Source organism: Planococcus citri, chromosome 3 (genome assembly GCF_950023065.1).
Source record: "Planococcus citri chromosome 3, ihPlaCitr1.1, whole genome shotgun sequence".
NCBI classification, from domain to species: Eukaryota; Metazoa; Arthropoda; class Insecta; order Hemiptera; family Pseudococcidae; genus Planococcus; species Planococcus citri.
Window position 1 is genome coordinate 74,544,058 of NC_088679.1, and position 144,179 is coordinate 74,688,236.

The 144,179-nt window shown below is 35.1% G+C and overlaps 7 protein-coding genes across 14 annotated transcripts in view; all 7 read right to left on the reverse strand.

Moving 5' to 3' along the window:
• Window positions 1-13,983: 13,983 nt before the first annotated feature.
• LOC135839165 (uncharacterized) lies at window positions 13,984-31,572 on the reverse strand. 2 transcript variants are annotated; one of them, XM_065355064.1, is made up of 4 exons: window positions 31,350-31,572; window positions 26,711-26,777; window positions 24,771-24,853; window positions 13,984-14,535 (listed from the first exon to the last, which is right to left on the reverse strand). In XM_065355064.1, exons 1-4 carry the CDS (start codon window positions 31,374-31,376, stop codon window positions 14,044-14,046), a joined length of 669 nt encoding a protein of 222 aa, XP_065211136.1. In that variant the 5' UTR covers window positions 31,377-31,572; the 3' UTR covers window positions 13,984-14,043. The 2 variants fall into 2 exon arrangements, 1 of the variants encoding a protein (XP_065211136.1); XR_010557546.1 differs by lacking the exon at window positions 13,984-14,535 and adding an exon at window positions 19,396-22,501 and having other exon boundaries at window positions 31,350-31,565.
• Window positions 31,573-38,465: 6,893 nt separating this feature from the next.
• Window positions 38,466-40,137, reverse strand: LOC135839166 (beta-1,3-galactosyltransferase brn-like). The gene is made up of 2 exons (XM_065355066.1): window positions 40,007-40,137; window positions 38,466-39,942 (listed from the first exon to the last, which is right to left on the reverse strand). The coding sequence occupies exon 2, from the start codon at window positions 39,842-39,844 to the stop codon at window positions 38,702-38,704; it is 1,143 nt and encodes a 380-aa protein (XP_065211138.1). The 5' UTR covers window positions 39,845-39,942; window positions 40,007-40,137; the 3' UTR covers window positions 38,466-38,701.
• Window positions 40,138-40,518: 381 nt separating this feature from the next.
• LOC135839167 (beta-1,4-galactosyltransferase 4-like) lies at window positions 40,519-48,132 on the reverse strand. 5 transcript variants are annotated; one of them, XM_065355070.1, is made up of 8 exons: window positions 47,388-48,132; window positions 45,344-45,537; window positions 45,165-45,258; window positions 44,733-44,978; window positions 44,471-44,654; window positions 40,947-41,165; window positions 40,704-40,861; window positions 40,519-40,623 (listed from the first exon to the last, which is right to left on the reverse strand). In XM_065355070.1, the coding sequence occupies exons 2-7, from the start codon at window positions 45,518-45,520 to the stop codon at window positions 40,729-40,731; spliced, it is 1,053 nt and encodes a 350-aa protein (XP_065211142.1). In that variant the 5' UTR covers window positions 45,521-45,537; window positions 47,388-48,132; the 3' UTR covers window positions 40,519-40,623; window positions 40,704-40,728. The 5 variants fall into 5 exon arrangements, with proteins under 5 accessions (XP_065211142.1, XP_065211143.1, XP_065211140.1 ...); XM_065355071.1 differs by having other exon boundaries at window positions 40,545-40,623; window positions 40,708-40,861; XM_065355068.1 differs by lacking the exon at window positions 40,519-40,623 and having other exon boundaries at window positions 40,647-40,861; window positions 47,478-48,132.
• Window positions 48,133-55,250: 7,118 nt separating this feature from the next.
• Window positions 55,251-66,486, reverse strand: LOC135839168 (uncharacterized). Its single transcript, XM_065355072.1, has 4 exons — window positions 66,293-66,486; window positions 64,493-64,559; window positions 61,507-61,589; window positions 55,251-55,815 (listed from the first exon to the last, which is right to left on the reverse strand). Exons 1-4 carry the CDS (start codon window positions 66,317-66,319, stop codon window positions 55,348-55,350), a joined length of 645 nt encoding a protein of 214 aa, XP_065211144.1. The 5' UTR covers window positions 66,320-66,486; the 3' UTR covers window positions 55,251-55,347.
• A 13,602-nt stretch (window positions 66,487-80,088) lies between these two features.
• Window positions 80,089-83,230, reverse strand: LOC135839170 (uncharacterized). Its single transcript, XM_065355076.1, has 4 exons — window positions 83,014-83,230; window positions 81,980-82,046; window positions 81,010-81,098; window positions 80,089-80,638 (listed from the first exon to the last, which is right to left on the reverse strand). The coding sequence occupies exons 1-4, from the start codon at window positions 83,038-83,040 to the stop codon at window positions 80,189-80,191; spliced, it is 633 nt and encodes a 210-aa protein (XP_065211148.1). The 5' UTR covers window positions 83,041-83,230; the 3' UTR covers window positions 80,089-80,188.
• An 11,382-nt stretch (window positions 83,231-94,612) lies between these two features.
• The window catches only part of LOC135839172 (uncharacterized), a 60,510-nt gene continuing 10,943 nt past the window's right edge, over window positions 94,613-144,179 (reverse strand). Inside the window, exon 4 of the mRNA XM_065355080.1 lies at window positions 94,613-95,224. Coding sequence (XP_065211152.1) covers window positions 94,793-95,224 — 432 coding nt within the window. The 3' untranslated portion in view covers window positions 94,613-94,792. The remainder of the gene's footprint in view (window positions 95,225-144,179) is intronic.
• LOC135839171 (uncharacterized) lies at window positions 104,900-109,415 on the reverse strand. 3 transcript variants are annotated; one of them, XM_065355078.1, is made up of 5 exons: window positions 107,889-109,415; window positions 107,735-107,810; window positions 106,952-107,397; window positions 106,616-106,870; window positions 104,900-106,507 (listed from the first exon to the last, which is right to left on the reverse strand). In XM_065355078.1, the coding sequence occupies exons 3-5, from the start codon at window positions 107,391-107,393 to the stop codon at window positions 105,366-105,368; spliced, it is 1,839 nt and encodes a 612-aa protein (XP_065211150.1). In that variant the 5' UTR covers window positions 107,394-107,397; window positions 107,735-107,810; window positions 107,889-109,415; the 3' UTR covers window positions 104,900-105,365. The 3 variants fall into 3 exon arrangements, with proteins under 3 accessions (XP_065211150.1, XP_065211151.1, XP_065211149.1); XM_065355079.1 differs by having other exon boundaries at window positions 107,735-109,415; XM_065355077.1 differs by lacking the exons at window positions 107,735-107,810; window positions 107,889-109,415 and having other exon boundaries at window positions 106,952-107,714.

Sequence of the window (144,179 nt, forward strand, 5' to 3'; positions counted from 1 at the left end):
TAGGATATGACCTTGACCAACCACTTTGAAAAATATTCAAAATATTCAAGTGTAAGTATACACCTATCAAAAATGTTATGGCTTCAGACCACATTTTGGAGAAAAATCTTGCCTGCACAGCTCCTAATTTCGGAATAACAACGGATTGAAATTTTCTTTCGAGCTTTTGAAATGCGACGCAAATATTTCAAACAATGTTGGTCAACATAGATTGAATAGGTAGGTAGAAATTTTTTGCGTGAAAATACGATTTTTTTGTGTATGATGCGAAGGAGAGGGTGGTCGAATTTTTTAGCTCTAAAAATTTTTTTTTGGTTTCTCAAAGATAAATGTTTTTAGAATCCGATCCAAGAGCAGATGAGACACCGATACAGGATGTCTACAAGGTAGTGAAAGTAGTGAAAAAGTATGTTTTTCAGCAATTTTGCTTGAATTGTCGACTTTTTTAGAACTTGAATTGCAATTTTAAAAGCTTTTGCCCTCGCTTCGCTCGGGCTGTTTTGCTTTTCTTTTTTCATGCTTTTTTTTTACTTTTTGAAACAAGAATTTTTGAAAGCTTTTCGGGCTCGTTTGATTTCCTTTCTCAAGTAAGTATGATATTAAAAAAAATAAAAATAGGTAATTCAAGTTTTAAAATTTTGAAGCAAAATTAATAAACTTTTTCATTCATTATAGTCATTACACAAAAAAACAACGTTTTTCTAACCCCCCCCCCAAATGCTATTTTTCGAGAGATTATGCCCTCGCATCGCTCGGGCCTGTTTGCTTTTTCTTTTCATTTTGAATTTTAAAAAGAATTATTCGCATTCCATTTATTTTGAAAAAAGTTCTTTATTCGCCCAACTTCATAACAGTAACAAGAACCTTAAAGATGAAAATAAAATCAAAAATTCAAATGATAAAATTATATTCTCGACACCCGCTTGCTTGAAAAAAAAATCTTGGGATGTTTGGAGACATCAGAAAAGCGAAAAATTTGAATGTAAAATTTTGTCTCGCCCACTCCACCCACCCACAGTTTTGAAAAATTCCAAGTAGGTACCTATTTAAAAAATTTGACATGCTAAGAATCGTGCTAAAGTCCTGTTTTTTTATTTTGAAATTTTGTTGGACTTGACACGCTGAAAAATCACAGCAAAAAATGAAAAAAAAACTGCATCTTTCATGTTTGAAAAAATGTCATTCTCGTAAACACGTATTATAGCTATGGTTTTAAAATCATTGAATTGGTTTCAAATTAATGAAAACGCGTTCTTTAATGTGAAAAATTGAATTATAAAGTCCAAAATAAAAAAGTGGTTGGGGGGACAGTAAAAATATTTTAAGAAGATGGTGATATTTTTTTGAAAGGGAAGTGAAAAAGTAGTGAAAAGGTAGTGATTTTCGGACAACAATATTCCTGTAGACACCCTGCGATACTTACCTATTTCACGACTTTCATCATAATTCTAGCTGGGTAAGTAAGTGAAATTAAAATTTTTATCAGCCAGAAAGAAATCAATGCACCTTATCTAACTCAGCTAATACCTAAATACCTGATATCTGAATTTTTTTACGTTTTTTCTGATTAAAATTTTCACCAAGCATACTAATTGTAAGACACCGCCACACGTATTGGAATGCGAAGAATGTGTGTATAGACTATTTGCTTAACCACTTCATGTTTGCTCTCCAGCCCATCTGTGAATCTCGTTCACCTTGAATTTGAAAATCCGCGTAAAATTTCTTCCAAGTTTGATCGAAAATGATTTCAACGTACCTAAACTTAGATATGTACTAAACTCGAGTTCAAACTTTAATGCAACACGTCTGGTTGTACATGCAAAAACAGAATGCAGATTTTTACAAAGCGTTCATCGTACTTTTATATCAATTCATTCCATGAACATAAAGTAGATTGCTGGTTAGCCAAGCCTTGAAAATTACCTAATTAAATTTCAATAATAACGTGTGAGAAAAATGACGTTAATCGCAGTATGCTGTTGAGGCCATTTACCTCGGCTCGGGTTACTCACAATGAAGAAAATCGGACCTCACGCAATATTTAATCAAGAAACACTTGATTGTGCAAAAATGATATTACATCACACAGTCTTCGGTTACAACACGGAAACACATACCTACACCGATGCAATAAAAACACTTGAGCTTGGTATCAAAGTTAGAGAAACGCCATGAAGTTAGTTTCGAGAAAATTGAGGTTTTTTATCAAGTACATGAGTAATTCTCAAAAAAAGGTAAAATTCGTGTACGGGGGTAATTCTTAAAAAAATATTTTTAATGAAAAACTATCTTAGGGGTTTACGATATTATTGCGCTCCCTGTAGGTATGGTACATACCTCCTTACTTGAGAGGTGATAAATTCATTTCCAATAATCTGATAACCCACTTTGCAAAGTTCATTTCAACACTAAAAAGCCTTAACATTGATCTCAAAAATCTCATTTAAAATCCTGTAACCTACCCTCCTTGGCTTCTAAAACTTCTACAAATTGACTTTCAACTGAGAAATTATCCACAAAAAAAAAAAAAACATTCTCTCTCAGAAATTAAATGCTACCATCTCGAACTGATATCAAACTACTCAGAATTCAATTTATGCTTTTGTAATAGTAGGGATGGGAATAAATGGATTGAGGGAGATATGGTAATGATTACATCTAAGGTTACCATGATGAAAAATACTCCTTAGAGAAGGAGATTTTCCCTATGACTAAGATAGCTCAAATTCGAAAGATTCTTATTACAATTTCCTATCCAACTATATATTCATCAGAATTAAGAGATGTGAAAATAATAATACATGGGTCAATAATTTATACCCATTTAATCTATGTAATTTTATAAATTGTCGAGGCTGATAATAGTTATTTGGAAAATAAAACGAAAAAAAAAATCTGGCCGAACACCTCGATGTGTTAATTATTTTTCATCGAAGAAGTGAAATATTCCATCGCATCGTGCTAGTTCACTTTTATTGAAGAAGTAGAATTGATCATTTTTCAACGGAGACGTACGCAGAGCAGATTAGAAATTTCCTCGAAAAGTTTGAGATCAATTTATTTCTGAAGGAAAACGGGCCAAAACCCCCCTTACAGTACATACATAGAACAACCTCAATTTGAATGTAAGATTTCGATTTTTCTGATTTCAATGATCTCAACTTTGAACTTTTTAAAAATTTTGTTAATGGTTTCTTGAAATTTCCATCATGAAAAAGAGAACCAATAAATGGGCTCGAGCGAAGCGAGGGCAAAACTTTTGGAAAAGTTGTAGTTGGACAAGTAGGTACTAGGTACATACAGAACAACCTCAATTTTAATGTAAGATTTCGATTTTTCTGATCTCAACATTTTAAAAATTTTGTCAATGGTTTCTTGAAATTTTAATCATGAAAAAGAGAACCAAATTGGCCCAAGTGAAGCGAGGGCTAAAGTTTTCATAAAATTGAAATTTCAAGAAGCAAAAACAGCTGTAATTTTGATGTGAAAAGTCAAATTTCCACTAAAAATTTTCGAAAGTTTAAATAAGAATTAAGAATATTTTTCAAGCACAAGTATGAATAATCTGAAAAATAGAAAATAACAATTTAGCCTGAGCGAAGCGAGAGCAAAACCTTTTGAAAAAAATAAGAATTTTGAAGATGGATAGGTGGATTTATGTCGGCAAAACATCAGTAATTTAATTTATCAACTTTTCAGCATTTTTTTCTTTTTAAAAAAAGATCTATTTTGGAAAAAAAAGGATATGTCCCTCTCTCTCTAATGTCTCTATTCTTCCCATCACGATTGAAGCACATTAAAGTCATACAAATCTTACTTATTTTAAAAACACGGGTAAAACCTTAATTACGAGTAATTAATACTGCCATTCTCACTTCTCAATGCACCATCCACCATAGCATAGTATGTATCAAACCAGTGACTATCCTAGAATGGGACAATTCACGACAACTCCACCAGAGTGCGTATCTTTGGTGGGGACTATCCAATTGTTGTGCGGGTAATACCTACGAATTTCTGCTGTTGGGGGGGGGGGGGGGGGGGGTCAGCTTGGTTTTCATAGGAGGGGCTAAAATCGCCATGAGAGTCTTTTTTACTCAAAAAGGACCTTCTACAGTAATGTGCAACTGCTATGTTTCATTGTTTCTGAAAAGTGTTCCATTTTAAATTTTTTTGTTTTGGTACAAACCAATAAAAAAATACACTTCTTGTGACTATTTTTATCTTAAAAACATTCAAAACTATCAAAACTGTTTTTCAACACTTTGTAATGTACGATATGAATGGTGCTATTCAAGAAGGTCCTATCGGTCGATAGGACCTTTTTGAGGAGTTCATGAAATTTGAATCTCTGACATTTTCTGCACACAATGGTGCAAACCGCAGCGCACTATGTGGTGTTTTTCACAAACAGAACAGCAGCCATATGAAGTTGGTGAGGCCAGCCCACCACAGTGACTTGGATGGCAAAAAAAAGGGCGCATGGGGTTTTACAACAAAACTCAAGAGTTGGAAGTAGTGATTTCGTAGTAATTTTCAACGAGGAATTCGAATCCGATGTCCTTTTTTTTGCCCGACCCTTTGGGGGAGGGGGAGTGGGGTACGACATTTTTTCCTCAAGAGTTGGTGTTTTAAACTTGTAAATTACGTAACTAACAAGTTGTCTGAACTATTTCATGTTTTTGGTGGGTTTGAGAAGGAATAAAATCGATTTTTAGGTGGAATAACCGCAAGAAGGTCCTGTCGTTTCAAGAAGGTCCTATCAAGGTCTCTTTTGTAAAGCGCTCCCATTTAAATATTGGTGGTGGAAAAAAAATTACTACGCAGGAAATAAATAGTGGAAAGATGCTTCTGTTCAACAAAAAAAAACCGGAGCTCGCTATATCATTGTAAACCAAAATAGCAAAACACTGAAATATAAAAATGTGTTTTTCTCAAGACCAGTTTTTTGGCGATAGGACCTTCTTGAATAGCACCATTCATATTTACTCAAAAAAAAGGAGTTTTTCGAGATATACCCTTCCGACTCCAAAGAACATGCGACGTTGTTTGGAATTTTGAGTTATATATACCATTTGCGTTTTTACAAGATCTAAATAAGGTATGTAAACCAGTCTAAGATGGCCATGTTTTGGGAAAACCGCCCTGAAGTCAACAGAAATTGACCGATTCTACTTTTTTTTTTTATGTACCTAAGTTATCCCTCTATAACTCATTAATTGAAAAGTGGTTTGGTGAACTTGTTCACGTAAAAAAAAAATTCAAAAAGTTAAATTTTGTGTTCTCAAAAAAGTACCCTAGAAAGATGGCTACTCCATAAAAAGTGATTAAAAATTCAAATAAATTAACAAAATCAAGTTCCGAGGGTTTTTATTACCTATTTAAATTTAATAAAAACTTCAGAAACTTGTATTTTGTTAATTTATTTGCAATTTTAATCATTTTTACAGCGAGGTGGCCATATTAGCAAATTTATTTTTGTAATCCGGCCTAATACCCGTTAATAAAGTATTTTAAAACAAACAATGAGTGGCCGTATTAGTTTCAAAATTCTTTTTTTGCTAAAAAATTAGCCTTGAAATGTTACTAACACTTCTCAAACAGACACAAATGAAGTGCTGAAAAAATTTTTTATGTCTGGTAAGTTCTTTTGTTATGAGGAATAAAATATATTTTTTGCAGCGCGATTTGCCGTCCCATATTATATTCGAGTAATGGCCACCTGGCATCTTACCCTGTTGGCCATCTTACCCGGGTTTACTATAGGTAGTGTACCCAAAACTCAAAGTGTTATTTTTTTATTGAAAAGGCCCATACAAACCCCAAAAATGCAAAAAAGTCAAAATCGATTTTTTTTAGATGTAACCTTATTACTCCGAAGATGTGATGTGTCCTGTAACAAAGTAACGTCCTAAAAACCGGTTTGTTTACTGAAAGGTCGTGTAACTTTTTTCAATAATTATGATAATGTGTTTACTAGGTTTCTGCAACAGCCGGAAGCCAATTAATTGAAACTTGATTTGTTCTGTACCTAATCTGGGAAGGAGGGATACAAAAATAAGGAAGTGAAACAAAATAACAAAACATAAATAAACATTAATAAAATGATGATCCATTTAGAAGAGAAAAACAAAAAACAAAGCAAACTAGAGAAGACATTTATATCAAGATGGCTCACAAGCAACTCCCAATGCACCCATGCCCCTCTTCCCACGTCGCCCTCACCACACGCCTGAAGGCTGACTTACCCATACGTGTATTCATGACAATTGGGTAAAAATTGCGAAAAAATAGAGTGACTGTTACTGCAATATACATAATGAATGGTAAATGACTAAATGGTATAGATGGAATAATTAATTTCAAAACGAAAAGGTGATGTACCATAATGGTTACGACATCTGACCTTTTGTTCAACTTTTACGTAAAAATTGAGTAATCGTTACTGATTTTTCATTCAGTGTAAGCATGTAAGTACCTATGCTAATTTGATTTTCAAAACCGATTTAAGAAATGTAATTGCAATTTGCAAATAATTTCAATACAACATTTACACTTATTATGTAGCTAAGTAATTGACTAATTATTATTCAATCAACTTATTAATTACATTTCAAGTCAAAGCAAAGCATTTCTTCAAAAGAATGGACAACCTATTGGGCGACTATTGTATTATTTATGTTATAGGTATGTACGTACGTAGCAGGGACGTAACGAAGTGGTTTTGCTGGGGGGAGGGGGCAAAGATCCTAAGATTCCCAACTAATTTGACTAAAAATTCCCAACTTATTCGACTGAAAATTCCTCAGTTGGATGAAAAAAGAGGGTATTCAAGTTACAAGCAGTAAGGGGATTGTATCACGACATTTTGTAGCCAAAAAATTGTAACTTTGTCGACTACGAGTATAATCAAAATTTTAACGTGCTGAACACTCTGTTATTAAAAATTTTAAAGTTTTGAAAAGCTATAGTGGTTTTGTTCCGAAAGAAATGAAAAATTTGCATTTTTTTATAAGCTTTGAATTTTATGAGTATTTTTGGAATTTTCCTGTTCAATTTTCATATTCTTAAAATTTTTTAAAGCAGTATTTTGAATGGCTCGAGCGAAGCGAGGGCAAAAGTTTTGGAAAATGTATGATTTGATAAGTAAAATAACATCAATTTTAATGAAAGAATTCGGTTTTTCTAATCTCAACATTTTTCAAATTCAATCATAGATTTTTTTAAAATATTGTAACTTTGTAGACGAGAATCAATTTGGGCCGAGCGAAGCGAGGCCGAAAGCGTTAAAAAGTTTGTAGTTCGCAAAGTAGAACAACATCAATTGTAAGAATTTGGTTTTTCTGATCTCAACTTTCTTTTAATTTTATCAGTGGTTTTATGAAATTCTTAGAGTGAAAAAAAGAACTAAATTGGCCCGAGTGAAGCAATGGCAAAGTTTTGGAAAATATGTGACTTGAAATGGAAAAGTAGAACATCAATATTAATAAAAGAATCTAGTTTTTCTGGTCTCAAAATTTTTCAAATTCAATCATACTTACGTTTCTTGAAATTGTAACTTAATAGAAGAGAATCAAATTGGCCCGAGCAAATCGATGCTAAAAGCTTTGGAAAAATTTGTAATTCAAAAAGTAGAACAAAATCAAATTTAATGAAAAAATTCGGTTTTTCTGATCTCAACTTTTTAAGAAATTTATCAATAGTTTCTTGAAATTTTCAAGTGTGAAAAAAAAACAAGTTGGCCCGAGGGTAAAATATTTTCAAAATTTGTAATTTCAAGAAGCAAAACGGTTGCAACGTTGATGTGAAAAGACACAACAATTTTGCCCTAGCAAAGCGAGGGCAAAGATTTTTGAAAAATATGTGAATTTTAGTTGGGAAAATCATAGATTTAGAACCTGGTTTGGCTACAAAAGTTGGGAAAGTTTTTAGCTTTCATGATTGTAAGAAATTTTAATACTTGAAAACTCCAATACTAAAATACTTATTGTCGGAATTTTTGTATTTTCCCAACTTTCTTGTATTTCTCGCAATTTCCCAACTTTTCCCAACTTTCGCGGAACACTGGGGGGGGGGGCAGGCTGCCCCCTTAGCCCTCCCCTTCGCTTCGTCCCTGGTACGTAGGTCTATCTTTGTTAATTTTTGATCAGATTTTTAGAAATAAGTATTGATCAATTCTTACTTTTCGATTAGTTTTCTAGTAATCTTTTCGAGTCGTTTAAGTGGACCGTTTGAATGCGCAACTTTTCGGGGTACGGATCAAATTTTTTGAAATAAAAAATATTTGGTTTTAATTTTGGTTTTCACTTTCTATTGATTTTTGCCGAATTGAAAACATTGGAGATTTTTTGTGGACGGATTACAACGATGTAATAAAAACACTTATGAAATAGGTATATTATGTACTTAATGAAGTACAATTTACCGAGGGCCTGCGCTTCCAAAAAGACAATCCACGAATTTGATGATTGGTAAAGAAAACTCGAAGTGTTCAAAAAATAATAATAAGTGACAAACTCCAAGTAATTCAGGTTCAATTTGAGAAGAATTCGCGGAAAATAATAGAAAAATTGAGTCAGCAGCATGTTCATCTTACGTAGTAAGTAGATGTTTAACTGACATGAAATTATGAAACCCATGATTAGGTAGAAATAGTTTATAAAATATATGATACTTAATATGTAAGTATAGATCTGTATAGTACCTACCTACCTAACCATGAACTTCTTATTTTCATGTTAATTATATTAATACTAACTTACTGATAAAGTGAATATGCTGCCGACTCCATTTTGCTATTATTTCCGCAAATTCTTCTCCAATTATACCTGCATGAATAATGTAAAACTTTGCCATATTATAATATTACCTATTACTTTTTGAACACTTTGAGTTTTCTTTAAATTTACTCAAATAAACCAGTTGCAGATTGTTAAAAGCACTTTCATTTTGCAGGGCGAATTTCAGTCCTTTAAATAGCTGAGAAGCATCCAATAGATATCTGTAAAACATTATGACTACAAGGCATTGGAGAATAGATATCTATTCTTTAGCGCATTGCAGCCATAGTGCTTTACAGATATCTATTAGCCTTGTATTTACCATGTAATACTACATAAAAGGTACTTTCCAGTTATTAAAACAAGGTAATTTCAGCTATTCCAGTTATCCATTAGCTGTATCTTTGGCTGAAAAGAATATCTAATAGATGTCTATTAGACGTTTGTGGCCGGTAGGGGGTAACGGCCCTATATTTTTACTCCCTTAAGGACATATCTTGAAATTTCTTTTGACCTTAATGAAGCTAGAGAAAAACTGAAAAGCGCATTGAAATCAGCGAACATCCGTTGACAAGATTCAGTGTTTGCCAAAGTTTGATTTCATTAGGTTCACCAAAAAAATATTTTTTGCAAAAAAACGAGTTCGCAATTTTTTTACCCCCCCCCCCCCCCATTTTTGCTGTGTTTTCAATTGTAACAACATAATTCAACGTTTCCTAACAAAAATTATTGATTAACCACACCAAAAAGTGCCCTTTCCGTTACCTATCATCAGTATATTCATTGCTTGAAAACATAACTGAAAATAAAGACTGAGAATTTATAAAGGTTATTTGAGCAAATTTTCAACAAAAAAATTCAATACAATACATGTATTTTTGGACTTCAAAATTCCTGGACCACCAGATGAACGCCTTGTTTTTCACAAGAAACTATTTTTTGGAAATTTTTTGCGGATATAGGTGGTGAAAAATTGCTGTGGAAGTTCCTGCTCCAATTTTCTGTTCTCATGTTATTGCTATACTTAAGGTCTTCAATTTGATACCCGTTTTGTTTTGTTTGCTTTCATAGAAAACCTAAGTATATTACCCGTACAACAATGACCATGCTAATTTCGATGTGAATGTCGACCCATCCACATCCGTCACTTTTGGATGCCACATGTCGATGTGAATTTCAACCCTGTGTTGAGCTAATTGTCGATGTAATTGTCGACTGATGTTGATCTACATTCGTGTCGACAATTGGCTCCACATAGGGTCGAAATTCACATTGACATGGGGCATCCAAAAGTGACGGATGTGGATGGATCGACATTCACATCAAAATTTATGTCGACCTCCTGCTTCGTTAAGTTATAGAATTTGAGTTTTAAAATTTTTCATTTGTTTTTCCAAAAATTATTTCCTCTGATGTGGCTATTGCTAGTGCTGAAAACAGCATCGATGCAAAGTCCACTTCCTAAGAAGTACAAACGAAAAGTCTGTATAATCAAGAAGTTCAACAGAAATCCCTTATATCAAAGATGGTGCAATACTTTATCTGCGAGTGCGAGTACTAAACTAATCCATTTTCATGTCAACATGTCGATGTTAATGTTGATGTGAAATTCGACATCAACAAATACATCCACAATATCAACATCATATCATCTACAACTCCAAACTGCGGAAAAGTGAATAATTTCATCAATTCCCTAAAAAATTTGTTTCCCACATTGAACAAGATCATATTTTTGAATGTTTACTAAAATTTTAAACACTAAAACAGAAATTTTAATTCTGAAAAATTGTTCGACATAGTTGTAGATGTAAATTTCGAGCATCAAATTTTACATCTAGATGTCGAGATGGCATGTCGAGGTATCAGAAATAATGAGAAAATTTCGAAAATTTTCATTTACCTGGCTTTTGTATGGACAGAAGATTCCTACTAAATAATTAATTGATCACTTTTCCATTATATGTTGGAAAAAAACGTAGTCGACGTAAATGTCGACGTCGACAATTGTTGTGCGGGTAGAGGGGTAGTTATCATTCATTTATTCAATTTTTTTTGTTGATTGTTCACATTGATGTAATCAACTGTAGCAAGTGTTTTTTGGACAATATTATTTACAAAAGTTCAGAGCCGTACATTCAAATACTTCCCCAAAAATGAATAAAATTTCTATCACGCCTTTAAACGGTCGTCAGCGAGCAAAAATTCTGAAAATTGAGGGGGATAAAATGGATTTTCTATTTTTTTACCAGGCAAAAAAAATAGAAAACTGGGCTTGAATCGTTCCCAATTTTTTTGCCCTCTCTAAAAATTTTTAAAAAACAATTTTGATGAAAAATAACTAGCTCATCTAATAGATCAGAGTGTGTAGAATTCAGCGATGTACTCACGAACTCATTTTGGTGGAAATTAGCGTGTCCAGTTCTTAAAATCATAACACACTGTTTAAAAATTTTGTTTAGAAAATCTACCAAAATACACATCATATTTTTCAAAGACTCCTGAACCATGAACATTGAATGTAAAATGCAGTTTTTCAAGGGCAATGTGTTCTAAAAGAAGCATAAAACATGTTAATATGGTTTTCGAATCGATTCATGATGGTGGTGGCTTATTTTTCAGAAAATTCTTGGGGGGGGGGAGTAAAAAAACTAGAGAGGGTAAAAAAAAACTAGGCCGTTGGCCTTACATAAAACTGATGAGTGATAATATAAAAAAAAATTTTGGAAAGCCAAATATGCCATACTTATATGTATGGATAAAATCAAGAAAGAATTTGCCAGTGTTATCTGAGATGAAAGTAGGAGTGGTACCAAATTACACAAAATATATACCTACATTACATAAATGTCAATCCAATTTCTAAAAAAACCAACCTGAAAGTAAAGACAATACTTACCTACATATTAATTCTTTATTCTCATTTTGGAAATAAGTATGAGGTACCTAGTTGTGGAAAATCACATAAAACTTCACTCGTTGAATGAGATGATGGGTACATCATCAAACGTCATGTCAATCAATTGCATTCCACAAAGTTGCAGGAAAATTTGAAAGAGCTGCCATATTTTTATTCAAGGTCAATAAACTTCCAAATTCAAATTTAAATGCACAACAGCCCAATTCGGAACCAAATTCGTCCAAAAAAGTGGGAAAATATTCTCAATCAATTCAGCGATCAAATTGTTTACATAAAGCTCGAGAAAGGCTCAATTTACTAGGTATATGCCATGAAATTCCCTTAGTGGAGAAGAGTTGTTTACATATCATGTGTGCAGCTGTAGCCTTAATAATTAGACTACCTATAGATAACAACGCATCATTCACTGTTAAATTTAGTTTTCAATCATATAGATCAGCTCCATGTACATCGATGAATAAACAGATATTGTCTCTCTGTTCGTTCATAACAACAGCCCACAGATACTTACCATTTTTTTTTCAACTTTTCAGTACTTCGCTAGGTATTGCTGTCAATATACCTACATCAATTCATCAAAATTGTCAATACCTACCTAATGATTAAAAAAATTGGCCCCACTGTGTTCCAAAATATTTCCCAGGTTTCAGGAATCATATCTTTCAATATTTGGGCATAAGTAAAAAGAAATATTTGCAAAAAAAAAACTTTCAAAACACGAATTTATTCAAAAATAAACTTTCAACCGATCAGTGGAACTCCCAAATGTGGTTCTGGATTTTGATGGCAATAGCATGAATCAAGACAGAATCTCAAATACTTTCATTTGGAACCTGCCCATTTTTCCAAAAAATATTAGGTAGCGACATGGCCCAAAAAACACGATTTTTTTTGAAAATGTCTCCTCTTTGACGACACATTTCTCCTCTCCATGGGCACTTTAGAAGCTAAGAAATTTGTTGGGTAATTACTTTCTATTCAAAATGAAGGTTTCTACTCAATTTGGTCAAAATCCGTGGATCGTAAATCGGGGGCAACTGGTAGCGTCAAAAATGCATCTTATTTCTCTCACTGACTGGGATATTTTCACGGATAGATTTTCATTTTCACGGAATCATGATTAGTACCTATCAAAACATACACCATCGGGTCTAATTTCAGGGACTGAATTCAAAATCAAAAATGTACATGTTTATGTTTTAAATGTAAAGATTTTTGGTGCGCCATTTCAGTCAATTACGTTGCACAGCGAACAGCGTTGAAAAATTAAAATCCAAAAATGTGGGAATGAAAGTTGAAAAATGAAAATCGTAAATCTTCGCATCTTTTAACGTTGTATTTTGCGATAATCATGATGGTAAGAACTAGGGCACCTATGAGGTATTATAGTTGAACTCACGTTGAAGCTTGAGAGTAGATATTCCAGTATAATATTTGAATTTGTATTAATTAATAAGAGTACCTATGTACTACTATGTAGGTATATGTATTTTACATTGGTCATTTCCTTTCTCCTTTTCAATGGAGTAGGTGGTAATTTATTTTTTCTTTTGGCATTGAAAATAAAAATGATACTATGTAATGTGCATGTGTACGATACCAAATAATTACAAATTACAACATTATTAAAAACGAAAACATTCACTCATCATAATGTTTTTTGCTGCTAAGAACAAGAACAAGTCGATGTGACTCAAATTTCAAATCAAAATTCTAAATCCAAAATACCTACATGTTATTAGGCAAGAATCAAGATCAAGAAATACGTAATAACGTATAAGTATACATCAATAGGATAATTATGAATGTTGAATAATTTAAATGTTCAATGTTCATAATTATCATACACGACTACAAGAGTGATCCCGAATACCATGCGAAGATGAAAAACTCCAAGTCATACGAATCCTTCCGAAGACTTCCGAAAAAAACATCCTCCAAATTATACTGTACCTAGTCGCCAGTTCAATACTATTCGCGATGTAGTATACCTATAACGTAAGAGTATCTATACGCTATTTAATGTAAAGTTCATTGAAGGTTCACTGTGAACCTTCTTAATATGTTCAGTGATTAATTTCACTAAAATAAATACCTATTGTTATTGTTTTTTGCTGCCGACTTTATTTGAGATGTTGCTCAAATTAATTACATCGTACGTAAGTTTTCATGTGAAAACCCAACAAAATTCTGTACATGTTCCATGGAAAATTTGAAAGATAAATACACTCAGCTCAATTTGAAAGATCAATTCAGAAAAGCGAACAATTAAAGACAATATTTAATCTTAAAACATTTTTATTCCATCAATTACTCATAACTGCATCGGCAGTGTGTGATTTACGAGAAAAACGGGAATTCGTGCGAGAAATCCTTTTCCTCAATACAAGGAAGGTTCCATAAAATGGGACCCCCACCCAAAGTAGCAACGCTGTAAAACCAAATATGAAACCAGGGTGCATTTTTTAATTCAATGAATGCGTTTTCGCCCTTTCTTCCTACTTTTACTGTACGACTACCACGATTGATTTGAATCCAGAATTCGCGCCATTCGTTGGGTGACAACAAGGATTCCATTTCAGCTACATTGTGAATATCCCACCCTCCCATGATAGTTGTTGTCGAAATATTCGTATTACCATATTGCGTGTTCATTACGCCCAGCAGTACACTATAAAAATTGAGAGATGGTCGACCGGGCTTGTATGTGGAAAACATCAGATGAGCGTTGCGTTCCGCTTTCACTTTGAATTTTAACTCAAGCATGCCATCTATTGCTGTTATTGGAAAAACATGTTCAAATTTTCCACTTGTGGTTTTCAGCATATTGCACTAAAGGAAATGAATAGCACATTTTACAATACAATAAAGTAGGTACATTTTGGTACACAGACATACTAGGTACAGTAATTTCTAAATTGTGGTAATATTACTAATATGACTATTTTTGATGCTGCTCAAATAGCATTGACATTGACTCAAGGCAAGATTGGCTCTGGTTTTTTTTTTCATCGATGACGACAACGCTGAGTTGGCGCGATTCCTCGGTCCTTCAGAATCGGATTCGTGAATTACGGTTCTCATACATGGGAGAATCGCGATTCTCCGATCCCGATTTTTTCACAAAATGAATCCGGTTCTTTTACAGTTCTCGATTCCCTCCGATTCTCAAATCTCATTTTGTTCAACTTCAGGATTAAACAAATGAATTTTAAATGTAATGAGTAATTTCCTCAACTATAGGTAGGTACATGATCACTTTGCTGTTTTCAATCTTTTGTTTGTTGCTGTGAGCAGGGAATCGGGAAGGCGCGATTCTCCATTAAAGAGAATCGGATTCTTACATTACTCGATTCTTTCGCTGCATGGAATCACTGATTCGCGATATTTTCACATATCACTATCAGCGGACTTGAAAATTTCATCAGTCCCAAAACTACAAAATGCAAATGCATCACTAAAAGCCATTAAAAACAGTGCATTTTACTGTTTTAACATGTGCCAATTAGTGAATAACACTTACAAGGAATCGAATAGAATCGAGAAGGTGCGATTCTCCATGAAAAGGGAATCAGATTCCCGCATTTATTTGTTAAATTGTGGGTAAAAAATGGGAAATAATAAGTTTAGATGAACTATGTTCTAAAATCTAAATACGAGTAGAGTGAGAACTAGAATTCTTATTTCGAGTCCATCTTTGTGACATCGTCTGAAATTACCTAATACGTTATCTAATAGTTTCAGCGAAATGATCGATTAAGTAAAATGTGTACCATTTCTCAATGCGAAACTCGCCTCAAAATTAAATATTTGGGAAGATGAATTCTCAATTATTCGCGAATTCTTTTCAGATCAATAGGTATACTTACTTACTTCCTTATTTCCATTTTAGATTTTGATACTTGGCTTAGTCGGCAACAGTGGATAAAATAGAAACGAGTGTTTTCATTAAAAGATAGGGGTGTAATGATTCGATAAAGGTTTTCAAAGTAATCTGTGTGCAATATCAATAGTTTCTTACACAATTGCATTTATCATGAGGTTGATGAGGTCCGAGAAGTTGATGAATTCCAAATCATATCAACAAACCGCATAAATAACTAAGAAGTACATAAATAAATTGAACTCTTCGTGGTCTTGAACGTAGGTACATATATGTAGGTACTTGGGAAAATCTAAACCAAAAGCTTCATCAAGTTACACATTTGATTTGATTTAAAACTGAAAAGCAAGCAAGAACATTTTTTTTTTTGGTGATCAAAACTTGCATACATCATCACAATGAAATTTAAAAATGATTCTCATACATTTTTGCCCGGTTTCATAATCATTAGAATATCGATAACAAGCTGAGTAGCAATGATGACAGTCGCAAAATCGTATGAAACCATGACGTCATAGTTGAAAAAAAAACGAGAGCCAATCCTCCCTTCAGCTCAGTCAATGCTAGTGCAAATTACAATATCTACACACAGAATGGAACCAAATAGGTATTATACGTATTAAGGAGTAAAACGCATCACTCTAGATATGGTGAAAAATAACAAACAAAAAAATTTGCAAAAATTGAAAAATGAAATTTTCACATTTCAAAAAGTTTTAGTTTTTTGAAAAAAAAAATCAAAAACCAAGCATCCTATAAAAAAACTAATGACATTGTGACGATTGGAATTTTAATTCTCTACACCCTTCGTTTCGCCTCCAGATCGATTTCTATGATTTTTATGACTTCATTTGAAAATTTTTCAAATTCAATTACGTAATTTCATCACATAAAATAGATGAAAATGATTCACATTAATGAGAAATTGCACATTTTAATTTCCTAGTATACGAAAACGGTAGAGTTTTTCACTGTTATGTGTTAAACATTACTTGAAGAGAATTCAATTTTTGATTTTTTGGTATGAAAAAAATCGAAATTCGATCATTTCTAACGCGACAAATTCAATTTTCATGCAACAATTTTCAGCTGTTTTCAGTATTTCACAACTTCTTAATTGAATGTCTCCGCGAGTATTGAAGCTAAGTATAAATCTGGTAATTATATCAATATAAAGAGAAGAAAATTCTGGATAGTGAATACTGAGAAAATTGAAAAAATAGGGTGTTACAAACTCTAAGGTTTTTGCGTGAAAATTAAAAAACGCGATTTTTCCCTATGCTCACTGTTGACTGTACAAGTTATCCCGTTTTTAGCATTTCAAGCGTTTGTCGCTAGATGTCAGCCACAAATCATCATAATACGTAGACGTACCTAAACTTGAATCAAACTATCCAAAAACGTAGAAATTATTATACTCGTACTATGTATCATGTAAAAATGCTTACATCATAGTATGGTAATACGAACTCGATTGCAGTGTAATGATGGCTATACTTAGGTATTAGGCATAGGCACCTACCTACTGTATGGAACCTAAAAGAAGATCTACATAGCAGAGCTTCTCGTACCACAAAGTATAGTAACCAATACATTTCAATTTTGTTCAAGTTACCAAACAGTATAGTAATTCGTACTAGATCCTTCCTAAGGAAGCAGTTCACTAACTATAAGTATTTTGTGTATAAATTTCCCCACAAATTTCGTTCAGTGTCTGACAACATTTTGTACTACCGAATTCTGTATAGTCAGTTGTCAGTCTTGTAATAGGTAAGGTAGAGTGGGGTAATTGCCAAGCACTTTTTGATTAGTGACACTTTGAGAGGGCTCTGTGAGAAGACTATCGCACGGATGAAGCTGAAATTTGTACCACTTATACTTCAGGGGGTTTTCTATGTATCAATGGTAAAATTTTTTTGCATTTTCAACACACTCACTGTATTCTACGTGTCATTTGCTAACTTTTGATGTATTCGTGGTCTTGATTCGTTAAATAATTTGATAACTTTTCCACTTCCCAAAAAAATTTTTAGGGGAGTGAAAAAATGTTGAAAAATTATTGTTTTTAAAACTTGCTAAAATGAACAAAAAATCAACTATTGATCATTTCTAATATTTTTCGTCAAATATATTAGTACAGTAGACTTCCGCTTATCCGGCTTCCGCTTATCCGGACAGCCGTATTATCCGGACGAAAAGAAATTCTCCTTATTATCCGGACTTTTCGATTATCCGGACAAAATCCGTATTATCCGGACAAGTATACATGAATTACATACGAGTACATGCTCAAAAATTTTTGTTATCATTGTTTTTGGTTTGTTTTTCTCTATTTTGTGAAGAAATAAAATTCATCTTTTGCACCTTTCATTAAAAATTACAAAAATACACCATTATCATCAAAAAAACAGTCACTTTCGGCCAAAAATTCAACCAAAAACATATTAATCCGTATTATCCGGATTTTTGCTTATCCGGACATCCAAATTCCCCAGTTAGTCCGGATAAGCGGAAGTCTACTGTAAAACATTAAAAAGGAGTAATAATTTTAAAATTCAGTAAAACTGTTGATCACTTCTCTAACCCGTAACTCGTCATGTGACCGTGGGAGTTTATTTTTTTTGTAATTTTGAATCATTTTCAAGTTATTTAAGGCAAACAAATATTTTTGGCAAGTGCAAAAATGAAAGAAAAATTGTTTTTGCAATCACCCCGAGTTACGGCCAAAATAAAAAAAATTTCAAATTGCGACATCTTACTTTAAACTTGAATCCTTCATGACCCTAAATCGTGAAAATTTCAGATAAATCGACAGTTTTTTCTATTTCACATGCATTTTTTAAGAAACACCTGTCACTTTACTTATGAGTGGTTTCAACATGCTTTGATAAAAGTGTTTACTACGGGGCGACAAGTTGAACCCCGTGACTTGTGACTTGTGACCAAGTGAATATGTGAGGGCGCATATGGAAAGGGACAATTCGACCAAAAAAAAAAAGTTCTCTGAAATTGTTGTAGGAACTCTGTAAAGGGTTCCTACAACAATTTTAGAGAACTTTTTTTTTTTTATTTTGGTCATAAGGACCCTTTCCGTATGCGCCCTCACATTATGTTGGTAAAGGTTGTAGTCCAGGAAAATTAGATGAAAAAAAAGGGTCATTGGGAATAGCGAGATAGAAAGCTGAATTTTGGTATACTGGTCCATTTTTTTGTGCTGAACACGAATCCGATGAGTCCCCGGTCGTCCCTGGTGAGCGTTCTCCCCTATTGTGGATCTAAGCCCCCAAAACCAGTTTTTTTGCAATTTTCTCCCCCGCATTGCATTTTAGCGAAAAATATGTGGTTAGATAAAAGAGTCTACGTCAAATTTCCGATCCAATGATATATCAACTTTCCTTCTACCCCCCAAGGGGGGTGGAGCAGGAACCATTCAAATGTGAGGGGTTTTCTAAAAAACACAAAAGGGCTATCGGCGCATAAGAGGAGTGAAATGTGCCCTGAGAGCGTTCGGGTTGATATCAGCATTGAAAGTGGGTAGCATCGAGAAACTACCCCGTGAAAATTTTCAGATCCACACCACCTCCCCTTTTTGCGGAACCCCCCTTTTTTGAAATTTTGTAATAGTGGTAAATAGAGGGAACGACAATAATAGTGAAGATGAGAACGACTTGACTATGGTGATTATGGTTAAAATTACTCCCAGGGAAAGGAGATTTTCCCTGGTTGTTGCTAGCTCGAGAGAATGAGTGTCGCTGACTCCTATACAACTATTCATCATTAAAAAGAGAGGTTTAAATAAAGATCACCTCTAGAACAATATGTACATTTAGTTTATTCTGATTTTTTTACATAATTATACAAATTTATACTCAGAGAGTTATATGGATAAAATGCTATTTAACGTACAAAGTACAACTAGGCAATCTATTACACGCTAGTGTTAGAGAAATAGCTACAATATGTCACTAAAGAGGCGTAAGGCCTTGTGCGTAAGAATATTTATATACTTACCCTATTGAAGGAGCAATAAATCGTTCCTTGCGTCTGTGTAAGCTGATTAGGCTTACTGCACATGATTTTATGACAATCACGTCATAAAACCCAGAAAAGAATGGGCGGCAATTATCTTGCGATAATTACGGCAAAACACTGTACACTTTCACACCCCTACTGAACGGCTCACGAATACTAGGCCTTATTGGTGTGTACATATCCTACTCTGCACTTTTACCTGATATCGCTGTGTTACATCCAGAATCGTTACATGCGAGTCGAAAATACCCTGTCCCACAACGACATAACGGGGGACAAGTTAATATCAATTATATTAACCCTCGAGGGGGTTACAACGGGGGAAGAATGTACGGCACAACCTAAATTATATGGATTGAATGGCACTTGACTAGATCCTATCATCGCGAATAATAAGAACTTGTCTATTAAGATGGAGATTCGACAACCGGTGACACCACACTGGACCTCTGGTCCTGTGCATAACGACGACGCGAGAAGGCTCTTAAGAAGATGTTACCACTTCAGAAGACTTGAACGAACTCATCTTTCTTTCTCATCTGATGATCCGTCGCGGTACTCGCTCGGATCATCGTGGGAGTTAACACGTAGACCTTGACCATAAAGAGGTGGATCTTATTTCTCCTCTTTTAAGGGGAATACATTAAAACCGGTATGGAGGAGCTTCTAGCAATTTCCCCCTACGCGGTTGGGCCATACCTGTACCTTACAATTTCAGTAACACTTTTCTCAGCCCCATTTCAACCGATTTCGAAAATTTTTCTGGAGGTTATGTATATCCTTGATAGGTATCCCCACAAAAATTTTCAACCCCTCCCCTCATATTTACCCCTCAAAATGGCGTTTTTTCCATTTTTTTTATGCCTATTAACAATCAAGATTGCGAAGTACAATTTTGTAAACACGTTTTTTGGATGTATTTTTGGCCCCCAAACATCATTTACTATATTAGAAATTTTTGCTTTGGTGCGCCGTGGTGAAAACTTGGAATAATGTATCGTAGGGGGGTGGGGGTGAAATGGCAATTTTGAAAAAAAAAACTATTAATGAGTAGGGTATCGTTTTCATATGATTCGATACCACTGAGCACGAATATGACCTCAGATTTTCTGCTACACTCACCTACCCCTCTCCAGAGCCCCTCAACCCCCCTCAATTTTCACGATTTTTGAAATATAGTTATTTTGATGACATTGGTGTCGTTTTCATATGATTCGATACCGCTGAGCACGAATATGACCTCAGATTTTCTGCTACACCCACCTACCCCTCCGTGGAAAATTTGAAAGATAAATAGGTACACTCAGCTCAATTTGAAAGATCAATTCAGAAAAGCGAACAATTAAAGACAATATTTAATCTTAAAACATTTTTATTCCATCAATTACTCATAACTGCATCGGCAGTGTGTGATTAAAAACATGAATCCGTCTGTCACCAAAAATCTTACCACGAGAAATCTTTTTCCTCAATACAAGGAAAGTTCCATAAAACAGTGGAACCCCCATTGAAAGTAGCAACGCTGTAAAACCGAATATGATACGTGGGTGCATTTTTTAATTCAATGAATGCGTTTTCACCCTTTCTTCCAACTTTTATTGTACCAGGACCAGGATTGATTTGAACCCAGAATTCGCGCCATTCGTTGAGAGACAACAGGGATTCCATTGTTTTTGAAGCTGTATTGATACTACCCCACCTCGCTAGGATAATTGATACCGATTTACTCGTATTGGTCTCTAAGTGCGAAATTAAGCCCAGGACTATATGATAAGTATCGCTAAATGATTCATCGAACCTGCGCGCGGAAAACTTCAGATCGCACCTCGGGAGTAATAAGGTCACATCTCAAAAAAGTGAAATTTTACAGGAGAGTGATTTTCTTTTTTTTAAAAACTTGATTCATTATTTTCATCAACTTATAATCAATTGTGAGGAATGAATAGCATGTCATTTTGAAGATTGGGTATCCTACCTTCATTTAGCATACGAATATTTTGAAAAATAAACTCTTAAAGAGGAAATATTTCAATGTTTGGAAAACATTTTGAGTTATAACCTTTCATAAAAAGTGATCTGGAGGCGAAAATAAGCGTCAAAAAAAAATTTCATGATAACAAAATTGTAGAGAATTAAATTTCCAATCGACATAGTGTCGTTAGTTTTTTTCTAGAGTGCTTAGTTTTTGAGTTTTTCTCAAAAAACTAAAATTTCAATGTATATGCAAATTCATTTTTCTGAAAAGTGATCAATTTAAAAAAATGTTTTCATTTAGTACAAACCAATAAAAAATGCACTCCTTGTGATTATTTTACATCTTAAAAACGTTCAAAACATTCGAAACTGTTTTCTGACACTTTGTATGTGCGAATTTTACTCAAAGAAAGATGAGTTTTTTGAGATGTGACCTTATTACTCCAAACAACTTGCAATGTTGTAGAAATTTTGAGTTAGGCCCTTTGCATTTTTTACATGATCTAAGCAGCATACCCGACTCAAAGTGTTATTTTTGGTTGCAGGGGGTCATACAAACCCCAAAAATGCAAAAACATCAAAATCGATTTTTTTTGAGATGTGACCTTATTACTCCAAACAACTTGCAATGTTGTAGAAATTTTGAGTTAGGCCCTTTGCATTTTTTACATGATCTAAGCAGCATACCCGACTCAAAGTGTTATTTTTGGTTGCAGGGGGTCATACAAACCCCAAAAATGCAAAAACATCAAAATCAATTTTTTTTGAGATGTGACCTTATTACTCCCGAGGTGCGAGATAAGCGTTGCGTTCCGCTTTCACTTTGAATTTTAACTCAAGCATGTCATTTATTGCTCTTATTGGAAAATAATGTTCAAAGTTTTCACTTCTGGTTTTCAGCATATTGCACTAAAGGAAATGAATAGCACATTTTACAATACAATAAAGTACATTTTGGTACACAGACATACTAGGTACAGTAATTTCTAAATTGTGGTAATTATAGACACTGGACCTGCGGAATAAGACAGCCAACTGCAGGCCGAGGGGAACTGAAACGGTAAAGAAAAATTGAGTAACGCCAATTTATCCCCGCTGGATGCTCTTGACTGCGCTGTATTTTGCATGTATTTTGTTCAAGAATTCGACAACAGCGCAGCCAAGAGCACCCAGCGGGATAAATTCGCGTTACTCAGGATATTTTGCTTTTGCCAAGATGGCTGCCAGTTGGTTGTCTTATACGCAGGTCCAGTGTCTATCTCTATAGTGGTAATATTACTAATATGACTATTTTTGATGCTGCTCAAATAAGATCTACTAGGTAGCAGAGTTTCTCGTACCACAAAGTATAGTAATCTATTCGGACGTAGCGCGCGGAGTGGCTGAACTCTGGTGGCAAAATTGAAAAAGTGCGAAAAGGTGAAAAACAAACCCTGCGCCATCCCCTCTGCCCTCCTGAAGAAGGAACGGAAAATTTAGAAAAATTTTGTGATCGGTGGCCGACGTTTGTTGTTCACATTTTCGTTACCTACTTAACAGCATGCAGACTAGCGCTCCATATCTATTCTACGTCCCAATACATTTCAATTTTGTTCAAGTAAACCAAACAGTATAAATAGTAATTCGTACTAGGTCCTTCCTAAGGAAGCAGTTCACTAACTATGAGTATATTTTGTGTAAAAATTACCCCACATTTCTTCAGTATCTGACAACATTTTGTACTATCAAATTCTGTATAGTCAGTTGTCAGTCTTCCTATACTTATTAATAGGTACTTAGTTATTTCCCCCAAAATTCTCATTTCACCTCCTCTACGACACATTTTTCCAATTTATTGCCATAGCGTACCAAAGCAAAAATTTCAGAAAAAATATATGATGTTTAATTGTTTAGGGATCAAAAATGCATCCAAAAAACATGTTTCCAAAATAGTAGATACCTTTGCAATCTTTTCATTGTTAAAAAGCATAAAATAAGTGCAGAACAAACGCCATTTTGAATGGTAAATATGAGCGGAGGGGGTTGAAAATTTGTGTGGAGATACGTCTCATAAATGTCTACAACATACTAAAAAATTTTAAAAATCGGTTCACATCGGGGCTGAGAAAATAATTTTTATTGTAATTTCAGACAGGTGGGTTTTCCCGAAAAGGGTAGGGGCTAGGGGTCTGAAACTTTCCACATGAAAGTTTCTTGATGGTAAACATATTCCCTGCAAATATCGACCCAATAGCTCTCGGGGGCCATTTCACCTCTCTTATGCTGAGTTCCGTTTACGAAAAAAAGGGAGGGGCGTATCACGCATTGGGAGGGTCGTACAAAAAATTTTATGAAATCAATTTTATGTAAAATTATACGCTCTTTAAAATTGTATAGAGCTAATTTTTCGAAATAAATGATAGGAAACAAGAAAAACGCGAAAAACTGTGTTTGGGGGCACTATAACGTGGATCCGGGGGAGAAGCTCCACGTGAATTTTGGGTGGGTTTCAGTATGTTAATCAGGACACCATCCTGAGCGTTTTGGCGCAAAAAAAAATTTCCCCTAATTTATTACAACTTGAGTTCTCAACTTCTCATATGAGCTAATTTGACTGGACTACGTAGTATTGTAAAATGCTGAAAACGGATGAAAATACTGAAAATTGCTACACAATAAATTGAATTTGTCGCGTTGGAAATGGTCGAAATTCATTTTTTCTTATACCAAAAAATAAGAAATTTCTATAGGTACATAATAGCAAAAAATCCTACGGTTTTTGCGTAAAAATTTAAAAACGCGATTCTTCCCTACGCTCTCTGTACAAGTTATCCCGTTTTCAGCATCTCAAGCGTTCGCCGCTAGATGTCAGCCACGAATCATCATAATAAACTTGAATCAAACTATCCAAAAAAGTAGAAATTATTATACTATGTATCATGTAAAAATTCTTACCTACATAATAGTATGCTAAAACAAACTCGATTGCAGTGTAATGATTGCTATACCTACTTACTGTATAGTAAAAGAAGATCTACTAGGTAGCAGAGCTTCTTGTACCACAATGTATACCTATTACCTAGTTATCAATACATTTCAATTTTGTTCAAGTTACCAAACAGTATAGTAATTCGTATTAGATCCTTCCTAAGGAAGCAGTTTACTAACTATAAGTAGGTATATTTTGTGTACAAATTACCCCACAAAATTTCCCCAGTGTCTCACACACATATTGACAATCTAAATCTGTGTAAGGTTCCCATCTTCTGTCCGCAGAATTATCTACAAAAAACAAAATTGATAAGTGCGGGAAAAGAAATACCCAAATGTTGGTATACTTGATAAGTAACAATAGGCAGTTGTTCAGACCGATTCTTTTGATAACATTTTGAAGTATTTTGTTTTAATTAAGTCCATATCTCGGAGATTTTTGAACAAATTTTGAAATTTCAAAACATTTTCCACACATTTTGCGCTCTCACTTACTAAACATGCTAGGTACTTTTTTTGATGCAAAGGTTGAAAATACGAGTATGTGTAATTTAGAATTACCAGATCACGAATCCGTCTTTTTTACCGGAGAAGGAAGACTACATCACTGAAAATTTGGAAAGAAAAAATTCAAAAGAAGTTCAATTTTGGAAATTTGATAGCAACTTTCAGTTGGGCAAGTTTGATAGGTAGGTACCATCTTGTTATCTACCAATTTCAAAAAATCGTAATCAATCTCTTTTTCCCTATACTTACAGTATGACACATAAGTAGTGCCGCGTGGTTTTTAAAGGATTTTAAAAGCGACCATGAGGCCCATGCACAGGGTATCCACAAATTGGAAAACCGGTTTGGTCAAAAAATTCAAACTGGTTTTTATTGGCGCCATGTAGGTATTCTACACACTAAGGCGACAAAACCGTGATATGAATTTTTTGAAACTGGTTCATAAATTCACAACCAGTAAATAAAAAATACCCAAAAATTGTAGATAGTAAAAAAAGCTTGAAACAAAAGTTGAAGAGTGACAAATTGAACCATTTTTGCTGATATGTAGGATTTTGAAAATGGCTAATTAACTTGCAACCAGGCAACTTTTGATGGTTTGTTGCGATTTAATGAACCCGTTTCAAAATTTGATCAGCAAAAATGGGTCAATTTTTTACACTCTACAACTTACGTTTCAAACTTTTTTCTCTATCCCTTTTAAGTGATTGTCAAAAACATGGTTGCTGAATGCGAACCAATGAACCGGTTTCAAGATGCGATTACAAAGAATTGTGTGTTATTTTTCACAATCTGATACCTACTTTTGTTTCGAGCTTTTTTCTCGATCTACAATTTTTAGGTAATTTTTGATAACGGGTTGCAAATTAATGAACCGGTTTCAAAATCCGATCAGCGAAAATGGTTCAATTTTTCACGCTCTACAACTTTTGTTTCAAGCTTTTTTCACTATCTACAATTTTTGAGTATTTCTTTGTTAAATGGTTGCGAATTAATGAACCAGTTTCAAAAAATTCATATCACGTTTTTGTCGCCTTAGTGTGTAGAATACATTGCGCCAATAAAAACTAGTTCGAATTTTTTGACCAAACCGGTTTTCCAATTTGTGGACACCCTGTGCATGGGCCTGAAATTTTCAAGGTCGCTTTTGAAAGCCCTTATTTTTTCCTACTCAACGTCGTTTCATTCATCTCTCTAGCTCTTTCCATTTAAGAATATAAGCCACCGGGCACTACTTTTGTGACGTACTGCAGAATATAATTTTTTTTTATAAACGTGAAAAATAAATTTAAAAAAAAATAGTTTGTACTTTATAAGCTATTGCTCCGAACTTTTAAATGTGTCGGTCTGGAAAGTCTTCGATGAAGAAAAACTGTATATTTTTACAGCGCCAACTGTCGTTAGATTCAGTCAACAGCTTTATAAAATACCTATGCACGTCCCCTCCAAAAAATCCAAATATCTTCCGCGCTCGTGTCATTTCAATGGACCAGAGCATGAAGTTTATGAGAAGGGGAGGGGAGTTGATGCATTGAATTTAAGTCCATACTAGTTGCACAAATGGCGCGAAATGTAATATTCATTAAAAACTTACAAGGAACAACACACCCATTTTCTTGTAAATTTCGAAAACATCCTTACCCGTTTTGTTACCACTGACTCCAGACGCCGCATTTGTGATGATTAAAACAACACCAATCGCGTAAATCTGTGAAAGCATTTTGAATAAATTAATCTTACAATAGTGTCACTTTCCTGCAGGGATGGAAAGCTGAAAGAAGGAACTTTTGTCTTTAGCTTTTAGCTTTCAAAAATCCCAAGCTTCTTCAGCTTTTAGCTTTTCAATTTTTTTTAATGAGGTGAGTGAATAGAAAGGAATGGAAACTCACAACCACGAGAAAACTGAAAGTTGAGAAAAGTAAAACGTGAAAATCAAAAAAGAACAGAAACCGAACCAAATGAATTTGTAGAAAAGCTGAAAGAAAGCTGAATAAATCAAGCTTTTGGCTAGAGCTTTTAGCTTTTAAAAATCTTGACCTTCTTCAGCTTTCAGGTTTTAGCTAGCTTTCCATCCCTGCTTTCCTGCACTGGGGAGGGGAGGGGGGTAAGAAAAAATTGGTTGGAACAGCAGAAGAATGACTGGTGATTTAAAATATGTACGTAATATTAAAAACATTTCAAATCGGCTGTAGGATATTTCCTACATACAATTTGATGCGCTCAAAAACGAATGAAAAAACTCATCAAATATATAATTTTTTGAATTTTTGACCTTGACCAACCACTTTGAAAAATATTCAAAATATTCAAGTGTAAGTATACACCTATCAAAAATGTTATGGCTTGAGATCACATTTAGGAGAAAAATCTTGCCTGCGCAGCTTCTAACTTCGGAATAACAACGGATTGAAATTTTCTTTCGAGCTTTTGAAATGCAACGCAAATATTTCAAACAATATTGGTCAACATTAGATTGAATAGGTAGAAATTTTTTGAGTGAAAATACGATTTTTTTGTATATGATGCGAAGGAAAGTGTGGTCGAATTTTTTAGCTCTAAAAATTGTTTTTGGTCTCTCAAAGATAAATATTTTTAGAATCCAATCCAAGAGCAGAAACGCCGATACAGGGTGTCTACAAGGTAGTGAAATTGGTGAAAAGGTAGTGATTTTGAAAGTCGTTAGTGAAAGTAGTGAAAAAGTATGTTTTTCAGCAACTTTGCTTGAAAGGTAGTGAAAAATGAAAAAAAAGTGGAAAATCCGATTTTCCATTCATAAAAAATTTTGTAGAAAAGAGCTTATTTGTCGACTTTTTTAGAACTTGAATGACAAATTTTTAAAAGCTTTTGCTCTTCTTTTTCTGTATTTGTTTTTTTACTTCTTGAAACATGAATTTTTGATAGCTTTTTGGGCTCGTTATTTTAAAAAAATAATAATAATTCAAGTTTTCAAATTTTGAAGCAAACATAATAAACTTTTTCATTCATTAGTCATTACACAAAAAAACAACGTTTTTCTACCCCTAGAAATACTACTTTTCGAGAGATTATGCCCGAGCGAACATTTTGAATTAAAAAAAAAATTATTCGCATTCCGTTTAGAAGTTCTTTATTCGCCAAACTTCATAACAGTAACAAGAACCTTAAAGGTGAAAATAAAATCAAAAATTCAAATGATGAAATTATATTCTCGACGCCCGCTTGCTTGAAAAAAAATATTGGGATGTTTGAAGACATCAAGCTTCCTTTATAGTGGCCGTGGAATCATCATCATCATCATCATATATATTAAAAGAATTTGTGAAATCTGGTGACAATCCGCCAGCCTCTCCTACTGAACCGATTTTGCTCAATTTTTTTTTAAAATGTTCCTTATCACATGTAGATGTGTTATGAAGCATTTAGAATTCAAAATTATTCATTTTGAGCCCAAAAAATTAAAAATGCATTTTTTTGAACAATTTTATCTTCGATCTTTGGCCGAATATTCTAATTTGCTAGGCATTTTCTTTATCATCGAATAGTAAACAAAAACTTAAGGCTTCACAGCCAAGTATTTATCAAAGTAGTAAATCCTTCTAACTATCAAAAAAAAAAAAAAAAATACTGGCAGTTTTCAACTTATCAATTGACCAGATTCAAACAATATCATAAATCAATCTGAGAAGTCAAAATTTTGGTTGAGAATGGGGATTTCAGGCCATGTTTTTTCTAAAAATTGAGATCCATGCAGAGGCAGACATCTCGATTTAATGATTTATCATGTGTAATTAGGAGATTTGATCAAAATTTGTGACTCATTGTACCCGTTGGGGTGGGGGGGGGATGTTGAGAGTCAAATTTGAAAATTAGTTTGCCAAAAAGAGACTAGAAAAGGGTCTTAATTTTTTAAAATTTTCAAATTGTAGGTTTCAGTCTTCTGTTAATCATGACGAGAAGTTACATTTTTAAAATTTTAGCCAATTATCAACCTTGAGCCTCATAATCACCTACTCCATAGAAAACTTCAGAGACAGATTTAGGTACTTAAAGTTGGATCAGTCTCGAGATATGCGCCTTCGACTTTGACCCCCCGCGATTATTTCTGACATTGCAATTTTGAATAAAGTGCAGATGTGGCCTTTTTATTTGATTTTGTGTACCTACCTATTTAAATAATTGTTTGAAATATTTTATCATCGGTTCTCTATATAACCTTTAGCTAATTACGAGCATGTATTTCAAAACTTTTTGATGAAAAATAGAGACTTTTTGACAATTTTTTGGCAGCAAAGTAGGAAAGGATTTTTGCAATTTCTGATGAAAAAGGCAATTCTAGGAAAAATAAAACGAGACTGACAATTTTAATAAAAGGGGTTTTCTGCATGAGAGTTTCTGGCAGAAAAGCGAGACATTTGGACAATTTTTTTAAAAAACAAAGAGTTCGAAATTTTTTTAAAAAACAACTAGGTAGGTAAGTATGTAGGTACAGTAGGTACATATGATTTTTACAATTTTTGGCGAACAGCAGAATTTTGACAATTTCGGCAGCAAGAAGAATTTTGTGAAAATTATTGGCAAAAAAAAAAAAGATACTTGGCAAGTTATTTCTTGCAAATACTTACCTAAGCTGAGCTTTTAGATAGGTAATTTTATTTTGGAGAAAAAATTTTAAAGCAAAAATTAGTTAATTTTAGTAAAAATGAAAAATTTTTGAGAATACCTAATAAATTAAGTAGGTATCTACACCTTTTCTCAATTTTTTTTACAAAAAGTGAGATTTTTCACTTTGAAACATAATTATGGGAATTTTACGTTGTAAATAGAGTTTTCAACAACAACTGAGAATTTTTACAAATTTAAGGAAAAAGCAAAACTGGCTATTTCTGGAGGAAATCGCGAATTTTTCAATTAGACAAAAAATGATACTTTTTCGCAATCTTCGTTGAAAATGGTATGCATTTTTTAGTCATTGATATTTTTTCATGCAAAAAATGGGATTTTTAGGTAATTTTTAGGAATAGGAATGAATACTTCTTGATTTTTTTTGGCGAAAATTTTTTTCAGGTGAAAAGTGCGTTTTTTGGATAAACATTTTTTTTTTAATTTTATGTTGATTATTCAAGGGGGGTTGGGCCGCGAAGCGGCCAGGGGGCGAAGCCCCCTAGTATTTCTACAGAAAAGACAAATGTGTACATTCAAATGGAAGCATTTATACTGGCTGTAGAATTTTATCAATTTTCTATGGAAAAGTTAAAATTTTTTAACTTTTCCATAGCAAAGTGATAAATGAGATGAAGATTGAAAACTTTTTATTAAAGTGAATAATCATCAGAATTTATAAGAAATGTTATTATTTTACAAGTTTAGAGGTTCAAAAGTGATTAAAATTGAGTTTGAAAAAATTCCACGATTTTCTGTAGAAATTTTCTATTGCCAGCTTATCGCCACTATAAAGGAAGCTTCAGAAAAGCGAAAAATTTGAATGTAAAATTTTGCCTCGCCCACTCCCTCCTCCACAGTTTTGAAAAATCCGAAGTAGGTACCTACCTATTTAAAAAATGTGACATGCTAAAAATCGTGCTAAAGTCCTGTTTTTTTATTTTGACTGAAAAATCACCGCAAAAAATGAAAAAAAAACTGCATCTTTCATGTTTGAAAAAATTTCATTCTCGTAAACATGTAGCGATGGTTTTAAAATCATTGAATTGGTTTCAAATTAATGAAAACGCGTTCTTTAATGTGAAAAATTGAATTACAAAGTCCAAACCAAAAAATGAAAAAGCGATGGGGGGGGGGGGTAAAAATGTTTTAGAAGATGGTGATATTTTTTTGAAAGGGAAGTGAAATAGTAGTGATTTTCGGTCAACAAAATTCCTGTAGACACCCTGCGATACTTATTTCACAACTTCCATCATAATTCTAACTGGGTAAGTAAGTGAAAATAAAATTTTTATCAGCCAGAAAGAAATCAATGCACATTATCTAACTCAGCTAACACCTAAATATATGTGAGGGCGCATACGGAAAGGGTCCTTATGACCAAAAAAAAAAAAAAAAAAAAGTTCTCTGAAATTGTCGTAGGAACCCTTTACAGAGTTCCTACAGCAATTTCAGAGAACTTTTTTTTTTTTTTTTTTTTTGGTCGAATGGACCCTTTCCGTATGCGCCCTCACATATGATATCTGAATTTTTTTACGTTTTTTATGATTAAAATTTTCACCAAGCATACTACCAAATTGTAAGACACCTCCACACGTATTGAAATGCGAAGAATGTGTGTATGTATAGACTATTTGCTTACCCGCTTCACGTTTGCTTTCCAATCCATCTGTGAATCTCGTTCACCTTGAATTTGAAAATCCACGTAAAATTTCTTCCAAGTTTGATCGAAAATTATTTCAACGTACCTAAATTAGATATGTACTAAACTCGAGTTCAAACTTTAATGCAACACGTCTGGTTGTATATGCAAAAACAGAATGCAAATTTCTACAAAGCGTTCATCGTACTTTTATATCAATTCATTCCATAAACATAAAGTAGATTGCTGGTTAGCCAAGCCTTGAAAATTACCTAATTAAATTTCAATAATAACGTGGGAGAAAAATGACGTTAATCGCAGTATGCTGTTGAGGCCATTTACCCCGGCTCGAGTTACTAACAATGAAGAAAATCGGACCTCACGCAATATTTAATCAAAAGAAACACTCGATTGTGCAAAAATTATATTATTACATCACACAGTCTTCGGTTACAACACGGAAACCCATACCTACAACGATGCAATAAAAACACTTGAGGAGTTTGGTATCAAAGTTAGAGAAACGCCATGAAGTTAGTTTTGAGAAAATTGAGGTTTTTTATCAAATACGTCGGTAATTCTCAAAAAAAGGTAAAATTCGTGTAGGTACGTGGGTAATTCTCAAAAAAATATTTTTAATGAAAAACTATCTTTGGGGTTCACGATATTATTATTGCGCACGCTGTAGGTATACCTAATGGTACATACCAGTGGCAGATTTAACAGTACTGAAATATGCAAATGCGTTCTGTGGCCCCCTGGCTGTGGGCCCCTAAGGTAAATGATGGGCCCTTCACTTGAACCTCCTACTAGATAGATGAAAAAAATTGGGAATAAAAACTTCACAATGACAAAAAAAATGAGCAACAGAGACAAGACAGGAAACATGAGGAATAGATGGAATTGTTACTTTCAGGGTTTGACATGTCAACAGGAAGAACATGATATAAATTAGATTAAGAGTAGAGAGTGGGCAGTGACGTCGTGATAGGGGGTGAGTCGCCCTCAGCCAAAAATCCAGTCGTCCAAATTGCTATTATGTGTCTATGTATTTCTCAAATTATTCATAATTGTGCTTGGACAGTATTTTGGTTCAAATTTTAAAAAATGTCAATAGTGAAAAATCTGACTTTTCACATCGAAATTACTGCTGTTTAACTTCTTGAAACTATAAATTTTGAAAAGATTTTGCCCTCGCTTAAAACCTCAAGAAACCATTGATAAAATTCAGGAAAAATTGAGGTCAGAAAAACCGAATTCTTCCATTAAAATTGACGCTGTTCTACTTTTCAAATCACAAATTTTCCAAAACTTTTGCCCTCGCTGTGCTCGGGCCATTCAAGGTGTAATTCCTGAAATACTTATAATACTCAAAGTGTACGAGAAATGAATTCTTTCATCCAAACTTGATGTTGTTAGTTACGTTTTACATAAATCATAAATTTTCGAAAAAGATACTCCTTTTAAAAATGTTCAGAAAATGAAAACTAAACAGAAAAACTCCAGAAATACTTAAATACGTAAAGCGTACGAAAACTACCAATTTTTAATTTTTTCTGAACAGAACCACTGGATTTTCAAAAATTTTTGATACCACAGTAATTTTAGCACGTTGAAATTTTGATTACTGCAGTAAAATTACAACTTTTGTCCCCCTCCCGCTAGAAAAACCCTTCAACCCTTCGCGACGACACTGTGAGTGGGGGGCGGGGCTTATTCTGAACTGGACCCTTTTGAAGTGTTTTGCGTACTGGGCCCACCACCCTTAGATCCGCCACTGGTACATACCTCCTTACTTGAGAGGTGATGAATTCATTTCCAACAATCTGATAACCCACTTGCAAATATCGTTTCAACACTAAAAAACCTGTAACCTACCCTCCTTGGCTTCTAAAACTTCTACAAATTGACTTTCAACTAAGAAATTATCCCAAAAAAACCATTCTCTCTCAGAAATTAAATGCCTCCATCTCGAACTGATATCAAACTACTCAGAATTAAATTTATGCTTTTGTAATAGTAGGGATAGGAATCATGTTAAAAAGTTGGAAAAATTTTTGTTGGGGGGGGGGGTGAAATGGGAATTTTGGGTAAAATGACTATTAATGAGTAGGGTGTCAGTGTCGTTTTCTTATGATTCGATACCGCTGAGCACGAACATGACGTTAGATTTTGTTTTACATCCCTCAGCCCCCCCGCCTCAATTTTCACTATTTTGGAAATGAAGTTACTTTGATGATGTTGGTGTCGTTGTCTTATAATTCGATACCGCTGAGCACGAATATGGCGTCAAATTTTCTCCTACACTCACACGCCCCTCCGGAGCCCTCAGCCCCTCCTGAATTTCCATTTATTTCTGAAATAAAGTTACTTAGATGAATTTGGTGTTGTTTTCTTATGATTCGATACCGCTCTGCTACACTCACTCAGCCCTCTCCTAAATTTCCACCATTTTCAAAATTAAGCTGCTTTTACAACATATGGAATCTTTTTCATATGAATTTCGCGCTCAGTGGTATCGATTCACAAGAAAACGACATCAATATCATCAACGTAATTCGAAAATATAAGGCAAAAACTTTCAAAAAATCACAATTCCTCAGAAGTGAAATACAAACATAATTTTTGATAAGAGGTTTTGAATTGAATTGAATTGAATGGTAATATGCAAGCTGGAAGGAGAAAAGGCAAAAAAATGTACTTTTCGCGTTAATTCTTCAACTTGTGCACTCGCGATTGAAAATAAACAGTAAGTAGTAAGAACCATTTTGTTAGAAATTGATTTTCCTACAAGATGGTACTTTCATTTTTATAATTACCTTGTAGTTACCTCCTAATTTCCCTGAATGAATGCTCATTTTTGAACATAAAACGTCTAGTGGTTTTCCAAAACGCATTAGGTCAATGTTTTTCAACACTTGTAGAATCTCTTGTGCAACATTTAACTCAACACCGCGGGTTGGATCATATCAAGCTATACCTAAACTTCAATGTTAGGTTGGTTGCATACTCAAAATAAGCCCTCTAATGAAATGGGAGTATGTCTTATGCTTTTTCTCGGAACTTACTTTTGTGACTTAATGCGTTTTGGAAAACCACGCTTCATTTATACAGTCGAAAACGCCTTCGAAATACTCAATAGGCAACTTAAATAACTGATCGAAGTCAAAACACAGCAATTTTTCACCCATAATGAATGCCCCTACAAAAATAATCCATAGGCAACTCAAATAACATGTCTAAACCAAAGGTTTGATTGAGCTTTGTGCTGTGTGGAGACATTAGTTTTTGCTATTCAACGGACACACAACGCCATCTATCACAATAGAACGGAACCAAAAATCGAACTTGAAAAAGTGACGATATGACAGCTAGATATGCGCGTGGCGCTATCTATCGGAATATTGGGGAACTATGTCGAATTCGAGCACTAGAAAATGGGTTTCTAGCTTCTTACAAGGGAACCTCTTGAGGTGTCCGCCTCCCGTTTGAACGGGACCGCGATTTTTGGAAAAAGAATGTTCTAAAACCCCCAAATCCAAATTTTCAGCTGCCCAAGTTCATTTTTCAAATTTTGGCGAATTTTTGAAAAATCAAAATTGACTGTTTTTGGCGATTTATGTTTTTTTTTAAAAAGTACGTACTTGACCAATAAAAATGGTCAAAATAAGTCCCAAAACTAATAATAATTCCCCTAATCCAAATTTCACCATTTCCAGCCACTCTGGAGCCTCCAGCGCACAGTGGGCTGCGAGCACCCTCAAAACGGGCGTAATTCAAAAACTTACAATCAACCCAAAAACAATTGTAAAATGATATCTCCCTTATGTTTTTGGGGTCGCAGAATACGAATTTGACAATATTTTTTTGTAGGGGTTTGGGGGGGTTGGGGGGGGGGGGGTCAAAATTTGACCATAATGACGTGTGATATGTCGAAATGTATGTTTTCGAGGGTGTAGATCACGAATCTGACAATATTTTTTTCTTAGGGGTGAATGGTGAGGGATGAAGGGGGTAAAAACGGTGAAAAATTCAAAATTTGATTATAATGATGTGTGATACGTCAAAATGTACCAAGTATGAATAATTCAACTGAAATTAAGTACTTTCCATCTATTTACTGGATTTTACTTTTTATAAAGTAATTACAAATAATTATAAGATTCATCTTGAAACCCCGTTTTTCTCCTACTTGGCTGCAAAAATTGGAATAGAACAGATTTTCTCACGTACTCTCACGGGAAATTCCAGTGGCTGGTAATACTTGAGATAGTGTATTTCAAGATGTCAATTGCCATTTTTGACCGAAAGTGACCCAACGACCCCCATAGTCGATTGTATTGAAAAATCATAGTGAATTTTGTTAGAAAGTTACAAATTTTTGACTTAGTGGGACTTTGACGGCTCCCCAACAGTAAATTCTTCATCCCCCACCCTTCGCCCCTCCTACACCCTCGAAAACGTACATTTTGACATATCACACGTCATTATAGTCAAATTTTGAATTTTTCGTTGTTTTCACCCCCTTCATCCCCCACCATTCACTCCCACGAAAATTTTTTTGTGAAATTCGTCATCTACATCCTCAAAAACATACATTTCGACATATCACACATTATTATGGTCAAATTTTGAATTTTTCACCCCCTTCATCCCCCAGCATTCACCCCTACGAAAAAAATATTGTCAGATTCGTGATCTACACCCTCGAAAACATACATTTCGACATATCACACGTCATTATAATCGAATTTTGAATTATTCACAGTTTTCACCCCTTTCATCCCCCACCATTTACCCCAAAGAAAAAAATATTGTCAGATTCGTAATCTACACCTTCGAAAACATACATTTCGACATATCACACGTCATTATTGTCAAATTTTGAATTTTTGACCCCCCTCCCCCCACCCCGTACCCCTACAAAAAATTGTCAAATTCGTATTCTGCGACCCCAAAAACATAAGGGAGGATATCATTTTACAATAGTTTTTGGGTTTATTGTAAGTTTTTGAATTACACCCGTTTTGAGGGTGCTCACAGCCCACTGTGCAGCGCTATTTTTCAATTTCTCCAGAATTTTGAATTTGCTCCAGAAGGCGTGATGAATATGCAATTGGGCAGCTAAAAATCGAGTTGTGTGTTATACTCGATCTGTTCAACGAGTTTAGCCACATTTGAGTTGCCCAATTGCATATTCACGCCTTCTGGAGCAAATTCAAAATTCTGGAGAAATTTAAAAATCACGCTGAAGGCTCCAGATGGATAGGAAATGTCGGAATCCGGTCTCGGGAGGTTAGTTGTGGACGAAATACAGCGATTCGCGCAAATTTCAAAAAAAACTCGCAAATGGAAAATTTTGGATTTTTTATTTGAAAAAAGCTAGTCAAAAAACCACTCTTGAGGTGCCCCTCCCAAAACCGACTCAAATGTGGATAAACTCGTTAAACAGATCGAGTATAACACACAACTCGATTTTTAGCTGCCCAATTGCATATTCATCACGCCTTCTGGAGCAAATTCAAAATTCTGGAGAAATTGAAAAATAGCGCTAGAGGCTCCAGCAGGGACTGGTAACGTTACAACATTTTTTAACAATAACGCAAAAAAACTTAAAAATATGCGAAAAAACGATACCAAAACCAATACCAATACCAGAACACTTGAATAACATTACCAAATACCAATACCAATACCGCTTCCTCTGAGAAAAACTTAACAATACCAAAACCAATACCAAAACGTTTTCCTGTTACTTTAAATGTTATTTTTTGACCCTAAATACTGTGAAAAAAATGTAAATTTAATGTCATTTTTCCCTTCATTTTTGTATTTTTGTGATTGTGGTGTCTGAAGACCTCTCCATTCATGTAACATGGTCAAAAATCGACTAAAATGGTTTTTCAATTCTTCAATTTTGATTTAATGTTAATTACACAGATCCTAATTTTTGTATTTTTCAACATTAAAGCTCATTTTTCGAGAAAACTATGCATTCAATAAAAAAATAAGATAAGGAAAATTGTGGACCACAAAATTTCCTTTCTGCTCAAGCTTCAAAGCTGGTTATTTTTCACAAAAATCTCAAAATTTTGTACAAAAAAACAAAACCTTAATACCAAAACAAATACCAATACCCAAACATTTTCAGAAAAACATAACATTTAAAAAAACGTAACAAAACCTTTAAAATACCATTACCAATAACAAAACCAGTACCCGAATGTTCAAAAACCATTACCAATACCAATACCAATACCCGAATACGTTCTGTTACCAGTCCCTGGGCTCCAGAGTGGCTGAAAATGGTGAAATTTGGATTAGGGGAATTATTATTAGTTTTGGGACTTATTTTGACCATTTTTATTGGTCAAGTACGTACTTTTATAAAAAAAAGGCCTAAATCGCCAAAAATAGTCAATTTTGAATTTTCAAAAATTCGCCAAAAATTGAAAAATGAACTTGGGTAGCTGAAAATTTGGATTTGGGGGTTTTAGAACATGCTCTTTCCAAAAATCACGGTGCCGGTCAAATCGGAGGCGGACACCTCAAGAGATTCCCTTGTTAGCATGTAGCTGATTCAAAAATTTGAAAGCAAAAATTGAAAATGGAAAATCAATATTCGATTTGAACATAAGTTTTTTGTTTTTTTCCTTTTCCACGATGAAAACGTTTATAAAAATGTTGACCAAAAAACGAATATTATTTGGGTTTTTTGAGAATTTTTTGAATAATGAGATCGGTCGAATAAATACAAAATAATTAAATATTATTTGTCGTTGTCGAAAATTCGAATTGTTGAACATTAGCCCAAGGTACCACGTTTCATTCGTCTTCTGTTGGTGATGGGCGTAAGAACATTTTCCATACAGACGTTCTTATTCCACTTACGATCTACATAAATGTATATATACCTAGACCTACTTGCTTCTAAAAAAAAATAACAAGTAGGTTTCGACTTTCGTTTCGAATGAATGTTTCATTCCATTCCATAATAAAATCATAAATTATTACATGAAAAAATCACCAATTTTCCCTTACCATTAGAAAAAATAAACGTTTAAAAATGAATATTTAATTTATCAAAATATTCACAAAAATACGCAAATCACAATACATCAATCGAAGAAAATTCTTAACATTCATAAAAAAAAACACCTTAAAATATAAATACCTATACCTAAGTAATGAGAACTAGATACATAAAAAATTGATATAATCAGATCTAAGTAGGTAAGTATAAAAAGAGCATTTTATGCAAACTTAAAACATAATCACATCATAGCATTTAGTTCGAAAAATATTTTAAAATGGTTACAGTTAAAAAAGAATATCTTAAAACACTACAAACATCAAGCATTACCCATCATTTTCTGTTCATTCCATATTTTAATCAATTCACTAGAATGGTAATCGTGCGAACTCACCACATACTTAAAACTACTCTTATCATAAATTTTCTTAACTATATGAATTTCAGGACAGTGGAACATCTCAATACCCAATTTTTTAGCCAAAATCCCTACATAAACATCATCAAATCGAAAATGCTGAGTATAATAACTAGCGTAATGCAAGTTCTTCAATACCTCTCTCGAAACAATATACGAACCAGCTGATACATAAGTGGGCCATTTATCGTACGGATATTCATCCAAAGAAACATACCATTTACTGCTCTGGCGACGATGAGGATAAGAAGGCGCGAAACACCCGGATATAAATTTCATCCCTTCAGGCAAATCATATTCTGTAACTTTATTCAAATGTTTGCCAACTTCTTTATCATCGGATCGTTGCAAGTATTGAGGGTATTCGGTCGGGTTACGAATAAATCTGAGGACATTTTTCACCGAAACGTACATATCGTCGTCACTAAATAGATAGAATTTCGCGTCACAATATCTAACAGCCCATTTGAATGCCATCATTGTTTTGATCGTATTGTTATGATAAGCATCGAAGAAATCAGCTTGAACTATATCGCCAAATTCTTCTTGTTCGTCGCTTATAGTTTGTAAAATTGTTCTATTTCGAGTCGCACCCAGCATAAAGATACGTTTTACTCCAACGTCGTAGAAACGTTCTTCGTATCCCCAGGTGTTTCGTATGGCTAATCTGCGGCCGAAATTATCCGTAGCTGATTTTATTAACATGACTAATCCAACTGAGGAGTTATCTGACCGAATGCATTTCTTCTCATTGTTGATTATGAAAGAGTAATTGTACGAGTTGATAATATTACAATGCGGGAGTGGTTTTTCAGCTTCTAAAGCTTGAACACATTCGACTATGTTTTGTTTTAAAGGATAATTGAAATCGGTATCGTAATTGAGCTCGGAAACATGGGTAAATGCTACGAAAATGTATAACATTACGATGGTTATAAGCAATACAGCTTTATGGTTTTGAAATTTACATACTTTACGTTTCAATATTGACAGGAAGTTGCAGCAGTTGGTTGGTAACGACAGATCTTCTTTCGAGTGAACCATTTCAACGTATTTATATGACTAAAATGTAAGTATTTCGCATTTGCTTTCAGATCTATGTGAACAGTATATCAATGTTTTGCGTCATGGTTGCTTCAGATCTACGAAAAGGACAGATTTACGGATTAAGTAGTGAAAAATAACCATAGAAAAAGAAATATTTACCTTGTGTTTCATCTCATTTTGTACTCGTACACCGGTGTTGTGAAATTTTGCGAATGCGAAGATCGTAAATTTTCAAGTCTTTATCAACGAATCATAATATTGCAGCCGCGTATTTATTACTCTTGGAATAACACATTGTCTAGAGCATGTCTATTGTCTGGTCTCTGGCGTTTTTTGCGAAGTAGTTCCGTAATATCCCGATAGAAAGCGCCACACGCATCTATCTAGCTCTCATTTGTCATTTTCCCCCACTTTTCAACGGAATACCACGATTTTTAAATAAAACAGAACAAAGTTTATTTTTTTCTCTGATAGATGGCGCTGTGGGTCCATTAACCAGTCGAATCGAATAACTTGAAGAACGCCGTGTTTACTGTTTGGTGTAAGTTGTATGCCTTGTGAGTAGGCAACTTGTTCGACACGCGAGTACTTTAATTCATTTAAAAAGTATGTAAATTCAACAGGAAAAAAAAAGTAAAACGGTCAAAATGTTGAAACACATTGAAGTATACCTTCGAAGTAAAAAGAGATCGTGTTCAATAAATAATCAATAAAAGAAGCGCACAAATGGAAAATATAAAAGCAGGAAGAATTATCTTGACTTATTATCTAGGTACCTATTAAAAGAAAAAAATCCAGGTAAGTAAGAGATTCTATGTACAATATGGGCGCTACATTGCTACAGCTTTCAATGTACCTACGTCGTGACGACGTACAAAGTTTTATGAAAGTACCGCGAGCTCGACCAAAATCCATGTGAAAAGTTTCCACGGTTGAAGAGCCAGTATTTTATACTCTATGCTGTTTAGTCCTTCGGTTTGGAAACGTTTTTGACTCTCGATTAATTTTTCAAATCTGTGTGAAAATTCAATCGATGAATTATGATACAAAAAGTACATACTTATCTCGGAAATGATGTTTAGTCATCTTTATTACCTACCTGTCAGGATTGGGTTTTTGCTGTTCATGGGCCAACGCCGTATAACGAGCAATATTAGAGGAATATCTTGATACATTCAAATCGCTCTTCATTACACGCATGAACAAATCATCGTCTTCTGAACCCCATCCCCAAAACAGGTTACTGAAACCGTTTACTAGTAGAAAATGTTCAGTGGATAAGGCACTAACTCCGCCAAAGTAATTGATATGTGGTAACCTGAAAATAAAAATGAAAACAAAACATTTAATTTCATTTTAGATTACAAAAAAAAAAAAAAAAAAAAAAAAACACAAAACGTAAGGAAAATTTCGATGGCAGTTTTTTTCAAAAAACACAGAAAAAAAACATCGAAATTCAAATTATAAACCATTTTTGAAAAAAAAACTGGTGAAGCCCAAAACAGATAATTATCATTTATCAACATTTCAAAAGTGAACTACTCGTGGATCAAAATGTAAAAAAAAAAAACATGAAAAAAATATTGGATCCCGGAAACATAATTGAAAAATGTGTTAAACGACGAAAAAAATTGCAAAATTAAAAGAAGAGGGGGAAACCTACCGAAACAGGGAGGAACAAAATTTAATCTTTTATTCAAAATCATTTCAAAAAACCAAACAAAAATATGTACCAATTGTAAAATTGCAAAAATGTTGACACGAGCGAAGATTTGATAAAAAAAAATTATTCGAGTGTTGAGAAAGAATAAACAGTAATTTGTGAAAAAATGCCATAAGTAAGAAGAATTATTTTAGAACGGGAAACTTATTAAAATCAACAGGAAAGGGTGGAGGGGAGGAGAGAGATTGCAATCCAACTTTGAAAAAAAGTGATCTGTGAAAATCATTTTAAAAATTCGAATACAAAAAATTTACCTTGCTTCAAAAAGAAATAAAAAATCCTCCAACAATTTTGTTGATACGATTTTTAAAAAATTGGAAAAAAGCGACAAAATTTTTGAAATTGAGAGAAAATGACTAAAACAAGAAGCAGAGCAAAGATCAAGATCTGGAGAGAAAAAAAAGTCAAAAAATAATGTTGAAAAACCTCTTCGTGATCTTCTTTTAATAAATCAAATCATAAGTCCCTAAGAATAAAACTCAAGAGCGAAATTCGAAATGAACCAAAAAACAGAGTTTTGTCGAAATTTAAAAAGTTGAAAAATATCACGAGGATTCCGGAATAAAAATTCGATTAGGAGTAGAAAAACTCCACCGAAAAACTAAGGTATAAACTAAAAAGCACTAACATTTAAGAAAAAACATCGCAAGAATTGAAAAAAAAACTCACTATAGAATCGTAAAAATTCAAAGTTGAAAAAGTTTGTCAAAACTGGAGAAACTTCGCCAAAATTTGAAAAGAAAAAAAAATGGGAATTCCGAGAAAATCACCGAAAAACTTGAAAAAAGAGAACTCGCAAAAATTCAAACAAATCATACCCTTCAGAATAGAGAAAAATCTACAAAAATTCAAACGTTCGACGGTTTTTTTTTTAACAAAATTCAAATCAAAAAAAGCCATCGAACCGAAATAAGGAGAAATCCCGACTATTTGAGCAATAATATGATACAAGCTCAGGGAAAAATTTCCATGAAAAGATCACGAGAATTCAGGTGATAAAATTCGGCAAAAATTCAGGCGAAAAAAATCATCAAAATTCAGAGCAAAATCATGGAAAAATTATTTAGGAAAAAAATCACCACCAAAATTCAAGATGTAAAAATCAATCAAAACAGGTGAAAGTCCACTAAAAACCATTGAGGAATTCAAAAAATAAATAATAATACCTGTCGAAATTAGAAAACCTCCAAGTACCTACATATCAAAAGAAAAATTATCAAAACTGAAAAGATAAAATTCGTAACGCTGAAAAAGCAGTGATGCCATTCAAATGAAAGCAATGTTTTTTTTTTCCGAAGAATTTTAGATAAAATTTTGAAAAAAAAGGAACTTTGTGAAAAAACTTGGAAAAAGTAACTTTTAGTAACCAACATTTTCAACAAGTAACCGAAAGTTACTAACTTAAGTAAGAGTTGGTCAAAGCGACATGAAGCGTGGTTCGTCCATTTGGGCAAAAAATGTCACAAATGCAATTGAGGAGCTCATAGCCCAGTCAAATAGTGGGAAAAAATGGGTGAACCCAGACATAATTGCGATCAAAGTTTTTTTTTGCGAATATTGTCTAGGGTGGTGTGGTAAACAACACACTAAAAACCCCCGCCCCTACCCCTGGAGCTAATCCCCTCACAGTGGATCATAGCCCCCCAAAATCAGTTTTTTGTCAAAAAATTCAGAAATGTCAACTTTTGAGTAAAATAAGCACTGATTATTTAATCTCCTCTCAAATACCTATCAAATGAGCTATCAACCAACTTCCTAGCTTCAAGGGGGGTGGGCGCTACGACCACTCAAAGTGATGTGATTTCAATAAGTTTATATTTCATGACTTTGGGACTAGGAACCTGTTCTAATCGATCAAATAAAGTCAAACTTGGGGAATAAGATTCTTTTGGGACCTAAAGTCGACCCTTAGAGTGGGGAGGGTCAAATTCGAAAATTACGGTAAGGTCATTTTTTTGGAGGGGCATAATGTGGTTCCAAATGGATGAAAATGGTCCAAAATCATGTCATTGATCAGTACTCCCATTGTGATTAACATATTGAAATTTCAGCTTCCTAGGTCATCCTCACTTCTTTTAAGGAAGAAAAAACCTAAAATAGGGGTCAAATGAGGGGGTTTCCACCTTAATTCCGCCTTAAATGGGGTGGGAATGACCTAGGAAGCTGAAATTTTGATATGTTGATCACAATGGGAGTACTGACCAATGATACGATTTTGGACCATTTTCATTCATTTAGGACCATATTATGGCCCTCCAAAAAAATTACCTTTCTGTAATTTTCGAATTTGACCCTCCCCCACCCTAGGGGTCGACTTTAGGTCCCAAAATAATCTCATTCCCCAAGTTTGACTTTATTTGATCGATTAGAACAGGTTCCAAGTCCCAAAGTCATGAAATGTAAACTTATTGAAATCACATCACTTTGAGGGGTCGTAGCGCCCCCCTTGGGGCTAGGGAGTTGGTTGATAGCTCATTTGATAGGTATTTGAGGAGAGATTAAATAATCAGTGCTCATTTTACTCAAAAGTTGACATTTCAGAATTTTTTGACAAAAAACGGATTTTGGGGGGCTTTGATCCACTGTGGGGGGATTAGCTCTAGGGGTAGGGGGGGCTTTTAGTATGTTGTTCACTACATCATCCTACATAATATTCGCAAAAAAAACCTTTGATCCCAATTATGCCCGGTCAAATTGTAATTTGACTATGCTATCCTTGCAAAAATAGCCCTCATCACTTTGAAAAAAAATTGGGGAAGTTCTTTTCTCCACTGCATTGTATGGATGCATCAGTATGATAGCCCTCTAAAAGTTTTTCTGAGAGTAACAGGAAATACTCAAGTCGATAAAAAAATCATTTTTGCAATGAGCTCCTCAATTAAAATTAGTCAATTCATTACTCATATGCGGATTTACTCCTGGCCACGGCCATATGAAGAGGCTGATTCGCGCATGTGTATAAATTTCTGTCGTCCTCGGGCAGTAGATCCACGTCGTGAAATATGAAACAGTCAAAGGGGCGAATTTTCATCGCCTCGAAAAATCCCACATTAAACAACATACCGCGATTGAATGGGCGATCGCCTGTCAATCACCAAAATTCGTCAACGAATAATTTTTAGTGCTATAATGCCGAACGCGAGCAATTTTAAAAAAATGAACCTGCTTGCTCCACAATAAAAATAGTATAATCCAATTGTTGTTTTTGTAAGAACGGATGAATATTTTTCAAAAAAATAATCAGATGTTCGAAACGATCTCTATATGGTACGAGAACAGCAACCATATGACGTGCTCGACATTCATTTGGCTGGTAACGTCCATCAATTTGAAGATTAGAATTCTCAAATTCATCGCGTAAGCTTTTCAAAGAACCAGCCGCTTCTGTGATTAACTGCACTTTGCCCTCTGTAACGTGAGAAGAATAAGAGTAAAGTGAGATTAGAACTCGCTTTGGCCAAGAAAATTGAATACATAAAAAATATACATTTAGCAAAAGTGAGGACCTATTTATTTCACACTACCTACTCAATTATTACGTCATAACCGTAATTTAATCGTACGTAGTTTAATATTCTTGCAAATAAAACTTACCCAGATTAAGAGGTATTTCCGGGCAAAGTTGAGATATGTTTCGCTCATTGTAATAAACATCGGAAGCATCAGATGTATTACGTAATTCGTTTCTCTGTGAATGAACACACGTTTTGGCAAACACTTAGATACTAAAGTGCATTTTTGAAATGAGAAATGAAAGGAAAACTTTTACGTACTATTTCAGATTTCAATTGTGCTTCATACTCATTACTCCCTTTGAAATGCACTGCTACGTTAGTGTTGTTTATGGGAAATAAAGGTCCTAAATGGGAGTTGGAGTTTTGAATTACAGCGTTGAAAGCGTAATGAACGGTCAGAAAAAAGTAAAAAACTGGTAGTAATGAACACGCCATCGTTACCACGACAAAAACTAAAATTCATTTCGAAGAACATTTCATGTACAATATTTTAAATTAGCCAACTATTTTCAAATGTAACTTTTTTTTTTTTAAAATTATAATCTTACATTATTTTTATACCTAGTTGAAATGAGTATAATCTCAAATAAATAAACAACAGTAGGACCAAAACGAGACACGTAAATCGAGACTGGAGCAGGGGTAACGGCCCTATTTTTTACCCCTCCCCCCCCAAGGACATAGTATCTCGAAATTTCTTTTGATCTAATAAAGCTAGATAAAAACTAAAAAACTTTTTGAAATCAGCGCACATTTCTTAACAAGATTCTTTACCCCCTCTAATTTTTAACAAACAATTTTGATGAAAAATAACTAGCTCATCTCAGGGCTTAAAAGTTAAAACCATTTGGATTTTATTGGTTGTTGAGATAGGTGGTTTTTAAAAGACTCAACAATAATGGTTTTTGGTTATGGTTTCTGAATTGGTTTTGCAATCACTCTACGGTTTAAGTTTCAAAGTTTTTCTGGTTCTGGTTTTGAAATGGTTTCAATTTTTTTTTCATTATGGTATGGATGTGGTTTTGGTTTTGTAATTGTTTTTTTTTGTGGTAGGTAGTAGTGGTTTTTCATATCAAAAACCATTTCAAATTTTCAAATAGTTTTGATGGTTGTGCTGGTTTTTACATCAAAAATTATATTTTCAAATATTGAAAAATTTACAGAAAAACAAATTAAGGTACAAAAGTCTGATTTGAGACAAAAAAACAGAAAATTTCCATCACTAGTCTAGAAAAATTGAAAAATTGGAGAAACCAAAAGAACTACTTATTTCATGAATTGGTTGTTATTGGTTAGGTATGGCTACATTTGAAATTCATTGAAATGGTTCTTGTGGTTGTAGTTTTCTCCAAAGAACACAACTTTTTGGTGTTTTCGGTTTTTTCAATTCAATTTTTTTCCAAATGGTTCTTTTCAAATGAATTGGTTTTCATTTTTTTCCAACATATTATATTGGTTCATTTTTGTTGTTGTTTTTGAAATTTACAAAAAGAAGTTGAAATGGTTGTGGTAGTGGTTAAAACCAATTGAAAAAACGTGTTTATTGTGGTTTTATTTGGTTTTTGGTGGTTTTAAGCCCTGGCTCATCTAATAGACCAGAGTGTGTAGAATTCAGCGATGTACTCACAAACTCATTTTGATGGAAATTAGCACGTCCAATCCTTAAAATCAAAACACACTTTTTGATAATTTTGTTAAGAAAACCGACTAAAATTCACATCACAATTTTCAAAGTCTCCTGAACCATGAACATTGAATGGAAAATGCAGATTTCCAAGGGCATTGTGTTCCAAAAGAAGCACAAAACATTGTTAACATGGTTTTGGTTTTCAAATCGATTCATGACTTTAATGGTGAATTATTTTTCAGAAAATTCTTGGGGAGTAAAAAAACTAGAGAGAGTAAGGCTGCGGACACGACATGAGCGTTGAGCGTTAGCGAGAGCGTTGGCGAAAATTTAAAAAACGTAATCTTAACGTTAGACGATTTTGACGAGAATATTTCTGAGCGATGACACTCAACGCTCAGAAATATCAAAAAATTTTGATATTTGAGCATCAGCGAGAGCGTCAAACGAACTTTGAAAATTTGAAAACGCTCAACGCTCATGTCATGTCCGTAGCCTAAAAAGAAACTGGGCCGTTAGCCCTACGGCCTACATGTAAACACCCTTAAAAAAACCATAAACAATGAAAAATCTTCAAAAATGGGAAAGAGGTTTAGAAGATTATGAAAACGCGTGTTACACTATTCCTAGATAAACTAATGATAGATTAGTTATTTCATATGCACGTTTACTCACTTTGTTATATTAAGTATGTATTTTATTCTACACCATGCAATATTTCTAACACAACTTCAAAGATAAATTACACCAATAATGTATACTTACGTCCGCAGTGAAACTGCTTCCAGTAGGTACTTGTTGATTGTACAAATGAATTTCACAATTAGTCATTGTGAGTAACCGGAGTCGGGGTAAGTGGCCTCAAGAATATTCTGCGAATGACGTCATTATTCTCCCACGTTATTATTTACCATTGTTCAAATGTTATTGAAACTTAATTAGGTCCGCTAACCATGCAATCTATACAATGTTTATAGAATGATTGACGTAAAAGTACGATGAACACGCTTTGTAAAAATTTACATTCTGTTTTTGCATATTACGTAAGTAAGTAAGTACTTATATTTATGTACAATCAGACGTGTTGCATTCAAGTTTGAAGTGAACTCAAGTTTAGCAAGTTTAGGTAGGTGCGGTGGAATAATTTTCTTCGGTCAAATTCATGTGAAGAGATTTATCATAACTCAATAAAACGTAAGTTACATCGGAAATGTGCTTAACTATTTAGGTAATAATAAAAATACACGAATCATACTTATCCTCACTAATTCTATTCTATCTAACGCCATTATAATCTGACGAAATAATATCATATATGGTATACTTATCTGTCGATACTCGATAAACTTGATCGGCGGTGTTGTCGTTCGATGAAGCGCTAAATGCGCCACCACAAGATTTAAAATTCATATAAAATTAGATAAAGTTCATCATCTAGCGTACTCACTGCCTAAGAACATCAATTTCTGCGAAAAGGGTTCGACGTGTGTTTCAAACCATTCTTTAATAGTATTTTCGTTGAAAAATATTTTCATTTCTTGGCTGAGTGAGATGTTAACACGATGAAACCGCGGTCTAATCGAATTGAAAGACTCAGCTTTCAAATGTTCATAGAGTACCATGTGTAATCAAAGGTTTGACACGCAGCGTGTTATTTTTCAAGGGACCCTCGCAATTCCAATCGTATTTTTTGAGTAAGCCATCACATAAATGCTTAATCTGACTTTGAAGTTGTTTCAGCTTCCAAGTATACTAACTACAAGACGAGATTCTGGAAATGAGCAGTGTTGTGAAAAGCTTAGGTCGTAGAAATCCTCTACGCGATATTCGGACGCAAAACAAAATCTTAGAGGACAATATCCAAGTTCAACATGATGACATTGAAGGATATCCTTATAAGCGTCTAAGTAAGTACTTGTAATTAGGGCTGTGGAATGAATTCAAGGTATCTGCTACTTTCAAAGAAGTCAAAAACAAAGAAGGAATCGAGGCGGGGAGCAGTTCGCATAATGATGAGAAATGATGATATCGGGACCATCCATCCAGTGGAGATAAAGCCTGCTACAGTAGTTGATGACAAATTTTCTTGAATAAACTTTAGCCAAGATTCATAATTCATAAAACGTTTCTTCATTGATGGTAATATTTCTGTTGGACCATCAGCTCCTTTGAATGCACCAGCTAACCAGATTTTCTTGAAAATGCTCGTAGGTATACCTGAATGAATGAATGAATTGAACGAATAAGTAGGTATGATATGAGATGGCTAGGTAAGTCACGCTAAGTATAATTTCTTTTTTTTTCAAACGTAAAAGTAGTTTTCATGACACAGCTACTTGCAGAATGCTCAGAAATATTGAGCACTTTGCACCAAGTTTTTCGCTGAAAATGTAAGCTGGCAATATGATGAAACAGACTCGTATGATTGGTGGGTTACCATATTGGACCTAGATAGAGCTATTCACTATGACCAGCTTACATTTTTAGCACGAAAATTGTTTTTGTGGGACCGTACACTGTACATATTAACTCGTGTATTCCTGCGTAATATCCCAGTTCTCTTACTTTTTCCAATATTCATATTGGTCAACTTGAAGCGCAGGAACGTAATCCCAGATTACAACTTCGACATATCGGTGTAAAGATTCAATTATAAGATCATGTGGTATCCAACGTAGCATATCGTCCCATATAAGCGGGGTAAATGAATTGTTGTAACTGACTTGAATATGCATTGCTACTTGTTTTACGTGATCGATGAAAGTTTCTCTTTTGAAACAGAACAAAAAGCGCATATACAATTCGATAAAAATACAATTTAGGTACTTAAACACAAAATTCGACACTACCAACACTTATTCTAACTTACGTTGCAGATTTTTGTTTCTTTAGGCATCTCGGACACGTGTTCAAGGCATATACTTCGTCACAACCGATAGGTATGTATTCTTTGGCTAAAATTGTGTAAAGCCAAAACTTGACGAAGCATTTCTTTAATCAATTTCAATGAACGATCATTTGATGGACAAATTGCACGAGGATCTTCCAGATGTTCTCGCAGCTATCTCTGAATTCTTGTTTCTTCAAAATGTATTCCATATGTCCGAACGTTTGAATCATGTGGAATAACTTCGATGTTTAGTTCGACGCAGTGCTTCAAAAATCGTGAAACCTGTTACAGATTTGGTCAAAATATAGCTACATTGCGTCATTATAGGTATACTTTATACCTGACTTTCAGCGCCGGACCCAGGATTTCCGGCCCACCAAGAAATGAAAGTTTTACCGGCCCTCCGACTTACCTCGGCCCAAAATCATATAGTCAATTTTTTTGGAAGGGGGAGGATTTTAAAGTTGAATATTACTCGTATCAAGTCAAGTGACATATTGTTTAACAGGTATTCTAGGGTGCCGAATTCAAAAATGCGCATTTTTGTCTATGTACAACCCTTGCATCCTCCCCCTTAGAATATTTTTACTGAAAGGAAGCCAGAATCATTGTGCTCGAGCGAAGCGAGAGCGAAAATTTTTTGAGAAAATTAGTTCAAAAAACGAAAAAACGACAGTCCATTTTTGTTATTCATTTTCACCAATGGTATCAACCATTATGAAAACTGGAATTTTCCTATTACCTATAATTTTTGAAAGTAGTATCTTGAATGGCCCGAGGGCAAAAGCTCCGGAAAATTTGTAATTTAAAAGGTGAAACAACATCAATTTTAATAAAAGGATTTGGTTTTTCTGATCTCAACATTTCTTAAAATTAGTCAATGGTTTCTTGAAATAGTTGAAATTTCAATGTTGAAGAAGAAACCTCAATTGGCCCGAGCGGAGCGAGGGCGAAAGCCTTTTGAAATTTGTAATTTCAAAACCCATATTCGCAGTAATTTTGATGTGAAAAGTGAGTTTTTCCACCCTTGACATTTTCAAAAGTTTAAACAAATGTATTTTCCAAGCACAATAATATGGCTAATCTGAGAGATGAAATACAACAACATAGGGCGAAAAATTTTGTGGATAGCTCGGTGATTTTGTCGGTAAACTGATAATAATTTTGTAACTTGGAGAAAAGAATCAAATTGACGCGAGAAAAGCGAGGGCGAAAGCTTCGATAATTTGTAGTTCGGAAAGTAGGACAACATCAATTATAATGTAAGAATTCGATTTTTCTGATTTCAATTTTCAGGGTGTCCACTCATTTCTGGAAATGATTTTCCCTGACTTTCCCAGGTTTTCCAGACCATTTTTTTCAATGTTCTATGCTTACCCCATAATTTAATAATTAAAGAAGAAGTTTTGGAGGAGGGGGGGGGGGTGTAATTTTTTTTTCATAAGCTTCTCTTCATAATTCTTCGGATATAAAAAACAGCGCAGCTAAACTTTGATCATTAACTTTTTAAATTAAAAGTGAATAAATAAAACATTCATCAAGTTTGGTCAATTGATACAATATTCATATGACTTACTCGTATGAAAATTTTTCTTTTCCTTTTTGGATTTTTGGAGGCCGCAAAATGTGAAATTTGTGTATTTTAAAATAAGAAACAAATTGGCCCGAGCGAAGCGAGGGCGAGAACTTTTGAAAATTTTAATTTCGAGATGTCTAAAAACGATTTTTTTTTAAATGCAAAGAGTTTATTTTTTATTTTTTAAATTTTAATAGGAATTGGAATTATGTTTTTTTTGAAGGAAGTTACTTTTGAAAAAGAAAAGCGAATATATGCTCGAGCGAAGCGAGGGAGAAAGCTTCTGAAAATTTGCGTTTCGAGAGGCATAAAAACGAGTTTTTTTATGTGAGGACGAGTCGTTCTTTTGGCTTTTAAAATTTTAGAATTTGAATGATGTGTGTTTTTTTTAAAGGAAGTTGATTTTGAAAAATAAAACAGAACAGGCTCAAGCAAGGGCGAAAGATCTTGTAAAGTGTTTCCAGATTTGATGCATAAAAACGATGTTTTTTTTTTTTCGTGAGGAGTTTATTTTTTGTCTATAAAACTTGAGTTTTATTATCTAGAAATTTTCATCTTCCTGTTGAAAAAGAAAAGTAAACAAGCCCGAGCGAAGCGAGGGCAAAAGCTTTGAAAAAAATGATGTAAATAACTGATGCAAAATGTTGATTTTCATAGCTTCAAAATTTTAATAATAATTTTCAGGAAATTATAATATTTTTTAAAATAGTAATAAAGGCCCGAGCGAAGCGAGGGCAGAAGCTTGGAAAAAATGTATGATTCAAATTCAGAACCTATTCTAAGGCGCAGCTCCGCACATTTTGCGCAGTTCCAAAAAAAATGTGTGTAGTTCCGAATTAGTTTGCGCAGTTCCAAAATTTGAACAAATACAAAAGTCATAAAGATAGACAATGAATATGAGAAGTAGAATTTGTGTAAGTTTGGAAAATAAAAAAATTACCTAAAACCATGGATTTTTTAAAGTTTTTGCCCTCGCTTCGCTCGGGCCAAATCATTTTCCCTTTGCATTCTCTGATTCTAAGTTAGAGAATAGAAAAATTGTCTCCTCAAATTAGAAATAAAAAATGCTGTTTCACTTGAAATTTACCAATAGATGGTCTTTTCATTCCTGTCATAACTATGTAAGGTGCACCGGGGGAAGTCCGAATTCGGGGTAAGTCAGAAAAACTGCTCTAGCTCTTAGAGGCTTAAATCTGCCGAAGCGCTACCCAGGGGTAACTTGAGGGTACTACCCCTACTTCATCACAGCATACAAAATTTCGCGACCCAGTTTCATTTTACAGGCTTTTGATTGGTTCTTTTTTAGTTGCTGTTTTGAATTTGATTTCAAATTGTAACCAGTGTTTTTCAAACTGCTTTTTACCTCAAAAGAAATGATCAGTAAAAGTGATATTATAAGTGAAAGTATTCCTAAAACAATAATGTAAAACCCCAAGTATTCAATTTTTTTAAATTTTCAATTATTCATTATTTATATCGCTTTTTCTGACTTACCCCCTAAATCAGTGCTATGGGGTAAGTCAGAAAGGTGAACATTGATAATTAGGATTCGACTTCATCGATGTGTAATACGTAGAATGATATGTTTTCGTGGTCGTAGAATCCGAATTTGGAGTTATTTTTTTTGTATGAGTGGGGGGTGAGGCGTGGGGAGGGGGCGATTCCAAATTTTCCCTACATTATTGTGGTAGGAGTGGGGGGGTGAGGCGTGGGGAGGAGAACATTTCAAATTTTTCACAAAATTATTGTGTAATATGTCGAATAATATGTTTTCAAGGTCGTAGAATCCGAATTTAGAGTTATTTTTTTGGTAGGAGTGGGGGTGAGGCGTAGGGAGGAGAAAATTTCAAATTTTTCACACATTATTGTGTAATATGTCGAATAATATGTTTTCAAGGTCGTAGAATCCGGATTTAGAGTTATTTTTTTGGTAGTAGTGAGGGGTGAGGCGTGGGGAGAGGGAATATTTCAAATTTTTCCAACATTATTGTGTAATATGTCAAATAATATGCTTTCGAGGTCGTAGAATTCGAATCCGGAGTCATTTTTTGTGGTGAAGGTGGAAGGTGAGTCGTAGGTTCGTATGGGTGAGGGATTTCAAACTTTGCTTGTAAAAAATTCCAAATTTGGTTTTTAGGTATTTAGGTATCTCAATGTTTTCTTATACCACTGATGTTCAAAGTTGACAGTTTTTTTATGTAAAATCAGAATTCAGAACATGTTTTGAAAAAAAATGCTATACACAATCAGGCAATCTCATGTGTTCTTTTCTGCAGGATGATGTCAGATGTGTATATTTTGGAGTGGTGTTACTATGTTTTGGGGATTTTTTGTTTTGTTTTCTCAGAAGATGATTATTTTTTCTCCTAACATGAGTTTTTCAATTTTTTACAAATACATTTTTGTACTCTACAATAAATTGTCAGATGAATTGTTTTTCTGAAGTTACCACAATGACAGCCAAAATGCCATAATAGGCAGGAGGGGGAGATTTCTACAAATCGCCATTTTCATACACATCCGTGTATTTGAGCGGAAGTTATTTCAAATAATCATTAGTTAGCTCATTTCATTACTGTTCCAACTTACACGGGGCACAGTAGGCTACAACCCCCCTCTCCCCAAACGTACTTGAATAGCACTCAACCCTAAAAACTAGCTCAAGATTTGAATTCTGCGACCTTGAACACATATCAATCAACATGTTACACAATATTATAGGCAAAATTTGAAATTTATCCTCTCCCCTTGCCTCACCTCCTAACCCGTGCAAAAAAATAACCCCCGATTCGAATTATACGACCTCTAAAACATATCAATCGACATTTATTACACATTAATATAGGCAAAATTTGTAATTTACTCTCTCTCCCCTTGACTCACCTCCCACTCCACAAAAAAAATAACTGCTGATTCAGATTCTACGACCTCGAAAACACATTACTTGACATATCACATGATAATGTAGGAAAATTTTGAAATTTTCCCTCTCCCCACGCCTCACTCCCCACTCCTACTAAAAAAATAACTCCAGATTCGGATTCTACGACCTCGAAAACATATTAATCGACATATTGCGCATCGATCAGGGTCGAATCCTAAAATCACCAATTAATTTAGTAGATTTTCTGACTTACCCCAAAGCGGGGTAAGTCGGAACAAGTTACATTTTATTCGATTGTGCGAAAGCTACTGTGACAATCGCGTTGAAATTTTTACCATAGGTTAAGAATTCTTATGGGAACCTACATACCAAATTTCAACCATATTGGTTCATTAGTAGGAGAGTAACAGCTGATCAAAGTTGAAATTGTGAAAAAACGTTCTGACTTCCCCCGGTGCACCTTACCAGAATAAAGTCCCAATTTTTTGCCAAAATACAAAAAAAAGTCCTAATTTTTCGTCAAAACTTCGTAAACAATTTGAAAACATACCAGGTACCCACTTATACTTAATTTTGTCATGAAAAAATGAAGAATTATGAATTTTTGAGAGGTTTTGCCCTCGCATTCCTACTTTTGAAAATGTTTCAATTTCTTGAAAACAAAAAATTTTGAAGCCATGAAAATTAAGTTTCTGTATCAAAATTGATGTTGTTATGGGTTTCGAATTATCAATTTTTCCCAGTTTTCGCCCTCGCTCCGCTCGGGCTAGATCATTTTTCTTTTCTTTTCTCTGATTTAACTTAGTGTAGAGTAGAATAATTGACTTCTCGCATTAAAAATAGGTGCTTAATGTTGTTTTACTTCTGAAGAAATTTTGGTAATTTTTTTATTTTCCAAACTTACACAAATTCTACTTCTCATATTCATTGTCTATCTTTATGACTTTTGTATTTGTTCAAATTTTGGAACTGCGCAAACTAATTCGGAACTACACGCATTTTTTTTTGGAACTGCGCAAAATGTGCGGAGCTGCGCCTTAGAATAGGCCCTGGATAAACGATAGTAACCTTTTGGAAAAAATTAGTTTCTGGGCCTCAAAAATCCACTATCTAGGCAAAAATAAAAGATAAATACACTCAGTTCAAGTTGAAAGATCAATTCAGAAAAACAAACAATTAAAGACAATATCTAATCATGAAAAGTTTTTATTCGGTCAATTATACTCATAACTGCATCGGCAGTGTGTGATTTAAAACACGAATACCACGCCTGTCAACAAAAATCTCATGATCCTCTTGTATCGCGTTCCTCGCTACAAGGAAGACTCCATAAAACATCAGCATGCCCCCCACCAGCAACGCTGAAGAAACGAATCCAATGGTAAGGCATTGCATCACGTTCTATTTGCATGAATGCCTTTTCGCCTTTTCTTCCTACTTTTGCGCCATCATTTACGATTTGAACCCAGAATTCGCGCCATTCGTTGGGTGACAACACGGGTTTCATTACTGCTTCACTTGCTCCAGAATCAAGATCTATCCATTTTCGGATTAATGATAACGTATTATTCTTTGCGCCCAGTACTATCTCATAACTGTAGTCTCCATGTGAAACGAACTTGTACATGGAAAACATTAAATAAGCGTCGCTCTCAGCTTTCACTTTGAATTTGAAGTCAATCATGCCATGTTTATTTAGTATTATTGGAAAAATATGTTCATAACGGTAAGCACGGGTTTTCACCATATTGCACTGAAAGAAATGAATAGTACATTTTATAGTGGTAATAATTAATAAAGTACATTTTGGTACACTGACATACTACGCATGGTCATTTCTAAATTGTGGTAATATTCTGCTAATATGACTATTTTTGATGCAGCACGAATAATTACAATAGGTACGTAGACGTACATGGTATAAGAATCCAAAAACAAAAGTTTGATTGGCTGAATGAAGCTTATGTCATGTGAACGCTTAATGTTTACAATATAGATACACACATATAGATATGTGAGAAAAACTAGTTTCTCACGCGTTTTTTGCAGTTATGATACAGTATATTAAATGAAACACAAAAAATTGATATTGCTGCCTTGTATGGTAAATAATTATGTATCATCATATGAATGGTGCTAGTCAAGAAGGTCCTATCGACCGATAGGACCTTTTTGAGGAGTTCATGAAATTTGAATCTCTGACGTTTTCTACGCAAGATGGTGCAAACCGCAGCGTTCCATGTGGTGTTGTTCACAAACAGCAGGTATATGAAGTTGGCTAGGCCACGCAACTGGAAAATGCGCGCATTACCTTCTTCTCCAAAATGGTCAATCACGACTACACCAAAATTCTTAATTAGGTAGTAATTTTCAACGCAGAATTCAAATTTTGAGTCAATTTTGCCCCTCGACCCCAAGAGGGGGTTGGTACCAAATGAAAATTTGGGGAAAATGTGAAAAAATCGAGTATAGTGTCGAAATCTTGATACTTTAGGCTAAAAACCACGATTTTTGAGTCAATTTACCTCGTAGCCCCCCAGGGGGGGGTGGTATCAAATAAAAATGCGAAAAATCGAGTGTAGTGTCCAAATCTTGGTACATTTGGGCTGAAAACCCGATTTTCGAGTCAATTTTGTCCTTCGCACGCCTGGGAGGAAGGGGGTGGTACCAAATCGAAATTTGGGGAAAACAGTGAAAAAATCGAGTGCGCACTCACACATGCATGGCTAAAGTATGAGATGATACAGATTTCCGCAGGTAAATCGATCGCAGTTGTTTTACATACACTTTTGCGCATTTTCCAGCATGCTGCAGGCCCAGTGTGGCAACATCTGAATTAAATTTTTTCCTCAAGACTTGGTGTATTAAACTTGTAAATTACGTATCTAACAAGTTGTCTGAACTATTTCATGTTTTTGGTGGGTTTGAGAAGGAATAAAATCGATTTTTAGGTGAATAACCGCAAGAAGGTCCTGTCGTTTCAAGAAGGTCCTATCGAGGTTTCTTTTGTAAAGCGCTCCCCATGGAAATGTTGGTGGCGGAAAAAAAATTACTACGCAGGAAATAAATAGTGGAAAGATGCTTCTATTCAACAAAAAAAACCGGAGCTCGCTATACCTATCATTTTAAACCAAAATGGCAAAACACTGAAATATAAAAATGCGTTTTTCTCAAAACCAGTTTTTTGTCGATAGGACCTTCTTGAATAGCACCATTCATATTGCCTAGTAGAAATTCAAGTTCATGTTCACAATAGAACAGTTATTCATTCTGACTTGTAAAAGTATAATGGTCAAGTGGTATGTACAGCGAGTTGTGAAAAAACGTGATGAGTAAAGCTAGTGGTTAGCAAATTTGTATTTTTCTTGTGAACTGAAATGAAGTGATGAAGTGAAGTAAAAAGTGATGTGAAGTGAAGTGAAGTGAAGTAGTAAAGTAGAGCGGGCAAATAGCGGTTTTAAAAAGGAAAAAATTGGCACATCAATTTTTTCTTCGGGAATGTGTTCGGATGGACCCTCTGAACCACCAAAAAAAAGCCGACTCTCCTACCCCTGGAGGAAAATTTTTTAGGGGGCTGAAACCGGTTCCGATTCACGTTTTTTGCGTTTTACTCCGTAAATATTGGGTTTTTGAGAAAAACTACCATGACAAAAAATGTTCCCCTTTAAATTCTCGACAATTTGATGCTACGCTCGATACCCATTGCTCAAGGGGGGTGTCCAAAAAAAGGGGTGGAAAGAGTAGTTGTTTCAAAAAAGGTCAGTCCAATAAATTAATCAAAATTACCACTTAAAATCATTCGTTTTGGCTCAAATTTTTTTTACAAAGTCTACTCACCCAACTACTAATCAAACTATCATTGGTTTGTCTTCAACCCTCCTCGGGGGTTCGTGAGGGTTGCTTGATTTTTCAAGTAACACACTACTGAATCATATATTTGAAAAACAAATCCGGACGTGCGATATATCGAATAGTATGTTTTCGAGGTCGCTGAATACGAATATGAACTCATTTTTTTCATACAACCCCTCAAAGCCCCTCTGTACCCCAAAATGGGGGTCAAAATTTTGAAAAATCGTGAAAAGTCGAGTGATATATCGAATGGTACGTTTTCGAGGTCGCCGAGTGCGAATATGAACTTATTTTTTGAATCCCACCCCCCCAATGTCCCTCTGTGCCCCAAAATGAGGGTGAAAATTTTGAAAAAATGTGAAAAGTCGAGTGACATATTGAATGGTATGTTTTCGAAATCGCTGAGTACGAATATGAACTTATTTTTTGCCTACAGCCCCTCAAAGCCCCTGTGTGCCTCAAAATTAAGGTCAAAATTTTGAAAAATCGTGAATAGTCGAGTGATATATCGATTTGTATGTTTTCGAGACACTGAACTGGAATATGCACTTTTTTCCTGCTCTACTTACGATCCCTCAAAATCCCCTTACGCCCCCTAAATAGGATAAAATTTTGAAAAGTCACCAAAAAACGTGTAATACGTCGAATAGTATGTTTTCAAGATCGCTGAATAGGACTACAGACTCATTTTTATTATTTCACTCATTTTACTATTCAAACGTCCTACTAACGCCACAAAATTATCCTCAATGTCTTTAGTAGGTAAGATGTCCATCTTCTTGTCTATCTCAGTGTTTTAATTTCGATTGTTTTCCTGTAAAGTTTTCGATTTCATTTTTTACAGTAGACTCCCAATTATCCGACTTTCAGGTTATCCGGTACTAATTTATCCGACTTACTTTTCGCATTACCCGACCCACCAAGGTCAGATAATCCAAAAAACATCTAATTTTTGATTTTGGAGTGTAAATAATAATCCAGGATTCAGCATTTTGTATTCTAACGGTGTTATTTTCCTTGAAATCGATCCAACTTATCTCAAAAAATTATAATTTGAGTCAGTATTTCATTGTCTTTTATGTACAAAAGTACGTTATTTTTGTTTATTAGTTATTTTTTCGATTCTTTGTTCCTGTTTTGAGCCAAAACTTGATTTTCTGAATGAAAGCTTGTCATCTCAAGCTTATGCACTTCATTTTTACGCTTAAAACATCAATTTTGGATTATCCGACTTTTTTGATATCCGACCCACCTTACACCCCCGATTAGGTCGGATAATCGGGAGTCTACTGTATTGGCTACCAATCGAAAACAAAATGAAATCATTTTTTTTTTTTATGGAAGAAAACATCGAAATTTAGTAGTTCATAGTTCCTGTTTTTAAAAAAAAGACATACCATTCGATATATCAGTTGACTTTTCACGATTTTTCAAAATTTTGACCCTCATTTTGAGGCACAGAGGGGCTTTGAGGGGCTGTAGGCAAAAAATAAGTTCATATTCGTACTCAGCGTTTTTGAAAACATACCATTTAATATGTCACTCGACTTTTCACATTTTTTCAAAATTTTGCCCTTTTTTTGGGGCAGTTGGGAGCTGTGCGGGGTTGGGCCCAAAAAATAAGGCCATATTCGTGCTCAGCGACTTTTAAAACATGCAATTCAATTTATATCACTCGACTTTTCACGATTTTTCAAAATTTTCACCCTCATTTTGGGGCACAGAGAGACATTGGGGGGTGGGATCCAAAAAATAAGTTCATATTTGCACTCGGCGACCTCGAAAACGTACCATTCGATATATCACTCGACTTTTCACGATTTTTCAAAATTTTGACCCCCATTTTGGGGTACAGAGGGGCTTTGAGGGGTTGTATGAAAAAAATGAGTTCATATTCGTATTCAGCGACCTCGAAAACATACTATTCGATATATCGCACGTCCAGATTTGTTTTTCAAATATATGATTCAGTAGTGTGTTACTTGAAAAATCAAGCAACCCTCACGAACCCCCGAGGAGGGTTGAAGACAAACCAATGATAGTTTGATTAGTAGTTGGGTGAGTAGACTTTGTAAAAAAAATTTGAGCCAAAACGAATGATTTTAAGTGGTAATTTTGATTAATTTATTGGACTGACCTTTTTTGAAACAACTACTCTTTCCACCCCTTTTTTTGGACACCCCCCTTGAGCAATGGGTATCGAGCGTAGCATCAAATTGTCAAGAATTTAAAGGGGAACATTTTTTGTCATGGTAGTTTTTCTCAAAAACCCAATATTTACGGAGTAAAACGCAAAAAACGTGAATCGGAACCGGTTTCAGCCCCCTAAAAAATTTTCCTCCAGGGGTAGGAGAGTCGGCTTTTTTTTGGTGGTTCAGAGGGTCCATCCGAACACATTCCTGAAGAAAAAATTGATGTGCCAATTTTTTCCTTTTTGCCGCTGCTTTTTTACGTTATTTTCCCGCTCTAAAGTGACTTGCAAGGCAGAGCGCAGAATAGAGAAGATTTATAACGAAATTTTTTTTGGACAGTATCTTAATTTGAAGTTTGTTTTAGCGAATGAAACCATTCAACACCTCAAACAAACAATATTGCCCATTTTAGAAAGTTATAAAAATGACCGAGTTATTCTGTTTTCAGCATTTCAAGCGTTCGGTCCTAGATGTCAACCACTTTGTGTCGCAGTGCCATCTGCAGTGATGGCAGCCTTCGCAAAAATTTTGAATGTGTTCGCGTTCGCGGCCACTTAAAATAAACGCGAACGCAATTCGATCGCGAACGCGAACGCAAATGAGACAATGATTAATGAATTGCAGCAAGTAACACCCTAGGCCTATTCAAAACATGTTTTTTTTTTATACCAACTTTTTTTTCAAATTCTTCAGGCAATTTTTGCATTTTTATTGAAACAAAAAAACTAAAAAGGGGGAGATAGAGAATTTTCAACGTTTTTATTTTAAACAAACAAAGCACTGAAAACAGTTTCATTTGTTTAAAATAAAAACCATGAAAATTCTATACTTTACCTTTTTTTTTCAATGAAAATACAAAAATTGGCTGATTTTGAAAAAAAAGCTGGTATAAAAAACACGTTTTGAATAGGCCTAGGGTGTAAGTAAGGTGTTAGTGACTTAGTGTTACTTACATTTTACAGTTTTAATTTTTGTATGTTGTTTTGTTTTAAACGTCGCGTATTATCTTTGTGTTGCAAATTTTATATTTCAAACTTCGAAATTTGCGTTCAATCAAAAAGAACGCGTTCACGTTCGCGAACGTGAACGCTGCCAACACTGGCCATCTGGTATGGAATCATCATAATATTCTTAAATCAAACTATCCAAAAAAGTACAAATTATCGTACTATCATGTAAAAATGCTTACATGATACCTAGTATGGTGATACAAACTCGATTGCAGCTGTGTAATGAACTGTGTGGTAAAAGAAGATCTACTAGGTAGCAGAACTTTTACCTCAAAGTATAGTGATCAACATATTTCAGTTTTGTTCAAGTAACCAAACAGTATTGTAATTCGTACTAGATCCTTCCTAAGGAAGCAATTTACTAAGTATATTTTTTGGTGTACAAATTACCCCACAAAATTCCATCATTGGCTGGCAACATGCACTACTGGATCCTGGATTGTAAGTTGCCATTCTTCTGTGCGTAGAATTATCTACAAAAAACGAAGATGGTAAGCGCGGGAAAGTAAACCGATACCATAATGTTGGTATACTTGATAGATAACAATAGGTACCTAGTAGTTCAGACCGATTTTTTTGATAACATTTTGAACTATTTTGCTTCAATTAAGTCCATATTATCTTAGAGGTTTTTGTACACATTTTGAAATTTCAATATATTTCCCAGGCATTTTGCGCTCTCACTCACCAAACAGGCCACTTTAATATTTTTTTAAGCAAACCCGGGAAAAAATGGGACAGATCTAATTGTATCTGATCATATCTAATGTGATCAAATTAGATCTAAAAATTGATCAACATAGATCAGATTTGATAAAATTATATCTGAATGTTGATCAATCTTAGATATAAATTTGTCCCATTTTATCTGGTCATATATATTAAGATCCAATTGGATCTAGAAAGCTTGAATCGTATTTCTTACAAACATATCTATTCAGATCAGATTTGATCAAATTATATCTGAATTGATCTCATTATATCTGGTCAGATCTATGAAGATCCAGTTGGATCTAAAATGTTTGAATCATATTTTTTGCGAACATATCTATTCAGATCAGATTTGATCAAATTATATCTGAATAGATCTCAATATATCTGGTTAGATCTAATGAAGACCCAGTTGGATCTAAAATGTTTGAAACGCATTTCTTGCAAACATGTCTGTTCAGATCAAATTTGATAAAATTATATCTGAATGGATCTCATCAAGGTAAACCCGAGTAAGATGGCCATGTTTTGCCAAAACCGCTCTGGAGTCAACAGAAATTGTCCGATTCTACTTTTTTTTTTTTTAAAATAAACCTAAGTTATCCCTCTACAACTTTCCTTAATTGAAAAGTGGTTTGGTGAACTTATTCATATAAGAAATTCGAAAAGTTGATTTTTGGGCTCTCAAAAAAGTACCCGGGAAAGATGGCCAACCCACCCAGGGTAAGATGGCCATCCCATAAAAGTGATTAAAAATGCAAATAAATTAACAAAATCAAGTTTCGGGGGTTTTTATTACCTATATTTAAATTTAATAACTTGAGAAACTTGCATTTTGTTAATTTATTTGCAATTTTTAATCATTTTTACAGCGAGGTGGAAATTTTACCCCAAATGGGGTACAGATTCCAACTATTTATCATAATCTATATTATTTTTATAGGATTTTTTTTTTTATAGCTGTAAAATAATACAGAGACATGTATTACGATCACAGAGACATGTACTAGATCGATTAATTTATTTTCAGCGTGAATTTAACACGTAAAGCATATGGCCATCTTTCCCTAATGACACGGTCACGTATTTTTGATTCTGGTGACTCTGTGAATGTCTTGAAATGACTTAAACTTTATATGAAAATGAAGCTGAGAGTTCTAGGTTTTGAATGATATATAAAATATTTACTTATCACTTCGTTAAATACGTTTTGGCAACGATAATAAAAATCCGAAATTCTTCTTTTGGCAAAAAAATTAGCCTTAAAATGTTATTAACACTTCTCACACAGACACAAATGAAGTACTGAAAATTTTTTTTATGTCTGGTATGTTCTTTTGTTATGAGGAATAAAATATATTTTTTGCAGCGCGATCCGCGGTCCCATATTCGAGTAATGGCCCCCTGGCCATCTTACCCCGTTGGCCATCTTACCCGATATCTGGTTAGATCTATGAAAATCAAGTTGGATCTAAAATGCTAGAAAAGTGTGTCGTCTTGGCTACTCGCAGATAAAGTCTCCAGCAGAATCCTATATAGGGTTCAAGGCTCAAACTACCAAATTAACTTTTCATGGTTCCATCTAAGTAAAATTGATCGCGCGAGTAAAACATTGCTGTTGAGAATTATAATTTTCATTATTATTATTCAACCTACCCATTTTTTTGGAGACAAACTACATATTAAAGGGCGAGGATCCAAATTAAACTAAAACATTTCTATATGTAAATGAATAAAACTGAACATTGACCAATAACATGGTTAGATCTAACTAGATATAGAAAATGTCTCTTTCTAGATAGATCTAACTGGATATAATTAGATCAAATTATATACAGTTAGATCTATCTAGATTGAGACATTTTCTATATGTGAGGGCGCATACGGAAAGGGACCTAACGACCAAAAAAAAAAAAAAAAAAGTTCTCTGAAATTGTTGTAGGAACCCTTTACAGAGTTCCTACAACAATTTCAGAGAACTTTTTTTTTTTTTTTTTTGGTCGTTAGGTCCCTTTCCGTATGCGCCCTCACATATCTAGTTAGATCTAACCATTTTATATATAATTAGATCTAATCCATTTTTTCCCGGGAAGGTTGAAAATACGAGTACCTATGGGTATTGGGTATGAACAATGAGTTGATAAAAATGCAATAGAAACGAGTATTTTGATTTACAATTTTCCAACCATTTTGCGCAATTGCTTCGCTCAAACATAAACATAATTATGATCTCATCTTCTCTCCCCTTCTTTCACTTTAATGAAATAGAAACACCAGATCACGAATCCATATTTTTTACAGGAGAAGGAAGATGACTACATCGCTGAAAATTTGGAAATGAAAAATTCACAAAAAGTTCAATAAGTTCAATTTTGAAAAGGATATTCCCCATTAATATAGGCAAAATGCCCTCAACCTCGGATTTCGATAAAACTTGCAGGGTAGGTAGGTAGGTAGGTAGGTAGGTAGGTAGGTAGGTAAGTAGGTAGGTAGATATAGGTACCTATGTATGTTCCAAAAAATCCAAATAGCTTCCGCGCTCGTGCCTTTCAATGGACCTGAGCATGAAGTTCGTGGAGGAGGGGGGGGGGGTTAATTGATGCTTGCAACGAACAACATAGGTAGGTACCCATTTTCTCGTAAATTTTGAAAACATCCATCTTACCTGGTTTGACACCACTGACTCCAGACGCTGCGTTTGTGATGATTAAAACAACTCCAATCGCGTAAATCTGTGAAAACATTTGGATAATTAATCTTACAATTGTTACTTTCCTGCAACGGGGGGGGGGGCGGTAATAAAGTAGATTGGAACAATAGTGGAATGACTTATCTAACCAAAACACTAATCAAAACACTAGAGACGTACATTACACGCAGTTTATTACATACTACATATGTATGTAAGATTGTATCGAACGTTTCGGCAATGCTAGTTGCCTTCTTCAGCGGCAAAACGATACTAAATACACATACGAATAAGCTAATACATACCTTGTTGGAAATAGATGAGAGTACGTTCATACAACAATGGACCAGTAGAGAATCGACAAACACAGAATCTAGCCAATTACTAGACGATATATCTCGATGAAGCTAGCTAAATCAGTAAATGCATTCGAGAATGCGTCTTTTCGGTCTTTTTAAAACATTCTTTTCAAAAGTCAAAATTTTTACATTTTCAAAGTCGAAAAAATGGTTTCACTTTTAAACAAAACACTAATTTGAGTAGGTTTAGAATGAAAGGCACAAGTGGCCCATAATAGAAAAAACGAAGACTATTTAACTTACAAGTAACCAAATACGTGTAAACCGACGAATTAATTTTCTACTTTTATTTCCAACTATGCAAATCGATCCACCCATCGCTAGCGACGGTCAAAGAATATTCAAAGATGTTAATCTCCTTGTATGAAACCTACCAAGTTGAAAAATATATACTTATCAAAAAAAAAGCAAAATTGATGTTTGTAGGTAAAAATTATTTTAAAAATTTTCATATCTGCGCCGAGTACTTTTACATAATTCTTTTTTCAAGAGAAACCTATCCCTTAGTGCCCCCCAATTACGTTGGCCACCTACATAGAGACCTGTCAAGTTGAAAAAAATGGAGGTAAAGTATCCTCTGAGAGGAAAGTTCCAAGTCATGAACATGTTTTTTGCTTCAAATCTGAAAGTGAAAATTGATAGTGATTCTAACCGATTTTTTTCAAGTTCTTGAAAGTCAGACAAAATATTGTAAAATTGAAAAAATATTTGTTATTGATGAATTTTTTTCAAGTTTTTATACGTTGGATACAATAGAAGGAACTCAGTCATTAAGTATAGGTAATTTTTTATCCAAAATGAAAATTTAGAGATTTCAAAAGATTTTAAATTAACCAACTTGAAAGAAAATAAATTAAAGTGGCCCCAATTGAAAAATTTTGATCAGAAATTGAAAGATTTTTACATATAGGATCTTGAAGGAATAGTTTTATTGAATAATTAGTTGATTTCCTCCCGTTGGTTTTTTAATTTTCTTTCGATTTTTTTTTAATAGTTTTGATAAATATTCGAAGAAGTAATCTTGTAACCTTTTTCTTGATATATACCTGGAAACTCATAACGTTTTGTCAAACTCGTAACTTTTTTTTTGCTCTTAAATCTTTTTTGGGGCTCTTAAAGATAAATATTTTTAGAATATGATCCAAGGACAGAGTCACCGATATCTATTTCACAACCATCATCATTATTCTTATCATTTTTGAAAACATAGTTGGGCAAATATTTAAATTTTTACTAATAACTTGACAAGAAAGAAATCGATGCACCTTATCTAACTCAACTAATGAATATCGCGTAATATCTGAAATTTTTTTTGTTGTTTTTTTCCCATTATTACCTACTTATTTCACCGAGAATACTAATCGTAAGATAGCAACGTGTATTGAAATGCGAAGAATGTGTAGACTATTTTGCTTACCCACATCATGTTTGCTCGTCTATCCATCTGTGAATCTTGTTTACCTTGGAATTTGAAAAACCACGTGAAATTTCTTCCAAGTTTGACCGAAAATTATTCCATTGTACCTAAACTTACTAAACTCGAGTTCAAACTTTAATGCAACACGTCTGATTTTATATGCAAAAGAGAATGTAAATGTCTACAAAGCGTTCATCGTACTTTTATATCAATCATTCCATAAGCATTGTATAGATTGCTGATTAGCCAAGCTTTGAAAATTACCAAATCAAGTTTCAATAACTTTTGCGTGAAATTCATTTGAACAATGATAAATAATAATGTGGGAGAAATATGACGTTAATTACAGTACACTCGTGAGGCCACTTACCCCGGCTCGAGTTACTTACAATGGAGAAATTGGATGTCACGCAATATTTAATCAAGAAACGCTTGATTGTGCAAAAATGATGTATTACACCACACAGTCATCGGTTACAACACGAAAATACATGCCTACATAACGATGTTATAAAAACACTTGAGGAGCTTGGTATCGAAGTTGGACAAACGCCATGAAGATAGTTTCGAGAAAATATCATCGGTTTTGTATCAGGTCCAAAAACATGCAGCGCTGAATTTTCTACCCCTCTGTGAAAGTGACTGGCTGAACTTAGTAGAATCAATAACTAGGTAACTCGATTTCTGTGGAAGTGGCGTTTGTCCAACTTTGATACCAAGATCCTCACTCATAAACTTTAATAAAATAAGTTACCGGGGACCTGGAGCTCTCAAAAATGACCGGTAGGTACGCTATCTTGACAATCCACGATTCTTACTGTATACGAACTGTGACGAGGACCAGTCGCTCATTTGGCTAATTGGCCAAACTCGCGACTGACCGCGCCAATGTTGCCCACACTCAAAGGGTTATTAACTTTATTATTGCATATGCTATGTAGAAACAGAACGTTGTTTATATTAGACTCATCTTTAGAACAAAGGAAAAATAAATTTGGGGCGAAACCACTCGAAAAATCTGTTGACATTCCAGCCAAATGCATTTTAAAGAAATTCAGGATATTTCCTACAATTTGATAAGCTCGAAAAGGAATGAGAAACCCCATCAAGAAATTAATTTTTTGGATGTTTGACCTAGACCCGCCACTTTAAAAAATATTCCAGTAAGTAGGTACTTAAGTATATCAAATTTCCAAATTTCTTCTTACTTCTTTTGCAAAATCTAGATTATTTTAGATTATTTCTTTAATTTTTGAAAGTTCAATTTCCACTCTAATTTTTATGTGGGGAGAATGCAACTATTGAAAATTTGACTTTTGTGGTTTAAACTAAAAGGGCTTGTTAATAATATAATGTTGGAAAGTCAATTTTATATCTGGTAATTTTAGCGTTTATTCGTAGCTGAGACGATCTTTTTTGCGTGGCGTTTGGTGGCAACACTGACGTTCACATGTTGTACATTCGCTGTAGTTGTAAGTTTTATTATTACCTATTGTTCTATCGTCCGTTCTCCGTTCTCGATCTCTCGATGTATTTTGTAATGGCGTTTTATTAATTAATGTTTTAAATGGTTCGTGCGTTTTTATTCATTTATAAAAAACATTCGCTACAGGTTATGGGCCCAGTGACAATCTGGTGACCTCTAGTTCGTTCTTTTCGTTGTTTTTACGCGCTTTCGTTGTTTTGTATTCGAGCAGAAAAGATGAGTGTTCAAACTCATGTTCCGGTGCAACACGTTTTCAATGGGAAAGATTCCTTGGAATGGGAATTCCGAGTCAAGACGCGTTTACGAAGTTTGCAATGTATTACTGCGATCACCGAAGAAGATCCCTCAAGACTTTCCGATGGTGTAAAAAATAAGGCGATGGAAGCCATCATTGGTATGTTGGATAATTGTATTTTGGGTATGGTGATGTCATGTTCCTATCCGTTCGAAGTGATGGAGAAATTACGTGCTGGATATGCTCCTAAAAACGTTGGCATCTCCGTTGGTTTACATACTTGGCTGTCAAAGGTTCACGAAGGTCAGTTTGAAACGATGGAAGATTATGTCAACGAAGTATCGACCCTCGTGCATCAGCTGAGAGTACAAGATGGAAACATCTCCGAATCCGAGCATATTCATTATCTGAAAAATGGTTTAGCTGAGCATGGTTTAGCTGAGCATCGTTTAGAAGCGCGTTCTACAATTCGAGCTGCATTACAGTCCGGTGAAGTGTACGTTGAAGAAATCGAGAGTATTATTCTGGAAGAAAAGATCGTGCAGAAGGCTGAGAAAGTGGTAGCTGAATCGAAGATAGCTGAAGCTGAGCCTAGTTCCGGTCAGATGCGAGCAGCGATGGTAGCAGCTACTGTTCCACCTGTGAAAGGTCCGATATGCTACAGGTGTCAGGGGAGCGGTCATTTAGCAAAGTATTGTACGAAGTATGGCGAAGATCGACCTAAATGCAGAAAATGTGGCAAGTATGGTCATGAAGAAGCAAAGTGTAAGAGTGCTGAAAGGGAAGCTGAAAAAGGAAAATCCCTTCTAAGTTTCTACAAAGCGTGCTGAATCGTTCCTATCCGCTGAGTAGTTTTATTGTTCATTGTGATGTTATTTTTAAGATATTTATTGTCTCGTATCTGTGATTTTGTATCATTAATCGTATGTAATCAAAGTTGAGTGCATTTTATGTGTATTCTTAATTTTAGTTTTGACCTTTTGTGTTCTTTTTATCGAGCGTTCGTTTGTTGTATTTGTTGTATCGAGCTGACGTGCGTTTTTAATTTGTAAGCGAGCTGACGTGCGTTTTTAATTTGTAATCGAGCTGACGTGCGTATGTACCCGCCGAACATTTAGTGTCATTTTACTGTCAAGTGATGCGCCAAAACATCGTCAATTCTGTGTCAAGGAATTTCGACCAATCAGAATAGAGAAGGCTCCGCCTACTTTCCAGTTTCAGGTCTGACGATGTTTTGACGCTGTCAGTAAACGGTCAAACTTGCGTCAAATTCGTGTCATGAAATCCATGACAGAAAGTTGGCACAAATTTGACATATTATTGACAATTTTTCAAGGACACTGAATTGAAGGGTTAAATTCCAAGTCGGCCTAAGTCCATTTTTATCATTTTTGAGTTAGCAGCGCCATCGGGTGGTACAGGTCGGTTAACACCTTTATCACCTTGTCCCAACACCTGGCGTTACTTTTTTCGCTCAGGAGCGCTGTTTTGCCGGCTCGAAAAAACAGCTGATTATTCCAAAGTGGCCTAAATCATACATTTTTTAAGAATTTGTATACAAGTGCGGTTGTGTCGGTTTTTTTTTCAAGTTTTTCAACGATTTTCGAGAGACGAAATTTGAAGGTGCTTCGAATGAAATTGTTTCAGAAATGTATTAAATTAATGATTCGTGAATTTTTTTTTGAAAAAACGCGTTTTTCAGCTCTTTTTCGAAATTTTTAACATCAGATAATTCCAAATGGGCCTAAGTCCACTTTTTCTGACTGTTTGACGCGCTCTGGAGCTGAAAATACGCAAAATTAAAAAAATACCAATACGGTACTTTAAAGCAGAAAGATCAAGCTTCACAACCATATAATCACATCATTTATTATTGAAGCGGAAGGGCGAGAAAAACACAAATAAGTGTTTTTCTCGAAACGGAAAAAATGGACTTAGGCCGACTTGGAATTTAACCCTTCAATTGATTCATTTATAACGGTGAAACCAACAGGTCTTTGACGTAATTTTGATGCTTATGTGACACTGTGTTGACATATCCCAAGAATTGCTGTTTGTTAAGCAATTTTATGATTTGTAATAATTTTTGAGTTCAAATTTTTTCAAAAGTAGTCTTGTATAAAAAAAGTTACACCTTAATCGATGCCTATTTTGAAAAATTATTTTAAAACTTGCAAGTAAGTAGGTACTTTGTAAAAAAAATACATATTAATTAAAAACTTTTGATCGATATTTTTAAAAAATAGGTACCTAATAATTTGAGTTTGAAATACCTACCTACCTACATTCAATTTCTTCTAAAATTGAATAGATACGTACCTATGCAAGAAATAAAATTAATTTTTTATATGCACAATTAATGGATGAATTAATAAATTACATAATTTGTGATCTAATCAAGAGCAATTTTGTGGAATCCATAAACATTTAATTTCCGAGTATTTAATTAGGTACTTATATTAATTAATAACTAGATAACCCGTTTTTCGCGCATACTGCGCTCCTCTTCTAGACGTGAATTGTTCATTTTGAAAAATTTAGAAAATATCTTTTTTCGCCTATAATTCCCAAAAAGTCTTGCTTTTTGCTAACATTGTTATTGTTGCTTTTTGCCGGAAATTGTGAAAGGTTATGGCTGTTTTAATAATTGACAGAAAAAAAATTGTTTCAAAGCAAAAATTCCAATAATTCTTACTTTTTCATCAAAAATAACCCAAAGCGTAAATTGTTCTCTAAAATATCCTAAATTAAAGCATCACTCTGTCATCGCTTTATCATTCATTAAAATAATGTCCTACTTTTCTACAAAAATTGAGAAAAAGTATCATCTTTCTTATAACAATTGCCTGAAAAGTCATGGTTTCATTTTTCAAAAAGTTGGCAAAAATTTCAAGTTTTCGGCAAAATTGCGAATTAGGTTACCTACTTATCAGGCTAAAATCAATTATTGAGCTTTTTTGAGCTTTTCGGCGAAACTTTTCGAACTTTCAATGAAAACCTGCACATCTACGGGTCAAAAGCTTTTTTTTGAGACATCACCCAGCAAAATTGGTTCAGCCGTTCCTGAGATCTCAGAGTCAAAAGAATGGCAAGCTTTTTCTAAGTAGACTATGAGTACTCTAAATATTGGTTCAGTACTGGAGAATACTTCAATAAAATACTTACTTGACACAATTTTAGAAATATTCCAAGATTTCCGAGTCAAAAATGCAATTAGGAATTTCCTTAAAACGGATTCTAATTTTGTCAAGAACTCACAAAAAAATTAAACCCCTCAGATTTATGAGCCTTTTGGACTGAAGAAAAAAAAATTTAACAAAGTACTTGACAAAATTTTAGAAACATTTCAAAATTTCTTAGTCAAAAATGCAATTAGGAATTTCCTCAAAACGGATTCTAATTTTCTCAGGGACTCACAAAAAAAATTCAACCCCTCAGTTGAAAAATCTAAACTCCTACATACAACAGTAGAGATTTTCCCAAATAGTCCAAAACTTGCATAAGTTGATGAAAAAGTGAGACGCTAGATATAACCACTCCAGAACTTAAAAAAATGAAACCATGGTTCAAGGATTAATTTTGATACCCAATGTGCTAAAAATAGCACTTGTTCATGTGTACATCAACACCGTTGTTTTTCTGTTTTTGAGCTTTTGAAAAACTTTTTAAAGCTCCCTTCACAGACTTTTCAACTTTTGATAAAAACCATCATAACTAAAGTTTAAAAGCTATTTTCAAATTAAAATATTATTGAGTAGTAGAGAATACTGATTGTATGAAGCTTTTTCATCTTTTTTAAGCTTTAGGATTTCATTTAAGCTTATTTCTTCAAAACTGCGAATGTGTCAAAATGTATTTTATGGCAAGCCTTTTCTAAGTACGTATACGCGAAGCCTTGAAAAGAAAAAAAAAAACAGGAATAAAAATAAAAAAAGAAACGAAAAAAAATCAACGATGCGAACGAAATTTAATGAAGTAAGTTTTTACGCGAGTTAAAAATGATGTTTTCAAGCCAAAAACACCCTTTTCCTATAAACCGTTGTTTAGATAGGTGAACTCGTCGTGCCAGAGCAGGGGAAACTTTATGTTGGCAAATGGTGTACAGTACGTTGCGTCGGGTACTCGGTTCGGATCTCTGGTCAAAAAGTATTTTTTGGGGAGCTCTTTTTAGGGAGACTATACATACTTAAAATATTCATTGGACACTGGAGAATTTAAATTGTTCTTATGAAGTATGACGCTTTTTGAACTTTTTAAAGCTTTAAGCTCCTCCATGACTCACCCCACAACCTCACCAAAAAAATGACTCCAGTTTCAAACTCTACGACCTCGAAAACATATCAATCGACATATCACACGATAATATAAGGAACATTTGACATTTGAGCTTTTTTGAACTTTAAGCTTTTTTCAAAATTTTACGAATATGGTCAAAAAGTATTTTTGGCAAGCACATTCTAGGTAGACCATACATACTTTAAAATAATTATGTAGTTATTCGGTACAGAAAAATTGTAATTGTTTATGTCATGTATAACGTTTTTTGAACTTTTTCGAGCTTTGAACTTTTTCCAAAATTTTACAAATATGGTCAAAAAACATTTTTTGGCAAGCACTTTCTAGGTAGACTATACGTACTCGCGCGTATACATCGACACAGTCATTTATACTGCATTGAACTTTTTGAGCTTTTTAAAGCTTTTCAAAGCTTTAATCAGAACTTTCCGAAGTTTTGATGCCACAACCCCACCAAAAAAATGACTCCAGATTCGAACTGTACGACCTCGAAAACATATCAATCGACATATTACACAATAATATAAGGAAAATTTGACATTTGAGTTTTTTTGAGCTTTAAGCTTTTTTCAAAACTTTACGAATATGGCCAAAAAATATTTTTTGGCAAGCACTTTCTAGGTAGACCTCTTACGTAATTTAAAATGTTTATGGGATATTGAAGAATTCTAATTGTTTATGTCATGTACAAAGCTTTTTCAACTTTTTCGAGCTTTAGGCTTTCTATAAAACTTAACAAATATGGTCAAAAAGTATTTTTTGGCAAGCTCTGTCTAGGTGGACCTTAAGTACTTTCGCGTATACATCGTCACGCTTGTTTATACTGTATCAATTTTTGAGCTTTTTGAAGCTTTTGAAAGCTTTTTTCAAAACTTTTTGAACTTTTGACCAAAACCTGCACATCTATGAGTCAAAAGCTTTTTTTTGAGACATCGTCGAACAAAATCGGTTTGGCGGTTCTTCCAAACGAACGATCACAAAAAAACTGCCTTGCTATTATATTTTTAAATCATATCTAAGCTTTTTCAACTTTTTGCAGCTTTAAGCTTTTTCCAAAATTTTTGCAAATATGGTGAAAAAGTATTTTTTGGAAAGCTCTTTCTAGGTGGACCATACGTACTTTCGCGTATACATCGTCACGCTTGTTTATACTGTATCAATTTTTGAGCTTTTTGAAGCTTTTGAAAGCTTTTTTCAAAACTTTTTGGACTTTTTACCAAAACCTGCACATCTACGGGTCAAAAGCTTTTTTTTGAGACATCGTCGAACAAAATCGGTTCGGCGGTTCTTCCAAACAAACGATCACAAAAAAACCACCTTGCTATTAATATATAGATATTATTGAGCTTTTTTGAGCTTCAAGGCATAACTTTTTTGTAAACTTTTTTTTGACATTGGACTTCTTTCAATGCTCTTTCAAGGTATAATAGACGCACTTCTCTGTATATGTCGAATGCTGTATGTATAGGCTAAAATCAATGATTGAGCTTTTTTGAGCTTTAAGGCACAACTTTTTTGTAAACTTATTTCTTCGACATTAGACTTCTTTCGATGCACTTTCAAGGTATAATATACGTACTTCTCTGTATACATTAAATGCGCTAGATACAGGCTAAAATCAATTATTGAGCTTTTTTGAGCTTTAAGGCGCAAATTTTTGTAAACTTTTTTCTTCGACATTAGACTTATTCTTTCGATGCTCTTTCAAGGTATAATATACGTACTACTATGTATACGTCGAATGCGCAACGTAAAGGCTAAAATCAATTAATGAGCTTTTTTGAGCTTTTTTGAGCTTTCCGGCGCAACTTTTCGAACTTTCAATGAAAACCTGCATATGTACGGGTCAAAAGCTTTTTTTTGAGACATCACCCAGCAAAATCGGTTCAGACGTTCCTGAGATCTCAGAGTCAAAAGAATTATTGAGCTTTTTTGAGCTTTAAGGCGCAGCTTTTTTGTAAACTTTTTTCTTCGACATTAGACTTCTTTCGATGCTCTTTCAAGGTCTAATATACGTACTACTATGTATACGTCAAATGCGCTACGTAAAGGCTAAAATCAATTATTGAGCTTTTTTGAGCTTTTCGGCGAAACTTTTCGAACTTTCAATGAAAACCTGCACATCTACGGGTCAAAAGCTTTTTTTTGAGACATCACCCAGCAAAATCGGTTCAGCCGTTCCTTAGATCTCAGAGTCAAAAGAATCCGGTCATAATTTTAATATATAGATTACGTAGGCCTAAAAACAAATTAAAATTTTACTTATGTGCATTTATTCTAAATTTGGGTTCATCATTTTTCGAGCAAACTTCTTTCAAAATCAAAAATTAATACGTACCTACATAATTATCGCCATAAAATATCATATGACGGGTGTAATAATCATGTAATTACAAACACCCAAGTAAAAAAAAATCAATTTAGTATTCATGTAAGAAAATTTGAGGAAATTGGTTGATTAAATTTACTTAGGCCTATCTGTGAGGCAGAGTTTTTAAAAATTACGTACGTACATACCTGCATTAAAAAATTATAGGTATCTATCATCTCACACAATCATATAGTACATATCATTGATTTTTTGATTTTTGAAAAATAAAATCTATACCCTTCTCGGGACCGGCCGAATGGGCCCTTTTGATATAGAAGTACACTGTTTACCAGAAAAACGTAATATAACTATTAACTAACTTCAAAATCTCGATAATTTGATACTGCGTTCAATACCCATCCTTCAAGAGGGGGTGTCTAAAAAAAGGGGTGGAAAGTGTAGGTGTTTCAAAAAAGGTCAGTCCAATAAATTAATCAAAGTTACCACTTTCATTCGTTTTCGATCAATTTTTTTTACAGGGCCTATTCACCCAAATACTTATCAAACCACCATTGATTGGTCTTCAACCCTCCTCAGGGGTTGGGGGGAGGTGCTTGATTTTTCAAGTAACATACAACCGAATCATACATATACAGTCGAACCTCGCCAAGCGAAATCGCAAAGAAAACAGATTTTTTTCCACTTAGGTAAACCTGCCTATTAGTACGCACCGCCAATTATTACGCATTGCGTTTTTCTCGCGATTGGTAACACTGATCGAAAATTTGACCACAACATGACGTAGCTGACTAATAACCCTAGTTTCTCTGAAAAAATCACGCAGTTTGATTGAAAACTCTGTCTCTGAGAACAATTTGAATGAAAAACTGTGTTTTGGATTTTTTTTTCATCAAAATGGGAAATGAGATTGAACATATTAAAATAAAGTTATTTGGTAAGTATCGTATACCAATCGATCCGTAATTTTATGTAGTTTCTTATGAAAAAAAGACATTTGGAAAATATTATTTTATTATAGAGCTAGACATCATTTTATGTCAGAACAAAAAACTTCCTATAAGTACGCACCCCCTAAGTCCTATTACATAGTACTTACGCATCATTTTTGCATGTAAATTTTCATTTTTTTTGATCATTTTGCATTAAAATGAATAAAATTCGCTGAAATTGGTATTAGTCCATCCAAGTTCAAGATTATGAAGTCCGATCATGATACTGAAATGAATTTCAAAAAAATGGACAAAAAATATAATGTCAAAAAAATGTATTTTTTGAAAATCTGAAAACTTTGCTTTTTCGGATATTTGAATTTCTAATTTGGATTTTTTTTACATAGTAATTCCCTCTAAATATGCTATTACACTTTTTCATTGCTTTTTGTTGGATTTTTTACGATTTTCAACGTGTATTTACTCATGCGTACTTATAGGACAGCTTCTGCGTACTAATAGGACAGTACTGTCCTATTAGTACGCATTTGAGTTGCTCTCGTATTTGCGTAATTACAAAAAACCCGCAATGAGAAATTCAAAAGTAAGTATTCAGTTATGTACCCAAGACTTCAAAGTACATGTGTACAAGATTTGGTAAATTTTGATGCACAACTCTGCGAGCTAGAGCGTCTCAAACGTTAAGTGCGTACTAATAGGCCGGTTTACCTTACATATTATAGGTTTTCCACCAAAGTAGGTTTCACTTATAGAGGTTGAACAAATTAGAATTCCAGTTATGGAGGTTTTCATTTTCCTCGCACTTCCCTATCTAAACCTAGGTATGTTGAAGTAACAATATAAGTGGTATTTTGTTTAGACGTAGCAGAACCTCTGAAACTGAAATGCTTCTTTCGTTGTACCTCTATATGTGAAATTCCTTCCTTCTTACCACTTTAACTGAAACGAATTTCGTTCAAAGGGGTGCTGTTATGATAAATGTTTCAGTTAAAGAGGTAAAGAAGGAAAGGAATTTCACTTATGTGTAGAGGTAAAATGAATGTAACATTTCAGTTCCAGAGGTTCTGCTACTCGAAACAAAATTCCACTTAGGTATATACCTAGTTGTTTCAAGCAAACGTGTCACTTCAGGATATTTTTTTGAAAGACCAAACTTGAATAAAATAAAAAATCCCGAATTGAAGTAAGTAATAGTCGGGGAGCCCACTTAAGGATAAATTGCACCCCCCCCCCCGTCGATCCTCCGGGGCAACTTTTTTCTTAAAGGGGGAGTCCTAAGGAACATTTCTAGCCCTTGTACGCAAAAAAAAGTAGCCCTACTTACAAAATGGCGGCCATTTTGATTGACAGGTCAGCCGAAACCGTAGATTTTGCGTTCCAACATAGGGCTTGCACAAAATTTTTCAAACTGTACAAAGGTAGATCGAAAGATTATGCAAAAATTTATTACCTGTCAACATTTCAATTAGTGTTAAAGTACGTTTTTCGATTTTTGGCGAATTTTTGAAAATCAAATTTAGGCCAAAAATGAGAGGAAAAATCAAAATGTCGCCAAATAGACTAAGAAAGCTGAAATTTGGGATACACCCTATTTTCGACATACCAAATCGATTGGAAACGGTTTCAAACCGTTTCGAGCAGTTCTGGAGCCTCAAGCAGATTTTTGAAACTCGAAATTCCCACAAAATTTCATCAAATGGAGTTGGATAGCCGAAATTTACTCTGCAAACTAATTTCAATGCGCTACGAAGCCAACTGCAGGGGGATTTTGAGTAGTTTTGGAGCCTCCGGTGATTTTTTGAAAATTACTGGAATCCTCCATCAGATTTTTGAAACTTTATAAATTTCCTAAAAATTTCATCAAACGGAGATGGAAAGTCAAAATTCATTCTGCAAACTAATTTCAATACGCTACGAAGTCGTCTGCTGGTGGATTTCAATACGTTTTGGAGCCTCCAGCGACTTTTTGAGAGGTCATGTGGTGTTTTTTGGAAAATTGAAATTTCCAAAAAGTAGCTGGAAGCTTCAAAATCATTTAAAACCATTTGAAACCACCATGTAGTCGACTTCATATCGTATTGAAATTAGTTTGCGAAGTAAATTTCAGCTTGCCAACTCCATTTGGTAAAATGTTTCGGAAATTTCAAGTTTCAAAAATCTGCTGGAGGCTCCAGTAATTTTCAAAAAGTAGTTGGGAGGCTCCAAAATGATTATGACCCACTTGAAGTCGTCTTCAGAGGATGTTAAAATTGGAGTGTAGAGTAAATTTAAGCTTTCCATCGCCATTTGATGAAATTTTGTAAAAATTTAAATTTTCAAAAATCTGATGGAGGCTCCAGGAATAATCAAAAAGTTGCCGGAGGCTCCAAAACGATTTGAAATTCACCTGCAGTACTTCGTAGCGCATTGAAATTAGTTTACAGAATAAATTTCAGCTTTCCAACTCCATGTTGGCGAAATTTTGTGGGAATTTCGAGTTTCAAAAATCTGCTGGAGGCTCCAGAACTGCTCGAACCGGTTTGAAACCGTTTCCAATCGATTTGGCATGTCGAAAATAGGGTATATCCCAAATTTCAGCTTTCTTGGTCAATTTGGTAAAATTTTGATTTTTTCCCTCATTTTTGGCCTAAATTTGATTTTCAAAAATTCACCAAAAATCGAAAAACGTACTTTAGCACTTGAAATTTTGACAGGTGATAAATTTTTGCTTGATCTTTCGATCTACCTTTGTACAGTTTAAAAAATTTTGTGCAAGTCCTATGTTGGAACACGAAATCTGCGACTTCGGCTCACCTGTCAATCAAAATGGACGCCATTTTGTAAGTAGGGCCAAGTTTTTTTTTGAGTACAAGGGCTAGAAATGTTCCTTAGGACTTCCCCTTTAAGAAAAAAGTTGTCCCGGAGGATCGACGAGGGGGTGCAATTTATCCTTAAGTGGGCTCCCCGACTATTAAATTATGAGTATGAAAAAATTCATGAAAGAAAAGAATTTTTTTTTTCATTTCGTTTTGAACCTTATTAAATGATGAAAACTGAAACTGAAATGAAAAACTGAAACTAAAAACTTGAACTGAAAAAATCAAAACTGAAAACTGAAACTAAAAACTTGAACTGAAAAAATCAAAACTGAAAACTGAAACTAAAAACTTGAACTGAAAAAATCAAAACTGAAAACTGAAACTAAAAACTTGAACTGAAAAAAGTAAAACTGAAAACTTGAACTGAAAAAAATAAAACTGAAACTAAAAACTAAAAACTTGAACTGAAATGAAAAAGTTTTGCCATCACTGCTGACCAATGATATGATTTTGGACCATTTTCATCCATTTGATACCATATTATGCCCCTCCAAAAAAATGACCGTTCCGTAATTTTCGAATTTGACACTCCCCACTCTAGGGGTCGACTTAAGGTCCCAAAAGAATGTCATTCCCCAAGTTTGACTTTATTTGATCGATTAGAACAGGTTCCAAGTCCCAAAGTCATGAAATGTAAACTTATTAAAATCACATCACTTTGAGGGGTCGTAGCGCCACCCCCCTTGGGGCTAGGGAGTTGGAAAAGTTAACATTTCAGAATTTTTTGGCAAAAACCGATATTGGGGGGCTTTGATCCACTGTGGGGGGATTAGCTTTGGGGGTAGAGGCGGGGGCTTTTAGTATGTTGTTCACCACACCATCCTAGACAATATTCGAAAAAAAAAACTTTGATCCCAATTATGTCTGGGTTCACCCATTTTTTTCTGCTATTTGACTGGGCTACACTTCCAAAAACACCATTTTATATTGACAAATTTTTCAAGAATTTTTTTCAATTTTTCAGTAAGTACTCCGCTAGGTATTGCTGTCGAAATCCATCATCAATTCATCAAAATTGTCAATGATGGTCAAAAGATTGGCACCACTGTGTTTCAAAATAACTATTTTCCCCAGTTTCATAAATCATATCTTTCAATATTTGAACATAATTAATAAGAAATTAATATTTGCGAAAAATAAATTTTTAAAACACGAATTTATTCAAAAATGAGCAATTTGCAAACTTTCAACCGCTCAGTAGAACTGCAAGTTGTGTGGTCCTGGATTTTGACGCAAATAGCATGAATCAACACAGAATCTCTAATGCTTTCAGCTGGAAGCAGCCCATTTTTTCAAGAAAAGATTAGGGAGCGATATGACCCAAACAACCACGATTTTTCTTGAAAATGTCTCCTCTTTGAGAACACACTTCTCCTCTCTAAGGGCACCTCCGAAGCTAAAAATTTTTTGAGTGCCTACTTTTAATTCAAAATGAAGGTTTCTGCTGAATACGCCATCAGGGGTAATTTCAGACGCTGAATTTGATTTTTCAATTTTTTGGGTATTTTTAAAAAATAATTAAAGTTTGGTCTATATTCTCCACGGAAAATTTGAAAGATAAATACTTACACTCAGTTCAATCTGAAAGATCAATTCAGAAAAGCGAACCATTACCTACTAAGTATTAAATTAGGCAATATTTATTCTTGAAACATGTTTATTCGGTCAATTACTCATAATTGCATCGGCAGTAAGTATGTGATTTAAAAAGCGAATACCACCTGTCAACAAAAATCTCATCACGAAAAATTATACTCGATACAAGGAAGGATCCATAAAATATTAGCATTCCGCCAACCAGCGATGCTGTAATAATAAATCGGTATATTGGTTGCATTTTTTAATTCCATGAATGCGTTCTTGTTCTTTCTTCCCACTTCTACTGTATCAGGCTTAATTTTAACCCAGAATTCGCGCCATTCGATGGGTGACAACACATCTTCTTTTATTATTGAAGTTGAGTCAGCATCACTAGCTTTCAATTTTCGGATGATTGATTTCGTATTATAAGTTCCACCCAGTACTATTTCATAAGCTTCCTGTTCATCTTCAACGAACATGCCTGTTGAAAACATCAGATTAACGTCGCGATCCGCTTTCACTTTGAATTTTAGCTCAACCGTGTCATTTTTTTTACTGATTGGAAAATAATGTTCATATTTGTAATCACTGGTTTTCAAAACATTACACTGAAAGAAACGGATAGTACATTTTACAATACAATAAAGAACATTTTGGTACACTGACAAACCTCCTACTACAATTATGCTACAGAAATATACACATAGGTATAGTAAACTGGTTCCATAGAGTAGATCTGACACGAATTATTACAGCACAGTACGCTTTAATCAAAACATCAAAGAAAAGTAGCAATTAAGATGTGGGTAATTCAGAACACTTGCTGTAATGCCTACAAGTTTGTATCTGCCGAAGCCCACAAAGTATAGTACCTAATCAACAGGTTCATTTAAATTTTGTTCAAGTTACCAAAAAGTTAGTAATTCGTACTAGATCCTTCCTAAGGAAGCAGTTCAGTATATTTTTTTGTACAAATTACCATAGGGCTACAAATTTCTCTCAGTGCATGACAACAATCATAATCGGATTCTGGATGGTCAGGTTCCAGACTTATGCGTGGAGAATTATCTACAAAAATGAAGATGGTAAGTGCGAGTAGTTAAATAATGTTGGTATACGTGATAACTGATGAGCATCTAAAAATAGGTAGTTGTTCAGACTGATTTTTTGATAACATTTTGAACTATGTACTCGTACTTTACACACGTTCTTTTAATCAAGTCCACATCTTGGAGATTTTTGTACAAATTAAAAAATTTCCGACATTTTCGCTCTCACTATACCAAACATGTTACTTTACTTTTTTTAAGCAAAATTTGAAAATACGAGTTATGTACATATATAAATATAACTAGCTATTTGGGAAGAAAAAATTCAAAATAAGTTAAAGAAGTTCAGTTTTGAAAATTTGATAGCAACCTTCAGTTGGACAAGTTCGATACCATCTTGTTAAGTAGGTAGGTATATCTACCCAGATTTAAAAAAATCGTATTCGATCTCCCCTTCCCTATAGAATATAATTTTTTTTTAACAAACGAGAGAAGCATCAAAAAATAAAAAAAACTGGGCAAGGTGCCAATTCTTTAGCATTAGCTTGTACTTTATAAGCTATTGCTCCGAACTTTTAAATATGTCAGCCTGGGAAATTTTTGATAAGCAAAAACAGGATATTTTTACCGCGTCATAATAATTATGTATGTATGTAGTTAAACTCGGTCAACAACTCTATAAAACTACACCTCCACTCCAAAAAATCCAAATAGCTTCCGCGCTCGTGCCTTTCAATGGAACTGAGCATGATGTTTCGGAGAGAGAGGGGGGGGGTGTTGATGCATCGAATTTAAGTCTATAAAAGTTGCTCAAATGGCGCGAAATGTGGTGTTCCTTAAAAACTTACTATACGAACAACACATGCATTTTCTTGTAAATTTTGAAAACATTCATCTTACCCGGTTTGTCACCACCGACTCCAGACGCTGCATTTGTAATAATTAAGGCAACACCAATCGCGTAAATCTGTGAAAGCATTTTGAATAATTAATCTTAAAATTGTCACTTTCCTGCACGGGGGAAGGGAGAAAAAAATAGATTGAACCGGTAAGAATATTTACAAGTGGAAAAACAGTAATTTAAATAAGTATAGAAAGAAAGGGGGGGGGTCTAGTGATTTTTCAAGTACCTATTTTCTATATGAATAGAAGGCGAAGATTCCAAACAGCCTAAGGAAGCTATTTCCTGTAAAATAGGAAATTATTATACGCAAATGAGGGTAGAGCGTGGTTTGAAATACGAGTAGATACCTACTATTAAAAACATTATAAATCGGCTGTTGGATATTTCCTACAATTTGATGCGCTCGAAAATAAATGAGAAAACCCCTCAAAAAATTATTTCTTTAGATTTTGACCTTGAAGAACCACTTTGAAAAACATTCAAGTAGGTAGGTAAGCATATCAAAAATATTATGGCTTGAGATCACATTTCGGAGAAAAAATTGTGTCTGCACAGCTTCTAAATTCGGAATAACAACGGTTGAAAACTTTTTTGCGAGCTTTTGAAATACGACTCAAAAATTTCAAAAAATGTTGGTCAACATAGACTGAACTTTTTCGCGTGAAAATACGATGTTTTCGTATATGGTGCGAGGACAAAGGTGATCGACTTTTTTGGCTCTGAAATTTGTTTTTGGTCTCTCAAAGATTTTTTAGAATCCAGGGCAGAGTCTCCTACACTTACTTCTTTCATAACTTTCATCATAATCCTATCATTTTTGAAGACATAGCTAGGTAAGTAATATTTAAATTTTTATAAACCAGAGAGAAATCAATGCACCTTATCTAACTCAACTAATAAATATCACGTAATATCGGATTTTTGTTGTTGTTTTTTTTTCGATTATCACATACTTATTTCACCGAGAGCATACTAATCGTAAGACACCACGAGTATTAAAATGCAAAGAATATGTAGATTATTTGCTTACCCACTTCACGTTTGCTTTCCTATCCATCTGTGAATCTCGTTCACCTAGAATTTGAAAAACCACGGAAAATGTCTTCAAAGTTTGACCGAAAATTATTCCAACGTACCTAAACTTACTAAACTCAAGTTCAAACTTTAATGCAATACGTCTGATTGTATATGCAAAAACAGAATGTAAATTTTTACAAAATGTTCATCGTACTTTTATATTAATCATTCCATAAACATTCTATGGATTGCTGATTAGCCAAGCTTTGAAAATTACCAAATTAAGTTTCAGTAACTGTTGCGTGAAATTCATTTAAACAATGATGAATACATAATAACGTGGGAGAAATATGACATTAATTACAGTTTCTTTCGTGAGGCCACTTACCCCTGCTCGGATTACTCACAATGAAGGAAATCGGACCTCACGCAATATTTAATTGAGAAACACTTAATTGTGCAAAAATGATATATTACACCACACAGTCGTCGTTTACATCACGAAAACCCATACCTACTACCTACATACAACGATGTAATAACACTTGGGGAGCTTGGTATCAAAATTAGACAAACGCCATGAAGTTAGTTTTGAGAAAATTTAGTTTTTTTAGTTGTGTAGTGACAGATTATGCAATGAAAAAATTAACCCACATTAGGTATAAAATTGACTTATTTATAAAAACGTCATCATGACGACTGTTCACCTAAATTTTCGTCTGTTTCTAAACATCAGCTGATTGCAGTCCTATATGAAAACGGCATTTTCTTTCCCAAATATTCACGAAACGTCATCTTCTTTCCAAATTCAACCAAAACGTCATCTTTCAGATATTATATACCACAACGTCATCCTATGGCTGAGCATGAAATCAACCAATCGGATCGCAATTCGCAAGTGACCAAACTTTAACTTAGTATAGTCCACAGTAAACTCCTGTGTAAAATTCGCGAATATTTATAATAAAGTATTTTAAAGTATCCTAAACATATTTTAAAGTGTTTAAAAGAAGTTTTATAAAAAAAAGTGAATAAACATTTTTTCTCGCATTTTAAATCGCGTATTCTGTCACTATACAAGTTGGTACAAAAATATACAGCGCTGAATTTTGTACCCTATTGTAAAGTGATTGGCTGAAGTTGGGTATTCACTCGTAAAAATTTTTGGCCTTCGTAATGCTGCTCAGACCTTTCAGAGATTCATTCAGGAAGTAACAAGAGGGTTAGATTTTCTATTTGTTTATATTAATGATATCATTATTGCGTTGGACCCTGAAGAACAACATCTACATTATCTGGAAATTTTGTTTAAACGTTTGGCTGAATATGGTATCACTATCAACGTTGGAAAATGTTGTTTTGGTTCTTCTGGGGTGAATTTTCTTGGTCATGAAACTTCCCAGGAAGGTATTCGACCTTTAAATCATAAAGTATAGAAGCTAGGTATGTATCATAAATTTTCCAACTCTTTCTCACGCTGATCAGCTTACAAGGGAGCTACCCAAGGTCTGACGAGCCGATCGAAAAAATTTTTTCACAGGCGGATAGAGCATCAAAAAATATAATTTATGAGCCAAAATTTTAGCTGCTGAAGTTGACGGGGGGGGGGAGGAGTTACGGAGGTTTGAATGTCGAAAAATCACAAAAATACACAAAAATACACTGAAAAAAGTATAAAAATTGAAATCATTCGGCACCATGTTCGCTTCAGCAGCTAATTTTTTGGCCATGATATACTATCGATTTATTATGACGCCTTATAGTGGACAAATCACCGCGATCTGCGTGTAAGACCTTGGGGGTGAATTTTTCCCCACCCCCTAATTTTGGGCGAATTTCCGAAAGAAAATCTGGGGTATGTGATATATCGAATAGTATGTTTTTGGTGACGCTGAACACGAATATGACGTCAGGTTTTTAATTGGACCTCATCCACGGCCCCCTGCACCTCGCCAAAGGGGGTGAAAGTTCAGAAAAGGGCTTTGTTCGTGCGACACATTGAAATAATATGTTTTTTGTGACGCTGAATACGAATATGACATAGGATTTTTGATTGGACAAGTCGCTGCGATCCGTCTCCAACATCTTGGGGATGAATTTTTCAATTATTAAAAAGAATTAAAAAATGAAAAATCAAAATAACTCGCAACCCTATTTGCTTTGCAGCTAACTTTCTTTTACCATGAACCATCGTCGATGTATGATGTCGAAAGGTGGACAAGTCGCCTGGATTCGCTTGTGACACCCGAGGGATGATATTTCTACTTGTTTAAGAGGTACAGAAATCAAAATGACACGACACTCTGTTCAGTTCAGTGCCTACTATTGTAGAAATATCATCCCTCGGGTGTCACAAGCGAATCCAGGCGACTTGTCCACCTTTCGACATCATACATCGACGATGGTTCATGGTAAAAGAAAGTTAGCTGCAAAGCAAATAGGGTTGTGAGTTATTTTGATTTTTCATTTTGTATCTAATTCTTTTTAATAATTGAAAAAGGGTGTGATTTATCGGCACGACATAAAAAGGCGTTTTAACGACGAAAAAAGGGCATTTTAATGACAGAAAAAGGCATTGCACGGTAAAAGAATTATTTCACGACAAAAAAAGTTTTTGAACGACAGTAAATGAATGTCAACGACGATATAAGGTATTGCCCGACGGAATAATTTAATGCACGTCTATATAATACATTTAACGACAAATCGTGCACGGCAAAGAAATAAAATAGTGAACGACAGAAAAAATACGAATTGCACATCCAAAAATTGATAAAAAGCACGACATTAAAAAAAACACACAGTTCATCTAGTACGTATATTGACTTCCCTTCAGCAGGAACTTCAATGAGCTTGAGACGAATGTGCATAGGTACCTACCTAAAGTATGCTTGCACAGTGCTGATTTAGTGTTGTAGGGGCAGGAACAAATTGACGTACATAGGTACGCTTTTCTTTGCTCGATTTATGCAGATCACCAGGCAGCAAACCCAAATAAAAAATTGGAACATCTCCAAATGAATTTAAGTCTGAGCTGAACTGAGCAAGAGGCAGGAGACAGTTCACCTTCCTCCAGAGTGATTTTGAAGTTAAAAAATTGTTTAACATGAGGAAATTGAGAAAAATTGCAGTATCTGATTGAAGAAAGAGAAAATAGTGTTTTAAATTGAAGTTTATTACTCAAAATATACGAGTTGTTGACCTTGCTCAGCAATTAGTTCAGCCATATGAAATCAAGAAACTCAAAAATGAACTTCTTGCATAATCACGAAATGATGAGTTATTTCTCTGAAAAAATTTTCGGCGGGAAATAATTTATTTCGCCGGGCATTTTGTTTTTTTGGCGGGAAATAATTTATTTTGCCGGGCATTTTGTTTTTTTGGCGGGGAATTATTTATTTTTCCGGGCAATTCTATTTTTGGCGGGGAATAATTTATTTGGATGTGGATTACATTTCTTCCGTCGTTTGTATGAGATTGAATTGTCGTTCGTATCACTTAAGTTGTCATGCTGGACTGTCGTTGAAAATTGTTGAAAATTGTCGTTAGAATGCCTTATTTTGTCGTTTGAATGTCCTGTCGTTCGAATCACTTTTTCTGTCGTGCCAATATATATTCCCCATTGAAAAATTCATCCCCAAGGTGTTGGACACGGATCGCAGCGACTTGTCCAATCAAAAATCCAACGTCATATTCGTATTCAGCGTCACAAAAAACATAAGGTTACCATTTCAATGTGTCGCACGAACAAAGCCCTTTTTTGAACTTTTACTCCATTTGGGGAGGTGCTGGGGGCCGTGGATGAGGTCCAATTAAAAACCTGACGTCATATTCGTGTTCAGCGTCACCAAAAACATACTATTCGATATATCACATGCCCCAGATTTTCTTTCGGAAGTTTCGCCCAAAATTAGGGGATGGGGAAAAATTCACCCCCATGGCCTCACACGCAGATCGCGGCGATTTGTCCACTATAAGGCGTCATAATATATCGATGGTATATCATGGCCAAAAAATTAGCTGCTGAAGCGAACATGGTGCCGAATGATTTCAATTTTTATACTTTTTTCAGTGTATTTTTGTGATTTTTCGACATTCAAACCCCCGTAACTCCCCTCCCAGTCAACTTCAGCAGCTAAAATTTTGGCTCATAATATATTTTTTGATGCTCTATCCGCCTGTGAAAAAAATTTTTCGATCGGCTTGTCAGACCTTAGGTAGCTCCCTTGTTAGTAATTTCTTAGGAAAGATGAATTATTATAATCGTTTCATTCCTCCTCACGTGGCAGAATTGCAAATTCTTCTTCAAAAAATTGTTGCCAATTGTACTCGTAAGAAAGGAGATACATCACCTATCAATTGGAATCGTGGATTGGATTTTGCCTTTGAGGAACTTACGAAATGTTTAGCCTCAAAGACTCTTATTTCTTCATTGTGAATCTGTTCCTTTATGTACCATGGTAGACGCTTTAGATTTTGCTATTGGTGGAGTGATGCAACAATTTGTTAATGAGTGGCAACCTTTAGCATTTTTTTCTCATGTACTATAAGTATGTGTATTCATTGTATATAAATATATAAAAACTGACACACTGGGAATCGTCTAGTTTGAGCTCAAAACGTCGAGAACTATCAAAATTTTTGACCCTCCCCCCCCGCCTTATTTTCCAAAGTCGGGCCTACCGCAATAGCCATCATTTTTTACAAAAATTTGGCTAATAATTTCAATTCAATTAAAATAATTTTTTGGTGATTTTTTTTATTCGCATTTTTATAATATGTACTTAGCCCATTTTCAAAAATTAAATTGGAAAACTTTTTGAATTTAACATTACAATTTAAGGTTTTGAATGAATTCCGTGCAACAAAAAAGTCTGTAAATTTTTTTGACTCGAACATCTGCACTGTGCAACTAATAATGAGAAGGTTTCTGCACAAATCAAAACATGTCATAGCCTAAATCAACGTGCGCTTGCAAGCAAATTAAACGTATTCATTATTTTACAAGTAAGTATGTACTTTTCTTCTAACAATCCATAAAATTAAGATTTCGTCTGCAAAAAGCTCATAATATTTGCAAAAAAAAAACCTAAAAAATACGCGTTTTTCGCGGTCGTTTTTAAAAAATTGTGCGAAATATGCGAAAAATGTACCTACCTATAGAACAAAAAATGTTGAGCGTCAAACTTCACCCTAGAAAACGCGTTCAAAAAGTTGTCAAAACGCTCATCTACTGAAGTTTGCAAAGGATTGTAATCATGAGCTCTGTGAATAAAAAAATACCAAAAAAATCAAATTGAGGTCAGAGCAATTCAGTTGCAATTCTCACATTCTTTTCAATCTAAACACGTTTCTACAATGCATAGCGAAAAATCCTTCAAAACTGAAAATACCACAAGTAAAACTTACAAAAAGTTACCAAGAATGGGCAAATTACCCAAAAATAAAGTTGTTCAGAAGTTCAACTCAGAATCAGTAATTTGCAGAAAATATGTACAAATTTCTATTTCAATTTCAATTATTAAATATTTTAACAAAATCATTTTTAAATCCATAAAGTATGTACATACAAATAGCTCACGTATTCAACAAATCTTACCACAATTCAAAAACATATTGAAAAACTTTCCAAAGTTGTACTAAAAATTCATCTAAACCTTTTCATCAAAAAATCATCTAGCGGCGAAACGAAGCGTCCAACAAAAAAATTACCTGGACCAAAGTTGTAGAGAATTAAATTTCTTATCGTCATGATGTCGTTAATTTTTTTCTAGAATGCATTGTTTTTGAGTTTTTCTCAAAAAAACTGAAATTTCATTAATGTGCAAATTCTTTGTTTCTGAAAAGTGTTCTCCATTGTGTAAATTTTTTTGTTTTGGTATAAACCAATAAAAAATACACTTCTTGTGAATATTTTCATCTAAAAAACATTCATAACTATCAAAACTGTTTTTCAACACTTTGTATGTAGTAGGTACTATGTAACGTATTTATTTTCAACTCCAAACAACTTGCGATGTTGTTTGGGATTTTGAGTTATACCTAGGTACCATTTGCTTTTTTACAAGATCTATAATATAGTGAACCCAACTCAAAGTGTTATTTTTGATTGAAGGGAGTCATATATAAAAAGTTGCAATTTGTTCTGTAACAAACTTCCTAAAAACCGGTTTGTTAACTAAAAGGTTGTGTAACTTAAGGTATTTAGGAGGCATTTATGTTCGCAGCACTGGGTAAAAATTACGGCAAAATAAAACTGACTGTTACGTACTACATATATGAATGGTGAATGGTAGGTATTGTTATTTTTAGTGAAGCATGCATTCCCTTTTGAAGGAATCATTAATTTCAAAACGAAAATGTACTTAATGGTTACGAAATCTGACCCTTGTTCAACTTTTACATAAAAGTTGAGTAAGTAATCGTTACTGATTTTTTTTTCAGTTGTATGTACATATGCCAATTTGATTTTCAAAAGCGATTTGAGAAACATACCTAATGGTAATTTGCATAATTTATGTTTACATCTGTAGGAACAATACCTATAACATTTACACTTAGCTATGTACATTATTGACTAATTATTATCCAATCGACCTATTGATAAGCTGTTAATTGTTCTATTTTTGAATAGGTATAATGTACTTACTTAAATGCATAGGCCGCATAGCTGAACGTACCAAATTTACCCCCTAGCCCCTGTGATCACAGGGGCTAGGGGGTAATAACTGTATCGGAATGTCTGAAGTACGAAGTAGTGCTGCACGCCGACGAGTTTTTCATCAGCAGCGGCTTTAATTTTCTCAGATTTGTAGGCGGCGGCGGCGCCCTCGGCGTGACAGCAAAATTGAATACAAAAATTATAAACTTTACATGTACAAAGTGGAAAAATCTAAAAAAATTATCCGTTGAAGCAATCAAGGAGGTGACTTAAATTCTCAGATGAAAAAATAACAATAAAAATACGTAGGTAATAAAAACAAAGAAAACAGTAGCAAAATAGAAAAAGTAAACTCAGAGGCGGATCGAAGTCGTGTTATTTGAGGGAGGGGGATGTATCATGTCATTTTTCATATGTAATACATGCAATGAAACGTCGGTACAACACACTCGATAAATGTTGAGAAACGCTAGAATTACAACGAGTTCAAACTAGCATTGAAAAAAACATACCAATACAGTTGAATGTATTTTTTCCCAACTTGTTTACGCTTTAACGCGCAACGATTGGTGAAAAAAAACACCCAAGGGAAGGAAAAAAGCAACCGTACTTTTTTCTTCCCTGGTTGCTTTTCTCTTTCCCTCGGGAAGGAGAAAAGCAATCAAGTATTTTGTTAATTATTTACGTAAATCGGTTTGTTTCATTGCTTTTACAAATACCTTACAATGCAAGAATCGAACCGGAATTTTACGTATTTCGTGCATTTGCTCCACTCGCTTCCCTCGTTCAGCAATCAGATGCAATCAATACGTAATGATTCCAGTTCGACTCTTGTATAGTAATACGTATACTATAGCCGACGAAAAAATGTGATTTTTCCGACAAACATCAAAATTTTAACATGCTGAACATTAGTGGCGTTTACAGGATGAAAGCATAGAGGGAGCTTTTATACGTATTTTTATTTGTGATAGAGGGGAGAGAGCAAAACCAGATTTTTAGACATGAAAAATCGGCATTTTACGTAATTTTTCGAAAACCCTTCATAATGAACGATTATGTTATGGAAACGAAGGTAAATTACTGCTCGAGCGAATCGAGAGCGAAAATTTTTCGAAAAAATTGGCCCAAAAAACGAAGAAACTACCATTTTGTAGGTATTGTTTTACTTTACATTTTCACCGGAGCCCAATGGTATCAAAAATTTGAATAAGATGGTGGTTCTGTTCAAAAAAAAAAAAGGAAAAATTCACACTTCTTACCCTATTACGAGTATTTCCTATAGAATTTTCCTATTCAATTTCTGAATTATTAAAAGTATTTGTAATTCGAAAAGTAGAACAACATCAATTTAAATGAAATGATTCGATTTTTCTGTTCTCAACATTTTACAAAATTGGTGGGATAACTTCAATTTTTTTAGAGACTTGATGTGAATTCTTTGGAAATTTCCTTGCTTTTCGAATGAATTTCTATACTATTTTCTTTCTTTCTTGCTTTCTTGCTATTTTCTTGCGAGTAGACACTCTGTATAATTATACAGGTTTTTTGATGAGGGAGATGGGAGGGGGCTCGACTGAAAATTTGTCGACTGGTATCTACTTTTTTTATTTTAATATTAGAGATGATGAAGGGATTGGCGAGTGTATTCTGGTGTTATGTTTGAGTCTTTTTATAATTTCTTTACCCTTATTACATTGTTTTTCTTTTTTTATTATCATTAAAATGTGTAGGCTACTCTCTAAATTTAAAGCAGTCAAATTTCACTGCTTAGCAGTCACGACATTTTGCCTTTTTAAAGCAGTAGTTTTTTTTACTGCAAAACAGTGAAAAATTACTGAATTGGTCAGTCAAAATGATTTTTTACTGACCAATTCAGTAATTTTTCACTGTTTTGCAGTAAAAAAAACTACTGCTTTAAAAAGGCAAAATGTCGTGACTGCTAAGCAGTGAAATTGACTGTTTCAAATTTAGAGAGTACTTACTTGGTGATATTGTTTGTTTCAAGTTTTTGTTCCTGTTCTCTGCTTCAACTCGGGGTAAACAATATGCAAAAAAGGGGATGCGTTATCCCTTAAAGGCCCAGGTGAATCCTGAAATGTTGAGTAAAAATTCTTTTGATATCTTGAATTAGATCATCACAAATTTCACTTCTACTCACAGTTCACTCCCCAAACAGTTGAACCCATTTCAGAAATAATTGACTCATTTATTTAATTAAGTACTCTTCAAAATCGAGAAAGCCAAAATTTGGAACTGTATCATATGGTTTCATTCGATGTAATGAGTGAGTGAAAGCGTACTTCGGATGAACACCTCACCCCTTTTTGGGGCAATATTTTGACAAAAGTTGGCATAAAATACGGGGACCAATGCTCCATTTTTGGATAATCATAATGGTTGTTGAGCTTTCATAAAATTAGATCAGGAAATGATACTTTGATGAAATTGTTTCGGAGAAATGCCGAAAAAACAAAGCATAAATAATAAATATGCGGAGTACATTATATGAAAATATTCCGAAGTAGGCCTCAAATGACAGTAAACAAAAATTTAAAAACACACAAATGCTCTAAATGTGACCAAAGTCAGAAAATCTGCAATAGGTACACCCATGAAATCTGTTTATCACATCACTTGAACCTTGTTTTGATATTTCTATGCAAAAGACAAAACTATCACAATAAGTAAGGTATAGGTACGTATTTAGCGACAAATATCGAAAGAGAACATTCGCCTCAACTGAAATTTCTCAAGACTTTCAAAAGTTCAGTTGCTGCAGTTTGACTGTGTAAAGCTTTTCTCAGCAGCATATGAACCTGTATCGGAATTTTTGAAGAAGTACGAGCACCCCAACATATTTCTTCAGAACACTTTATTCTTAAAGTAACCCAAGTCTTGCTTTTTTGCAAGAAGTTGTCAAAAAACCTTCATTTAAATTTATTGTCAGTCAAGCTTTTTATCAAAAATTGTCAAAAAAAGGTCTGTATTTGTTACCAAAAAGTTGCGAAATAATCCTGCTCATTATGAATCACTCTGAACTTAGAACTATTCATTGTTTCAGTGAGTCACTCTATATTGGAAATGCAAAATTATAAAAGGTCAACATTTTTATTGAAGAGAGACGATCAACCTTTATGAAATACTGTATATCTTCTTTTCATGAAACCTTCCTTTTTTAGGTTCAAGTGTTCAAGACTTCAAGGTGGGATTGGATTGGGTACCTTTGAGTCATTCCTCCTGAAAATGGGGCCCTAAATTTTAATGAATAAATTTTTAAGAATGATTTGGAAATTTTTATAAGAACATATTTTAAAATCTGGATGATCAATAATTTTATACATAGCTGGAAATTTTTGCAAATTAATGAATTAATTAATTTTATGTTTTAATTGTGGCACAGATTTTGACCAAAATGTATATTATTAGGTACCTACCAACTTTTTATTTCAACAATTTATTTGGCGGTATAAAAAATGTCACTCATAAATATTAAAATTTTAGATGATACAAACGATTAAATTAATTGAGTTTGGAGAAAAATCAATTTTACAAGCATGAACTTCTGAGTAGACATTATTACAAAAATAAGAAATATTAGGTACATATCTATTATTTACCTATAATATTTCGGTAATGTTTGTATCAATAGGAAAAAAAATCAGCTATGTACGAGTATATTATAGCTTGGTTTTGTTTTGCTGTATGAGAAAATTACATCTCTCTTTTCCCTTCATCATCATACCAACTTGGCTAAATTGACATTATCAAGTACAGAAATAAGAAATATTAATACGTACCTACTTACTCGATGCTCGGTGGCGTAGTGGGTTGAGCCACGGCTTTCTGAACAAGAGGTCGTGAGTTCAAATCCCGCTAGAGATGCAGGCATTAACGTTTAATGTATACATTGTAGTGCATTTAACATCTATTACATGTTAAGCTCCGAGCACCAGAACAGCAGAGGCAACAGAAATGCACGCAATCTGTTGCCGGTATCAAAAAGCTGTAACTGGTTGAGCACCTATAGGTAGCAGTGATTACTGATCTCAGGGTTGTAAAAACCCGGCTAGTGATGTATGAACTACTTTGTAGATAGCGTAGAAAGCAACGCGAAACTACTACGTGAAAGCTCAAAACAACGTCGATTCCCCAGAATAATCGCAGTGGCATATAGGCGATTCGCCTCACCTTGTTAGGGTACCACAAAAATGCGATTTCCAATGTCCTGTAAAGGACAAGGAACCACGACGACGACGACGACTTACTCGTAGGTGACTATAATATTTCAGCAATGTTTGTATCAATCTGTCAAGTCAATTGAAAAACAAATCAGCTACCTATGTAAATTGTACATAAAGCTTGGTTTTGCTTTGGTATGTGAAAAAATTACCTCTCATTTGTCCCTTCATCGTCATATATGTACCTACTTGAGAGCTGATTATTTGTTTGTACATTTCTGCTCATCAATCCGCCATAGAACTAGTTTTATGGAACAGCAGATCCATAGGCACCTCCGAAGCGGAATTTTTTTTTTAGTACTTTCAATTCAAAATTAACTTAAGGTCTTAGCTAAATTTGGTCAAAATCTGTGAACTTTTTTGGGGCGACCCACTCTACTCTACATAGAACATAATTATGTACAACTAGACACATACCAAAAAACAAACCAATCGTAAATCAGGGGCAAATGGTCACGTCAAAAAATTCATTTTTCTCATTGACTTGGATGTTTTTGCCGATAGATTTTCACAGAATCAAAATTAGTACCTATCAAAAATACACCATCACTACCATCAGGTCTCATTTCAGGCGCTGAATTTGACTTATGTCGATTTTTTCAGGTAGGTATTTGAAACATAATTAAAATTCGGTCCATATTCCATGGAAAAACTGAAAGATACTAAGTAAATACACTCAATTCAATCTGAAAGATCAATTTAGAAAAACGAACAATTAAAGAAGATATTTAATCTTAAAAAATTGTTATTCGGTCAATTACTTATAACAGTCATAACTGCATCGGCAGTATGCGGTTTTAAAACATTGATACCGCCTGTCAACAAGAATTTCATCAGGAAAAATCGTCTAGCTCGATTGCAGGTAAGCTCCATAAAATATTAGCATGTCCTCAACCAGAAACGGTGTAATATTTAATATTTAGATTGAACTGTTCATTTGTTAATTCTATGAAAGCATTTTCGCCCTTTTTTCCCACTGATACTCTAGTTTTTACTGTACCATAACGCGACACCTCCCTATTATCAATTCGAACCCAGAATTCGCGCCATTCGTCGGTTGACAATATATTATACGTATATTCGTAATTTGATTCATGATCCCATTCTTTATATTTTTTGATGAATGATCGCTTGTTTTCATCTCTGCCCAGTACTATCTCATAAACGTTGAATCCAAATTCAGTAACGAACAGGCGATCTGTAAACATCAGATTAGCGTCGTGATCCCCTTTCACTTTGAATCGTAGCTCAACGATACCATTTCTTGCACGAATCGGAAAATAATGTTCATATACGTGTTCTTGGGTTTTCACAATATTATGCTGAAAGAAATGGATAGGTAATACATACATTTTATAATAAGTACAATAAAGTACCTACCTAGTACCTACAGGGTGGACAGAAATATCGGGTACCCCTAAGAAAGTTTTTCATTGAAAATATAGGTTGGCAACGTGAAATAGATGCATATGATTGGTGAAATGTTATCTCTCCAGTCTAACAACCAATCATGTGCTACCATTATTATCATTCACTGTGACCAACCGAAGTATTTAGCAGAAAACTTTTTTAGGGGTACCCGATATTTCTGTCCACCCTGTATACATTTTGATACACCGACGTAATACTACTTACAAGGGAGGTGCGCCAGGTGACATGCACAGATTTTAATGATTCTTGCACCATTGGATAGAGGGCATTGAACATAGTCTGCCCCCAAATTTTCAGCTGCTAAAGTTGATACTTACTTCGATTTTTCAGAGCGATTTTCGATTTTCACATAGCAATTTTGAAAAACTTGAGCAAAAATAGTCGGCCCGGGTTGCACACCTAAACCTCTCATATTATTTGGGCATTTTAATACACATGATAGGATTAGCCCATGGTGAAATTTTCTGCTGCTGAAGTTGATATCAGGACGATTTTTCGATTTTTACATTTCAAATTTGAAAAATTGGTGAAAAATATGCAGCGCAGGTTGCATTTCTAAACCTCTATAGGTATTACTGGCGCAATTTAATACACACGATGAGACTAGCCCATGGTGAAATTTTCACCTGCTGAAGTTGATTTTTCTGCGGTCCAGAAATGATTCAATTTTTCACGCTCTACAACTTTTGTTTCAAGTATTTTTCTCTATCTTCAATTTTTAGGTGATTGTCAAAAACCAGTTGCTAAATGCAAATTAATGAACCGGTTTCAAAATCCGATCAGCGAAAATGGTTTAATTTTTCATGCTCTACAACTTTGGTTTCAAGCATTTTTTTCTATCTTCAATTTTTAGGTGATTGTCGAAAACAGGTGTCTAAATGCAATGCAATGAACCAGTTTCAAAATGTGATTAGAGTAGACAGAATTGTGTAATTTTTCACGCTCTACAACTTTTGTTTCAAACTTTTTTCTCTATCTACAATTTTCGGGGATTTTTTGTTAACTGGTTGCAAATTAGCGAACTGGTTTCAAAAAATTCACATCACGTTTTTGTCGCCTTAGTGTGTAGAATACATTGCGCCAATAAAAACCAGTTTGAATTTTTTAACCAAACCGGTTTTTCAATTTGTGGACACCCTGTGCATGGGACTGAAATTTTCAAGGTTGCTTTTGAAAGCCCTTATTTTTCCCTACTCAACGCCGCTTTATTCATCTCTCTAGCGCTTTCCGTTTAAATTTTCTATGGTTTTACACACCTCAGTAGGTGTAGTGGGGTGGAGGAATATATACCCTTGCACCTTTTCAGGTAGGTATGAGAGAGGGGTACAAGAAGAGTTTGGTTTTTTGGAGGTAGGTATCTTTGGGAAGGTGGGCGAAGTACCTATTAAAATCATTGGCTAATTTCTCATTAGTTACCCTATTCATAAGATCACTAATCAAGGGTTTATTTTTGGTACCATTGATTATATTCCATATAGTTCTATTTTTATTGGATGAGTTTAGTATTCGCTTGGCATTATAGTTTTTTTTCTGTAGTAATGGCAATTGAATATTCCTTCTTTTTTTGTTTATACTTGTCCTTGAAGTAAGTATATAGAATTGGGAAACATTTTACAGAAGTCCCATAGGTTGTGAAGTTCTTCTTTGAGTTTTGAGATTTTCATATTTTTGAAAGCAAACTTAATACTCCTCCCAGCATTAGTTTTTTGCCTAGATAGAGGGAATACACTTGTATATAGGTTCAAAAAGATTGTTAGGAAGTAAGGTGCACCGGGGCAAGTCAGAATGATTTTTCACAATTTCAACTTTGACCAGCTGTTACTCCCCTTCTAATGAACCAATATGGATCAAATTTATTATGTAGGTTCCCATAAGGGTTCTTAACCTATGGTAAAAATTTGAGCGTGATTGACACAGTAGCTTTCGCTCAGTGGAATAAAATATAAACTGTCCTGACTTACCCCAATTGGGGGAAGTCAGAACAGGCTAAACTTTGCAAAGGCGTAGATCACAAACCGAGCGTCCTAGAAAAATTGCATAGAAACAAAATTGTAGAGAATTTAATTCTCTTTGAGATCACTCTCATCAGATTTTCACTAGGATGCACGGTTCGTCCGCTATATGCAAAAAACTAAGAAATAGAAAGTCTGTATTTTAGACCAAATTCAAAATAAGTTCAAAACAACAACAAAATACAATTGAACCAAAGACATCTAAAATGAAACTGAATTGCGAAAATTTTTATGCCGTGATGAAGTAGGGGTAGTACCCTCAAGTCACCTTTAGTGGCACTTCGCCAGATATAAACCTCTAGGCGCTAGAGCAAGTTTTCTAACTTACCCCGAATTCCAACTTCCCCCGGTGCACCTTACTGAAAAGTTAGATTTGCTTCTTCTGTACACAGCAGCAGCATAATATCCCATTCTTGTGATTATAAGGAATTAATAAAGGTTAACATGCTGTATGAGGTAATTTTGCAATACTGCCTGGTATAAGTTTGAGTTCATGTTCAGAATAGAACTGTTTTTCATTCTACTTTGAATAAGTATGTAATAGTTGAGTGGTACAGAGTTGTGAAAAAACGTGATGTGTAGAACAGATGTTTTTCAATCAAAAGTGGATAATTTTTGGTGAAAACTTGACATTTTTTCAACAAAAAGCTAGTGGTCAACAAATTTGTGTTTTTCTTGTGAAGTAAAATGAAATGAAATGAAGTGTTTTAAAAATTTTGTTTTTTTTTGTGAAGGGAAGTGAAGTGCAGTGAAGTGAAGTGAAGTGAAGTATAAATAAGAATAGGACCAGCTCGGATACATTTTGAAGATCATTTTTTATCATTTAAAATGAAATTTAGTGTTTTTAATGAGGCAGTTTCTTCCAAAACATCTACATTTTGCTTATTGGTTTCGTTCTGAAAGGGGAAAAATTCTTTGGAACAAATGTTCTCTTACATAGATGGATGGGCCAATTTTTTTGAAATTTTCATACATAGATGTGGTATAACGTGAAGCATGGCACGCCGTAATTATAATTGCAATTACTCAAGTGACTTCTTGAGTAATTGCAATTAATTACGAAAATTTTTAACAAAAAAAGAATAAAAAGGGGAAAAGGGCCATATCAAAAGCAAAGTTGACAGCATGTAACACCACGGGGGTTGTAAAATATTTTCTCCATATCAAAAGCAAAGCCGACTGTATGTAACACCACAGGGGGTGTAAAATATCATTTTCAGGGAAAAGGGCCATGTCAAAAGCAAAGCCGACAGCATGTAACACTACGGGGTGTAAAATATTTTCTCCATATCAAAAGCAAAGCTGACTGTATGTAACACAGGGGGGTCCTAAATTTTCTTATCTACAGTGTTATCTTTCCCATTGTTCAATTTTAGAACACCTGCAGGTGTTTCATTTACACACTACACACGTTCAGTACCTAGACACCAAAAGCAGGTGGTTACCCTTTCTGAATCAAAACCCGCCAGTCATTTGTGATTTTGCTGTGCTCCTAAGAGGTTCTTGCTCTGGAGCTTTCAGAATAGCATAGTGTTATCGGAATTGCGTTGTGCTTTTTTTCAAAATCATGTTGTGCATTTTTTTGAAATCACTTTGTGCTGTAGGGGGAGATTATGCATATCTGAGGTGCTGGTTACTTCGATCCTGAGCTTCTAGGAAAGGATTCACGAAAGTAACGAATCTCTCTACATGAACAGGACCCTCTGAGTACCATTGGTTCAGACCGAGAACCTCACGGGGGTCCAACCCTAAATACTAGTTGGGTTTTGATCCAGAACTAATAAAAACTCGTAAATTAGAAATTTACTCCTTATTATCACCTCTGGGCAAGTGACCGCACAACCAATATTATCATAGGACGAATTTGAGTGTTGGGAAACGAATATTAAATACGTAAATAAGAACACAGATCTTCTTCAAGTACATCTAATTATCTCAAATTACGAGAAAAGAACAACATGAAGTTGATATCTCTTGAGAGTAATTATTGGAGAAGGAAAGGGAGGTTGAGAATTACTACAAATTCGTAGCCTATTCTCGGATGGTATTTTTTGGATAAAAAATTAATAAAGAAAAAGGATAAATACCTGGGACTGTGTTGAGTTGGGAAGACAATATAATTAATTCCAATCAAGCTAGGAATTAATTAAAAATTGCTTTGGCTTGATGTACACTTCCGGAAGTTCTTCCATCTCTGACTTTATAGAACTAATAATTATAGGGAGTATCACAAGTCAGTGTGAAAAGATTCCCTATCCAATTAAATTGGACACGTAAATAAGAGGCACTTCCGTAAATAGTGACCCCTGAGCTCCACATACTTGGCTAGTTTCATCCACTGGCGTTATAGAACGAATAGAATTAGTAGAATGAATATTCTGACCCCCGAATCCACACTGGTAGCTCCCCAAGCCTCGGAGAGTCTAGGAGAGCTGACCAGGCAGTTCGGCAGTACATTGGATACTGACTGTACAGTGGAACTAGCAACTATGAGCTTAGGGTAAAAATGAGTCTGGTCCAAGCAGCAGAGGCAGCGGATGCGCGCGTTTCTGGGCTATGATTGGCTAAATATTATGTCATGAGATCGCGGAAATACCCATCTAATGATAGTATCCGCGAGCTGAATATTCGCGTCAGGTTGGGCAATATAGTAAATGTTTTTTCTCCCAGTTAGGTAGCAGAAAAAGCTGTTTTTTCTCCCTCTACAAATGCCCCGATTTAGGTGACAGATGAACAAGGGAGAAATATGGTACGTAAATCACAAAGGAGCGGGAGAATAGAATCAATAGAATCAATAATCTTCGTATTCAGCATCAGTAATCTGCGTGCCCAACCTATCAGCTAATCAATAGAATCAATAGAATCAATGATGATCTTCCGCGCCCACTGCCCCGAATTATGTAGCATATTTACGTGCTTGTGAAGTGTGTACCGGAAGTAATAGAATTAATAAGAAATCCCTACAACTCAACCAAGATATTCCAGGGAGAAAGATAGAAGAAAGGTACATGGAAAATTAAACTCAAGAGTAACAAATACAAATTAGAAAAATGCATAAAAAGTTACAAAATACAGTAAGTGAAAAATGCAAAAGTAGCTAAAGTATAGAATAAAAAATAACTACAATATTTACAGTATGAAAAAATGAAAAAAGAATATCAGGTATTTTCGTAAATAAAAGTTGAAACTTGAAAATACAATGAACTGGAAATATTCAAACGTATGTAAAAAATTCATTTCCATGTATGAGAATAAAATTGTAAAAACTCATTATTAATTGTAACATTTTTTTTATTTTTTATTTAGGAGTACCAATGGGAAGAATACATACCGCATTGAAATCGTGCAGAGTCAACTTACGTGAATGCAGAATCAGTGAAGAAGGTAGGTCTAAATTATTTACTGTGTAATAATCTAGCTTCTCGGTATGTCGACTGAAAGCGACTATGATATGTGGTAGGCTATCATAAATTGAATTCTGATGATGAATTAATCGAACTAATATAATATTTTCGGCTTGTTTTCCCTGGTACTCGTGTATGGTGTTTACAGGAAATCCTCTGCTGGCTAGTATTTGCTTTTCGTTTTGCGTAAATACTAGGTAATGAGAATCAATAGATTGAGGCAAATTATTGACGTTTTTCAACGTATGCAGGTTCATTTCGTCGTATACTTGTGAAGTAGACAGCATTCCATGTTGATAAAATTCTGATAATAATGCTGTGGTGGTAAGAGTGCATCGAAATGAAATGTTCAAAAATTCTATTTCCGCAATTAAATACTCAGGAATGCAGGAAAAATGGATTGATGGTAATGGCGAACGATTAATATACTGTATTTGATGTCTGTCTCCGACTAAAATTACTTCTGAAGCTCGAGCTTTCTCTATCGCAAATATAACTTGACCAAAGTGAATTAAGAAAGCTTCATCAATAAATATTCGAGAGTAGCGAGATGTATTTTGGCTCATCAAATAAGAATCAATAGTTCGATAGTTGCGTCGTAAAATATTTTCATCGATTGAAAATCCATTTTTCTCATTATAGCGCCTGCGAAAATTCTCTGCACTGTCTTTCGTTGGGAATAAAACCAAATCACCAATGTTTCGGGTATTATCTAAAATGTAGGTAGTTTTACCGCAGCCTGGCACGCCTTGAACTAATTTGAAGCGAGGAATTAATAAATGTTGAAGATTGATATTTTTGCACGCAAAGAATAAATCATAATCGCTGAGAATTCGAGTATCTTGCGTAACTATCAGTTTATTAGAATTAATTTTGAACGAATGAGAATTAATATCTGAAAATTTGATTAAATTAATTCCATCACAGGCGTATTTGTAATTGTTATGTCGAGGTGTTTGAGTAAATTCATTAGAATTGATATCGTAGATTCCCAAATCAAATTTAGGTAGAGTTAATTTTTCTGAATTTTCGCAGCTAGAATGAATAATGCTGGCATTCCACAGTGCTAAAATAGAATTTTGGTACCAAATGTTGATTTGCTCATTTGCGGCATAGAATAAATATGAATAAATATTTTCTTGTAAATCAGCCATTTCTTCAGAATTAATAGAAATAATAGAATAAATAGAAATAATAAATCAGGTTTCAACTAAAAGGTTGTACTCGTTGTAAATGAACAAATGACTAGAAAATAGAAATAATTTACATATTCTTCGAAATAATGAACAAAAAAAAAAATAAATCTCGTCACCGAGAAAAAATAAAAAGAAAAAATTGAAAAAATAATACTAGCTTTTGATTGGCTTGAAAATTGAACTATTTTTTATGACGTAACCAGCGTTATCAATCACCGAACTGTATTTATCTATTTTAGAAAAAATGATAATTGCGAAAATATCGATAGAATTAGTAACACATGGTAATTAATACAAATCATTAACGTCGTTTTTCAGCTACTCTAAAGCTCGGAGAGTTCGGTCGCTTGAGGTATGGTTTTCGTAGTCGCTTATCAGCTAGAAATGGAATTAATCCCAGCAAGATTTCGAGATGGAGACTCTGCGGTAGTACTGGAAGATCGTTCTCGGTTGGATCCTGTCTATCGATTATTGTTTCAATTTCATGAAGGTAGATGATTCGTCGTGTATTACTGAATAATACAGCCTTGTATCGGAGCCAAGCGCGAAAATCTTTGCAAAGCTGATCATTTTCTTTAGTAAGTATAGGTGGTAAAAGTATGATTTTTGATACGTGTGTATTCTTAATAAAACATATCAGCTGCTTCGCATCCTCAGTAATATCATCCAGCTTACGTTTGTCGGCAATGTCGCGATGTCCAATTGATAGTATGATATACTTCGGCAGCACAACGACAAATTTGCGCAAGTTCGATTGTAAATCTTTAATTGAGATTGAACGATTGATGAATAAATTGTTAGGCAGCTGATTGATAAGGTCAATGTTTCCTGCTACAGCATCGTCGACTATGCCATTAGTAATTCCATCGCCAATTAACCAATGGCTTTGTAGAAAATAAACAGGTTCGGGCCGTCGATCTGAACGCTTGAGTTTTCCAGCCACTAAATAGAAGTAAAATTGTGGCTCATGACAGTAATTTGCCATATCGCGCGGAATTTGTCTATCTAAATAGAAAGGCAGTTCCGCTACTAAAGAGTGAAATGTGGCTGTTGTCACGATACCATTTTGAGGAATGCGCAGCTTCGAAAATACACCATATGTTGGTTTATGATAATATGTAATAGGCTGGTTCGGTCTTATATCAATTCTGTTGATTTTTAATCGTGCATTCTCTCTGTTTACAGGTATAATTGGAGCTGGAACAGGCGCTGCTTCGTGTACGTGTGCTGGAGCCGATGGCTGGAGTACTGGATGAAAGACTTCTTCGAAGTTGATATCTGATGTGGTCGATGAAGCTGAAGAAATCGAGTATTGATCGCATTGACGTGGAGGTACATATCCAGATGTTGAGGGCTGAGGGTCGGAATTTTCGGCGACAAAGCTTTCTAATGCTGCACGTAATTTTTCAACTGTAATCGTAGGTTTAGCAGACGTACCGGAATCAGATGGCAGCGGCGAATCGATTTTGGCTGGAACAGCAGCTTTTTCATCATCGGAGCTCGATTCGGACAGATTTATCTCAGGAATGGCGATCGCTGGCATCGACGCTGGAGTGGAGGTTTGTAACGTTTTGATCAGCTTATCTTTCTCTTGAATTTCTTCGGTTAATGCTGCATTTTGTCGTAGAAGCTGTCGAAGTTCGGAAGCAAGCTGGGAATTACGTTCGTGCTGATTATTCATCGCGATATTCATCTCAGTGAGTTGAGCTCTGGTAGCGTTATTGATGATGAGACGAATGCTTTCGGCGATTGGTGATTTTTGAACGACGATCTCACGTAGCGCTTTGATATCAATATTCGCGACGCACTTTTTGAACGGACAAGGTATTTTTCGCTCTTTAAGAGTTTTTGTCTTAATCATAAAGCACTTCAAGTGTACCAAATGGTTACACTCCTTACCAGTGATTAGTACTGCAGGTCCAGTAGCACCGGATGGAGGAACAGCGAGCGAACCGTCACAGAAAGGGCAAACAGCTATGGAGAGCTCACAAGTATGATCGATTTCCGCGTTAGCCATAGTATCGACGAACTAATTAGAATCAATAGAAAAAATCACCGGAGTCTCGAACAAATAAACGGCTTGAGTAACGAACGAACTGAACGAAGACATACGATCCTTACGAAGAACAAATTACTTATGAAGACAGAATCAGTACTTGCGTAAATTCCTGGTGCAAAAAATGGCCTAAAAGGCTGACGGTGGAAGGGATTATCTCGCAAATATCTTGTTAAATGTTGGGTGAAGGGAGTAGAAAGCTATCTGCGATAGCTGTAGATTATCGCTAGATGTCTGGCAAATTCTATATTTAATCCCTTATCTGTTGTAGACAGTATTGTTAGAATAATTGTATTTTAGAAGATATATTTGCTGATAATCCTTGTTTATATGCTATTTTTATTCTTGAATAAATAGAATCAATAGAATCAATATCGTGTATTTGTAAATTTTATTCTTGACGAACATTTTTCAGCAAATTCCACTTTCTAACCAAATTGAGCAAGTTAAACTCTGTCAGGATAGGTAAAATGAACTCGTTGACATTCTCAAAGTGAAATGAATAATTTCCGTGCCATTAATTAATGATATCAACGATATATGATGTTAAAATGAAGTTGAAATATAATATTTACGCGTTCACGAAGAAATAATATGAAATAATAATAAAAACTTCCTTGTAGAAATGAAATTAGGAATCTATGTGTATAAAACGGCTAATAGAATAAATAGTAGTCATTCCCAGTATCATTATTCAAACGACATATCATAGTACCACCATTTTCTTGAATATATTGAATGATAATTATTTACAGGTTAAAAACTCAAGTAGAAATTTCTTCTTTGAAATGATACGATGGTATGAATAACAGGTGGGGATACTTATTTCCTTGTACTGCAATTTTTAAAATTAAATGAAGCTGTAGTTTTAGAAATAATAGAAAAAATGAAACAATAATAGTCATATCATCTTCTTATTTATTTTTTATCTTCGGTAAAACAAAAGGCAAGAATATAACTCACAGCTATTCGAAAATATAATAGAACAAATCGCAAAAATAATAGAATTAATATAACATAGAACAAATAGAAATAATAGTCGAATAGGTGATTCAAAACTCAAAAACAGCGAACTTAGAATTAATAGAACTAATATAAACTGGTAATTTCGAAAATACCTGTTAGAAAGAAAAATGCGACTAAAAATCCAAATTAATAGAAACAATACACGAAGACATGTAAAAAGAATAAAGAGGATATCGAAAATAACAGGCTTTAACGTGGAGGTAATATCGAATGCTCAGCCGAACCGCCATGTCTTCATTTCAAACTTAGAAATAGAAAAGATAGAAAAAATAACAAAATTCACAAATTCAAATAACGAAAAATAGAAAACAAAGGATTTACGCAAGTACCGGGAAGAATTAATCGAAATAACGCAACATATGAGCCAAACGGTAGATGATATCGAAATGTACGAACGGATGCGCATATATAATGCCGGCAAGGTCGGCATGGTAAGGCTGGACGCGATCTACTGTTTCTTCCAAAAATTGTAAATAGGTGACCCGAGACCGATCTAATTGAGGTAGAATTCCTCGCTGCCAATCGCGGTACGATCTTCTTATTTCCGCATCTGGTCGTCGATCAGCGATGATTATCGGGAGGATAAGAATTCGCTCCACGCGTTGGTCTAACAAAAATTGAATCAACGCTGACGTGTTTATTCTGGCCGTGTGCTCGGACTCAAGCGTTAGGTCGTGTCCTCCCATGGCCACTACGCAGAACCGTGGGATGTTGTGGGCGTGTTGTTGAATGTTGTGTCGCAGACGTTTGGCCGAAAGAAAACTTCCCGCGAAGCGGCTACGATCCCAGCGACTTTTTAACGTTGGATCTCGTCTCAGCGGTTCTCTCGCAACACCGTGGGCAAGACCGTCGCCAATCACCCACCATCCGTTCAGGAAAATATGGGTGGTTGGACGGCGGTCGTCCGGTGACCAGCTCGTGTAAACTGAGGAGTACATTTGCTGACTATGCAAAGTATACTCGTGACGAAGCTCGCGCTGGATTTGCGGGTTGAAAGTATAGCCAGACTGGTTCAAAATCGCCATAATATTTCCACGACGATGCGGAAATACAGCGCTCTGTACGCCACCATCGTAGACGCGTATTTCGCGCCTCGTTCTGAAGTCTTCGTACGGGGCGTCTTCATCATCTAGCAACGGTTGGTCACGATGTTGATGATCATTGCGTTGTTCGGTTGCATTCCGCATAACGTGGTTTACCAATACGTTGCTGGAATTGTAGAAAGAAGAGAAGACGTTACGAGTACTAGGCCGGAAAGGCTCGCGAAATCGCGATGGTCCGGCAACGTTTCCCGCTTCTCCCAGCTCTGGCGCGACTAAAACTGGTTCAGAATTCGATGGGTGAGGCTCTTCGAGGTTTACATCGTCAAGATTAGGAGCTGACGGAGCTGGAGCACTGACCGAAGCTGGAACTGGCTCTGGAATTACACCATCTTGAGCGTCTCGCTCTTGGTCCATACGGCGTTGCATCTCTCGTTCTTCTGGAGGATAAATAGAATTAATTAGAAACAATTGATCAAAATCACGATTAGGTAAAGTAATTTCAGAATTTGAGATGCGTAAATTTGCAATAGAATTAATAGAATTACCGTTCGTTTGAACAAATCCTTCTGCAAACGCTCGATCAATTGGTTCATTAAGGTCGTTGCGCTCATCGACGTCTTGACGATCGTTGGCTTCGTTATCGTTATTTGCGTAATTATCTGGAGCTCGATCTTCTTGATTTTCGGCGGCATGAATATTTTCATTTCCAGCAACTTGATTGCCGTGATTAATCATCTGCCGCTGCGCATCACCGATATCGTCATCGTCGTTGTCTCGATGGTTGAGATCGTCTTCGAAATCTGGGATTATAAAACGAGTATCGATGATGAAATTACTCCATCTTGGAATATATCGATGTGGGCTGTAATCAATATAATTACCTTGGTAATCTTGCGCTGGTCGCCGAAGTCTAGTTATTTCTCGTTCGAGATCTGCAATACGTCCGGTCATAATTTCATTTTGCGCTACAGCATCGCGAAGTGAGTCATTTAGCGCATTGATACGCTCTCGCTGGAAATCAATCGTGTCGCTGAGATTCGCGATTCTATGCCGGTGTCCAGAGTTGGTGCAAATATTTTCGGGCGTCTCGTAGCGGAAAATAATACTGTGATAGTGTTGTCGAATCAAAACCGCACCGCAACTTCGATGTTGACATTTTGCGGGGAGATAGCGGAAATTGCCGGCGGGCGTACGCTGCTCAGTTAAGCTTTTAACGCACTCGCGATGGTAAGTATGCGGACAGGTCTCATTCCGGACAGTTTCTTGTCCTGCCTCGAACTCCTCCCCGCAGTACTGGCATACCGGAACACGATATCTTTCCATTGGCCTAGAGGACAGAAAAGAATCAGTGTCAGATGAGTTATCGCTGGAATCTTCGATGCTTATAGATTGGATAAAATCCGTTGGGAAATCTAATCGAGAAAAATTAGGTTCATAGACACGTATATCATCCATATAGAAAGTATTACACAGCGAATCAAAAGTATTTTCCCATAGCCCTTCTTTAAATCTGGCTCGATCAAATTCGCGCTGTCTTAAGAAAGATGAAGTTTCTGGCTTCTTGAATGAGTATTGATTGCCATTCCATGTGATAAATTTATGGATATTCATATCGAAAAAATAGAACTAATAGAAGTAATAGAATTAATGGAAATAATCAGTACCTTTTTCACGAGAATCGTAGCGAACAAACGAACAAATCTCAGCAAAACAACCAATCGATATAGCGGAACGAATAAACTGGAGAAATAGCAGTGCGTAAGTACAAGTTTCACGAGCAAAATAGAAATAATATGAATAAATTGCTGGTCAATTTACCTTTCCGCAAATTCCGGTTCAATAATCGTCGAATAAATCAATACTTCGTAAATTGAAGCAATTAATCACAGCAACTAGGTTCGATGCTAGATAAACAAAGTAGAATGAATAGAATTAATCGTTCGTCTGGATTTTTCGTTGAAATAGAATTAATATGTCATACCAGTAACAAAACAAAGCTGGATCATATCGTGAATAGATTCTTGAAACAATTCGGTTCACCAATCAAATCTGCGATGAAACACTCGGATTAGTAAACTGACAATGAAAACGGCAATGTAATTAGGCTAGCTGGTAAAAACACACGTACTGGATCAAATAGGATGTTGATTTTTTATTTGATTTTTTCTAATTTTGAATCATGCTTTATATTTATCCCTTGAATAGAATCAATAGAATAAATAAACACGTGGTATCGTTGTAATAAGCTTTAAAGTGAATTAATAATCGAAATGATGGCTGTGTTGGTAGCCTAAACCACGTGGTTGATGGTAGGTACGAATGTACGTGTGCTTTACAGTAAAATCGGTAAATTGTACAAAACCAAGCAAATTAATAATGATGATATTAACACTTGTACTTACGAGTCAATAGAACAAATAATTCTCCAATCAATACGTCGTATTATCCACCTTGATCACAATGAGGTCGTAAACAAATAGCTGGAATTTTCAAAATGGTTTAAACGATCGAACAAATATGAAAAAATAGAGTAAACGAACCAAGAAAATACAGCGCTGCGTAAATCTTACCGATTATAGAAATAATAAGAACGAAATTAAACTTTGAAAGAATAGAAAAAATTTCACCACGTTAGAGATGTACGCACTAAACACAAAGAGAAGCAAAAGTCGAATGATGAAATGGTAGGTTTGATGTGTAGGCTTAGGCTGTCGCTGCTATTGCTGGGTTTTTCTAGGAACCGATAAGGATCATTGTTAATCGAAGCTTGGTTCTTATCGCAACCCCCTTCCCTCTGTACGTATAATATCGGTCTGCGACTGTCTATTTTCATATACTAAGCAAAGATTTGCTTGTTGATGATGGTTAGGCGTAGCTCGGTTCGTGGATAAAAATAGAAGAAATATTTACAAGGTCGTATTTTTGATGATTTTATTTGATAGATTAAAATAGAAATAATACACGATTAATGAGATGAAAATAAAATTACATTTCTTCGCCTGGAAAAAATACGCGATATGTACATGATGAATAAATTGAACAAATATCAATCAACCGGAAATTACGCAAATATCGGTCGAATTCATAGTTGGTTAGCTTCTTCTAAAGATTGAGTGAATTTTACGATACGGTACGCCATTTCAGCGTAGATCAGCGGGTTTGAATAATAATTTCCAGCTCCATCTTTGTAGAAAGGATCCGCTCTATCTGAAATTTCTTCAAGGCTGGTTGCATATTTCAAAATCTGTGGGTCCATTTCGATTAAATCGTTGCGAAGCCATTTTCGAAATTTTCCCCGGAGCGAATGATCTGGTAGCATATTTGAATTAATATTAGGTAGAATTAAAATATCTTCGACGCCTTCATCTAATAGAAAAGCAATCAGCTCCTTTGTGTTATAGCAACATTTATTGAACGTTTCTTTCAGTATATCATGGCAGCCTATAGATAGGATGATTCTTTTTGGAACTAGGATTTTATGATGCTTGATATTATGCATCAAACGCTTCGCTGAAATATTCGTACCGGACACCTTTGAATTATCCCACATCTTTATAACTCTTTTTTCTTCTTTGACAGCATATCTTGCAATTGCATGCGCGATGCCGTCGCCAATCAGCCACCAACCGTTAATGAAACAATGCATAATGTGCATACCGTCGTACCTGCTTAATGAAATGTAGCGGCTTATGTAGAAATGCTGCTGAGCGTAAGTGTAATGGTCTTGATAATCTGGCGGCATGATTGGACCGTAATCGCAATTTTCGCTGACCAATTTGTCTTCTAAATTATCCCATGTAATTAGGAGAAAAACATCTTGGTAGCTGCCATCAAAGCGACGAATTCTGATGATATTTTCGGCTTTATTTACGTAACGAAGCGGATAACAGTTGTCCAATGGGTACATTTTTCCAGAAATAGAAATAATAGAAAAAATAGAAATAATAGAATAAATTAAAATTTATCTTCTTAGATGAAATGATATTTACACAGTTCTGCAGCAATGAGTAATTTCGTACGAATCAATAGAATGAATAGAATAAATAGTGGTTGAATCAATATTTATTTGTATTGGGACATTCGTAAGCAAGAGATGTTAGCTGAAGCTGGTTGATAAATATAATGAACAGCTTTTGAAATGAAACTTGCGAGGTAGGTAGAAAAATAATCAGCATGTTAGGACCGGAGGGTCGGAGGGCATTTGCGACCAATCAGGAAGCTCGGATAACAACTCAACGAATTTCACTCGCTGCTCATGGTTGAGCAGGTTCAAAATCAAAGAATTAACGTGTTTAAAACGCCTTCTACCTGTCCGCGGCCCGTCTTCAGGTGCGTCAGTACCTTCGTTGTAATTGATATTTTCGCGCTTGCGCATATTATATCGCAAATTAGCCTGCTGTTGAATATTTTCACAAGTTTTTTCATCTGGAAATACCTGAGATAAAACAGCATCAAATTGTTTGGAATCATAATCATTATTTTTCTTACGAAACCGCTTACGAATCTGAGTAAATTGATCTAATTTTTCCTCATCGTTCATTTCGCTGAATTTGCGAGTTTTCTTCTTTGGTGGAGCTTCTAGCTCTTTAATAAAGTTTTCCAGCAAATCTCGATGCTCAGCAAATTGCTTCATTCTTTTCTGTAAGGAGCGATCATCATATTTGGAGCGCAATTTTGGTTCTTCGCTTAGCTGCTTAAGATGATGTAGGTTGAGGTAGGTCGTAATTTGACGTACGTTGATAAGCCTCTTATCAGTCTTGTCAGCAATTTTTTGAACTTCGTAACAATTTTTCCCCGTGTGAGCCACCACTACATATGGCCCAAACCTTTTTGGAAAAAGTTTAGCTGAAGCTCCTTTGTCTGCGGATGATAGCCTGTGATTGGTTATCATAACAAGTTCTCCTGGTTTAAATATTCGCGGGTCACCAAAACGCTTATTATGTTTTTGCTCCCTGGATTGAAAATCTAGCTCACGCTGCTCCTTGATATATCTGATAAGAGCTTGATGATTCGTAAGTTTCTCAGCTGCTGCAATGTCAAATTCGGTAGTGTATACAGCTTTACGAGCGAGTCTATCAGCGGTGAAGTTACCAAAATCAGTCTCGCGTGCATAAACATGAGTAAGTTCGAATAAGTCAAATTGAGATTTCAGCTGAATGATTTCTTTAAATATTTCTTGATGATGAACTGGCTTCTTTGCAGAGTTTTTCCAGTCGTTATCAGTCCATTTAGAAAAAGTATCATTGACAGCTGATGTCAGGTATCGGGAATCAGAAATTACGTGTAATCGAGTAATTCCTTGCTTGATAGCAATTTTCATTGCGGTAAGTAGAGCAATAGCCTCAGCTAAGTTATTAGTAGGTGTGTAATTTTCGTGCTTGATTCTTTCGGAAACATTTTGTTTACCCTCAGGATGCCAGCAGATGCCAATTCCAGCGATAGCGTCATCTGAACCGTTATTAGCGCATGCGCCATCGATCGATACCCAAACAACGTTATCAACAGAAGTGTAAACATTGTTGAGTAGGTCAAGTTTCGAGTTCATTAAATCTTCGCTGGTGATAGATGGTAAATCTTGACGTTCTTTCTTCTCCAGTAATTTGCGTAAATGATATTTGGCATTGAATGTTACTCTTCCAGTAGGAAGGTCAGTTTCAAATTCTGCAATTTGCCATACTTCATCTGGAGGGATGTTGACATCGTTCGGTGTATTATTAATTTCTTCTTCAATTTCCTTGACGTAAGTACTCCATCCATGGTGTGAATACGCACCATCTGCATTAACATTCATTTTAATCCGTAAACGGTCTCCAATAATGCGCATAGTTCTCTCAACCAAGTTCGATTGAGGATTGTGCGCTGTTGAGTGTCCAATTGCTATCCTGTATTTCTTCAATAATTTACGCCAAATCTTGTTGGTAAATTGTGTAGCGTTATCTGTGATTATTTTACGAATTTTATACTTTTTTGAATGAATCTCTTTAATTACAGCTTCCATAGCGCTGGCAACAGTTTGCTGGAGAATATCTTGAAGTGGTGATAACCAAACCTTTCCGGACAATACATCTTTCGATACCAAAAGATATTTCGGCTGATTGGAATAATTTGAAATCGGTCCAAGAATGTCTACCGAGATTACATCAGCAAGTCCGTATGAATTAGTATATCCAAATTCGAGTGGTTTCTTTTCTGAATAAGTTTTATTTGCTTTACAGTGCAAACACTCGCTGGTGATAAAACGAATAAAATGCTTCGCATTGGATGAGTAGTACATACGACGGAAAATAGCTTCAAGCTTGTTAGCTCCAACGTGGCCGTAAGTCTCATGAAGAAATAGAATCATGTCTTTGAAGATTTCGTCAGGCAGCACTGGAACACGGCTCTCATCTGGGTAATTGAAAATTAATGTTTCTTTGTTATCAATTACTTCAATTGAATAACGTTTAGCTAGGTTATTTTTAATTTGTACTCCTCTCGCATCTAAAAATTCATCTGGTGTTTTTAATCGACGAAAAATATCTGCGCATTTTGGATCACGTTTCTGAAATAAACTGAGACGATTGAGATAATCCAATAAATGAGAACGAATACGCAGTGAGAGGTCATTTTCTTCGGTAATGAAATTGGAACAATTCGCACTGTTAATAGTTAGTTCGGGAGCCTGCATTCCGAACCATTTCTTGTGTCTTCTTCGTAGGTCGTAAATCAAATTGTAGCAGTTAAATAACGTAATCCATCCAGCGGCTTTTCTGTGAACCTCTGCGATGGTCTCGAATTTATGTACAATTGAAAGTAAATCGCTACGAACATGAATTGTTCTGCCATGGAGCCATAGTTGTAGTTTTTTGATGCTTTTGGCCAAGGTATACATTTCTCGTTCAATTAAAGTATACTTCTTTTGGTGCGGCTTAAAACTATGGCTGGTAAATAGAATAATTTCGTCTTGTCCTTCGTAATTTTGATACAAAACAGCATTCATGGCATCATTAGATGTGTAAGTATCTAAGTACAGGTCGATCTTGTCTCTTGCTGGAACTAATTCGAAGTCTTTTGTATATTCTTGCTTCAATTTCTCGATAGCTGCATCTTGCCTAGGCCCCCATTCGAAGGGTACGTTATCGCAGGTTAACTCATACAAAGGTGTAATAATTTGTTGATATTGAGGAATAAATCTTCGATATAATCCAGTCAAGCCAATCAGCTCGAGAATCTCGATTTTATTCTTGAGAACAAATTTTCCACGCTTAGTGTGCTTCGCGATGTAATCGTTGAATTTGTCAATTTTACATGACTGCTTTGAAATTCTGCCAGGGCTAAGATCGAATCCTAAATGCTCAGTTTTTCCTTTGAAAAATGTAGTCTTTTTCGCATTTAAACGTAGATTGTTGATTCGTAGAATAGTAAGAACTTCCACCAATAATTCCAGCATATATTCGAATGTTGCAGAGCGAAGAAGAATATCGTCGACGTATTTGGTGATTCCAGCTGTATCCGGGATGATATCGTTGACCATGTTTACAAACAGCGCTGATGAAACTTTCAAGCCATACGGCAAGCGAATAAATTGATAAACGCGTCCATCGACTTGAAATGCGCAATACTTGCGTGAAAATTCATCCATTACGAGCTGCCAAAATCCTGATACGAAATCGAGCGTACAAAACAGCTTTGCTTCAGCATCTTGAGTAATAATCCTGTCAAGTAAACCAGCTTCATTGTAATTCTCTGCTAATATTGGATTTAAATCCACAGGATTCAAGCAAACGCGGATTTCCCCGCTTTTCTTGACGTTAACTACAATGGGGTTTATGTAAGTCGAGTCTGAAGGTTCAATGACGTTTGTTGCCATCATTACTTGAAGTTCCTTACGTAAGTCGTTCATTAATTTCTTTGATGGATTATACTTGGCTCCTCGGTATCGAATATCTTTAGTTGGAATGTTGAATTTTAATCGAACTCTTTTCCCGGTAAATTTTCCAGGAAACTTTGAAAATACGTCACGAAATTCGCTCAAAACATCGAAAGCTCGTTCAGCTTGCGAAACAGTGATTCTTCCAGCAGTAACAGCATCTTGAAGGTCAGCTTCCAGTCGTTCGATAAATATATCTGGACCGTCGTCTATAACTCCATCAGGTAATCGGTGATAATTGCTAAACATATCTGTTCGCCGTAAAATGTTGTTCATTTCTAATCTGTATTCATCTTTCAGTTTCCCGCCGAAAATATTCAGCTTACCTTCGTATTGCTCAGGTGTCAAAAAGTCTACCACTTCTGTATGTACTTTCGTAGATGGCCTGCAGAGTGCTTTTCGGCGCTTGATTCTCGGTTCAATTCCAAGATACTCCATCGACTGGGTTCCAATTAAAAATACATGGTTACAGCCTTTCAGCACATAAAAAGGTATTTTCAGTGCGTGTTTTCCAAAGTATAATGTTGGTACAATAATATATCTTGCTGTTTCAGCTTCTTTTGAATCAGCTAAAATACAAACAGCTGGATTCTCTAGCTCGATAAAATCCAATTCATCGGAATGGTGTCGAATCAGGTGTAAAGCTGTTTCCTCTGACATTATATTTGGCACTGCCCCAGAGTCAAGCTGGGCTGGATAAAAGGAATTTCCAAGTCGTAGTGGAATTACGCAGGTAATGGTGTCATTTCTTTCGTGTAATAATTGCGATTTTAAATTATCGTTCATTTCGGAAACTTTTATCGGTACTTTCGTGAAAGATGATGATTTCAGGGCGTTTTGTTCTTCTTGATTGACAGATATGCGATTTACCATGTTGACTGAGAATGCTGGAAAATAACGGTATTCGGGAGAAGAAGACTGGGATTCTTCATCTTCAGCCTGCTCATCTTCCTGCGCTGAATCGTGCGGAGCATCCGTAGTGGAGGCATTTGTTTCGGAAGCATTTGCGTCGGGCTTACCGGAAATGTCATGCGAGTTATCTGTTGTCTCGGTGAGAGTGTCTGATGAATCGCTGGCAGATTGATTTAAGGTATGTACCATTTCAGCTGCAGCTTCTTTATTAGGACAGTCTAATATTTCTTGAATTAATTTTAATGAATTCGCTGTCATATGTTGTAGTGAGCCATCTGGTCGAGCAACAAATCGAGCATTCGGGTCATCTTCGGTAGTCAAATCAGTAATGGTTACAGGATCACGTGAATCCATGAAGCGCTTGGTTGGATCGCAGAAAGTCTCAAGAAACTCAAGAATTCTTTCTCGTCCGGTAATTCCAAGGTGGTAATAATCGCCTTTGTCGTTTAAATAGAAACAATTTTTATCAGGAATCACGTTGTCATTTTCATCGCAGGCTACGGTATACTTGGTTCCAACGAGTATATTTTCCCCTACTTCAGCGAAGAATATGGCTGGATACAGCGAATAGCGTACGTTGCGAGTTGAACAGACATCTAGAAGGATATGACGAAAATCGAGCCATCTCTTGAATGAAGTTGTAGGTTCATCTCCAGCTTTCGGACGAACTGGAGGAAATATTACGAGTATGTCTTTAAATTGTTTATTTACTAGCAGTCGAATTATTCTATCGAAATAATTCTGAACGTATTTCATATCGATTGATGAATTATTCAGCTCAAAATCGCCCATCGAAATTAATACATGTTGTTTGGTGAATGATGCATTTTCTATTTCATGAGCTAATTCTTTCAATAATATAACCTCTTTTACATAAGGTTTTTTATCGAAGTCTAGTTCTGGCATTCCATATTTGATATAATAAGCCAGACCATCACCAATAATTTCGTAGTCATCGAGTGCTGATGGAATTCGATCGAAAGTAATAGAATTAATAGAATTAATTACAACTCCTCGTCCCCCGCTTGGCTCGCAGGGGACTTCCTCAAGTTTTTTGGCTTGACAACTTCAACTTCAGAGTCTTCGCCGTCGGAGCTTGAGTCAGTATCTCGCTCCTGATGATTTTCTTCTTCTTCTTCCTGATTGTCCATTAATGACTGATAAATATAGGCGCACTTTTCCAAATCTTCGGCAGTGATACCTAAGGAATTCAAATATTTGGTTGGAAAACGGAATGAAGGTTTCTTCGGTGGTTGTTTAGGGTCTTTGGATGCCCCAGCGCCGGCGTTGGTACCACTGGTACTTGGTATAGCGTCGTTAGCTTTCGGGGCGCTTTTTCCCTTATTTCCAAGTTTATTGAACAAATTTTTAATCGCACGTCGATCAGTATTTCGGTTCGGAGTGGACATATATGGCGGTACCCAAAATTTAGTATAAGGAGGAATGGTTTGATCGTTAACTTCAGCGTTGGCATTGGCGTATTCTTCATGTCGACGCATAACTTGCAATTTTTTCTTGAATCTGATACGATCTTCTTTGCATTCGGTGAATTCAAATCTCAAATCCTTAGGTACTTTTAGATAGACAGTATCCAGCAGCATTGCATCAGTAATATCGGAGTCAGCCAATACATTGAACCACTTGAGTAAAATTCCAGCTATTTTCTTCGATGATTTCTGATTAAACTGCATCTTGAGAAAGTGACTTCTGGCATTATTTTGTTCAACACCATCCCAAACTTTCTGTACAAATCCATCACGATATTTGAGATATGGTAATTTTGGATTAACATGCTCCTTATACGCCTTGGCTTCATCGCTTTGAATAATTTGCGCAAATAAATTACGATACTGAAATTCGCTAGCGCGCTGTTCTCGCATAAAATGTTCGAATTTCTCAATGAAGCTCATTACTTCATATTTGTTGGTATTATCGTAATAAATATCAGCTTCGCGTAGATGTTTAGCTTTAAGATTCATTTTTCCTTCGAGGAATTCTAAATCATACCGCAATGTACGTTGACGAGGTTTAACTCCAGTGTCTTTTGTTTTAGATTTATTTCTTCGAGCAAATACACCGGATTCATTGAATGGATTAATATTTCCACCGCTGTCGTCGTCGTCATCGTCGCTGCTATCATCATTGCTTCTGCGCGAACTAGAATTATGTCCACCGCTGGAACCTCCAGGATCTGAACCGCGATCGTTATTTCGAGTAGTAGTGGATACTTCGTTACCGATTGGTAAAATATCAGGATCTCTGGACGGGTACTTACCGTGCACATTGTAATAGAATAAATCATCGACAGAATACGTAAGTTCAGTTGTTGTATCTTGAATCATATCGGTTTTTCTGTCAATTCTTACGGTATCTTTCTTTAAAGATGCAAACATCTTGTCGTACATTCCAAATTTACGCGAGGCTCTTCCCAATTCTTCAGTCAAATATTTCTCCAGATTTTTATGATCTGATGAGCGTTGTTCTTGAAAAGTAAAATACACATCTTTGAGATCTCCTCTCGTGGTTGAAATTCCAACTTCAAGACCTTTGATGCGATCCTTAACCTCAGACGTTCGAGCAGCCCAACCGGTATTTTCTCTTTTGATCCAGTCTATAATTCCTTGAGCGCGAGCCAAAGATACAGCTTGATCATCATCCGGAAGTACATACTCAGCTACCTCAACAGCAGGATAAGGTGCCTCAGGATCAAGTTCATCGAAACAATATACTCGGCCAGCATCTTGATCGACGTCATTATTTTCATTTTCATTTGCCCCAGCCTCAGCATCAGTATTCACCGCGACGTTACGAGTTCTAGGTCTTCCTTCACCGTTGTCAATTTCTTCCTCAGCATCAGGATCAGCTTGAGGGAGTCTTCGAATAACTGCTGGAGGAGGTACCTGTAAATTGATTTCTGGAACATCTCCGAACATATCAATCCAATGATAAGTTGCTTGAAGTTCTTCGAACTCATTTTGAGTAGCGTCAGGATCGTCGTCGTCTTCGACAACAGTTGACAAATTAACACGTGTAGGCTAGGTTTCCACTGTTCTTCTTGGAGTGGAAGTCGAGGGCTCGAGTATAGTTCCGTCTGGAAGAGTGTATCGAACTTTCTTCTTTCCGCCTTCAGTAGAAATAATTGGACTAGCAATCACTGATTGCTGCTCAGGAGTAGCCTTCTTTTTTGAAGCGTAAAATCTCTGGGTTTCGGTGATAAATCTCGACGTTGCTCCTCGCTCAGAACTTTGAGTCGGATGTCCGAGTTCTGCATTTCTTCGAGCAGTAGCGCGAGTCCATGGCAGACGTGTTGGCTGCGCTGGAGGTTTCGGACGATTTGAAGTTTTCCTTGATTTTCCATTAGAATTACGCTCTGGATCGCCGTTGCTCATTTTTTCGAATTAGTACTTGCGTAAGTTGCTGGAGTAGTGTAGTTTATTGAATAAATTAATCGTCGAAGTTATTCCCGTTATTACGTACGATGAAATATAGAATTAATTGAATCTTTATTAGAATGAATAAAATTAAACAGATGTTGTCGTATAATGTTTCAGGAATACTTACGTAGCTGGAAAGTGAGCTGATTAATTTCTCGAAGAGTTCAGATAAACACAACACTCCTAATATTACAGCAAGTAGAAAAAATACAATCTGACAAGGTAAGCGTAAATGTGTCCAGAGAAGTATCCACATCAATAGAATAAATAGAATTAATATGTTTTATTTATTTTCCAGGTTCGAAGGCGCTGATTGGTAACGTAGAATTAATAACTCAATAATACTCGCCGCGTCGTATTTTAGTAGCTAATATTTAAACAGGTATCGAAATAATACCCCGATTCTGGAAAAACGATAATATTCGAAAGAATATTTTCCCCAAGTTTGCAGTAATAGAATTAATTGAATTAATAACGTGAATTAATTATTAATAATTACGCAAATAACTGCAGTCGAATTAATATTCAGGAACGGTAACGTATTTGAGTTCTGGTAAAATTGTTCCAAAATGTTGAAGAATTTCAAAGTCTTGAAATTGAATCAATATTTGAATGAATAGAACAAATAGAGAGCAGTAGACAGCTTGATGTGAACAGGTCAAGAATCAATAAAATAATGAAGCTTCTGTTCTCTTACTGCTTGGATATCGACCTACTAATCATACCGCGAGGGGGGTGTGTCGTCGTATTTCCGGGAGTAGGGATGGTTAATTGCGATTATTGCACAATATTTTGCTGCTGGCGTTAAAATATTTGGCCGAGCCGTTATCTCACTTGATAAGGGATTCTGGATCTTTCTGTACAAAATGAATTTGTAAGAAACTTCGCGAAAGGAAATAACAATAGCTATCTGCGGCGCTAACCAGCGGCCGTTATCTGCTGTCCATTCGTGAACGATAGGACTTGCAAATATTTGACTAGTGCTGATAAGGAAGCTGCGAACTACCTAAATATAGAACAAATATCTAACGGTGCTCGCGTAATCGCGAAGGGTAGACAATGGACTAGTATTTTTATCTTGATAAGGGTATTCGCGTATTTTCCCAGCAGCCGATTGTTGTGTAATTTTTCAGCAACGAAATAATCAATTGAGATAACGATTGATGTTGAATGTGTCGAGTGGATGAGATAAGGATCGCGTAAATTCCCGCGGCTATTGTATTGCGTTAAAATTACTTCCGTTATCTTATCTAAGCGCCAGCTTTGGTCAGGTTTCGTGTATTTATATTCGGACGTGTCTAAGAATAGAAATAATATGAGAATGGGAAAAAACCCAGTGCAACTTTTGTCACACTTTCAAACCTGTCGAATTCTTGATCAAGGTCGTTTTAGGTTCGTGGAAAATCCCATAACGAGTGTAAAAAGTGGCAAATTTCATTCCATGGAAATAAATAGAACAAATAATTGTCATTTTACCGTCATAATTTCTTCCATAAACGAACGAATAAATACGCGATTTCTGGTACTTTCCAGTGTTGTGATTGGATGAACAGTTAGAATAATCATCCAATGAGATTCGCTGGTATTAAATTACGAATTTTGGTCGTAATTTTGCAAATTATTTTCGCTCATAAATGCCATAAGCATACTCTCGTACCATGTAGAGTAGAATCAATAAATGAACGAATAGAATGAATTTTTATTAAAATAGAAATAATGCGTAATCGAGTAGATATAGGTACTTTCGACTGCTACATGACGAAAAAATACGTTCGGACAAGTTCTTCATCAATATACTTCGAGATAATTTGTGGGTATGTTGCCCCAGGGGGTGTAAAAGGTCCACAGGGGGCTGGAATACGAACAAATACTCGTTTTTTCTGCAGTAAAAGGGCGATTACGTGTGTAAATGCGAAGATTTGCGAATTAATTGATATTTTCGAGTTGGTAAAATTATGGTGATGGGTAGTAAATCCGAGCTCGTGAATAATTTCACCACCATAAATGTGCATTGAAAGTGAATTAGTATTCCATCCGTGGGTACTTTTATGGAATTAATTTGAATGAATAGAATTAATAGAATTAATAAATTTTCACCTTCAATCTTCGTGATAGAATTAATAGATATTTTCGCAAATCTTGATGTAGTTTGGCATGAATTTTCGAATTAATCGCTGACTTATGGAATTTTTTTCATTGGCGGGGTTAACAAAAATACATGGATGTAATAATTACGAAAAATTCTGATTTCTTCTGCAACTTTCTCTGTAATCCTGATTCGTCTGCGCAAACGAATCAAACACCCAAATAATAGGAGAATTAATCAGTTTTTTGGTAAAATACTGCATCATACTTGAGCTAAGAATTTCCTAACAGAAATATCTTGCTATGAGGAAATAATTTGAATTAATGAGAACTAATAGAATTAATAGAATTAATTGAACTAATTGAATCAATAATGCTGATTATTTCCACACCTATGGGCTGGTACTTCCATAGGAATTTATCTTGAATTAATATTTAAGTAAATATCTTCGTTCCCCACCAGGGATGCCAAAATGTAGGGGGAGATTATGCATATCTGAGGTGCTGGTTACTTCGATCCTGAGCTTCTAGGAAAGGATTCACGAAAGTAACGAATCTCTCTACATGAACAGGACCCTCTGAGTACCATTGGTTCAGACCGAGAACCTCACGGGGGTCCAACCCTAAATACGAGTTGGGTTTTGATCCAGAACTAATAAAAACTCGTAAATTAGAAATTTACTCCTTATTATCACCTCTGGGCAAGTGACCGCACAACCAATATTATCATAGGACGAATTTGAGTGTTGGGAAACGAATATTAAATACGTAAATAAGAACACAGATCTTCTTCAAGTACATCTAATTATCTCAAATTACGAGAAAAGAACAACATGAAGTTGATATCTCTTGAGAGTAATTATTGGAGAAGGAAAGGGAGGTTGAGAATTACTACAAATTCGTAGCCTATTCTCGGATGGTATTTTTTGGATAAAAAATTAATAAAGAAAAAGGATAAATACCTGGGACTGTGTTGAGTTGGGAAGACAATATAATTAATTCCAATCAAGCTCAGGGTTGTAAGGTAATTTATGTCGGTAAATTACGGCGGTATTTTACCAAAAGTTTATTACCGTATTTTACCATAAATTACCAAAAAGCATTTTTTTGCCACATTATTTGAAAGTTGAAAGGATGAATCAACAGCTGAAGATGATTGGCATCAAAATTCACAATTAATTTGCATCAATGCTAATGATAATTGATACATGCTACATATAAACAGGAAAATATCTTGAAAATTACCAAACAATTGCCAGAAAATTATTCACAATTGGTCAAAAATTAGAAAAAATTGCATCAAATCGTGAAAACATGTTGAAATGTCATTAAAATGTACTTCAAAATCATTTTTTGGTTATTTCAATCATTAAAATAACCAAATTGGTCAATTTTTTATTTTTTGACAATGTTGAATGATTTTAAATTTTAATTTTAATCCATGCATGGACTGCATGGTTATTGGTTATACAATTAATTTTTCCCCATTGGCCATCTTTCATCACTTTTCACTTTTTAGTAATTTTCAGTAACTTCAATGTTTTTCAATTTCAACTTTCAACTTTCAAGTGTTGTTAATGTAATTTTTAGTTTTAACCCTTCTATAGTTTCATATTGTTTTCAAATTTCAAGCAGAAAATTATTGAAATTTTGACCCATTACATAATATACAATAATTTTATATGTTTAAACTTTTGAAGGTTTGAACACTATAAGTTCATTATATTCAAGTTGGTAAAATACGGTAAAATACCGTATTTTACCGTATTTTACCGCCGTATTTTACCAGCGAATAAATTACGGTAATTTAACAACCCTGATCAAGCTAGGAATTAATTAAAAATTGCTTTGGCTTGATGTACACTTCCGGAAGTTCTTCCATCTCTGACTTTATAGAACTAATAATTATAGGGAGTATCACAAGTCAGTGTGAAAAGATTCCCTATCCAATTAAATTGGACACGTAAATAAGAGGCACTTCCGTAAATAGTGACCCCTGAGCTCCACGTACTTGGCTAGTTTCATCCACTGGCGTTATAGAACGAATAGAATTAGTAGAATGAATATTCTGACCCCCGAATCCAAACTGGTAGCTCCCCAAGCCTCGGAGAGTCTAGGAGAGCTGACCAGGCAGTTCGGCAGTACATTGGATACTGACTGTACAGTGGAACTAGCAACTATGAGCTTAGGGTAAAAATGAGTCTGGTCCAAGCAGCAGAGGCAGCGGATGCGCGCGTTTCTGGGCTATGATTGGCTAAATATTATGTCATGAGATCGCGGAAATACCCATCTAATGATAGTATCCGCGAGCTGAATATTCGCGTCAGGTTGGGCAATATAGTAAATGTTTTTTCTCCCAGTTAGGTAGCAGAAAAAGCTGTTTTTTCTCCCTCTACAGTGCTTTTTTTTCAAAATCGCGTTTTGTCAAGCTTTTTCTTTAAAGATCATGTTGTGCTTTTTTTTTGCAAATTCGCATTGTGCTTTTTTTCAAATTTGCATTGTGTTTTTTTTGAAATCACATTGTGCTTTTTTTCGAAATCACGTTGTGTGTTTTTTTTAATTGCATGTTTTTTAAAAAAATCCCATTGTTTCATTTTTTGAAATCACGTGTTTTTTTTTAAATCCCATTTTTCTTTTTGAAATCGCATTGAGGTTTTTTTTGAAATTGTGTTTTGTTAAGCTTTTTTTTTAAAAATCGTGCTGTGCTTTTTTTTCAAAAACTCTTAGTGCTTTCTTTGCAAATTTGCGTCCTACTCTTTTTTTCAAATTTGTGTTGTGCTTTTTTTGAAATCGCATTGTGCTTTTTTCAAATTTGCGTTGTGCCTTTTTTTCAAATTTGCCTTGTGCCTTTTTTTCAAATTTGCGTTGTGCTTTTTTTTCGAAATCTAGTGTTTTTTTTCAAAATCTTGTTGTGCTTTTATTGGAAATCGCGTTGTGCTTTTTTCAAAAAAATTTGCGTTGTGCTTTTTTTTAAAAATTTGCATTGTGCTTTTTTTTTTAAAAAATTCGCATTGTGCTTTTTTTAAAAATCGCGTTGTGCTTTTTTTAAAAATCGCGTTGTGCTTTATTTTGAAATCGTGATGTGCTTTTTTTCGAAATCACCTTGTGCTTTTTTTTTTTCAAAATCGTGATGTGTTAAGCTTTTTTAAAAAATTGTGTTGTGCCTTTTTTGCGAATTTGCATTGTGCTTTTTTTGAAATCAGGTTGTGCTTTTTTTCAAATTTGTGTTGTACCTTTTTTCAAATTTGCTTTGTGCTGTTTTTCAAATTTGCGTTGTGCTTTTTAATTTGCGTTGTGCCTTTTTTTCAAATTCGCGTTGTGCTTTTTTTCGAAATCTCTTAGTGCTTTTTTTTGCAAATTCGCGTTGTGCTTCTTTTTGAAATCTCTTAGTACTTTTTTTCAAATTTGCATTGTGCTTTCTTTTTTGAAATCGCGTTGTGCTTTACTTCAAAATCACGTTGTGCTATTAATTCTAAATGTTTTGAAATCGCGATGTGCTTTTTTTTCAAAATCGTGTTGTGTTAAGAGTTTTTTTTTTAAAATCGCGTTGTGCTTTTTTTTGCAAATTTGTGTTGTGCTTTTTTTTGCAAATTCGCGTCGTGTTTTTTGTCCAATTCGCGTTGCGCTTTTTTTGAAATTGCGTTTTGCTTCTTTTCGAAATCTCCCAGTGCTTTTTTTCAAATTTGCGTTGTGCTTTCTTTTTTAAGATTGCGTTGTGCTTTTTTTTCAAAATCGCGTTGTGCTTTTTTTCAAAATCGCGTTTTTATTTTGGAAATTGTGTTTAGCTTCTTTTTCAAAATTGCGTTGTGTGTGTTTTTTTCAAAATCACGTTGTGCTCATTTCTCAGATTTGCGTTGTGCTTTTTTTAGTCAAAATCCCGTTGTTTTTTTTTGAAATTGCATTGTGCTTTTTTCAAAATCGCGTTTTCATTTTTGGAATTGCGTTGTGCTTCTTTTTTGAACTTCTGTTGTGTGTGCTTTTTTTAAAATTGCGTTTTGCTTTTTTTTCAAATTTTGTTGTGCTTATTTTTTAAAAGTCGCATTGTGCTCATTTTTTCGAAATTGTGCTGTGCTTTTTTCAAAATCGCGTTGTCCATTTTTTTCAGTTGTTTTTTTTTTGAAATAGCATTGCGCTTTCAAAATCAAAATTGTGTTCTGCTTTTGAAATCCAAATTGTTTTTTTTCATAATCGCGTTGTGCTTTCAAAATCCAAAATTGCGTTGTTTTTACAAACATCTTTTTCGTTTTTTCAAATTTTTTTTAGCAGCAAGTAATTTGCCTATAATTGGTGGAACGAGATCGTTTGTTTGAAAATTGTGAACATTCATTTCATCAACATTTCAAAAAGCATTTGTGAAACTGATATGAGGAAATATGCCTTCATCGCCTAAGCGATGATTAAATTAATCATCACCATAGAGATGATGAATAAAATAACTCCCTTAAACTGCAAGTTCGGTAATGTGTTAACTCCTACTACTGTGCTACTCCTACTACGTAGCTATAACGTAATCGCGCGCAGCAAACGCATAGAACGCATCCGATGCACCCAAAAATAGTATAAATAGAGCAACACGGACGCGAGCCAAACTAGATGTATTTTAATCAAGTTGAACTTGAACAAAGCTCGTCGCGAAGAGTGGTTCTTGGTCAAAAAGTGTACTTATGTAGATACGAGTAGATGAAGTCCTCTATAGGGCGTTCATCCCTTTTATTCAATCTTCGCCCACTTTTAGTGGTTAATATGTTTCTCGTTTTCGTGATTTACATTATCGTATACATAATTAATCGCGTTCACACCGGAAATCATCCGATTATGCTGGCCATCGATGATTATCCTAGAAGAATAGGTACCTCGTGTAATGCATTGCTGTCGACCGGCCTAGTATTAGTGAGCCACCCTGAAAGAGACAGTAGAAGCGGACATTATGTGAGCCTTGGTGAGTAACTTCACCACTATTTCCGAAATTGCATGCAATTTCTAGGGTACTTAATTACCCATCCTCTGTAATTAACTAACGCGTGTCGTATGGTATAAGCTTGTGCATGTACCTATTATAAAATAACTCTATAGTTATTCTATACTCTTTGATCTTTATACCCATTTTAATATGTATTTGATTTCATTATTTCTGATTAACAATAAACATATTATCACTTTAGTGTAATTAATATGAGTTTTATTGGTAATTAGAGATTATTTCTGTGAAGAATGAGCTGCATGACTGAAACCTCTCCGATATTTTGAGCTAACCTGGCGAGGCGTAAATTCACTACCTTAGGGAATATTTCTTGACTCAATCACGTAGGTAGGAATTATGATAATAACCATCTATATCAATCATGCCTGATCTCACCCTATCATATTGGCGCCTAACTTCCGCGTAATTCTTCCGAAAATTGCAAAATTTTCAGTCCGACTTACTAAAATACCCACCCTTAAAAATCTAAATTTTTTCCAAAATCTTCAAACTTTTCGATTTTTTCAAATTTTGTCAAACTCGAATTCCAAATGGTTCTCCTAAAGAACACAATTCGAGTGAAAAAACATGATTTTCCAAGATATGTTGCATGTCAAAATTGACTAATCACTTAGTCTGGCGCCTGACGTGGATGAACCTCTCTAGAAAAAATCATACATGCCACAAATCTTCGAAAACTCATAAACTAAAAAATTTAAATTTACCAAAAATTAAATTTTGATCTTTCTTGAATCCAAAAAGCTCGAAAAACGAGCATAATTCAAGCCAAAAATTACGTTTCAAGGATAAGCCTTTGACCTTTGAACTCAAAGGCCACTGTATCTTAAAAAATTAATTTTTGAACTTTCTTGAATTCAAAAAGCTCTTGAAAAATGAGCATTATTCAAACTAAAAATTACGTTTTGAATTAATCTAAATTATAACCTTCCAAAATTTTTGATTTTTTTTTCGTTTTGATTTTTTTTAAACTCTTGTACTCCACTAAAAATACGTTTTTTGCCTCGAAGTCTCGTAGATAGGTCTTTAGGTAAAATGATAGCTCATATTTTAGTGAGAAAAGTTTCAGTACATAATGCTTACTAACACAATGCTAAAATAATGTAGTATATTTCTATGTACATAAAATGAATTTTTCCAAACACTCTTTCGTGCATAAATTGCGAATAGGGGCAGGAAAAGATTCTAAAATACTTTTCGATTCATGATTTGTAAAAATACAAGTCCGAGTCAAAATAATAAATTCTTTTAAAAAACGAAAGTGGTTACTACTCACTGACCTACATGGTGGGTAGGGTTCCGCGGCTATATCATGCCAACCGAGAAAAAACTCCCTGCTGAGCAAGGTGTAAAACCTGACTAGTCTCGAGGGAGATAATTATCTCGAGAATCATGGTAGAATCGCGGTGCCCTGGTCACTGTGTGTTTCTAAAGAATATCATTCATAAAACAATAACCAAAATAAAATCTACGTAAAATTTTGGCTTTGTAAAAAATTAATCTCTGACTTACATGGTGGGTAGGGTATTGCAGCTATATTGTGCCAATTGAGAAAAAACTCCTCATGAGCAAGGTGTAAAACCTGACTAGCCTCAAGGGAGACAATTATCTTGAGAATCACAGTAGAATTGTGGTACCCTGGTTACTGTGTATTTTCTGAGAACATTAATCTCGAAATTATCACCAAAGTTTCATCTAAATAAAACTTTGGCTTTATAAAAATTGCTAGTCTCTGTCTCACGTAATGAGTAAAGGATCGCAGCTATATTGTGCCAATCGAGAGGGCTTCCCCCAATGAGCAAGATGCAAAATCTGACTAGTCTCATGGGTGATAGTCATCTCGAGAATCACAATAGAATGGTGATACCTCATTCATTGTGTACTTTTGAAAAGTCTCAAATTAAAATTCTAAAAAATTGCTACTCTCATAAGACTCTCATGAAGGATATTTTACCCACAGAGAATCATGGTACTCCCCATGAGCGATTGGTAAGTTTGTCTCCTAAAGTGGATACTCTACCATCATGTGGGTCTAACCTTGAGAAATAGCAACCTAAAAATTTCCATAAATAACATAAAAACTTGAAAAACGTCTATATAAACGATAGAACAAATTTTTTCAAACACCTTTGTGTGCAAAAATTTAGAATAGGGACTAGAAAAAAAAAAAAAAAAAAAAAATTCTAGATAAGACCATTTGACTCGCGATTCGTAACAGTACAAGTCCGAATCGAAATAGTTTAAATATTTTTAAAATCAATTTACTTGTTTCTGGACCTAACTAACACATTTGTGGTGTATTTTCGGACATTTCTATGAAAGTTACGATGACGAAAATCTGAAAATACAACACAAATAAGAAAAAAAATTCTTCCGAGGCTAATTTTGTTCCAAATGGAACAGATTAGCCATCTGACGAATTCGGACCTAAAATCAGGGCAAAATTGCTATTTTTTGCCAAGTTCGAAGATGAAAATCTGACAACTTGGCAGAAAAGTGCAAAATTACCCACAAAAAAGCAAAGCATAAAACTTTGATCTTTTTATGCTCATAGCAAAAGTGTTCAAAATTCCGAAAACGTCAGTATAGTTAGGTTGAGAAGAAATTCACTCAAACTCATTCCTCCCATATGGAGTACAATGACAACTTGAGTGAGGCCAACCAGTTTTAAACTCATCAAAATGTCATAATTTTGATGAAAATTTTTTGGCCACTTTAATCTAGTTATTCTATGTACCTAGTAACATTTTAACAGCTTGGTGTATAGGTAAAATAAGCAGTCTAGCTCATTTTATTCAAGTAGGTACCTAGAAACGAATTTATTTCTTCCTTTTTACAGACGAAAATCTGTAGAAAAATGGAATAAGTTCAGATTATAAATAGTTCGTTGATTTTCTTTCTGTAAAAATCTTCTCAAGTTACCAGTGAGAAAATGATCAAATAGCCTGCATGATTTGGGTCATTTGATCGAATTCCACACTGGCTACGTTTTATGTAAAAAAGTATCTATCTGCTCACTCTATTTTGAATCTCTGTAAGTTCAAAATTTCGAAAATCTAGCCCAAAAAGATCGTTGCAAAGACTCGAAATCTCCGAGGAAACTTTTTAAAAATCATAGGATAAAAAATATCTAAGTTCTCAGTAGAAAAGAGCGCGATCTTTTTCCATATAAAATGCATAGATATCATACCTATAGAGAATCTTCTTTATATCCAGCTCATATAGCCGCATACACGTGCCATGGCCTTACAGAGCCTTTACTTTTGAATAGAATTCTTTGTTTAAAATCTCCGAGCCGAAATATTCTCACGAAATCATAGCGCCAGTAGATAGTCATAAAAATTAATAAGCAAGAGACTCGAACATCTTTCGTTCAAGGCGTTGACATTTATTGCTTTAGCAATAAAAACTATCACTATTTGGTCACTTTATTACACCTATTTAACCAAAACATACAGAATCTTCTCGGATACCTGAGAACACCTTTTTGATATAATAAAAATGTCATCATTTGATTACATTTTTTCTTACCTATTTTTTGGATATAATAAAAACGTCTAGATTCAACTACTTTATTACACCTGGTTGCTGGAGCATATAGATGCCCGGCAACGAATACGTAAACGACTACTGTATACAGCATAGATACATAAAGGCTACCTTTATTTTCTCGCATGTAAAAACTAACCATACTAATAGCCATATAATTAATTGAATTAACGTTTTAATATTTTTTGCTTTTCTATACTGATCACATAGGAGACTGGAGAATATTAACATGCAATAATTCAAATATTCTGCTTGACATTTTGACAGTTTTTTACAATTTATTACCATTCAATATTTTTCTGACATTTTTATTATTCTTATACCTACAAGTATAAGAAAACGAAAACAGACATAAATACAGTAGCTAAATGCTCCGATTCATTTTTCAAAATCTATTAATTCAATCATTAATCTGTCAGCCTGATTGTTCTATGCATGTGTACATACTAACAATAGACAAATACTCCGAGTAATTTTTCCAAAATTCAATAAATCTAGCCATTAATCTGTCAGCTTCATTGTTCTATGCTTACACATATACTAACAACCCTTAAAATAATCCAATTAACTTCTCAAATTTATTGATTCTGTCAGTCTTTATTTTTCTATACTTACAAATAGAACCAAATAGAAATCACATACTAACAATAGTTAAATAGTCAGATCCATTTTTTGTGCAATTAATTCATATTTTTGATTGTTTTCTGACAGATTTATGTTTCTTACAATTCAGCCAACTTACACATTTACAATATTCTTGCTACCATAAATTGCAGATACCAGACATTAATTGCTACTATTTCTGACAAAAATACAACATCTTGACGGATTTATTGGTCAAAAATAGGGATGATCCAATATAAATCAAGTAGCTAAATGCATCAGAGCTATAAATTTCATCCAAAAATGAGAAAAATGAGCTTGAAATAGACTTTTATAACCCAAAGCGAGAAAATTTAGCGTGAGAAAGCACATAGAGCTTAATTCTCACGATCTTTTGTGGGAAAAGGACTACAATGAAGTTCCCACCAAACCTCCAGATTTCCACTTCTCTTTTTTGTCAAAATAGGCATCCAAAAACACTATATAAACTCAAGCTATTTGATCAGTTCAACTATTCTCTGTGTGACTTTTGAACAAGTTAGACTTTCGCGTTGGACTTTCGTTCGCACTTAGTATTTCGTGATTCTATGAACACTCCTCCAGCTTTGAACACACGCAGTAGGGTGAGTAGAAAACCTTGTAAATTTTTCGAATTTCGTAAACATGATCGGAAATCGGTTTTAAATAACATCAGTGAAATGGAACAGGAAAATAGCCAAAATTCCACTCACTCCGTCTTTAGTGATCATTCTCAGGCATATGCTAAAGAGCATGTATATGAGGATATGAGTGACTTACAAACCCCAAGTGACGAAGGGATAGGTACCTAACAGTACTCTCGCCCCTTTGAACCAGAACTTTTTAAAGATACTACCAACGAGCAAGTATTTGCAATTTTTCAAAAAACTTGGGACTGGAATGAAAAAATTGATACCGAAGTGAAAAAGAATTTTGAAAATCAAAAAGATAAAATTCAAAATGCCACAAAGGTAGCATGCGAGGCAAAGGGAATTGGAATTTATGTCAACTCTAAGCTTGCTGATCTCGCGACGCAAGCTCATAACAACCTAAAAGAAGCAGGAACCTGGGTTGATGAGTTGAAAGAGAAATTAAAATCTACTCGCGTTGCTCTGATCGAAACAAATAATGCCACGAAAGGGAATACTTTGGACTTGCAACGAATTTCTGAAACAATTGACAAAATTTGTCAAGAAACTAAAAAGCGTGACGAAGGTTGTGCTCAAATTGTCGAAGAAATTAATAACATCAAAGAGAAAATCCAATATACTCCCTCGGCAAGTGGCTCAAAAGTTAAATCTCTCGCGATTGATGCAGGATCTATAAAAAGTGCAGGTATTACTTTCACAGACGACCAACTGCACTTTCCGCATGAATTCTTAGACGAATTTGATGCGTATTTTTCGGAAACAAATGTAGCTGAAAGACATAAGATTCTGGCATTTAAAGGGGTGATTAATACAAAAACTCGTAAATCATTTCTTGAGACTGTACGAAACGTACGAAATTACCGCGAATTGAAAAATAAATTTCTGGACTTCTACTGGGATCGCAGAGCTCAAAATGAAGCAATGAAAGCTTGCAGATATGAGTTCAACTCTGCGGAAGACCTCAAAGATATGGCGAATAAAATGGCCAGATGGGTGAAATCACTTCGAAATCATCGCCATAGAAGTGAGGATGAAATTATCGACATCCTGATAGGGAAAGCTCCAGAAAATTACCAGACTAGACTAATGGAAGAGGGACAGTCTATGGATGATTTTCTTGAAAAATTGTCCAATTTGGCTAGAATTCAATACGATCCTGAAAATGAAGTACCTGTTAGGTTTCAACGAAATTATAGACGTAAATTTGATGACCCTCCCGTACCCGCGCCTGTAAATAATTCGCGATACACTAATAAGGGCACACCTTCAAATGAGCAGTTACTGGCAATTTATAATCTCATCTCGCAGAAGGGGATTCCGAAAAATTTTAATGAAAATTTCACCAACAATCGCCAGCCAGTTCAAAATGAAAAACCATTTACGTTCTCACCACCAACTTCGTCGAATCTTCCTGCAACGACTTATCCTCCGAAGGATAAGCCAGAACAGAAAACGATACTTCAAAACCCCAATCAAGTAAAAAACCCAAATACGACTACTTCAAATCCAACACCCAAGCCATTTGGTATCGATAAAAATGGCAATTTGACAATTAACAGATTTAGACCAAAAACTCAATCTAACACACCCGCGGCTGCCGTACAAGCAGTAGAATTTGATCAAGATTTGGATGAATATGTTGTAAACCAACCACCCCCAGAAGATTTAAATGATCAGGTGGCGACATGCAACATGTTGAACACAATCTTTGCAGATGCGCCGGAAGAGTTAGATTTGCAAACGATTACTGCTGCCTTGCAATTAATGACAACCTCTCCCTCCGATGATGATGAAAGCTCTGCTTCGGGAAACGAAAGCCACTAGGTAGCCGAGGGGCAACTCCTAGTGCCTTCACAGCCCCCTCAGAATTAATTTTGGAAAAATATATTTGGGTTGGTGATGGGTTGAGCCATTATATAGCACGCGGCGAAGTAACGTTATCAAACCATTTACCTGACTATTTAGGCGATCAATTAGCCCTCGAAGAATTACACCGTAGGTTACAGAGGGCTAATTTCCCGAAAAAATCTCACTTTATAGTCTCTGCAGGTCAGTTAGAATTCAATTTTTCGCGCAAACCGTATCACATCATTGAAAAACAGCTACACAACATAACCGACTTATTACTTGACAAGGGTGCACAGAGCATAATTCTATTATTCCCTCTGGTAAAACCACGCACACCAGATGAATATGATATAAAATTGTCTCGTTATGTCGACTTCAAGAACATATATGTACGTGTAGCCAACAATCCTAAGATAAAATTCTTACGTATGCCAGCTATGAGCTTTTTGGAAACAGAAATTATTCATAGTCAGGGTAAACAATACACCAGACCCAGAGTTGGTGCACGCAAAGAATTACTGCCAATAGAACAAAAATTTCACTATGTCTCCGCAATAAAACGATATTTCCCTTCAATCACGGAATACCGCGACGTCCGCAATTTACTCATCTCAGAGATAGCACGAATCAAATCATTCAAAGAAAGAATGGCGACACTTCCCACTCAAGCAGAAGTAGAATACTTGGGAAGTAACACCAATGAAAACACAACAGAAGCTCCAATTTATCAAATTTTAACGCTCAAAATCACAGATTTAGGCAATAGACTCAAACCAGAAAGAAAAATTAAGAACGCGATTCGCAATCTCTATAACGACCCTGCAATTCTATCAGATTCACCAACAGCTATGAGTTTGGGTGAAATATTAGTCGCAAAAATCAATGAACAACGTTTCCATAAAATGAAGAAAAAACAAAATATCAAGTTCATTGATGCGATAGACAACACTTCTCTCAAGAACGAGGAGCCTGACCCAACAACTTCCTCTCAACTTGTGACTCAAAAAACTAATGACCCTGCGTGTGTCATACCAGTCACCATTGGTGCAAGAAAGGTTGCGTTACAACTTGATACAGGGGCACTTCCCAATGTGCTCTCTCGTTTAATGGTCAAAACATTCCTTGAAGAGGCTCCAAATTGGGTGAAATTCATCAAACTCAAAAAACAAGTCCAACTCAGATTGGCCAATAATTCGCTAATTCCATCTGCGACACATATCATTGAACTTCAAATGATACTTGGAAACGAAATGATAAAGGTGCCATTTTACATCATTGACGCACCAGGTCAGACATTTATTTTGGGCAGAATTACAATGGATTACTTAAAAATGAAATTGAATGTCCCCAAACGACTCGTAAAATGTAGACCAGAATTTTGTGAAAGATTCACAATACCGTTCATGCACACTGATGAATTTCAAAGTGCATTGACGGTATTCTCGTTGGTTACTAACGAACAAGAATATGAAACATTTTCCGAAGATATGTCTGACACTCACTATACGATCATTGAGCAAGAAATTCATGAAGAGCGTAGATTGGCTCAACGTACTTTTAAAGAAAACCTACGGGCTGATCTGAATATGGCTCTTGAAAATGGATCAATTACATTACAACAAGCGATCCGAGGATTCGATAGACTGCAGCACTTTGCCGATATTTTTGACCTCAACCCTGGTAAATACACAAGAGAGCAGGTTAAATTCACGTTTCAAGAAGGAAACACACACCTGCAACCATGGAGAGGGGAAAAATTTCGACCTAGCAAAAAATTATTGCCTGCTTTACGCAAAGCAATAACTAAAATGCTCGCTCTCGGTATCATCGAGTATTCACACTCATGCTATATTAACACCTTAGCACCTGTAGTTAAGAAAAATGGAGATATTCGCTTATGTCTCGACGCTGACGAACTCAATAAATTCCTAGTCAATGTCTTAACTGAGCCAAATACAATCGCAAGCATGCTCTATGACAATGCTGGCGACAAGTTCTTTTGCACCCTCGACTTCACCGCAGGCTTTTGGCAACTTGAACTTGATTTGGAATCACGTAAATTTACTGCTTTTCAAGTTGAAGGGCAAGTGTACGAATTCACCAGGCTACCTTATGGGCTCAAAATCTCATCAGGTGAGTTCGTACACATGATTAATCAAGTCATTGAAAATGAGGACGGAATTACAAAATACGTCGACGACATAAAAATATCAGGAACAACTTTTGAGGAAACTATCAAAAGACTTGAAAAAGTCTTTCACCTCATAAGAGAGCACGGTCTGAAGCTAAATCCAACAAAAACTCAATTTTTCAAAAATTGCGCTGATCATCTTGGTTTCGTAATTTCAGATAAAGGAATTGGAAAACAAAGTGAAAAAATTAGAAAACTAGAGGAATTTGAAAAGAAACACACTAAACGAGGAAAATTCTCTCTATCCAAAAAGAACGACATTTTGGCTTTAGTTGGCAATACCGGCCTCTACAGGGATTTTATTCCTGAATATTCCCAAATTGTAAACCCCATTTACCATCTTACGAAAGGTGATGTACCTGTCGAATGGACAGAAAAACAACAAAAAGCCTTTGAGACCTTGAAAGCTGAATTCAAGAAGGACTTCAAACTACAACAAGCTCCAAAGGAAGGTGATCTGTTCTTGGACACCCAACTCTCTGATGACTCGATGAACGGAGTACTATTTTATATGGTCGAGAATGACAAACGAATCATCATGTTCATCTCGATAGCATTTAAAGAGCACCAGAAAAACTTCACCTTATTTGACCGAGAAATTATGTGTTTGGTAAAATGTGTTCAAAAATTACAAATGTGGCTACATGGTCGACGAGTCCATGTCAGATCTAACCTTTTACCAATAATCAACCGATTTCGAGAAATTGCTCAAACCCACCGAAAGGCGGCTCACTGGGTAACCGTTCTAAATTGTTACGATATTATTTATGATATGAATTTTTCAAACAAGGCCCTTTATAAAATAAAGGCACCTGAATTAGAAGTTCACAATGTTGAAATTCCGGATGACTCAGATCCAACAGAGCTGGAACCATTTGAACCTCAAACTGAGCCATTGGAACCTCACTCACAAGAATTTGAGACAGGAATTGCACCCCTGGAAGTCAAATTTCTTGCTGAAAATATTCCTGAACTTCATAAACGTCTCAGAAACATCTCGTCATATCAACAGACAGACACGACGTGTAAAAAACTCATTGAAATTCTTGAGGAAAGTATCCCGGCGAATAATAAAAAGCAAAGAGATGCTCAGAAAAACAAACTTTCGAAATTTGAAATATTCAAAAATGTCAGAGGGGAGAAAATTCTCATGAAAAAATTAGAAAACGGTTCAAAAGTGCCCTGCCTGCCTAATGAGCTTTTCTATGACACTATTGATTACCTACATTGCGTATATGGCCATGTAGGATCTACCAAACTTGACGTAATATTTCGCAGGATATTTTATCACAACAATTCATTGGCGTATATTCGCGAAATTTGCAACGTATGTATTGTCTGTAAGGTCAATAAGAACTACGCAAATCATAAGACTATTGAATATGCACACATTGAAGCATATGCACTCGGAGATGTTCTATCAGTCGATTTGCTTGGACCTTTACCTGCAATGAAAAATGACCCAAAATACCTCTTGGTCACAAAAGATGTTTTCACGAACCGGACGTGGCTACGAACATTATACAATATCAAGAAAAAATCAGTCTGCCAACAAATGGCTACGGTGATTTTTGATATTGAAAGCCACAAGGTAAACATCAAGAAAATAATAACAGACAATGGCTCACAATTCATCTCCAGTTCCTGGTACAATTTACTCGAAGAACACCAAATTCAAGCGGCTCACACCAGTACATACAATCCACAATCTTCATCCGTGGAAAGGACGATGCGCTGGATTGGAGACAAACTACGAGTAAAAATTAATAAGAACCACAATCCTTACCGTTCACATCTTGGATGGCAAGATATTATCTCTGAAATTGAGGATGAATTGAACAATACACCAACTTCATTTGGATTTAAACCCAATGAAGCCTGGGGCATCGCAGATGTTATTGGATTACAAATACCCCAGACGTGTGTAAAGTTCAACTTCAGGAAAGAACTCATCAAAATTCATGAGAAAATGATCAAACGCGAAATTCCATCTGTCTCGACTGAAAAATGTCTCGAGGAAACGTTAAATCCCGATATTGACTTGATATTTGACACAGATGGTTACGTCCGTGTTACAGCGGATGGAGCCTGTTCAAAAAACGGTGACGCGAATGCAATTGCTGGAATAGGTATTTGTTTTGCGCCAGACTCAATTTTAAATATTTCAGAACGTATAACGAGCACTCAATACCCAATTTCGAATAATCTTGCTGAATTAATTGCAATCCGTACCGCTTTGCAAGTACTTAAAGAAAATGATATCCAAAAAGTAAAATTATTGAGTGACTCGAATTACGCAATAAAAGCGCTCAACAATACCTGCTCATTATGGCAAACCAACAACTGGAAAAATTCCCGGAATAAACCAGTTCACCATGAACATCTATTCAAGGAAATTCTCGAACTTCGTAAAGAGTTCGAAAAAGTCGAATTCATCCATGTTTTTGCAAGAAAACATGAGTTTACCAACATCATCGCTGATTCATTAGCTAAAAAGGCTGTCTATACTATCGAGCAAGACAACCAAAAGATAAATGAAATGACCCCCCGTCAATTAGTTGAGACTTTTATTCGAGAAAAAAGAAGGCTGAAGAAAATAGAAGAAGAGTACGCCTTCAATAAAAGTCACCCCGACCCAACATTCTTTAAGAAAGGAGATTGGGTTTTAATGGCCAATCACAAACAATCATCTTTCGCCAAACAAACTTCCGGCAAATTATATGAAAAGAAAACTGGACCATACATCGTTGTCCAAAGAAATGGCCATAACTGCTATCTTTTGGAACCAACTGATGACGATGAAATTAACAGAGTAGCAAACATTCGCCAATTGACTCTTTTTATTACAAAAGAGAACTTAGAAAAGTTGAGAAGCGAAGTTTGCCTTAAATCTAGCATTGACTCTCGCTCATTAGAGCAAAGAATCAAAGAATTTCTTACTGACTATCGAAATGAATCTGAAATCGACAGTGAAGATGATGAACTATACCTCGATTCAGATCAAGAAGATGACACTGAAATTGTAATCAGTAAGAAAGACTTTCGAAAAGCGTCTCAAGTGGTCTTACAAGAAGTAGCAAAATCAGCTCGTGAAAAACGTGCTGAAGCACGAAATAAACGACCTGAAAAGGCGCAAGCTACAACACATGCGTCTCAAGACTCAATTCTTTTGCAATCCCAACCCTCTACTTCAGGGGCACAGGATGAACCCCCCAGCGTAATAAAAAGAGCAAGAGGTCGTCCACGTAAGAATAGGGCAATTGAATCTTCGTCTCAAGAGACTATTTCGACAATCGATGATAGCCAAGACAGTCAGGATAGCCAAGATTCTGACGATGAAATATTTTTGGATGCTCCTATGACGCTCCAAAATTCACCTGATAATGACCTCTCCAATGCTCAAAACCCATTGGACACCCCACCTGACTCTGTAATTCCAGAATCGCAACCTAGCGAAACTTCAAACGTTCCTAGGGCAGGGGCAAGTGCTCAAAGGCCTACCTCATTACCAACTAGGACACGATCTGAACGAGTTCTCGCTAGATTACGGACGAAACCAGCGACACACTGGAAAAAACAGCTCGAGACAAAATTCCTAAATTACGTATCTGATAGCGATCAAGAGCCTATTGCTCGTTTTTATGAGATGGTTCCTGATGAAAAATCAGACGATGAAGGAAACCAACCATGGAAAACCTAATGCTTTGCAGAAAATCCACCACTTTATCGTTGTGAATTGAAAGATGTACAAAAATTCCCCTATCATATGTCCTGCTACATCTTTCGACCTCAACAACAACCACTCATTAAGACTGAAAAGTGTACAAAAACCCCAAGATCATATGTCCTGATACACTTTTCAGCCATAACAAAAACTCAAGAGATGAAAAATAATCTCACCAATAGTTAATCATTGCAATTAAAAATGCGCAAGATCACAAGATCTATGTCCTGTGACATTTCTTAATTACAACATACACCCAACAAGCAAAGCATTAAGGATAAGTCAGTGTAAATATTTTTTTTTTGAGTCTTATAACCCTTTCTACTATCCTATTGTGGTATGTATACTTTTACAGATAGAAAATTACAATCTAAAATTGCTTGGAAGTACACCAAAAAATACCTTATCATATGTCCTCGTGCATTTCCAAGTGAAAACATTTTCTTTTCCTCTAAATTCAAAATTATATTCGATCATTAATTCATTTTTTGTCCTCGGTACCTTATCTATAAGTAAGTATTCTAAGACATTTACCAAGATCGATGTTTTGAACTCGTAATTTGGACACTAAGTAAAATACTATCTTACATCGCTTGGAGATACGCTAAATACCCTATCCTATGTCCTGACGTACTTTCAAGCTATACTGCTCTTTTAACGTAAATGTAAAAATCACTTGATTTCATTATCACAAATACACACAATAACCGATTCCTTTTTATGTTAATCGTAGTTCTAGCCCTTGGTAAAATACACCACGGATACGTAGCAGGTAGACGAACCTGGAACCCAACTGTGTCGTTTACGTACACAAACATCAACAACGCATCTTCACACCCCGAGTTTGTTACTCCAAAACGGTCAGCGAGTGTGACATTGACCCTACTACATCTCGTCAACACAGAGCGCAGACACCCGCATATGACAGCTGGAGAAGAATACGCAAACGAACCCAAATAAACATGTACACAGATTGGTCCGCGATTTGCTACCCGATGACTTGGGAAAAGAATACGCTTATCAAGTAAATTAAATACGATTCACGAGTATTCCATGAAATAATTCTCTTCGCAATAGCCCATATACCTATCTTCTTTTCATAAAATACGAATTCAAATACTTGCAAACATACCTAGATCTAGGTCCTGGTATGTTATAGAATGATATTTCTCCTAAACTTATCCATATAGTACACCCTTGTTCAAACACACCTTACAATAGACCTACTTCCACTCAACCCAGAAATCATTTTTTTTTTTTCCTTTTCCTATTAAAATCTTCGACTCGTAATCGTAGGTATAATATAAGCTGTACATATATGTAACCTTAATTAAAAATCTCTCGCACACAGCATTTACTGCCCAACAACAGTAAATGCCCTTACGTAATATTCTACACAGTGTGTTTATTGTTTCAGTATACGCCACAATATGTAAATATCATGCCACTATAGGATACTGTACCATGTCCCCTAATAAAACCAGAACGATCTTCTCTAAAAATTGATAACCGCATGGTTCCCAGCGCAGCACAGAAGACAATTTTGGTCAACGGCGCGAGTAAATAGGATTGCTAGCTGCTCATAAAAACGTCAAATAAGTTAGTACCTCGTTAAGATATCAAGTAAGGTACAAAAATTCGAGCAACACCGGCAGCATTATAGATGAAATAATCGTCTACAGTGCAAGCGATAAGCCTGCATTACTTCGACGATTCATAGCGATCTCTACGAATTCGCTACTTTGAAAACTGAACGATGTGCAAAATTCCATGCATTTTATTCGTCTGGCAATCTTGATTTTTTTGTATAGTCAGCTTTTTTCGGAAAATTCAGTTCATAGAAACTTAGAATGAAGTCCAGACGAAGCGCTACCACATCTAGAGAAACCATTCGATAAAATAGTCAAAAGCCATAAAAACTTCAACAGACGGCGATACTTGTCACTCATATTTTTCTCTCTTATATTCCATTATTTTATTTTTTGATAATTACCTCGCCTTCTTATCTACTTCTCACACACAAGTGTTCTTACAATCATATACGCACCAAAATTTTATGGATTTGGAGGTGGGGACGATTTTTTTCATCTAGCTGTATCATCCAAAAAGATAGAAAACTGAAATAAAGGTGCTACCTTTTCTCGAATCTCACCTCATTATATGTAGTGCTGGGATCCACACGACACCTCTCGACTTAGCTGTGGTAAGTTTTGACTTTACTTTACCTATTCGATCCGAGTTTGCTTTATATCTCAACTTGATCTAGCTGGCTTATATTTAAGTAAGTTAGTTGGATCTTTTGCATCGAATTCGCGAGTGATTATTTGTATCTTTGCACCAAAATATTCAGTTTTATTATTTTTTACAATCTTTTCCTCAAAAATCCAGATTTTGAACACAATTTCACCTGATCAACTATTCGATCAATATTGTCAACTCCTTGTTGACAATCTTTCGTTTCAATCGAATCATTCAGCGTGATTATAATTTTGTATCGAACCTCCTTCGATTAATTCTTGAATTTTTCAAATAGAGTTTTCGGCCATCTTTCCAAAAATTCATTCGAATCTTCGAATATTTCCCTGAACCGCCTTCAATTCTTTCAACACCACAGTTCGATTTTTTCCCTAGAAATCATGTCGTATTGCGAGATTATTTGCGACCAGTGCAAGCTATCTTTAGCACTGCCCGGACCATTTGCAAGGGCAATTCATGACGATATCTACATAACAGCATGTAGGCACCTTTTTCATTTTGGATGCCTATATCGCTTGTATATAAATTCCACTACTAGAACAGAACAAGGTGCACAATGTGTCCCCTGTCCTCATCCGTCATGTAAGCAAATGATCTTAGGATCTGATTCTTTCTTTGTGGATCAATCCTTACGAATATTCCAAGTACTCAACACTGACTCTAGAGTCCAGTCTCTCGTAAATCAACTCGCATCACAACGAGATTACATCACACGTATCGAGATGGTGATGATTAACGAGAATATTGAACTAAAAAATCAGCTAGAGGAGTATCGACGAGAACACTTCAATTTAATGACTCGATACAACTTGCTCCTAGATCATCAGATAGGCAATCTATTTTCGAATATACGTCCGAGAATAAATTCCTCAAACAATCCTCAACCTTCTTCTTCTCAAACTGCATCTGTCATGCCACAATCTTCGACTTCAAATTCCGATGTACCGCAGTTTACATCTCCCCCACCACTGTGGCAACAATTTCAAAACTCAGCACAATCTTCTTTCGCAAAACCACAAGCTTCTTGTGATTCTGCACTGATTCAAAGACCAGAGCCTGTAGAGACCCCAATTCCAACGATTGTCACTCCTCGACAACAAACTGTACACGCTGGTTCATTAACCCAGCACATAATCTCTCAACTCAAATATGTAGACGTAGTTGGAACACCTTCCACTTCGTCAGACAGCTCTAGAGCCTCAGGTTCCGGCATTAGTACGACTTCGGATCGCGTAGCTCCTACGTCACTACGATCCAAAATTTTCCCCCCAAAGCCAAAAAAGGGCACTTCTGCTGACAAGCGCCTTTTTCATAAAAATTATAGAGCCCGGTTCGGCTCCGATTCAGCTGAAATAGAACCTTTCTATCCCATTAATTCGTACCCGCATGGCTTTACGGCAGCAGGATACGAAATTTTGGACGATGCTTATATCATCGTATTTTTGGCCTATAATATCCTAATTATGGGGGATGGACACGCTGATGGTATCGCAAGATACTTAAGTGTATCTAAACCCTATGAAAACCTGGTTGACATAGAAATGTACCGTAGAGACCTTCTAGCTTCTGAATTACTCTTATATCTCGAAACGTTCTTAAAACTCCCAAAACGAATTATGATGTCAATTGGGAATTTTGACATACAAAGAGGTACGTCATACGGACAATTCTTCAATATATTCCAAGCTATTATTCTATTATTCAAAAAACTAAAAGTGCAAGAACTCATAATCCTTCCACTCATCCCGCACAAGAAAGTCAACCAGGAACAATTTTCAGAAATTAACAGAGCTTTAAATTACGATTGGGAAAGAACTCTTGGAGCTAGAATAACTAGAATTCCACATATTTTCGAAGAATTTCATACAGATAGGGCAGGAATCGACCAATATGGCCCATTCTACCCCTCCAACCAATATGCCAACGTACTTCTAGCCCTCAGAAATGAGCTTATCCCAGACGTACTTCCCAGACACTCTACAAGCCAATCTCCCAGACCCCCTACACCTGATGTTGAAATCCCTCCAAATAATATTCTTCCACTACTACCATTGGACCTCCGAATTCCCAGAATTTGCTTGACCCCTGTTAAAATAGATCCTCCTCCTACCACGACTTCATCTACTAAATTATCCCAAACTACAATCCTTTCCACCCCCTCTACCTCTTCTTGTTCAAGCAGAACAGATCTAGTGGTGCAAAGTGTACAAATTTCCACCGAAAAGAATGCAAATAATCTCGGAAAGAAAGGTAAACCACGTCGTGTAGAACGTCGTAAACGCGAGGAGGAGGAAAGCTTAGTTCGAAATGTAAGACGACGCACCGATCCCATCGTGCGTATGGTAGAAGAAGCTATAGAGCAGGTGGAAAAAACCAGCATGCCGCCAGTTAATGTGCCACGCGACCGCGCGGCTCGTATGTTTGCTTCTGATTCCAGGTCATCTCTAAATGATCATCGAACACCATCACGAGATGATGAGATAAAGAAGGAGGAGGCTGAGAAAGAGACCAATTTGTCAGGCCAAAACCAGTAGAGCTCTGGACCTCTGGGATTGGATCACTGTTGTAAAATTGTATTTTCTATATACTTATTAATTAACTATATTTAACCCTAGATTTAAATATAAAAGTAGAACATTACTAACGTTTCAGACTCTCATCTATAGACAAACTCCAACAAGTAAGTATTTTTTGAAAAACATACTAATAGTTTGCTTCCCCACAGAATTATTATGACTCAAAAACAACGCAGTCCAGAGTAATGATCCTATGCTAATTGACGACTTTGAGAGATGTTTGACTCGAAAAAAGCTGAGATTCATTGATAATGATACTGTCGGTGACTAAACAACTACAACTTCTCATCATACAATACCACTACTTCTTCAACAGAAATTTTCACAAACCAACATTATTCAATAGTTCATATTTTTGCATTCTTTACAATATTTGTCTTTTATATGCATTCATATTCAAATCCTGCATCATGTGTCTACTTTTATACATATAGTTTTATGCCATGCACATATATTATCCCTGTAGAATTAGACGAATATCTTAGAATTACGCAAAACAATAGAATTAAGCAAAATCCTAGAGTTAAGCAAAATTTTTTCTTTTCTCCATGAAACTTTACGCAATTTTTTATATTACTTTTTACATTTATTCTATGTTCTCTACAATGTTAGATTCATGTTTCTATGCATTTATTTTCATGCCATATACATATAGTATGCCTTTAAAATTAATCTTAGAATTACGCAAAAACGGTAGAATTAAGCAAAATTTTCGAAACTGTATGCACTTTCGGAAAGATAGGGCCGCATAATGTACAAACTAGAACACAAAGTGACATTAATCAACTTTTCTTAGCTTTCGAACTTTTTCAACTTTATACTTTTGGTCGTCACATCTGAACAAAAATTAGGGAATTAAAATTTAAAATCTGCAATATGACAATTGTAAAACTTTCCATAAAAGAAGCTAGCTTTTCGTCGCCGTCATATTTGCAAGGAATAGGAAATCTTCATAAATTTATAGGCCAAATTAACATAATGCTACTTAATGACCAAGAACCACTCTCGTTGGCAGAGCACATACTTCGCGTATTTATTCTATCCTATAAGGAAAACCTTCAGTTCATACCCATTAAGGCATTTAGGATACATTTGGCTACATAACAAAAAGAGAAGGGCCATTTCGGAACTCAAAAAATTTTAGAATTTTCTGTAAAACACATTACCATCTTTCGATCCTGTTGATTGGTTATAAATTTGAGTAAACGATCCCTCATTATTGACTTCAAAAAATTATAGACACCTTTAGTAGTCAGGAGCATATTAACAACTTTTCCACTTCAAAAATCCCACCCTCCGACCCATCTCTTGAAAACCTGTCACCTCAAAATAGTCTGCAGATCAACGCAGCAAAGTATGGAGGGGCAGGGTGGTGG

Coding starts and splice junctions, on each gene's coding strand:
- LOC135839165 (XM_065355064.1), bottom strand. CDS start 31,376: ATGGATTGGAAAGCAAACGTGAAGCGG. Junction 26,778..31,349: donor GGAAAGCAAACGTGAAGCGG/GTAAGCAAATAG, acceptor ATGCTTTCACAG/ATTTACGCGATTGGTGTTGT. Junction 14,536..24,770: donor CACTGGGGAAATTTTGTGGG/GTAATTTGTACA, acceptor CATTTCCTTTAG/TGCAATATGCTGAAAACCAC.
- LOC135839166 (XM_065355066.1), bottom strand. CDS start 39,844: ATGGTTCACTCGAAAGAAGATCTGTCGTTACCAACCAACTGCTGCAAC.
- LOC135839167 (XM_065355070.1), bottom strand. CDS start 45,520: ATGGCGTGTTCATTACTACCAGTTTTTTACTTTTTTCTGACCGTTCAT. Junction 44,979..45,164: donor GGAAATACCTCTTAATCTGG/GTAAGTTTTATT, acceptor CTCACGTTACAG/AGGGCAAAGTGCAGTTAATC. Junction 40,862..40,946: donor CAAAAACCCAATCCTGACAG/GTAGGTAATAAA, acceptor ATTTTCACACAG/ATTTGAAAAATTAATCGAGA.
- LOC135839168 (XM_065355072.1), bottom strand. CDS start 66,319: ATGGATAGACGAGCAAACATGATGTGG. Junction 64,560..66,292: donor GACGAGCAAACATGATGTGG/GTAAGCAAAATA, acceptor ATGTTTTCACAG/ATTTACGCGATTGGAGTTGT. Junction 55,816..61,506: donor CAATGATGGAATTTTGTGGG/GTAATTTGTACA, acceptor CATTTCTTTCAG/TGCAATATGGTGAAAACCCG.
- LOC135839170 (XM_065355076.1), bottom strand. CDS start 83,040: ATGGATAGGAAAGCAAACGTGAAGTGG. Junction 81,099..81,979: donor AGTCGGTGGTGACAAACCGG/GTAAGATGAATG, acceptor TCATTTTTGTAG/ATAATTCTCCACGCATAAGT. Junction 80,639..81,009: donor GAGAAATTTGTAGCCCTATG/GTAATTTGTACA, acceptor CGTTTCTTTCAG/TGTAATGTTTTGAAAACCAG.
- LOC135839171 (XM_065355077.1), bottom strand. CDS start 107,681: ATGAATATCCATAAATTTATCACATGGAATGGCAATCAATACTCATTC. Junction 106,871..106,951: donor ACCAGCGCAAGATTACCAAG/GTAATTATATTG, acceptor TTATAATCCCAG/ATTTCGAAGACGATCTCAAC. Junction 106,508..106,615: donor AGGATTTGTTCAAACGAACG/GTAATTCTATTA, acceptor TTTATCCTCCAG/AAGAACGAGAGATGCAACGC.